Here is a 144179-nt window from a genome sequence, read left to right on the forward strand (position 1 = left end):
AGGATAGTACTGCGGATAGTCGTAGTACTCACTAGTGCGGACGTTAATCCACACCAGTGAGCATCGCATCCACAGTGCATCCCTATAAATATCCACAATTCGTGACCTCCTAGTAGCTGGATTACAGGACGACGCCACCCGTCCCAGTCATACACAACACACTACCATTACGCTTGCACTTGCTTGTATTAACAGCTTTGAAATATCACATTAGATTCGAACCCGAGTCGAGTGTAATATTACCCACAATGCACTTCCATTACGCTTACGTTGGCTTAAAATTACAGCTTTCAAGTATCACGTTGGATTCGAATTGGAGTCGAGTGTAAGTTACCCACAATTCCGAGCGGGAACGACGCTAACGGCGGGACCGACACTTGAAGACGACATCGGCCATATTGCTTTGTCTTTGTGTAATTTTGTGAGTGATTCATTCTCAATCTCTCTCATTGAGAATATCGATATTGTGGTGCTGAGTTGTTCAAGTTATTATTTATTGTTGAAGCTGATTTTTTATTAAGTGTCATCTAGGCATATTTCTTCTTATCCATCAAGGTAAGTTCTTGATTAGGCCTAGCACAAACTAAGTAAACTCAAGGATTGTGGCTAACAAAATCAAATCGTCTTAATTACGAGAATAGCCTAGGAAGAAATTAAGTAAACTCAAAATCAGTGAAAATTTTGAAAGAACTAAGTATAGCCTAAAGCAAAAAGCAAGCCACTTTTGAGTTGGTCAGCCTACGTGCAATGAGTAGCCTAGCCTAAAAAATAAAAAGGTTAGAGGTGAAGTGTATTTAAATATGACCGATAATTTGTTGTCAACTTATCGGCCTAACTTAGTTTGTTTGAGTTGTTTGTATGCCTAAAAACATTTTTTAACCAGCTTGGATATCAAGTTCTCCATGTAAGATAGGTAACTTATTGTGGTTTGGTCTAACTTAGGCATTGTCTTCACTGTTTATAGGCGTAGTATAGACTATGGTAAGTTATAGCCTAGATTCGCCATAATGGGCCTAAGTTACGTTGTAGACTATTCTATAAAGCTTGGTTTTTCTAGGCGGGGAGAGAGTAGCGTGAAGAGTGAACTCCTCTTGTCTTAAATAAGTTAGTTTAATGTTACTGTTTTCCTAGAAGCGGAGCGGAATGCCATGTTAATCGATTTTCCGCTCTCCGCGCTCCTCTTCCGCGTCTAGGAAAACCCGGCTTTAGACTTAACTTAATGCCATATTTTATACCATGATATTTTAATGTGTAGGTAACTTATAACTTAGGGCTAGGAACTTAAAGCTAAGTTACTTCAGTAGCCTACTCGATATTTAAGCCTACTTTGTTAGTGACACTGTCGGATAAAATGCAGTAACCTACGTTTAATCGCAGTAAGAGTCTGGTCAGCTATCAGACGATGAGTATCTGATATAGGCTACATTTCTTCTCCATTAAACTAAAATTGGCATTAAGTTAACTTAACTTTGATTTAGTCCACTTAACTTAAGGCCTATTTTGCTTGGAGCGACTGTAGCGATAGTCGCACAGCGATTATCGCTCAGTTACTATCGCTGTTACAGCGGCCGTTTTGCTTAGAACGATTGATTTTCGGTCTTTGCACGATTTTTCATAGTTATTTGAATACCAGCACTCACAGTGGTGAGGTCATGAGTGCGTGTTGTAACTTTTTAAAGTATCTACTCAGGGAGGAGTTAAAAAACAAGGCTCTACTTGACCCTAGTGGAAGTATCAATAGACGATCGATAGAAAATACATAGTGATACGTAGGATTTTGGACGGATACGTATCACTAGATGTCACTAGGTAGGATACAAATAGAAAACTGTAGTGATATCAATAAAAAAATATATTTATATCAATAAAAACAAATTAGTGATATCAATAAGAGTAGCCTATATAAATGTCGGAAATAAAACTTGGAGTCTAAATAAAAAATATTTATTCATACAAAAAACTGATAGGTACACTAGGTACAGTATTAAAACCTACAACTAAATAGCACACAGTCAAGCATTTTATATTTAAATTGGAATAGACGAGGATTACCTAAAAAAAAAGTAAAAACAACCATTTGAGCAAAAACAATGCAAAGTTTGCTGGTAATAAAGAGTCACCTGTTTCTTCTTCAATTAAATATAGAAAATGAAATTAATGTGTAAGGGAAAATAACCAAAATAGTACAACCTTAACAGCACATGAATGGAAAAAGTAATGTGAACAAAAAAGTAAATTATCGCTATTTTAACCCGTAGGCTATTATTAATGTGCCTACTGAGTGAACTGGACTGTTTTGAGGTTCTGTGCATGTTTTTACTGTGCATCAGTCGCGGCACGATTATCGCTCAGACTGGTACCCAGGGCAGTGGTCCGCGTCTGTAGCTAGCGGCTCTTGCAATAGTCGCTCCAAGCAAAATAGGACAACGCAAACTCCGTCAGAGCAGTGCCCAGCTAGTATTGCGGAGCGATTATCGCCACATGACTATCGCTGCAATCGCTCCAAGCAAAATAGGCCTTTAAGCAACTTATTAAAATAAAAATTAAGAAAAATGCAAACAAACTTAAACCTAAATAAATAAGTAAGTTACTTATTTAGGTTTAAGTTCGTTTGCATTTTTCTTAATTTTAATCCTTTAGCATATAGCAAAATAGGCTAGTACAATATAATTTACAATACATATAAAAATAAATTTGGTTTAAATGTTTTTCGTGGACCCAACAAAAAAATGCTTGCGGACCTCACTTTAAGAGAAACTCTGGCCTAAGTTAAACTTAATATTTTACATCGAATGAAATATTTTGATCTGAGTCAAACATTTAAAGTTATAACTTTACTTAAGTATTTTATGGAAAAATAACGTACTCCTAACTTAACTTAATATTTTATTAAGTTACCTAAGTTAAATTATCGAATAAAAGTTGCATTTGATGATATAAAATAGGCCTTTTGTAGGTTTATTGCAGAACTGTACCTGGGTGTTTGAACATAAATATTTTATTACTACAATAACTTAGGTCTAGGCTTAAGTTTAGACACAGGTTATGTAATAAAGATCTTCTAAATAAAGTTATACACATCGGCCTACAGCTGGATTATTTTTAACCAGAAGCGGTTAAGATAGGCACTGTAGGGGTGGCACAATTTTTATTTCACCTGCGGAATTTTAATACGGGCAAAATGAGAGTAAAAAAATTATTATTTGTGTAATATAAAAATTAAACTGTTGTAATCTAACCTATCTAACCAAACTTGCTGATAATGGAAAAATCAAATGAAGGTTTACTAATCGCTACTGACTAATTTACTACCTTTAGTCCATCAGTGACGTTGAATATTAGGATCGGTCTATTTTGATCGCCCTACCGGCGAAAGTACAACCGATCAGTAGCGAACTTGTCAAACAGTTGATTTATTAAAATATTAAGGATGATATGAAAGTAAAATCTTGAAACTTCAGAAATTAAACCTAACCCCAGGTTTGAAATGGGAAGACAAACTTTAGGTCTTAGGGGTTAAATGTAGGCTACTATTCTGTAGGCCTATTAAGTTCATTTTAAGTATTTTTTTTTTTTTAGCTGCTGCACAGAAAATGTTCGGCACAAGTGAAGCCACGGAAGCCAAAGTTACAAGCGTTGTTGCTAAGTGGCTTCAACAAGCCAAAACCAGATGTGAAAGAAGGTAAGGATAAAAAAACTAACTATTCAACTCATCATTAGAATTCCAATGGTCAATTATATCAATTATATCAATTATTTAAGATGGGGACGCCACTATGTGCGTATTTTAACCCAAATATGAGTGAAGGATGAGTGTAGGATGAGTGGCGCGATCTTGTAGTCTTGTTAGTGACTAAGGCCGACATGTTCCTTAGACACAGCTGTTAATTAATAGCCCATACAGCTAATGGCAACTAAGGGACCTACAGTTTATAGTGGAATCCGAACCACATTTTTCCTTGTAATTTACGAATTGGTCTAATTATCAGGATAGTACTGCGGATAGTCGTAGTACTCACTAGTGCGGACGTTAATCCACACCAGTGAGCATCGCATCCACAGTGCATCCCTATAAATATCCACAATTCGTGACCTCCTATAGCCTAATAATACTGTACCGGTACAGTGGACTCTATTATACAGGGGAGGAGACAGTTGAAACTGACGTGCCTCATACTTGTTACATGATAAAAGTGTAATGCAAAACATATAAGCCAATAATGTTAATTCTGTAAAAATAGCCAGACTATAGACACTTTGGGATAATTACTGTAAACAAAACACAAGATGCCAAGACTTTTAATACCTTTTAAATCTTTTGATCTTTAGACATGTGATGAATGGTCTCAAATCAATCCTACAACCCATTTTTACCCCATAAAACCCCCCGTAAAACCCCGTTCCCATGGTCCAATCATGCTGGTTCGCGAACTTATTCAAGTTTATCCCGCCTTAGGCTACACCTTCAAACCAAATTTCATCAAAATCTGACAAAAATTAACTTACTCAAGTTATTGTGTTCACGGTCATATATATATATATAAATCTATATACACATTATATAAAAATGTGAACAAATTGTGTTTTTGGGCTCTGGGGACATCAAAATGAAAAAGTAAATTTGTCCCGGGCCTAGGTCTTACCATGCCACCTACGGTAATAGCTACTTCCCTATAGGGAAATTCGCAAAAAGAAAAATGCTTGTATTTTTATTCTTGTAGAGGGGTTTTCATGTTTCATAGCAATGCTGGGCTTACCTGGGTTAATTTATATAGTAAATGAAAGCTTATATATATATTTGTAAAGTATGAGCAAGATTTGTAACAAATGTCTTGGCTATATTTAAGATAACCAACCAAGAACTATCACTAGTTTTATACTTAAACGATAAAATATAAAATCCCGCAGATTCACTGAAGTAATGTGAAAACAATCCTGGGCTTGTGTCTAGCATTTTTTGACAATAAAAATGTAATTGTGTTTTATACATATTAATAATTAATATTAATATTATTGGGAAGATCATATATTGTATTTGTATATCATTGTAGGAATAAATTAATTTTCATTAAACAGGCCTACACTGGTTGTGAGTTAAACTGTGTTAGTTTAAAATGTTGCTTACTTGCCTATTTTTTTATACCAGATACAAAATTAATCATTTTGGTTAATTATCCTTAAATTTAATATTGATTCTATTTGTTTTGACTTTTTTCAGAGGGAAAAAACCTGCCTTTGTGGACAGTGGGGAGGAAGTTCCACTCAATGGGGATGAAGATCTTGTTGAATAGATAACTTACTCTGTATTATTAAAGTAATCGTAAAATGAGGAATTTTTGAGGGAATTGTTTGTTGAAAGTTAAAGATACGAGGCATTTTAAAATGTAAATGAGTTATGTAAATCTTCAATATAAATCTATTTAGACAAATTACCTCTTGTGTTTTATTTTTAATTTCAAAGAATTCTGAATTCTACGTACTGAATAGTAATAATATGTAAAATTGTAGGGTTGAAAACTAAAATAACCCATGTTCTCCTGCTCTTTTATAAAAATAAGTTTTTAGATGGTATCTCGCTTTTTTATTTGGAGAAGTGTCTTGGCATTTAACAACTAGAGGCATTGAAGTTATTAGATTATGTTGTGATTGTGAAAAATTATCTGAAATATTGGAAGATTATATTGTGCTATGCATCTCAACCTAAAAAATATGAAATTTTTATTACATGTGTCAAGACTGTGTGAATCCTGGTAAAAGCATATGAATTAAATTTTCAGAAATAAAAAGAGCTTGTAAGTGGCTAAAAAAGAATTATTTCTTGTACTCTTCAATTTATATTCAAATTAGATGTTTCAATTTTTCAATCGACATGGTTTAGCCCCTGAGCTGAATTGGTGACTAATATAATATAAATACCTCGTCACAGCTCTGTAGTTTCTGTAGATTACAGCTATTTTGGCATCAAAATGCCATCCTCAGATATACATACATCCACCTGAATTGGCGTCGTTAAACTGTACACATACACGAACACGATAAAAACACGTAAAACAAGAGACAGGCCTGTCGCGTACATGATTGCTACGAGTACGGAAGCTGACCGTACTCGTAGCAATCATGTACGCGACAGGCCTGTCTCTTGTTTTACGTGTTTTTGTGTTTTTATCGTGTTCGTGTATGTGTACAGTTTAACGACGCCAATTCAGGTGGATGTATGTATATCTGAGGATGGCATTTTGATGCCGAAACAGCTGTAATCTACAGAAACTACAGAGCTGTGACGAGGTATTTACATTATATTAGTTTCAATTTTTATTCAAATTAGAAATGTCAAGTTTTATTAAAATTGGATATTTCAAGTTTTATTCAAACTGGAAGAGCGGGAACTTCGACGCATGATTTTAACTTGAATCAAGTTTACAAACCCGATCCTTCAAGTTTGCAGATTTGACAAACCAAACTTATTTCAAGCTTGAATCAAGTATTTTTTCAATTTATATTTAGATTAGATAGTTCAAGTGTTATTCAAATAAGATGTTTCAATTTTTATTCAAATTAGAAATTTCAAGTTTTATTCAAATTAGATGTTTCAAGTTTTATTCAAACTGGAAGAGCGGGAACTTCGACGCATGATATTAACTTGAATCAAGTTTACGGACCCATCCGAGCAAACTTGATTCAAGTTTGCAGATTTGACAAATCAAACTTGTTTCAAGCTTTAATCAAGTATTTTTTGCTATCTGGGTTACCTATATGTAAATTCTTGGACTGACTGAACTAAGTGTCGATCGGGTTTAGCTTAAAGCTATGCTTCAAGAAAATAAGCCCAGTAGCGTGATAACCGCAAAGAACGCCATAATTAGCCTATCAAGATTATATTAGTACAAAGCTCATTTAATCATATTTAAGAAAAGAACATGTCTGAAGAGTCTTATGCAAGTACACATTGATTAATTCATGTCACCATTCTTCTTACAAATCGGTTGACCTTTCATTTTCACTATTTCTACAATACTTTCAAACTATTACCGTTGTCCATATTTTATTTACCTGTCCGGTAAACATAGATATCGGAATAAGATAGGGAGACGGATCTGTAATAATGAATAAATCGATAGTTAACTATAAAATATATGCAATTGTGCGTTCAATGCTGTCGAACGCCCTCCCGGCTCCGCTCACCTTTCCCGGACGCGGCCGACGCTATGGTGGTCATGGTGTTTATGTCGATGGCTATGGTGGTCATGGTGTTTTGTAATGGCTATGGTGGTAATGGTGTTTATGTCGATGGCTATGGTGGTCATGGTGTTTATGTCGATGGCTATGGTGGTCATGGTGTTTATATCGATGGCTATGGTGGTCATGGTGTTTATATCGATGGCTATGGTGGTCATGGTGTTTATGTCAATGGCTAAGGTGGTCATGGTGTTTATGTCGATGGCTATGGTGGTCATTGTGTTTATTTCGATGGCAATGGTGATCATGGTGTTTATGTCGATGGCTATGGTGGTCATGGTGTTTATGTCGATGGCTATGGTGGTCATGGTGTTTATGTCGATGGCTATGGTGGTCATGGTGTTTATATCGATGGCTATGGTGGTCATGGTGTATGTCGATGGCTATGGTGGTCATGATGTATGTCGATGGCTATGATGGTCATGTTGTTTATGTCGATGGCTATGGTAGTCATGGTGTATGTCGATGGCTAAGGTGGTCATGGTGTTTATGTCGATGGCTATGGTGATCATGGTGTTTAAGTCGATGGCTATGGTGGTAATGTTAAATTCTGTGATGGACTATTAGAGAGAATGTAGCTGTATTGTTTGCAAAAGTGGCATGTTGAAAAACAGCTTAAAAGATCGTGGGTGAGAAAGAACAAATAGAAATTTAAGAGACGAAAATGATATCTAAAGTATTGTAGGACACTGTGCATAGGTCGTGGAAGGGTCCATAGTTAAACCCCAGTAAGCAATATTGTGCTTTATCAGTAGTTCGACTATAAATTCAGAAATCTAGCATATTCTCAGGTATTAGTAGATGAAATGGCAGCTTAATAGATCCGAATCAAGTTTGTAAGAACTAAAGCAATCCCTCTTCAATTATATATTGCGTGTTATAAACTATTGCACAAAAAGATACATTTCTTGAGAATCACGCGTTGCATTTTACTAAAAGTCCCCATAAAACATAACAATACGTTTTCTGATGGTTCTAGATCTTTCTTACTTGAGCCCCAGGACGGACGTATTTGCATTAATGTTATATTTGGGTCCATCCGGTAGTAGGTCCATGTAAAATTATTTTATATTCTTAGTTATTTCTTTATACTATTTCGGTGCTATGAAATTATTACTAAGAAAATTATGAAACATTGTCTCTATTAGTAATTAAGTAATACTTATAAATGTATGATATAACTTATAACAACGGTTAAATACGTTAAGTTGTATTTTAATTGTTTATCTAAATGTAGTATGCTAATTGGTTCCTCAGATTGGAGTGAACCATTATTTTATTATTAGATAGATTTGATCTTTTTATAAGCCTACACCCCTGCAATCCTGTATTCGTATTTAACTCGCAAACAGTACGGTAACAGCTAATAGTTTTATCGAATACATACAGTCAGTGTTGCCAACTTATTTCCGCGCACACCATCGTCTGTCTGTTTGTTAGGGCAAAGTAAAACGAGTGCGAAAAGTAAAAAACGAATGTGACAAAGTTAAAGCCGAAAGAGTGTAGGTAACCTTCAATTTTAGTGATATCGATGTAAAAAATATTCGGTGACTTAAGTGAAAAATGCTTTTAAAAACGTTGTTAAAACCTTGCAAACAAGTTTGTTTTCCTGCAAGTTCATACAAATGTGATCCCTTATATACCAAAATGATCAAACTAAAATCGATTAATTCTACCAATGTTCAACCTTACTAGAAGGTTTTAAAACTCGTTAATTATCAAACAACTTACATACAGTAATTCTCGTGGGGGAGTTGACCACGGGAGCCGTAGACACTCCCTTCCGCCTGACATAACCATAAACTATTGGAAAGTCTCCCTCTCAATTTCCCATGAAATCTAATGACTCTGTTAACAGCTTGGACTTGGACTTCCTAATCCAAGTATCCGGGTAGGCGGGGCCGACATTGAACTTGGCGCTCTTGATCTTGTCAATTACGTCACGTCCAAAACATCTGATAACAGCTGATCGACAATCAACATCAGGTGTTACGTTGCTATTTAAATTGTAAATCACATTGTTGAACGAGGAAGTTATTAGTTTGTGCAAATTGATGCATCAACTCCAGTCCTTAGTGTGTGTGTAGATTGAGGTGCTTTAGATGTAAGTTGCCAGAGAGGAAAATTTGTCTTTGCACACGTAGTTAGGGAGTCGTAAAATTTCGAGGGATTAATACAGTTGATACTTTACTCTTAATTATGTATTGTATTTACTATCTTGTACGTGGTTAAGCAAAAGTATGGATACCCTCTTTTGAATGGGTTACACAAAGGAACCTAAGCCATACACACTTTTTGTAGAAGTACACATTATATACAGTATGGTTATTTCCCCCGGGTTCCCAAAAATGGGATATCTTGGGGCAGCTTAAAAATGTCAAATAATGTAAAATGTAAAGCTCCACTGGACGATACTGTATTTCAAAAAGCTTTGTGAAATAAGAATTACAGCGAAAACTAAAGGTCTGTATCTCAACCTAGTACGACATGGCGGTAATAAAAAAATGCGTCGAGAATACATGAGGAATACATAGGTTCTCTCAGGCTGTTGCAAAATGAAATTGAAAAATTCCCCCATTTTGTACTGGATTTAGATAACGACCCTAGCATTCACTGATACTGATGTTCTTCTTTTTTAAAACCCCTTGAAATAAGGCATCACTTGACGGTGCTTTGATTTTATTAAGGTTTTTAAAATTGCCACAAAATAACCGATGTGGCCGCAGGAAAATTTGTCAAACCAAACCAGAAGTGCTTGTTACCATTATAAAGGTGCACAGAGTTTTAAAGCTTAACAGTTTCTACAAGGTTTTTCTGATGCAGCCCATTGAAAAATGAAGAGGGGGTATGGATAAGTAAAGTTTTTTCAGGCTAAGAGGACCCACGTAAATGTATTGTCGATTATTTTTTAGATGATTGCCATGTCGTACTAGGTTCAACCATAAAATAGAATAAATATAGACCGTCAGCTGTGCTGCGGTTAGCATAAGTTCCGGCGTCCACCGCTAGGAGTGCTGTGTAGTTACGGCGCAAACCTAGCGGTGGGCGCCGGAACCTTCCTTTCACAGTCTATATTTATTCTATTTGTCTATGGTTCAACTGAACAAATATACTTAGGCCTAACCGATTTTAATGTTTAGTCTAAAGCTCTCAATATATTATAAACCAAAATCCCATTCTATCACAAAGGTAAAACCAATCCACCCTTCACGTTGTGTGTACAATACTTTCTCTATTGTAAATGGTAGACCTGCCTCGTACAATAGGTACAATAGGATCACGATCTCCAGCTGATATTACAACTAGTGATGTAGATACATGTACAAACTGTAACTGGGAGTGGGAGAGTAATGAGGTTGAATGTGTAGACAAATTATGAGTCCCACTGGTAAGTAGAGAGGTGATACTCGACGTTCTGTACCCACGAGCACCTTAGCTTCCACATGCACATAAGGTCTTGGAACAGCTCCTGGGATAACAGCTACTTGTGTAATAGCTTCACTGTATATCTTTATTGGACCTGGTTAGATAGCTGTTTCTTTTAACAGTTGCGAACTGTGCATTGTAATTTTGTAAAGGACTAAAGGTGTTTATTGGTTTTTGGTTTATTCTGTACTGTTTGCTGTTTACTTTTGACTTGAGCTTAGAGCTGATTGAAAAGGTGTTTTATGATTATGAAAATTAAAGTGCTGTGAGTGTAATGAAGCTGATTTAGGTATTGACAATTAAATGTTTTGCGTGCATGAATTATTTATACAGTTTTAAATGTTCACTTAACCTATATTTTTCGGATTCCTCAAGAAAGAGTGATTGTTAATAGGTTAGGTTGAGTTGTGTTTGTGTGTGAATTTTAGATTGCAGTTTTGGTTTGGTAGTGGTAGGTCTAGGTTTATTTTAAGTTAGTTGCGCAGTTGGGCCTTTCAGTTGAGTTTAGGTCCAAGTTTGTTATTGCCTTTGAAAAAGTTCAATTAATAACACAACTCAACCTAACCTATTAACAATCACTCTTTCTTGAGGAATCCGAAAAATATAGGTTAAGTGAACATTAAAAACTGTATAAATAATTGATGCACGCAAAACATTTAATTGTCAATACCTAATAACAAAAGCTTCATTACACTCACAGCACTTTAATTTTCATAATCATAAAACACCTTTTCAATCAGCTCAAAGCTCAAGTCAAAAGTAAACAAACAGTACAGAATAAACCAAAAACCAATAAACACCTTTAGTCCTTTACAAAATTACAATGCACAGTTCGCAACTGTTAAAAGAAACAGCTATCTAACCAGGTCCAATAAAGATATACTGTGAAGCTATTACACAAATAGCTGTTATCCCAGGAGCTGTTCCAAGACCTGTGCATATGGAAACTGAGGTGCTCGTGGGTACAGAACGTCGAGTGAGAGGTGATAAATAACACATTACACATGAAAAAACTCAATTAATTGTGTCATGTGTTTAGTTGAACCACAGACTTCAATAGAGAATATTTATTACCTGTGGTTGAACTTTTCTGATTGTCACAAAAATTGTTTTAAAATAACAGAAAAATTCGAATGTTCTCAAAAATGGTCCAGACGATTTTGATAAAATTACAGTGCAGTAAATTCTGAACAAAATGTTACTACTTCCATTGCTGTAAAATTACGGTTCTCAAGCTATTTTAACTTATGTAAAAAAAAATATAAATAACAGAAAATTGCATTTTTGAAAACCCCGCTTTTGATTTAAATTTGTAAAATATATGTCCCTTCTAATCCTAAACAAAATAGTGATTACCACACATTGCTGTAAAAAATAAGGTTTTTAAGTTATTGTAGGCCCTAACAGAAAATAACAGAATTAGGACTAACGGAAAATTTACTGAAAAAACCCATATGTACATATTCTTAATAGGGTTTTGGAAATGCAATTTTTCCAAGTGCAGGTTATTGAAAATATGGTTTATGTAAATATTGCTAATTTTTTATTTTCTCACAAAATTCCATAAAAAACTAAAAATTGGATTTTCTAAACAAAGTTGGTTTGGATTAAAATTAGAATGTTATTATGGTCTTTATAGTTCTAAAAATTGTGCAAAACACCATTGTGGTTAAAAGTTACAGTTTAAAGGCTTTTGCAACTTTTGTGATTTCTCTTATGTAATATCATAGTTATTCCAATTGTATTTAATAATTAATAATTATTTAAGTATTAACTCGTGTTTGACTTAGCCGCCATTTTGAAAGTTTGATACAAATTTTTTTTACTTTTTAAAGTTTTATACAAATGCAACCAAGGGGGTTTGAATCATCAATTACTTTAGCAACATTACACAATGGGGGATTATGGTTAAACCATATAAACAAATGTTACCGGAAATCGTTTTCTTATTTTGGCATGTATACACTGGTTTTGCAGAGACAGCTATATTATTTGTGACACCCGGTATTTTATAAGCAAGAAATACGAGAAAAAACCTTAATGTTTTTTTAGATAAACAAAGTCAATGATTTGTTATATAATAGTCAAATGTAGATTTAATCATCAATGGTGATGGAAAGATCCCGTGGTTGATGATAACTTTCATAACACTAGTAAACGGAAAAGCAAAAGGATCTAGTGTACAAACCCAATCAGAAATTCCAAATGACCAACGCTATCTATGGTCAGAGGCTTGTTTGAATTACATTAGTGTCCAGTGTTTCCCGCGCAAATGTTAAACTGTATCCGGAATGACGGGAACAATAGGATATGGAACGGGACGTAAAGTAGTCGATAGACAATTGGAATTACCAGATATGACTGACAGATACATGGGCTTGGCTGCTGGTCAGCGAGCGAATGTGTATCAGCACATCTGGGTATGAACCAGTAGTCCTTATAGCTGATTGAGATACCCCCGCCGCAGCAAACCTGCAGATTACGCGAATTTCAATTCGTCTGATTGGATTTTGACAAATATATTTCCATAAAAGGTAATGTTAGATTCGTATTTAAATAACATTCGTAATAAGAAGCACTTTTAAATTTGCTGCTTAAAGGCTAAATGTGTTTTTGATAAAATTTTAATCGTATATGACGAAATGAATAAAGTTGCAAACTTTCATAAAGTGTTTATAAACAAGCCAACTACATCAGTTTATTTATTATCCTTAAAAACAATTTCCAATGTACAGTTTTTGGATTTTTTTTAGTTATGCGTACTTACATTAACGCTCAAATGTACTGTTTTTTGTTCTAACCTCTACAAAATGGTTTGGAAATAAATTACAGAATGTTTTGTTTTGAACTAAAAAAAATAGGGAAAAACAATTTCCACTCCAAACCCCGTTCTCATTGTCCGATCAGCATGGTTCGCTTAACTAGTTCAAATAAAAAAACTTTTGTATAAAATTTCATCAAAATCAGATATCTTTGTACACTAATTATCGTGATATCCTACGCACTTACAATGTATGTACATGAACTTGACCAGATTGAGTTTTTAAATCAAATTCAAATTCTTTATTTACTAACTCATAACATCTTGTTTGTGGTACAATCTATACTATTATATAAAAATCTAATGGTGTCTGTCTGTATGTGTATTACTAATAGGCGCAAAAACTACTGAACAAACTGGCCTTAAATTTTACAAAAATATAGTTACCATACCAAGGACCATTATAGGACTATTCACGTTTCGATACTGACCGTAGGCTTTGCCCCTTTGGCTTTAAAAGTTGTGAGGTGAAGATTTTAAAAGTAAATATTGATTGGTCTCCATGACTGCAATGAGAACACTAACAATGTTTGTTTACGTTTGCTTTGACATTTAAATGTAAACAAGAAGAACTGCTAAACTGCATATTTCACAATTTCAGACAGCTGATACAAAGAAATTAAATATAATATTTTCCATAACTATGAGGTAGGTTTATTCTAACCTTTTATCATGGATTATTTATTCTAAAACTATTTCAATGATTATATAAAAAAAATATTCTATAACCGTTGCTGTATCAACTCCGGCTCTGCTTTGGATTTGTTTAAAGTGTCTTAAGTTATGAAAATAATGTTATTAATATGATTTCATGGAAACAGTATGAAAATTACAATGTATAGATGTTTTATATGAATTTGGAGGCTACTTTAAATAGATTCGAACTCCTTAACATGTGTTAGATTAACTTAACATAACTTGCACATCACATTGTTTTTTATATGTACATTTAGGTAAATTAAGTTGTTGTGTTTTGCTAAACCATGCATAAATTAAACTAAAGAATATCATCAATAACTAAACTGTAATGTGTCGTTGATTTTTGCTTTTTTAAATCTGTTGTACAAAATCTGTTGTGTTTATGTGTAACTATAATTAATTATCAAATGATAATACAAAATACTCTTGTTTTATCTTAACATAGCTTTCAGTTCACATTTACTTTATTTTATACATTTATTATTTGTGTTTTGCCACACCACTGATTAAATTAAACCAAGGAAAATATCATAAAACTAAGCAGTACACAGTGTTCTTTTGTTTCTAAAATCAATGAAATATCTTTACTATGTTTACTTTATGGTAAGTGTGAAAATGTAAAGCCAATGGACGATGGAACTGATTAAAAGAACTGGTTTGTATATTAAGTTGTTTGTTGATATTTTTGTAGAGTACAATCAGAGATGCAATGAAACACTGTATTTGCTGTTAAATTGTTTAGTTCTTGATGCTTTGATAATGATATTAGTTTTGTCTGCTGTCTTTAATGCTAAATTATTTGTTTAACATTTTTTATAGTACCTATAACTATAGATATAGTTTTATTTAATATTTCAAAAGACTGTATTGAAAAGGCATAGCAATATTTCTAAAGTTTATAACAGCTGACTTAGTTTTGCTAATGATTTATTGTGAGTGAAGAAACTGAAGATGTAAGGATTTGTGATTTAATATAAAAAAGAGTGAAATTTAAAAAAGAGTTTCATTTAAATTTGATAATTAGCAGTAACTTCAAAATGGAAATTTAAATTGTCAATAATAAATAAAAAGATATGTTATTAAGGGAGATGAAATGGTGGTATCCACTACTTACCATATTCAAAAGTCATAACTTAAACGTTTCTATTAAGGCCATAAAAGTTGAATTTTGTTTCTAAAAGCCTTGGGGGATGTGTAACTATTATATGCAACAAATGTAAAGATTAAAATGTTTCTATTTTGTTTCTATCTTCCCGTTGCAAAGCACGGGTTCAACAGCTAGTCATAGATAAAACATACTCACAATGTACATCGATAGAAATTTTGTCAATATTTATGATGATAAAAGTAATTACAATTATTAAAACTTTAAAAATGTAACAGCAATACTGTACAACAAAATCATCTGTCAATTCTTAAAACTAAAACATAAAATACATGATGAAATAGCTGTCTGGTCTGAATCAAGACACCTCTTTTAAAACAAAAAACTGGTCAGCACATCTGACCAGTATGTCCTAAATGATCTTTATAGGCTATTGTCCTGTATATAATTTCACTACAGCAAAAAAATTGATTAAAGACTATTTCTTAAACAGTGGGGCAGCCTACTCTTCAAAATTATCTTCATATTTCTAACTGCATGCGTAGATTTCCCCTGCGATGTACACGATCTGAGGAAAAATGTGTTAGGCATGCTTGCCTATTAATATGTAGGTAGATAGATACTTAAGTATGAGAGAAATCACTAATTGACAGCAGTACGTTCATTGAGAGGCTCAACTTAACATGTCAACTTTCAGTATAAAATTGGATTTAGGACATAGCTTTATAGACAGAGTGATGTTATCAACTTATGGTTTCTGGTTTTTTCTCATACTGGGTTAATAATTTTATGATTACGCAATAAAATGCGTCGAGAATACATGAGGAATACATAGGTTCTCTCAGGCTGTTGAAAAATGAAGGTTGAAAAATTGGATATAGGATTACAAAAATTTGGTTTAACTACAATCTTCTTTTCTGGTAAGCTGTGTTCTAGAGTAACCCAGGTCCTGGAAAGGATGTTTCTGGAAAGCATTGGTATGGCTTGCAAAATTGCATTTGAAGCAGTGTTTCTTGGCAGCCATAATAAAAGAAACTCGATCTGAAACTATAACATTTTTTTCTCACAAATTATTCAAGTTCACAAGAACTATGTAAAAGTAAAAATAAAATTATTACAGTAACACCCTCTGCTAACTAAACTGCTAACTATATATGTTAGCACTATGGAAATGTTGCTACCTCTGGACTTGGTACATATTTCTGCGTCTACTTTAATATCAAATCAATGTAAACATAGAGACAGTTTGTCCAACAACTCCGTACCAAGGTTTGGGCGGCGACAATTTGTGATATTCTTTGTATGGTAATCGCAACTTGTGAAAGTCTTTCTGAATTGCTCAACCGGTTAATTAAGTTGAGGACGAATTTTGTTATTGCACCTTCAAGGATGAAAGTGGAATCTTCGAGATTGAGTTGAATCTGTGCTTGTGTGGAGTACTTGATTGTAGTTTGATTGTCATCTACAATCAGGTATTTGTAATTTTACAATAGTTTCATTAGTTTTGCTTTTAATACAGTAAAATGACAGTTTAGTAAATTATGATCAATATACTTGGTTACCTAAAGTCCAAGTATATTCGTCCGGGTTATCTGACAGATCGGAGCAACATCAACCTATCTGGAAAACAAAATGGATATATTCCCATGCCAGGAGAACCTACCCTGTTTTGATAACTCTCTCCACCTAAATGTTCTTACTACACATGTAAACTGAGAAGGAGTGTGTTGGTGCTCGTACGGAGAGAATGTCATTATTCTCAGGACAAGTACATAAACTATCCGAGCCACCTTGTGCTGTCCTTACTGTTGAGGTCTCGCTCTTGTTAACACTGTGAATAACCAACAATGAATAATGAAATTAATCAAGTCCTTTCTTTGAAATTATTAGACTAAGCCTACCCTTGAGTCGGCGGGTCCTACTGACTTGGAATAATGCAAGAAGGTTTTTTGTTGGAAGTTATATAAATGTATGTATTTTTAGGTGGTTTTAAATTTCTTTCCTGCACCATAGATTAAACGTACTCCTTCATATTATTATTCTGATAGATCAGCACGAGACGATTTTACGATTCGTTTATATGCGGTATAGATAGGGCATTTGTTGTTTTCGATAAGTGTTTTGCTATTTAACCTAACCGAAAACTATTTTAACCTATTCATTACTAATCAAAATTTTTCTTAAATTTGTATTGTATCATCTATTACTGTACAGCCTAAGTACATAAAACACATAATATATTTTTTTTGCTATATAGATTTTTAGGGTCAATGGCTCTACTCTTTGCTTGTATACGTAAAACCAGAGTGCAAGCAACAGATTACACATACATGTTTAGTTATTTTGTCAACACTGTTGAGGTTGAGATAACGAGTATCAGGGATTGCGCACCTTGTCATCTTGTTTGTGGATTAACGACGACAAAAATCCGATATGTTAAATCTCAGATGTGTGTTCTAGAGTGACCCAGGTCCTGGAAAGGATGTTTCTGGAAAGTCTTCTTTTCTGGTAAGATGTGTGTTCTAGAGTAACCCAGATCCTGGAAAGGATGTTCCTGGAAAGTTTTCTTTTCTGGTAATATGTGTGTTCTAGAGTAACCCAGGTCCTGGAAAAGATGTTTCTGGAAAGTCTTCTTTTCTGGTAATATGTGTGTTCTAGAGTAACCCAGGTCCTGGAAAGGATGTTTCTGGAAAGTCTTCTTTTCTGGTAATATGTGTTTTCTAGAGTGACCCAGGCCCTGGAAAGGATACTGAGTCTTCTTTTCTGGTAAGATGTGTGTTCTAAAGTAACCCAGGTCCTGGAAAGGATGTTTCTGGAAAGTCTTCTTTTCTGGTAAGATGTGTGTTCAAGAGTAACCCAGGTCCTGGAAAGGATGTTTCTGGAAAGTCTTCTTTTCTGGTAAGCTGTGTTCTAGAGTAACCCAGGTCCTGGAAAGGATGTTTCTGGAAAGTCTTCTTTTCTGGTAAGATGTGTGTTCTAGAGTAACCCAGGTCCTGGAAAGGATGTTTCTGGAAAGTCTCATTTTCTGGTAAGATGTGTGTTCTAGAGTAACCCAGGTCCTGGAAAGTATGTTTCTGGAAAGTCTTTTTTCTGGTAAGATGTGTGTTCTAGAGTAACCCAGGCCCTGGAAAGGATGTTTCTGGAAAGTCTTCTTTTCTGGTAAGCTGTGTTCTAGAGTAACCCAGGTCCTGGAAAGGATGTTTCTGGAAAGTCTTCTTTTCTGGAAAGCTGTGTTCTAGAGTAACCCAGGCCCTGGAAAGGATGTTTCTGGAAAGTCCTCTTTTCTGGTAAGCTGTGTTCTAGGAGGTCCTGGAAAGGATGTTTCTGGAGATAATGAGTATAAGGGATTGCGTACCATGTCACCTTTATAGTCACGTTGTGTTGATTAACAATGACAAAAATCCGATATGTTTAGGCCTAATCTCGGGTTATTTTTGTGTTTTCTCTTATTCAAGGACTTTACAAAATAACGAGAACAAAACATGATTAACGAATGGATTGCTATATTTAGTTAAAGTAGTTTTAAGTAGGCTAAGTAACAAGAAATACAAAGTAAACAACAAAACACCCTCTGCACAATCATGACAGAAAAATCCCTTAAAACTGCCGTAAAAATATGAGAAATCTACTGAGTGTGTTTCATTTATGAGAACCACATTAATGTATAATCCTAGCACATTCCAAGTGAAACCTACAAATCTACAATAATTACCATAACACTTGTAATTACAAACTCTCAGCAGTGAAGGGAAGTACATCAATTACTTCAACATTATTGATTTCCACAGTCAATACTAGATTACAGTTGTACAGAATGTTTCTATTGTATTGTATAGTGTATAATGTATATTGTGTTTGTGTAGGAACGTTGTTGGCGATCTACCAACGCTCGCACGCGCTCAAACAGGATCAACTTTTGGTATTTCCACCTTTCCTTTCATCTAGGGTTGACCTCGTGTGTAAATCAATCCAGTAGAGCTAAAGTTGTAATGCGTTGAGCAATTGCGATCGACATTTTACACAAGCGATTGGGAGTTTGTTGATTCGAGACTTGTCCGTTCCAAGTTGCATTTTTAGTTTGCATACTGCAAGTAGACTTCTTATGAGATTGTAAAATTTGAAGCCCGTTTTGACGTTTCATGTAGCAACGTTTGAGTCCGCCAATTTTGACAAATTGGTTCTATCTTATTGGCCTTCAATATTACAAATAATCAGAACTGCGCAGTAAATATAAATTTGAATTTTTAAATTTCAGTTTTCTCTACTCTATGTTCTGTCAGATTTAATCGTGTTTTTTTTTTAAATTTATTGCTTAGTTGTTATTATTTATTGTTGATTTTGTTTTATAAGGTGGCGCAGTTGTTTATTATTTCGTTGAATAGAAGAAACAAAATAATAAACAACTGCACCGCCTTATAAAACAAAATCAACAATAAATAACAACAATAAAGCAATAAATAGTTAAAAAAACACGATTAAATCTGATAGAACATAGAGTAAAGAACACTTAATTTAAAACCTCAAATTTATATTTACCTTGCAGTTTTGATTATTTGTAGTATTGAAGCTCTCGTTTTATTTTATTTTTATTGAGATTAGGAAAATGAATAGATTACGAAATATCAGATATTTTTTTTAAGTTTGATGAAGTACTTTTCCTCGTGATAAAAAGTATCGTTCAATACAAGTCTCGAAAGTCCCATTCCGGGGCGAGATAATGTTTCCCACGCTCGTCTTCGATTCGCCTGTAAAACTTTTTCTCGCCCCGAAATGGGACTGTCGTGACTAGTATTGAAATATACTATTCCTATCGATGTGCAGAATCCCTTTGTAAATTAAAATAGGCTCAAAAATAAGCACAACATATCAAATTTCAAATCAAAAATATTATATGGGTTTTATGGGTTGCCATGCTGGCGAAGAAATTACAATGAAATATTATAAACAGACAATCAAAACAATTTGATGAAATTCCAATCACATGTTTTACTTACAGCTGGGAGTAAAAATTAGAGAAGTCTGTACATTGCATATTTTTATCAAAGGGACATTATTTTTATATAGTTTCACCTTTTAGGGAGAATACCTGCATGCTCCTATCACTTTATGATTTGTTTATGATAATTACTAAAGAAAGAACACTAACTTAGTACGGTAGTACTTGACATTAGTGTTGAATAAGTTGTTATCATTGGGATGAATATTTTAATATGTCATAAAGTTGGGTCCCAAAATTTCGGTAAAATTTCAGGAAAATATATCTTCAAGATGGAATTAGAGCCTACAATTAATTTGGGTTTTTCTAGATTTGGCAGGATTTGATCCAAACACCCTCAATTTCGTGTTATCGTGAGTGACGTTGACTCCACGATCGCGGAATATGTCTTTGATATGGTGGGAGACGATTACATTGTCTCCTCGATCGCGGCAACTGTTTACGATGATGCTGCGTCCACAGGAGTTGCCCACGATTTTTTTCCACTATTGCGGCCAAAGATAATGCCTAATGCCCTCCGTGATCGGGGCAGATGTTCACGATTTTGTCTCACTCACGATCACAGATGTTTATAACATTGTTATCTACAGGAACATTAAGGTATAACGTATAATTTTACACAAGAGATAGCTTTTAAGAAACTCCGGGAGCCTACGAACTATTAATATATCTTAATTACAACGACCATGTAATGTTTTGTACGAGTAAACTTTAGAGGCGATTGTAATGAAAAAAATAATGCTATAATGTTACAGCTGATTCTATTGTTGATAATACTTTAATGTTTCATACCAACTTGAAAAACAAATTATTGTACTTAGTTTGTTCGTATGTATACTACTGTCAGTCTTTATTGAACACCCATCGTATTTATGTAATGATTTACTAATGTTAGTTTATTAAGAAACAGACCTCAGGCCTCAGGTGTAACCCAGTAACAGAGTAATTCTGTATTTAGGCCTACACTTTTAATATGATTATTCATTTTTTTGCATAAAATGTCCTACCCAAGTCAACCTCCGCACAGAACAGACAATCTGTACTCAGAGCATACAGTATCCGCATAGCTGGTAATGTATACAAAACAGCGCCTCGTCGGTCGTGTGTGTACTGCGATCAGATAAAGTTAATGAACTTATCAGAGCAGTGGAAATCGATAATTAACAGCCGTTGGCAGCGCTGATGCAAGGTCAGCTGATAATAAACAACGACCTTCAACACCTAAGTGTAATTAAAATATAACCCTTGGATTAAATTTGGCATGTATCCTAAACTCGGCCGGACTGTGATTAAGTGGAGATTACGTAGTGGAACTCTTACAGGATGTCTTCCACGATCGTGATTGAAATTTAATAGGCGTTTGAGGTAAATGTTGTAGGTTATGAATCCAGGATTTGGTAAATGTGAGACATTAATATTATAGTTTGGCTACAAAACACAGGGAAGCGGCTGGTATAGCAGTAAAGACAGGACTTTTATTCTGATTGGACTTGTGCTCTTGAGCACTTTATGTCTTAGACCTTTTCCTAGTGAGGAATCTATTCTTGACTGATTGTCCAAATTCTCCAGATGTCTTTTAGTCTCATTTGATAAAGGAATTTTTCCGAAGAGACTGTTCTGGATAGGTTTATTCCCTGAAGTGCTTATGCCTGATAAAGAATTTTCCTGGAGAGTATTTTGTTCTGATCAGATGTACGTTCTAGCTAGAGCCCAGGCGCTAGAAAGGATATTTCTGGAGAATCTTCTGTTCTAAATTATTAATCGTATATCCTGAAGAAAGTCATGTCTTAAAGATACCTCTTTGTGGATGGATATTTGGTTAGACAAAATTTATGGCCATGTTTGTCTGGCCAGATTTGGATCCTTTTTGTTATTTATGTCTTGGAGAGACTATCTCTTGGATTACTTCTATTCTTGACGCATAAAAAAGAACAAAGTATAAATTTTATAGTACATTAATATTAATCAATATTTTGGAGTTTGCTATATTTTATATACATTTTGTCTGGGAGTTATTCATGTTCTTTAGGGATATCTTGTGTGGGAAGACTTTTGTTCTGGCTAAATTGATGTACTGTAGTTTATATTGACATCCATGGGTTCTTGCGATATTTGATCATTTGAAAGTCACCAGTGTCGACCTCAGGTCCATCCAAATTTAAATGTTGTCACAGTCAACATCACGTGTCATAGTACAAACGAATGAACAAAGAGTACACGTACGTGTATGAACGGGGATAGCACTTATCCATTTCATAACTCCGACCCAGAAACGTCTGTGAATGAATGGGTTGCAAAAAGCCGCCCCTGATCCGATGAATGACTAATAGGGGTCTATGATAAGTATAATTTTGTGCAATTCTTTAGAGATCGGCCACCGGGTTGTGTAAGTGTAAGTGTGAGTGTGTGCGTAAGAGAGATAGTGAGGGAGGGGAGACAGGTGGAGCAAGGTCCAGCGTGGAGAGCGCAGTCGCCGTCGACCCGCGGTGCGCAGTGAGCGACAGTCACTATGCGCAGTGTACACGACGAGTCGTAGGGCATGTGCGCGCAGTGTTGTGATTAGTGAAATGGCGCTCCACAACTTCAGTTCCCCGTTTCTCCCCGGGTTCCCGGGGTTGTTCGGATCTCCCGGTTTGTACAACCCCGTGGGTCCTTCGGTGCCTCCTTATCTTCCTCAGAGTCTTCAGCCCCCTAGACCTCCCGAACCTCCTAGGCAGAACAGACAGACGTTTAGCACCCCCAGACCTCCACTCTCCCCGTACCAACCCCCGCGGGCAGCCACCCCCAAGCCGGCTGGGTACTCCGGGTACAACCAGGACACTAGGTACACGAGGGTCAACAGTGGTGCCCCCGGCTCTGGCAAAACCTCCGTCCACGCCGTCATAGACTATGACGACGACTTTGACGACGGCGAGTACTACGATGAGCCCGACCTGGAGGCTCTACCACCATCTCAGCGTCACAACCCTGTCCCGACCGTGACGCCTATCCAGGGTCCCATCTTGGTGAAGAACGGGAGTGTACCTGTGGTGCCACTGTACTCCTACCCTACTATAAACAACGGGTCTCTCGTCCAGATACCGGTGAGTTGATCAATATATATTGCAAAGAGTAGTTTAAAAATACATGATAAGTCAATCACTATTTGACTCTTATGCTACATTGGAATAAAGCACTAAGTAAAGAAATAGGTAATTACTTTTATGTCACTTAAGGTTGGAATACGCAATAGTAGTTTATGAGTAAACTAAATAAACTAAACCGTTTGAATTACAACTTGGCGACACGTACGTATGTAAAATATTTTAATATTTCACCACACATTTTAACACTTTGGTAAATATTCAAAAAAATTTGTTTCGAAATTTATTTTGAATGAAACTCCAGTACTACAGTAATAATTATTGCGTTATCATACTCGCCAACACTTAAATTCGTTAAATTTTAGCTATTACATTGGAATAAACCAGTTGGCTGTTAGGTACAAAATCAGTCAAAATGGGCTTCGATTATCCGTCCTAAATCAGCCGTGGTGAAGTCGGATTATAAGAAAGCTAGGAAAAGCATAGAACATTATTTAAAAATCATTATGTCTGCAGATTTTTCCCGTTGTAAAACCTATACAAAGCTTAAAGCTTGGGTTATGTTGAAATATTTCTGTATTATAGTTGTCATACGACTCGGAATTATCAAGCATTGAATGGTACTGGATTGTCCGCAATGAGGGACAGTAAATACGTTAGATAGGACAACAGAATAACGGATATTTAAGATTCAATTGTAAAATAAAAACTGATAACCAAGTTTATATGTAGGATGTTTATGTTATCTATATTTCTTGCAGGCCTTTTGCACTCGTGTTACACATTATATTTTTCCTACAGTCACTATAAAGCATATAAATAATTAGTCTTTCAAACACTATACAACACGTTTTTAGGTTCAGCTGGCAACACAAATTAGCAATTAGCAGCTTTCTGTACTATAAACAGTACAAGGAAGCCACTTTGTCGGGTGACTGTAGGAAAAATAATATATTAAAGACTCAGTGTATCATACTTCTTGGTTTTAATAAAACGTTGGCTCATTTTTCTAAATGGAAAAATAAAAGGCGTTAAATCAAAATAAGAAAACACATGTTTCAAAATAAACAGGTCCGGTTGTTATTCCGTGTCTGTTAATGAGCTGTATTAGTTAACCCATGCCAAAAATAATTAATCCCCAGCTTTAATTACTGTACTCGTTTCGAAATGCAGAGTTGTTATTGAGGGAATTGAGAGGGATATACGTTCATGAAAGTTGGTAAAAAGGACTTGAACTTTTCAACGTCCTGATGGGAAAACTTACTTTCTCCTTAGGGGAAGACAACAACTGAAAACACATACTGTATTCGTTTCAAATGATTACCCTAATATTGCCTGGACCTGTATATTCAATGACGTTGTCAGGTAGTCCAGACTCATATTATACCCTAGACAGTACCAGTAACTTACAGTTACGGACACTGGTCTATGACGTTGTCAGGTTGTCCAGACTTATATCATACCCTAGACAGTACCAGTACAGTTACGGACACCGGTCTATGACGTTGTCAGGTTGTCCAGACTCATATTATACCCTAGACAGTACCAGTACAGTTACGGACAGCGCTCTCGTTGTCAGGTCATCCAGACTCATATTATACCATACACAGTGACAGTACAGTTACTGACGACGGACACCGGTCTATGACGTTGTCAGGTTGTCCAGACTCATATTATACCCAACACAGTGACAGTACAGTTACGGACACTGGTCTATGACGTTGTCAGGTCGTCCAGAATCATAATATACCCTAGACAGTGACAGTACAGTTACGGACACCCGTCTATGGCGTTGTCAGGTAGTCCAGACTCATATTATACCCTAGACACTACCAGTACAGTTACGGACACCGGTCTATGACGTTGTCAGGTCGTTCAGACTCATATTATACCCAACACAGTGACAGTACAGTTACGGACACCGGTTTATGACGTTGTCAGGTAGTCCAGACTCATATTATACCCTAGACAGTACCAGTACGGTTACGGACACCGGTCTATGACGTTGTCAGGTCGTCCAGACTCATATTATACCCAACACAGTGACAGTTCAGTTACGGACACCGGTTGTCAGGTCGTCCAGACTCATATTGTACCCAACACAGTGACAGTACAGTTACGGACACCAGTCTATGACGTTGTCAGGTCGTCCAGACTCATATTATACCCAACACAGTGACAGTACAGTTACGGACACCGGTCTATGACGTTGTCAGGTAGTTCAGACTCATATTATACCCAACACAGTGACAGTACAGTTACGGACACCGGTCTATGACGTTGTCAGGTAGTCCAGACGAAGGTTAAGCGTTTGTCCGCTCACTGGCCTTATTTCTGTTTTGATCACACTTTCACTAACTTGCTCTTCGCGACTTGGCTCGTCCAAGTTACATAACTTTAACTTGCATCCCATGTCCATCTTACCTGAAATCTTCCGTATCTTCAAAATGTTTCTTATACAAAGGTATAATCTAAATTACAACAGAATATTCAAGGTACTGTATATGAAAATATGATCACATAACTTCCTACATCTATCTGCTACATAAACTGCATCTTAATTTCATACATGGGCCTTGTGTTTTTTTGGAGTACGATATATGGATACCGTCTGTGTTACCGATTGATGGATATAGACACACCATTTCTATATTCAATCTGTAAGCAGTTTTAGGGGAAATGAACGTAGTTGAACTGATCCACCGACAGATTACGCTTATGTCAATTTGTGAAGTCTGCGAATACGCCAACTTTTTAATTAAGCCATTTGGCAGGTCAACATATTATAAACTATATCAATCTTATGATCACAAACTAAGGGAGAAAATAGTTTGTCAAGGCAAATACATAGGGGAAATTAGGGAGGGGGAACATCGAGGGATATGGAATACATCCCTGTGAGATTGGAGTCTGGGACCTCCTTCAGAAAATGTTCTAATTTATATTTTCATAGCAGAGGTCTTGAAGCATCTACGAACTAAATCACAAGATTTGCTAGTGTAGTTATGGGTTAGAAATGAGGATTTGTCTAAAATTACACAGTCATCCCCCGCACACAGTGACACAGTGATGATTTTATTTTATATTATAAAATAAAAAATAAAGTTGTATATAATTTTATGATTTGGGGGGGGGGAGACATCCCCCATCTCCCTGTGGATACGCCACTGGTTACAGTATCACAATTTGTGAGGGGCTCATGGAACTATGTTCTTTGTATAAGTATAACATACGGGTAATGTGCATCTAACGTAAAATCATCATTCGAGATGAAAATTGTACTTAATAAAAAAGAACATTATGAAAAGTGTAGTTGGAAAATGGCAAAGAAATTTGTCCAACAATCCTACCAGTAAATAATTGCACAATATGTCCATAGCCTTACCTACGGAAGCAAAGATTGACCTAATTTCATCACTCTATGACACAGTTACTTTAATCGCCTTTACATCAAGGCTTCGCTCAAATTTGTTCTACGAATTGCAAACAGCCAAGTCAACCTCGAGCTTTGAGTAAACACTTTGATATTTGCTGTCAGTGTTTGCCTTTCCGTGTTTCTGTAAACGATTCTTGCATTGACATTTGGAGGTGCGATGTTTTGCTAGTCAGGATATAAATTATATTTTAGGTACACTATTTGCTAAACGTACAATTTAGTGTTGATTCCTAATAAAATACTAGAAATTGTAAATATATATACCGTTATACATGGGTATAGTTTCTTTTTGGTTTTTCAGTACAGTATATACGAAGGACGTGGTCGTAATTCTGCAACAATTCAAATAAGAAAATACATTGCTCATTTTAACTAAAGGAATTTGCAAGAATAATTTATAAATTTTGGTCAGCATTCGTAGTGAAAATATTACGATAATTTATTCGTTTCCTGTAACACCTTTGTCAGGGTAATGCTATGACAAATCCTAATCCATAGGATAACATTTCAAAAACGCCTTACATACTTTATACTTTTCTTTGAAATGGCGACATACCAGACTTAAGTAGGTATTTTAAGCCAAGTATGAATGGAGATGAGTGTGGGATGAGTGGCGCGATCTTGTAGTCTTGTTAGTGACTAAGGCCGACATAATCCTTAGACACAGCTGTTAATTAATAGCCCATACAGCTCTACAGCTAATGGAAAATAAGGGACCTACGCCACTATTGTTTATAGTGGAATCCGAACCACTTTTTGCCATGGTATATACGAATGGTATATTCTCATAATTTTAAGAAAAGATGTTTTACTTTGGAAAATTGTGTAATAAGAGCACTGGTTATCTATAAAATAGCTACGAGTAGGCCTATGTATAAATAAGTACACAACTGAAACTTTTGTTATACGAATAATGTTTAGCTATTAAAAATGTATTAAATATATACTTACCTGGTGAAAAAGTTCAGTTAAGTGACAATCAAAGTCCTACACATGAACCGGAAGAATCTCTGCCAAAGACGATAGAAATATATTACCTCAACATACTTTGGTTTGAAATAGCTTCACATTTTGAGACAGAAGAATGTAATCCAGAAGACATACCATCGTAAAAATCCTCCCAGTATTGAATGAATAAACTAACCAACAGTAAATTTCACAAAATATTTCGGTTCTAAAATTTGTTCATACATTTTACAATAGGGTGGAAAGGATTAGGTGTGTGTTAAGTTTACAACACACGACCCCAAAACCCTGCCAAAATCGTGAGAAATTCAGGTTTAATATAGTCAAACACTTAAAAGTCAAACATCCAACCCATCTGTCAAGAAGCTGTGAAGAAGCCATAAATCTTTTGTTGGCAACTTAGCAGACGTCGTCCTTCCCGCATATAAAGTACCAGATCAAAGAGGCAGTAGGCCTACAACGTTCTGCCGTCGACAGTGTGGCACTTTGTACAGGCTACAGGCTGCCATAGGCTACAGTGCGGGTGCTGTATGTTGTAGGAAAGGCACTAAATGCTTTGGAAAAGGTATGAGTTATAGGGCAAGTTATATAGGGTGTAGGGAAGGTACTGCATGCCGTAGGAAAGATGCTAAAGGCTTAGGTAACCGTAAAAGCCGCCATTAAGCTATATAACAAATGACATAGGCTGTAGGACAGTTGCTGTAGGCAGGACGGGCAAGACTAAGTGATATAAACTAAAGGCAATCTGAAGAGATTCAATATTTTCTTGGCTGCGAAAAATTGATGTTAAAACTTTGATTTTTATATTTAAATTATTATAAAAAAAATACTATGCAAACTAACATTTCGCCGAGAAAAACTTTACTCCCTTACATGCAGGATCCAAAACCATAACTTTTTAAAAGACTTGTACTAAGACAAGTGACAACACAATTTGTGCAGCGTTCCAAGAAACATCAACAAATCAGCAACTGTCAAGGCGGAACAAGTGGTGAAGGATAGATTCCTCCACCTTCATTACAACTTAATCAGCACTACCGGAGACAGATCGCTGAAGGCTGATATGTGGAACGATCAAAAATGCATTAGTGTCTAGGAAACTTAGTCAATATTGCCAGGAGGTGGTTCAGAATACCTGAGGCTTTCCTAACCATGTGACATTCTGTAATTGCATCACAAATGTTTTCGAATAATTATGTCTGAAGAAGCTGAGTGGTATTGAGTGCTAGCCGAAGAATCGGACGGTATTTGGTTTGACCATGAGAAAGGACAGTAATGTACTTTTATGGGTTGACACTAGACACTAGACCATTGATCATATTGTAATCATTGGTCCTGGTGTTAAGCCTAGCTGATCACAGTAAAAACTACACGAGGCATCTCAGTCCATTATCCACTCATCCATACTCCAAACATATGAATACTCATACAGTATTCAGCTTGACAACATTGTCACAAACAATTATAATGAATGTGCACAGATGAGTATAGCAGTGCAATGTTTGTGAGGGTACGGACCCTCCCCAAAAGAAAGTTGAACCTAACAATCCTGCCTGTACAATAATGGGCCTGGGTCATTTAAAAGCAAGAACCTACAGAAATAAATCAAATAGTTAAATGACTGCAAAACTTGAGAAATGTTTCTGAGATCGATTGAATTTTAATTGAACAGTTAAAACATTTGTCAGCATTTTAAAGATGAAGTGTTGTCTTCGTTAACTAAAAGTTCTACAACTAACACTGACGAGGATATAAACTCCATGTTTATTTTTCCTTCAGTTACCAAAAAATGGTAAATTTAACTTTCCGCACTCTTTTTTACTCGTTATAAATAACTACTACAAACCTGCAAACGCCCCTTGATCCAACCACACCGTTAAAAAACCCTGATTGTAAACCATTTCTATTGTTTACAGTCAGTGGTTTTACTCTTGAAGTTTGGTACTGCAATGTCTGATACGTAGGATTGGCTATATCTCTTTGCCATCACAGCCATTTGTGTAAAGCTACAACAACAAGAGGGTGTATATAGCTGCCTCAACACATTGCGAAGTAGCTATAAACCCAAATACAGTACTACACAGCTTGCTTTACTATCTACGCCTCTTTATCTATATGTAGTGAATGTTTTAACATGTATCTGTGTAGGGTGACACTAGGTTTGTAGTAAAATAAAACTCCTACTGGTCAATAACCTAAACACATTGACTTTATCCAAAGTAAACATCCGATTTTGAACAGCTCTAGTTTTGTCACTGAAATTGGTATGAATTGGAGTTGTCGTCCTAAGCACCTGGAGATACCACAGATTAGTATCCACATAAGAAAGGTGATCAAAATCGGACCACTATTCACATCCACGCACACACACTCGCACACATCACTTTGACAACCAATTTTTGTGGTTCATGCGGACGCAAAATGAATAAATCGACAGAAAAACTCAAACTAGAACATTTTGACAAAAACAATACCTTCTCCATGTACTGTGTATAGGGGGCGAAAGTAAAAGGAAAATTCTCATTCATAGATTTTAACTTATGGAGTTAAACTCTGACGTGTGCGTCCACTAACGTTAATACATAGAGTTTTTGTATTGCTCAAACATTATTGAAACTAAACCAGGGCAGCATGACAAAGTGGGGCGCTTATGACACAATGTTAGCATGAGTAACAGTCTGGTGCTGTATACACCTGCAGCATATAAACTGTATCATGACACATGACACATGATAGACATGGGCGTGGTCTAGCGGGTCCTGACTTGTTTACAGTAGAATATCTAGTTTATTACATGCTACTCATAATGGTACGATCATCGATTAAACATTTGACTGGGTTTACGATTAATTATCCAATTTGAGACAGGAACGCACAGGTGTTTATTTTAATCTCAATGTGAATGGAAGATGAGTATAAGAGGTGATCTGTGTTGCTTTGGAAGCCAGAAGTATGTTCCTTGTACGTGCTACTTCAGGCCTAGCATCTAATGCATCAAAATCACAGATATAGGAGTTAGAGGTCAGCTTACGTTAGGTTTGGTTAGGTTAGGTTATAAAAACATGGAAATAGAAATACAAGTATTATTTTTTCAGTCCATTTATTTTATGAAGAAGATCTCGACCCCTATATAGGATCTGTGATTCTGGCGCTGTGTCCCTAGCACTAGATGGGCTGAGGTATTAGCACAGAAAACATACGGTTATAGTAGTATGTTTTCTTTGGTACTAGGGACAAGGAACATACTTCAGTATCAGACTGTATTTTAACCTGCAGCTTCGTGTCAGAGTTCCAAACCCTCGCTCGCGTCGCTAGATGGCCAACCCCTTGGCAAAACCCGTTGGACTGGAAATTAAAATCTGACCGTGTCAGAGAATTAATGCGGCCAAAAAGCTACTGTCTTTTTCACGAACCGGAGTTCTTTTGATAACTATGCGACTCAGCTACCCAGCTTATCGATGTAGAGCCATCCAGATTTTCATTTAATTACAATTTTATAATCTATTTCAGAACAAAAATATATCGCAGTTTAATTTATCTAAGACAGAGATAATGTCGATTACCGATTTCTATTGAATGCTCCAACGTTTAGCCAAGCTAAACAGACATTTGAATAATGTTGTAAGCTTCACCACCTTACCCTTAATACCATTCAAACTTTCTCAGTAACAAAAATTAAGGAAGAAAATTGAATTATAGACCGTAGCACACTATATTGGCTCACTGATATTTTATTACAAAAAGTTCATCTACAGGGAATATCTACTACTGTATTCAAAAGTAAAAATTGTAGAACATGTTAGGCGATAATGATTGATTTTAGATGAAACTCCCAATTCATCCATAACTACCCTACCAACTCACCGCGATATCATCATTCAGTCACAAACCGAGCTTTAGTTATTTCTCATTTATTTATGTATGCTTGTTTTCGTAATGTTTTATTTTACTTTTTAACTTATTAACACGAAAGCCAAATTGAATTAAATGGAATTCTGGCTAGAGGAACCAAACTGTCCTCTTTTAGACAGGTAAATTAAGGGGATATTTAGACAATTGCAGCTTGAATAGCATGTTCAAGAAATAAGGGCATCTTCCAAAGACCCTAGTCATTGACAAAGAACCTGATTAAAGGTATTGAAGTTCATAAAATGTTTCTGTGTTTTGAGTTTTACAGTAAATGTTTTAGTATATCAGTGCTATTGTATAAAATTGTTAAGCAAACTATTTCTGTCGAAGTTTCTTCAACTACGTTGCATGTAAAGTTTGCAAACTGCTGTATGTTTTCCGGATTAAGCCAAGTCCATTCATGGGGTCCGGATTGATGATAGTTTACTCTCAACTTTATTTTCGTTAAGATATTGAAGTTTTTTACTTCCTTCACCTTCCCAAACCAAATTTGCGTCTAGTCGCTCCATGTAAAAGCTAAATTAATTGTTCTAGTGGTAAACAATTTATTATTAAACTTTAACGAGTAGGACGTGATCCATTTAAGCTGTGTATTTTCTTGCGTAACTCCCGTCATGAAGAATTCCGCAGCTTGATCAAATGTCAAGGTGAAATTCCTGTTTGAAGTTAACGAAGACGTAACTCGGATATTGTTAAGTGAAAATGATTCATAAATTGTTTGCGAAGCCTTCACAAGAGTTACTGTCATGTGTAATAGCCTTATCAGCCACACTTAAGAGCTGTTCACTTAACTTTTTCAATGACTTCCTATGAAATAAATACGTCCTACTGAAAAATATTGAAAACCCAACTGCCTAAAGTTGCATATAGTATTTCAATACATGGGAAAGTTAGAGTTAGAGTGTTTTAATCAGTCCATATTAAACTGTATGACCTGTTCACAATTACAGCAATTATTGTGGAGTTTATTGTTTGGGGGTTTTTAAGCAATACAAGTAAGATTTCAAAAAATATCTTAAATAGGGGCGATTCTATCATAGACGATTCTACACCATAAAAGAGAAGTATCTCTGTGGCGTTTGGTGATGTAGTTTTCTGAAAGTTATACTAGCGTTTGGATACAACATTCATTAGTGTAAATATGAGCAAACATATAGCTATAGTTTATAGCTACAGTTTGTGTGGGCTTGGAACAACCACGGCATTTTTACAGACCCTAGCTAAAATTGATTGGCAGTATTTTAACTCGGGTCATAGAGTCCACTGTGTTTTGCACACATATATTTGAATGAACATTGGCTACAGAATAATACATCTGGGATATCCACCCTTATCTAAAACTAGCTGTACCCGCGGGCTTTGCCCCGTTTAACTTCATAAGTATTCGCATGGCTCAATCACGTCCTGGTTGAAGTTCGTTCTCTAGCTCTTTCACCTTTAGGTTGGCGCTCGTTCGCTGCGCTCACTTGCCTTCAGGTTAGCTCGTTCGCTACGCTAACTCGCCTCCAGGTTGAAGTTCGTTCGATACGCTCACTCACCTTTTGGTTGCAAATTAGCTGTTGTCATGAATTTAAAAAAATAATAATAGTGCTGCACCCTGTTGGTAACTTTAATGCTATTGAACATCATAGAACAGAACCAACTTGTTTAATTGAAACAGCTGTTAAGATTCATTATTTCCTTTTAAATATGAAAATTCATAAGGTTAACATGGGAAACTCCAGGGCCACTGGGGCGGAGCCCGAGAGTCCGATCAGAATAAAAACTACTTAGTTTTCCTATTTAATGCCCAAAGAATCGGTGTACCGAATTTCAGCCTCCTAGGTAAATGGGAAGTGGGAGAATTAGTGATGAGTGAGTGAGTGAGTCAGTGAGTCAGTGAGGGCTTTGCCTTTTATATATTTAGATTCTGGACTTAATGAGTCAGTGAGGGCTTTGCCTTTTATATATTTAGATTCTGGACTTAATGTACGACAACCTTTGTTTCGCAAATTAAAGCATTACCCCATAGCGGCCATAACTCACCAGGATCAAGCTGCTGTAGCCTTCACAGATCCCATAAATTTACATGCTCGACATTTCTAGTTGATACAAAAACACGGGGTTTCAAGGCCAAGTAAACACAGCTTGTACAGACGAAGGATAAATTCCAACATACTATCAGCATACACAATTACGCGTAGAGCTACAGGCGGGTGGATGTAACTGGAGTGGTTAGGTGATTCATCGACCATTAGACCTTAGTCGCCGTTGGGAGCTGGAAGCTGGTTGTGTAATAATAGGTTTATGGCGATGTCTAGAGTGATTGCCGTTACTTAGCAACTGTTACTGTGAGTCAGATAGTGACTAAAATGTCACGGATCTGGAGCAACAGTCATCGTTGGAAGTTTGTTTTGTAATGAGATGATGTGGGGTTGCTTGTGGGTATTGGTTGGACGGGGTTTTTTTATAATACTCGGGTCGGGTTGAGGCATAACAGCGACTTTCCTGCTGAGAAATCTACTGTGGGGCCTCAGTGCTCCGTTCTGGGGCAGGCGGGTTTTCTCCTTTTTATCAACAACCTCCCTCCCTTCTTGCATTAAATTCTTACAATTTGCTGACTATTTCCCTCTTTCCATATCTTGCTACTGTATAATCCCTACAATCTATATTAAATATCTTCAGCTAAACTTAAGTCAATGGTTTGACGACATCTTACTGAAAATTAACACTAAATACTGTAAGTTAGGCCTACTGGTAAATTTATATTGAAGTAAGAAACGAGTTAGGGCATACGTCTCATTCTGGACAAGGCTGAGGTTCAACAACTGCAAGTATAATTTTTAGGACTGATCCAAGTCAACAGATTTATACCGCATCCTTGTCAAACACAATAGTAAGCTATGGCATTTTTGCTTCGCAATTTCAGAAACAAAACAATGAAAATCTAGACATACTGATGACTGCATATTATGGGTGCATCTATCCCCGTGTAGCATATGCCGTTGAAATTTGGGGATTTGATAAAATCCAGCAGATGGCTGTGAGAACTTTTTTTTTATTTTTCGAAAGCGTCAGTTCTGCAAATAAAACTTTATCATTCAAATTAATTTACATTATAGAATCTTTGACATTCTTAAAACGAAACTTTACTCCTTTTGACATTCCATTCATCCATTTAGCTTGGCGATACCACAAAACATAGTTTTTTTTTTGTTTTTTTTTAATTAAACACTGTAGATTTGCAAAAAAAACTGTTCAACTCCCCTCCACTACCTAAGTTAGATCCAAACCGTCACGTTCTAAAACAGCTTGAATTGCTAAATACAACATGTTACAGCGGCCAAGAGTTCTTATCGAGTTTTGAAGAGGCTAATCCATAGTTATTGTAAATGTTAGAATTAGTAATACGATTAGTTATTTTGTACTAGCTTTTGTACCCGTGCTTTGCAACGGAAAGAGGACCTGAAATAGAAACATTTTGATCTATTTCATTGATTTTAGAAACAAAAGAACACTGTGTTTTTTTTTGTTTTTTTTTTTTTGTACAAAGAACACTGTGTACAGCTAAGTTTTATGATATTTTCCTTAGTTTGATGTTATCAGTGGTGAAGTAAAACACAATTACTAAATTTACCTAAATATAAAAAAATAAATGTTAAGTGCAAGTTATGTTAAGTTTATCCAACACATGTTAAACAGTTCGAATTTTAAAAAAATCCTCCAAATTCATACACAAATCCTACCAAGCATGTGTGTGTATGATTGTAATTTTCATACTGTTTCCATGAAAACAGACCAATAACATTATTTTCATAAATTAGACGCTTTTAAAAATCTATATCAGAGCCGGAGTTGATACAACAACGGTTATAGAGTCTTTTTTTATAATCATTGACACCGTTTTAGAATAAATAATCCATGATAAAACCATATAAAACTTTAGATTAAAATTAAACCTACCTCATAGTTATGGAAAATATTATATTTAATTTCTTTGTATCAGCTGTCTGAAATTGTGAAATATGAAATTTAGCAGTTCTTCTTGTTTATATTGAAATGTCAAAGCAAATGTAAACAAACATTATTAGTGTTTTCATCGCAGCCATGGAGACAAATCAATATTTACTTTTAAAATCCTCACCTCAGAACTTTTAAAGCCAAAGGGGCAAAGCCCACGGTCAGTATCAAAGTGTGAATAGTCCTATAATGGTCCTTGGTATGGTAGCTTTATTTTTGTAAAATTTAAGCCCAGTCGGTTCAGTAGTTTTTGAGCCTATTAGTAATACACATACAGACAGACACCATTAGATTTTTATATAATAGTATAGATTGACTCAGCTAATGCAACCTTTATTATTGTTAGTTTGGCAAGTTAAAGATTTCAATTGACTTACAGCACCTCGAAGATGGATTGGAGCAATTCATTGGAAAACTTTAGCCAGTATTTTCGCCAGTTTGACGAAACTGTCGTAATCGTAATCGAAGTCCAAGATTCGAAAGTCTATTCCACGTTCAGGTCTTTGTAATTCACGGATGATCCAGATATTCTACCAATTAAAAGCGTATCAATGCTAGGAGGATCTTGGAGGGTTCGCAGCCTAGGGTAACGTCAGATATGTAACCGTACGATGGTGAGATCACGTGCCATCTCAATCTGACAGTCTGCACTCGCTGTTGGACGAGCTCCAGGTGATTAGGTAAATAGTTCTATCAGCTGACTCAGCCACTGTCTACTACTAGTAGTAGAACATGCTAGCTTACTGCGGAACAACACGGTACTAGGATGTGATGCTGGTGATGTAAACAATCTTCCAACACGGTAGAATCACGAAGTGTTTGAATTGAGTTCAGCAAGAGTCAGATTAAATCGCTTGATTTTTGTCATATTCTGTTAGCTCTCACTTTTAAATGCAATTTGGACTAGTTTAGGTCAGTATGGAATTTTTTTAAATTTGATGTATATGCTTTAAGATTGAAATATACTAGCTGTTACCCACGGGCTTCACCCCGTTTTAATTCATAAGTATTAATAAAATTGTTGATTGGTAAAGTTAAGCTGAAATAAACAAAACAGAATACAGAAATACAAACAAATAATTACACCTGATTTTAATAACGAAATAAATTGAAAGAATAACATACACATAAGGACAGTTGAGGTCTTTTTAACATTACGTATAAGGAAAGTTCTCTTTGGAAAGCAATTACGACCTTAATGGGTAAGGTTTCTCGTCATGACGAACATTTTAAGTATATGGTTTATGGGGGTGTGACTTTTAGTTTTCTCAAAAGATCGTGGGTACTTTAGGCTTTATATATAGATTTCTGTTAGGGAATTATGAAAATCTAATAACTATCCTAACCTTGCCTAGACTGCTCCAATTCGTATTTAAAAGATTTAGAACACAGACTAAGGAAACAAAAGTACTTTAGTTTCATTAGACTGTGGTTAGAGGCAGCTAACGGATCATTACCCAAGTTTATCCTATAGGCTACCATGGACTATTTGAAACTCTAATTTATAGGATAGAATAATTTTAGTGTTTTACTATTCTTGGCGTAACAATCTTCCATAAATTGACGTTCTTTGTGCCTGACTATGAACTCGTGAGTTTAGAGTATAGAACAGTTGTAGTACAACAACAAAAAGAAATCTTTAAACTTAACATGCTCACCCGCATATCAAAGAATGGGGGTGCACATTCTCTATTCAACTTGACTTCATCACAAATACTTTTATTTACAGGATAGCTATAATTGTTTTAATATAGAGCCTGTCATTGACTATATAAACCCTGTAGTCTTAATACCGCACTAATTGGTTGGCCTCATGCGGTCTTGCGCGCCCGCAGATGTCATCAGCCTCCTCAGATCCCATCTGGTAGGAGTTCCTCCCACTCAACTTCCGGCCTCACCTTGCATTACCTCTTAATCCGCTTACTGATAGAGCAGCCAACACGAGATCCAGATTACAGATTAATTTTGATTGATAGCTTTAAGATTAGTCAGCGCGTCCTACGTATTTCGATTTCAATATTGAATCAATTAGATCCTACCACTTTGAGGGCCTTGGTGATTTTTTTTTCAATTTAGAGAGCTGCCCATGAAAATATATTATGTTCCTCCCATTGTATATCCTTAAATTTGGTCAAAATCCACATGGAACAGGCTAGGCCCTAGCCTAGTTCTGTTAGAACATAGCCTACTAGAACAGTTTAGTTATTTTACATTCAAAATACATATGAAATGGGGTACGAATTGAAATAAGAGCGAAGGATAAGTGTAGGATGGAGAGAGGTGATCTGTGTGGCTTTTTTACCGACTAAGATCAGCTGTTTCATTAGTCACGATCATTTATTTAATCCCAATGACAGGTTGGTCCAGTTTTGAACCATAAAAAAGCTACCAATCGACTTTTTTCAGGATTGATTCGGATAGAAGGTTGCCGTTTTGATAGTTAGATGAGCATTATAACCACTCAGCTACCCAGCCAGTGCTTGTCTATTAATTCTATGCTACTTCCTATACTATGAACACTTATAACTGATTTCTCACCTACAACATACATAATCAATGCTACAAAGTTCAGTGCTAAGACGTGAGGATATGACACCCAATAGAAAAGATGTTTTTGGTCTGACATGTAAACTCTGGGCATCACCCCTTTACACCAGATGAACCACAACTCAGCACAACTCCACAACCCACTCCACAACCCAGCTGAAGCATTGCTAGTTAGGTATCACATCTACTTGCCTTTGTAAAGATAGGAATGATGGTTCTGCAATTCTTTGCAGAAGAATCGAGAAATTCCACTTGGCCTCAGATAGTATTATATGGTTAGTAACTGTGATCACACGCTTAATTTAATTATTCGACATACGCAAATTATATATATAACGTGCGTGGACGTTCTGCTATTTATTATAGCTTATCTTTAGTTTCAATACGTGCGTTTGTTTTGGATTAATGGAATTACTTAACCAAATGGACTGAAATTTAACTCATTATGATCCCCTCGGTCAATGCCAAAGTTATATGAACATCCAAGTTTTAGAGCTCCGCGGTGGATATGGAATTGAAATTATTCTCCATGGCAATAATCACAATGCTTACACATGTATAATTTGAAATCCTGGAGTTGATGATATTGATGAACTAATTTTTCCACTGCATTATTTGGTAAAGACGGTGGAATTGGCTAACTCTGGGCTTATTCCGGCCCAAAATTTACAAACCCTGGAACAGATTATGCTTTCTTTACTCAGTGAGCCCCTAACGACTTTGCTCACGAATGTTTTTATCGTAGTTGTTTTTAACCTGCCAAAGCAATAGTTAGTATCAAGATAGGCTGGTAAACTTCCGCAAACCCTCAATTGAAGCTTTCTTTTACAATTGAAAGGGAGCAGGGCGCGGCAGGCCATTGTTCGAGGCGCTAGACGCCTGGCGCGGGCTCAGGCGGCCTTGCTAAGCGGACATACCGCTCTACATATCAGAATACTGTTTATATTAACTTCTTGACTTTATGAACAGTTCAAGAGCTGTCTCAGTGAGGGTACAAATAACTATGTTTATTGTCTCAATCACCAGTCATTTGTAGGAGAAACTAAAACAGTGTGTTCAAATTAAACAAGGTTTTAGGAATGCTTGGATTAGGGTGTAAATTTAACTTTTCTTAGATTTGCCTTTTTTCCCAAGTGTATTGAATTAAGCTAATGGTTAATAAAAGGTGACACGGTAGACTGCACTGAAAATATAGTTTGGGTAGCTGAGTGGTTATACTTTCCAATCCCGAGAAAGGTCAGGACTATAGCTTTTTGGTGGTTTTCATCTAGTTCAAATTCCAATTGTCCTTGATTCTTGCGTCTTTCTTTTCTCCTGAGTTTCTTGTTAAACATAGGAATGGATATTATAAGGAGTAAAATTTAATAATGGAAAACTCAAGTGGTTCAATTACTCAACCCAATCTAGAGTTGTATTCATTCAACTCACACTTATTTTTTGAACCAACCAATTCAATTTGAACTCAGCCAACTCATGTTAGATTGGCGAATGCTATCAAAAGTCTGAACTATAAAATTCTTTCTTCAGTTAAAATAAGACAACACCAACTTGAATTATCCACATCTGAAGTTTGTTTGCACATCTAACCCGAACACAGAATAAATCGTAGTTATTACGCTGTATACCTACTCTTCATTTTGTAATCCAAGTTCACTTAAATCAATTAAATTCCATAACTCTAATGCTTAAAACGGTTCTCACTGAACAACTATGCTAGGTTGAACATAATTGAGTGCTGGTTTCCTTTGAGCAATTTCTGAAGTCAATTTTCGCGTCAGTCAGCGGAAACAACAATGCGTGGTGGGTTTGTAGGAGTTATCTGGTAGGAATCAAAGGGCAGTGATTGCGGTTATCTTGGCTCTATATGGCCTTGGCCACGCCCTGCCCTGCCCTGGCACCAGCACTGGCAATGGCACTGGCAATGGCAATGGCAATGGCAATGGCACTGACAATGTGAAGTTGAGGGCTGTTCACAAAAACCACTGGAATTTAGCTTTTAATATGGAATATTCCAAAAAGGAATTCGTGACTCACCTAGGTTGCCCCCAGAACTTATGGCACTCGTGGTTTGATAATTTAACTTGTACTGTTAATACTGTTCTATGACATGGCGACCATACAAAGTAGGTATTTTAAGCCAAGTATGAATGGAGATGAGTGACGCGATCTTGTAGTCTTGTTAGTGACTAAGGCCGACATTCCTTAGACACAGCTGATAATTAATAGCCCATACAGCTAATGACAACTAAGGGACCTACAGTTTATAGTGGAATCCGAACCACATTTTTGCTTTGGTAATTACGAATTGGTCTAATTATCAGGATAGTACTGCGGATAGTCGTAGTACTCATCCGTGTGGACGTTAATCCACACCAGGGAGTATCGTATCCACAATGCATGCCTATAAATATCCACAATTCGTGACCTCCTAGTAGGTGGATTACAGGACGGCACCACCCGTCCCAATATACTTTACGGATAGAGCATGATGCACTATATCGCGATGAGATGAAAAAAGGTTGTGATAAAGGAAACTAGGATATACTGGTTGAGGCAGACCACCGTAGGGATACTTTTACGGGAGTACGTTTTCACCTAAAAACGCGAAGTAAAATTAATTCCTCCCAAATCACCTACGAAGAATACAATTAAAATACTTTGAATATGATATGCACAGGGTCGAATCTTGAAATTTCCTTATGTCAACCTATATTTTAATGAGTGTCTGGATTTCATAAAGGACTGACTATAACACTTTACTCAACTCAAAATCTAACTTTTTCGGAAAGAGGGGTAAAAAATAAAATGGTTTTTACTAAGCACGAATTTTTTAGAAACAGTTCTGGTTTTCGAAACAACTCTTGTCATTGATCTTAATAAACTATACATCAAAAAACTATATAACAAACTCTATATATAACTTATTAAAACAACTGAGAACAATCTATATTAACAATCTAAACAATCTTTTTGATTTTAGAAATATCCTACTTGCGTAGATTCCACGTTTACTTAACGTTATAGACTTTATTTTTTTGTTTCGAAGGGCCAATTTGTGATGACAGCTTAATGTAACAAAATTTTGTTAGGTGAATAAATAGCATTACTTGACGCGTTTCCCGCTGTTAAACCCAAACAGAGTTCGAAGGATCTTAACCAAATTCAAACTGCGATGTAAAACGATCCTGTGGACCAGGATATTCAACCGTCAAATAATTTCTGTTGGAATCCCGATTTTATTGAGCAGTTTCCGCCCTTTGAAAGTATACGTTCTGCGAACGAACTTAATTAAGTTGTTCAGTAGCGAAGAAGGCGTCATTTGTTCATCCTACCAATGTTAAATGTTTACCGAGAACTGGACGCATGGTGTAGCCGTGGTCACACTAGGCTGTTTAGCAGCCGCCACTAACCAGCCGCCACTAACCAGCCGCTGGTAATATTTCCAACAAGCAGCCTAGTCTGACCCAGCACTAGCGGCTGGTAAATTCCAGTAGGCTGGTGTTTACTAGCCAAAATGAAAAGTCGAATATGTTTAACTTTTTAACGCTGCCTACCCTCAGCTGGCAGTCACGTGACCTCTTCGCTGGTGGCAGCCAGCCAATGTGAACCCCTAGTAGCTCACAAGCGGCTGGAGAATTAACATGAGTCTAGATTTTTTGTTTTTCAATGTTGGTTTCGTTGTACCGTATTTTATACTTCTTTTTGTAAATATTGAACATGGTTGACACCAACAAGTATTCGGGGAAAACATTGTAACATTTATAGATTTATTCCAAAATTATCCTTGCCTGATGGATGCTTCGTCTGCCAACTACATTGACAGGAATACCAAATACACAGCTTATAATGAGTCATATCAAAGTCAAAGACTTGAAGATCGAAGACTAAAATCAGCCTTGGTCTTATGAAGGACCAAAAAGTCTACGTGATTCATCTAGAAATGAAGTTTACAATGTAAAGAAGTCAAAGAAGAGTGTTAGGAGCAGGTGACGTTTACAAACTAGCGGCTATACACTAGTGGCTAGTGGTTATAATGTGAACCCTACATATCCACTGGCTGCTGGTAATATTTACCAGCGGATGTTTAGTGGCGGCTGCTAAACAGCCTAGTGTGACCGAGGCTTAACGGTTTACGAGTTTTGGCAGTGCGAGTGCAAATGTGAAATTAGAAGGGAAAGACGTAGCAGTGCTGGGATATTATTTTCCGAGATAGTTTTCATCCTTGATAGTATAAAATTACAGGTAATACTACATTGTTGGCAACTGTAGCATGTCTGAAAGTACTTCTTTTTGACCTGTGGTAAAGATCAACGTGCGTTTTCAATCAGTGAGAGCTCTTGCTCCGGATTTATTACGAAAACCTCAACAACAAGATCGTCACTCGACTTTCACGTTTGTTGAACATCATTGGGGTCACATGGGAAGTTAAAGACATCCTTTAACGACTACATCGGAAAGGAACTTGCGAGGCAAATAGCATTGAATAAACCACTGTTATAGTCAATGCTAATATGGCAATGGAGGGCGAAGAAGTCCGTAACAGCGGCGTGAAGAAGAAGAGTGACATAACACGACGGCGACGTGATCAAGTGATTGGAAACCTTCCAGGTTCTCTCTCCCGCGTGCTGGTATGTCGTCAAGAGTAATGCAGAGACCTAGACCTACCTTGGCAGATGTTGACATTGTTGTTGACAAGAGTGAAATTTCATATAACGTAACCATCAAAAGAATCCTACAAATTTTCTAAAATGTTCAGAATTGAGTTGGACAAATAACAAAATTGAATTTAGATATATCACTTAAAAGAAAATGAACGATTATCGTCATGAAGGTTACTGAACATAAAATCAAATCAATGAAATAAAATAAAATGAATGGAACTGTTTTCTTTATTTGACGAGACAAGGTAAAGGTCGTGGGGACCTTTCATTCACTTGCTCTGAGACCTGGGAACACGATGGTCTAGGAAGGTTCCATAATGTCAGTAATAGACTCAGTAGATCTGTTACATCTAACTGGTTTATACTCAGGGTCAACCTAGAAGTTGAATGTCTGGTGGAAGGTTGAAGGCTCAAGATTGACCTTTCCATGAATAGTTTATAGAGGAACGTATGATAGAACTTCATTTTGAACCTGAAATAAGAACTCTGCTTGGACTCTTGTAATCTAAGGAAGGAAATATCGTTTAAGTTTTTGCAGGGTTGATTTACAAATTACGAATTATTATTTTGAGTTTGTTTTCACTTTTAAATTTAATACTGTGTGTTTATAATTGTATGCATGGTTGAAAAGTAGAAAAGGATAGTTTTGACGTTCAACTTTTGGAAAATTCACGCTTAGTTCTGTTTTAAATATACACTTAGTCACAATAAGAAAATGAACATGCAATTACGTTACCACACCAGGATTCAGAAAAACCACTCTTTACGCCACTGAAGCCCTGAAACTATATATTCCTGGGCTGATGATTTAAAATGCAATAATTCGGAGACAAAAGTAGTTTTTTACATATCTTAACGCAAACTCGGTCAAGTCAAATTTATTTTTTCCCTGTTTACCTACCTTTTACCGTACCAGTGATTGAAATTAAAACAAAAACTAAGTTAAAAATCAGAAAAGGGTTCTTGACTTTTCTTTAAGATCAAACCGGACCTTTTGCACGCCAGGCGAACACTATTACTCAGACGCCCTTTATAACCCTTTTCAAGTACATCACAAGTATGTCAATTATTTTTTAATATACCTTGAAGCTGCACTTCTACAAGTCTCCCATCGTCAATGAAGCGAATGTTCGTTCAAGGTCGGAAGAGCCCCAAGATCCTCATGTGTGTGACCCACTTGTTGTCGTGAGTTCTGCACGTCACAGACCTTGGGTCTCCGTGTGCACCTGAACACCAGCCACTGCACACTGCACACCTTAGGGTAAACACCTCATCACCTCAACACCAACTACTGCACACTGCACACCATAGGGTAAACACCTCATTATCAACCACTGCACACTGCACACTGCACACCTTAGGGTAGATATGTACGCATATATATCTACATAGCTGAAGACTTTAAGACCTCAGTATGGATCCTAAAACACATCAGAATCAGAATCAGAGGATTCCAAAATTCTGAACACTTCAGTACTTGAAAATGCCCAAACACCATAATACACCAACATAAAAAACAATCCTCCCTCCAACGTTTTAACACAGGAACATCTAGATTATTCAAACTCGTCAATTCCTTGACCTGTTAATACTTCAGTACCCCAAACAAACCTTAAACACATAAAATCCTCAAAATCCCAGCATCTCACGATCTAATCACATCGATATGAATATCAAATCTCTTCAACATGCGAACATCGATAATTCTGATGCAATATATGATATTTGAATATACTGTACAACAGTTTCTAAACCTGTGTACACCTCAGCATCTGAATATACAGGGTGATTGATATAAGTGTGCCAGCCGTTTTATTCGAAAACTATAAGAGATATCAAAAAACGTTAAATGGTAAGTGCCTTGGATTTTTTATTTAAAAATTTTTAGTCAAGTCAACAAAATTATTTTAGCCGCCATTTTTCCAATATGGCCGCCAATTTTGATTTTTCTTATGAAACACCCTGTATTTTATGATGTATTCTGGTAGAAAATGTAATTTTAAGACGATTTTATTCTTGTGATTTTTTTTCATAAACCTAACCGTTTCAAAGATAATAATGGTTAAAGTTTTGAAATTTCTGCATGAGAAAGAGTTTCGATAAAGGCATAAGCATGCATGCCAGCTGTTTTATTCGAAAACCATTCAAAATTTCACAATTAGCCTAAAAATCTCAACATATCAACTATTCTTCTCATAAAGACCGCAATGACAACGTAGAGAGGTCTTCCGTATTGTGCAGTTTTCTCAGCACCTTGTTAAGACCATTTGTATGCTAAAACCGTGTAGGAAGTCACTTGGACTTGTACAGCCACACTCTACCTAATTTACTTACTTACTTCCAATGTATTTTTACACTAGTTAGTGCTTGTGGTTATTTACAGCTTTGTTGTACGCGCGTATTCATCTTTTGACAAATATTGGAGTAAAAAGGTTGTACAACATACAAGAACAATAATTTGCTGTTACGTGCTTCAGTAATTCCTTTCGTTAAAGTCTCCAGAGATACAAGGGAAAATTCCACAAAAAACTTTCTGTATAGCATTTATAGCTTGTATAACGTATATACAAGCTAATACAAAGAATAGGATATAGCCTAATAGAACAGTAATACAAGCTAGAAAAGCTATACAGACAGTTTTTTTTGTGGAATTTCCCCTTGTATCTCTGGAGACTTTAACGAAATGAATTACTGAAATTATAACTGAAATTAATTACTGAAATTATAAGGAATTATAAGTGAAACCACAAATGTTTGCTCGTTAATATTTTTTTCGTAAACCCCGCCTACGAATAACACTGTTTAGTACTCTAGAATATAGAAAAATATCAAATGAAATAGAAATAGTGTACTATCAAATTTTTACTACTTTTTCATTCTACATAGTCGAGTTTTAGATTTTGGGAATACTTACTCTGCTTGTTGTGCTAATAATGTAAATACCAGTAAAGGACGTTTTACTTTGTAGCACCGGTGACTGCGAAAAAATGTATTAATAATAATTATGATTCAATTATGCAACCCACATATAGACAACATATGTGAGACATTTCCAGGTGTTAGAAGGGCAGCCTTGACAAAGGAACAATGACTGAACTGATTCCTGGAACATAAACCAACTAACTTGATCAGATCAGAACCAGTGTTTAAATCTTCTGTCATATAAACCAATTGGCAACCTTGAATTTCACTGTCGGACAACGGTAGAATACAAACCAGAGGAGGTCCCGTAGCTCATGTTGGCGTGGCGGTTTCAAGTGCAAAATATAGGCCTACAGTACACACATCTTATAGACATCTTCATGGATCAGCTGAAGTTAGTTTAGTTATTTACAGCCAGTTGTACAGTTAGTTAGAAGCAGCTGGTCTTGGTCAGCAACACAAACAAAGCCTCTCACTTTATTCTACACTTCTCCTCCACTAATGTTTGGGTAAATATACGCACCTGGGGTTCCAGGGTGTCTCCATCTTTATTGATAATATAATAAAATCACAATGTGCGTTGGGTCTACCTTATGTAGCAGTGCACAGGGTTGTAGCACTTTTAATCTATGGTTTTAGGTCCTCATCATTTAGGTGGCGTCATCATTTTAATTTTACAATCAAACAGCAAAGCACAGTTCACCCAAAATAAAAAATAGAGTTATATCAACACTAATCGTTACCAACATAAAACACATATAAACATGGAATTTACAGATTCTACACCAGGGTTAGAAGTCTTCATGCACCATTCTCAGTCAATGCTATATAGTGGTGGGCAAGTGTCACTTTGCGCACCGTCTCGTAAAATCATTACGTCAAGCTACTAACATTTCATGTGTCGTCAATCATATAGCATAAGTGTGAATAAATCGGCGTATTATTTTTTAGTAAATGTACACAATAAATCAACTAGTTTAATCACATTCCCTTGTCTGTGGTTAAATATACGATTACAATCGCGTTGATGGTGACTATTGATGTGTATCCATGACTGGAAGAAATCTTTCTTAAACGATTAAGATGTAGAACACCACTAAACCCCATAATGTTGTCCTGCGGCAACATTCCTAATGAAGTGTGAGAGTGGCATTCCACCGTTGTCTGTCAGAATGTAGACTTTCTGCTGTGTTATCTGACAGATACGCATTCACGTGCAGAGTCAATATGTGACAAACGACACGTTCGCACACACTCTAGGAATCAGGTGTAGCCTACAGTCGTCTTGATGTGATGGTTCTTCAATTCAAAATACTGTAAAGAAAGTCGATGAATTGTCGAGAAATATTTTTGATACACCTTCCTGAGATGTACAATTTTCTATGGGCTCAATATACGTTCTTCTCACAGTTTCCTATGATGTACATTTTCTTACTGTCTACGTTTTCCTACGGGCTACCGTGTCCACCGTTTCAAAATTGCTCAATATCTACAAAACAGAAAACAGTTATCTTTGGCCCGTGTACTCAGATTTCTTCGGTACATAGGTTACTACTTTAGATAGCAACCGAATTACCGTATGGTCCACAAATTACTATATCCACAGTTGCGTGCATCCACAGTTGCCCTGATACACAGTCACATATCGCCCTGCCTCTCTCCTCTAGCCCTGGTTGTCCCAGGGTCCCTGACATTTGAAAGTGGTTCCCCTCAGACAGCCCATATCTTCTGTCAAAGTCTTTATCAATCTTAAAATCACGGTTGGGGTTTAAAATAATGTGTTTAACTTAGCCTACCAATAATTTGTGTCAGATAAACTTGTTGTTTATTCCTTTTTGTGGTGAATATGTTTTTGAACATTTATCATAACACTATAAAAGTACTAAAACAATTTAAATGGTAAGAACTACATTTAAAAAGTTAAATTTATATGTACTTTTAATTTAAACACAGTACTATAAAATTGTTACTGGCACGTAATAATTTAATTGTTTTTAGAGTTAATTCCCCCATATTATTTTCAGATAATAATCTTTAAGCCCACATAGTGCGAAATCATTTTTAAATAAGAATTTTCTCAATAAACTGACAAATTCAAAACGATTTACACCAACGTTAGAGACTTGGCTATAGAACTGTTCGTTCTATTCCTCAGGTTAAAATAAATTCTCAATTCCATTGTTTATTTATAGTTTCATAAAACATACAAATCGTGAACACTTTTTAAAAATATAGGCTATATATTTGATGTATAATTCGACTCCCAGGCTTCATAGTCCATTGCAGATATAAACAATGCACCCACAATACCAATGTATATTACTTTAATACTTTAAAGCACTAGCGTTGACACCTTTAGCAGTGAATTTTGTGTCCTCCGATTATTATCTACCTATTGTCTTGTCAATGGTGCATATAAACAAGCTTTTCACATTTCGAAAATAACTGTCTGGACCTGTGAATCCAATGACTCGTGCTTACTTGTAGAGAGGATTGACTTTGAAATTGAATTAATGTCTCTCGAAAAATAGTTTTTTTTTATAAATTAGTAAAGAAATATACTTAACTTTGTCTTGAGCTTTATAACTTCAGATCGTTAGCTAAACATCCATTATCAGGTCTGATTCGAGGTAGTAGTTTTCTCTTATTTGTCTATCGTCATAATAATTACATAATAATTAACAACAACATTCAAAGCGTGCATGTAAACCGTACCACAGAATAATGGCTGTGTCTGTAGTCTGTACATACCGTCAATTTAACGCTGGTATATACAGCGTGTTTATAAATCTAGTAGCCTACTGTAAAGTTTTACGTCTTTTAGGGAACGGTCCAAACCCTGGACTTGTAAGTTGTTATCAAACGTCGTCCATTTTGTTGATAGCTATTTGTGGTATCTGGGTCAAAAACGATCACGTTTGGTATAAAAAAGCTACCTTAAAGAATCCAAGGCGAGTAGCAACACCACTACCAAGTATTTATAATATTTGGTCAGTTTTGTTTAAGAATAAAGGTTAATCCGAATGAGGATGGATTTGCAAAAGAAATATACTTCCTTGAGTCAGAACTGAATTTGCTGACCTATATTGTTTACGTCATAACCAGCTTTAAAACTCACATATGAATAAAATAGTAGTTAGATTGTCAGTTCTAACTCCTTACAAACTATTAGCATTGTCTTTCTAAAGCGAGCTCTTAAGAGTGGTGTTGAATGCTAAGTGTTCCTCTGTCAGTTATTACATTTAGAGTATATTTAACGTTTTACTCATTACTCTCAGGATAAAACCCTGAGGTTTAGATGTAGTTTAAAAATACATTGTTATATCCAGCTAAACTAGTTTTAAGGTTAGATAACAAGAAATAAATAGAAACTAACCCTCTACATAAACCAATCAAACTAACCTTTAAATTGTCTAAGCTGATTCATGATGATGATCTAGTCATAGATCAATCAGTACAAGTAGAATTCCCTTCAATTACCACTCTACCTACCTCATATAACTTGCAAACTGTATATTTGATATCTACCAATCACATATTGCTTACAGGCAGTGACTCACCTGCAACTTTCCCTGATCGTACTATTTGGCTGCCAGACTAACCGACTAACAGCTAGTTTCAGATGCAAATCAGTCCACTCGCTCAAGGACTATGACGTCTTCATACTGTCTCTGTCTTTGTTGCAGTGGATGTGTCCACTAGTGACGTCATTCTTGCACTGCCTTTTAAATATGTTCACCGGTCGTGCGTTCATTCCTAAACTGGAATGACTGTTATTAGGGAGGCAGTGACCGCTGTTACGTCATGTTGAGTCAGTGCCTTCTGCAATTATTTTCACTTTCGTTTCGCTCATATTACTGTTACTGATGGTTTTCATGGTTACCTACCTGATGACTTGTATTGTATTGATTATTTACGACGTTGGCACGCCTTGGTGCGTGTGGTGAAGATGAGGTAAGGGCGGGAGTTGAGGGAATAAGATAAATAAATTGAAATAACTTAATGCTGATCGTCTTGCAGTACAAAAAAATAATACTGTGTAGAGGAACTCGGGGCAAACTAAAGAGATAAAGAGCACCGTAAATGAAACATAATTATTAATATTATTATTACCGATTGAGATGGGTACGCCACCATGGTGCATATTTTAACCCAAATTATGAGTGAAGGATAAATAATGAAGTGTGATAGTTTAGCTTTGTTACTGACTAAGATCAGCTGTTTCATTAGTCAGAATCATTTATTTGAAGCCAAATGATCAGGAACGACTGGGTCCAATTCCAAACCATCAAAAATCTAAAAGCTTTTCTCAGGATTGAACCAGCAAACATACTCTTTTATGGATTTATCATAATTTTAGTCACTATTACAGTTGGTATAATCCGACCGGCTGATCGAGGGTGCGATTTTGGTTTACTATTTGCTTATTCCGACCAACTATTACATCGTTATGACAATTGGACGATACTTGTATAACAAGTATTTTATCTCTGATGGTATTCAACCAAAATGTAAAGAGTAAGCTGTAATATCTACCATTAGAAAAATTTAGTCGATATAGGCACACTTAATAAATTACTTGAAACACACCAAAACGGGCTTGAGAATTCTACTCGCACGGATAAAAATCATTAGTTGTCGGTTCCATTGTTTGGAAAAATTTCTCATTCTGTACTTGATTTTCATATTATGGATTAAATTCAATGGTAGTAGGTTATATGAAAACGTTTAGATTACATTTCTGACATACAGACTCAAGAAAACATTTAGGTAATTTAAATTGTATTTTGACATGTTAAAATTTTTCAGCCTCTACTTATTTGCTGTAATTAATCTAACATAGGCCTACATATTTCTCACTTTTACCAGCTTTTAATTTTTTAGCAGAGTGGTCCACTTGTTTACCCCCACCAGATTGCCAATTCGGTGGTATACTATAATTTAACGAAGTAGATCGGGTGCTGGGTCCGAGCCCGCCAGGGGTATCTGGGGATCTATCGCTCTGGTTATCTGTGGTTTCCCAGCAATGGGTAAGGCCTCGATCGGGTAGTGGTGTAAATGGGAGGTTGGGGTTCCCCCCGTCAGCGTGCTGACGGTCCCCTTCCTCCTGGCTATCGATGGCGGGTTCTGCCTGTCAGGGATTAGATAGGTCCCGAGTGTTGCTTGCACTAAATGCGTCGGGGCGCTCTACCATGGACCTCTAGGTCCTGACCTAGTGGAACCCAGGTGGAGTGACGCTTAAACAAGCAGCCGGAATCCCTGGTTAGGATTGAGGGGCAACCCTCCTTCCGAAGGGTCTGCTTCGGCAGCTGGCGAGCCTGATGACCTTAAGTCATCCGCAAATTATGTACTAAAGGTTGATGCGTAAGCTTCGGCCTACATCATGGGGCCCGGGTATGTCCTAAAGGATAGGTACCGGGTATGCAGTCAGGGGGCTTCGGCTCTCATGACATGACAAATAAATAAATAAATAAAAATATACTATAATTTGGAATGAATCAGGTTTTAAGCTGGTTATAGATGTGAGATAATTAATAAAACATTTGAGGCCAAAATCATATGTATTCTTCAGCTTCCAAAATTATATACATTGACTTCTTATTATTCTTGCACTATCATAAAATTAATAAAACTGGAAGGATCTTACTTTACATCCGTTTACTGGTTTATGTGGTCCTAAAAATGACCAAAGACCCTCAATGACTGGAAGTCCAAGTTACTGGTCAAAGAAGAAGTGGTTGTTTAAGTGGTTGACATCCGTCTGAAAACATCACACAAAACCGATAAATACTATTCTCTATAATTTATAATGATTAAAAGTGGATTTAAGATCCTTACAACACTTTGTGAAAATGTGCTTCTCAAGAACAAAACTCTACAGGTCTGTATGAACTTTACTTGTTTTATACTCTTATTAAAATACATTAAAAGCTTTGAAAACTATTCTTTACTTTACACAATGACCCAAAAATGATTGCTACAACTGCTATATACAATAATTCTCTGAAATCTTACTATAAAATAATATTTAATTCTACTTATAATGCCTACAGCAACCACTTTCATTAGACCACGATTTCCAGTAAACTTAACTGACAAAGACTTGAATTTGTTATCTAATACCACTACCAACCTACAAAGTTAAATCTTTTAAATCCTGGACACAATTTCTTAAGTGTACTCTTGCCAATGATTAAATCATTTCATTTTGTTTTAGTCATTTCAATTTAACCTGATTATTTATTTTACCTCGGTACAGGTTAATCACAGACCTTTACCGTAAAGTACCGACTTCACACCACTCTTACAAGTTTTATACATCATTCTTGAGTCTATCGAGTTTTATTTATGTTCAGTTCTTACTTCGTGGTCTAGTTCTATAATTCCCTTCTGCTGCAATGCACAAACGTCATAAAGCTTCAAACGGTAAATTATATCCATCCACAAAAATCCCTGAATTCTGAGAATGATTTAAAATATATTAGAGGTCGTACAGTGTTCGAAAAATCTACCAAAAATATGTAATGTACACACTTCTCTATTTTCACCCTACGCTGTAAATAAAACATGTGATTGGAATTTCTTCTATTTGTTTTGAATTTTTTCTGTTTTTACAGGGTGATTTGTACTCAGTGTGACAAAATTTTTTTGATGTAAGTACAAAGTAAATGAAGTGTGATGATGCATATCAAATGTTCCAAGTCTCAAAATTAGCATCCCGAAAAATTATTTTACGTTTTTCAAAAATAACCATGCTTTTAAACTTAATACAGCGATTTCTCAATTACCTGTTTATGGATTTGAGTAGATAATGTCATTTTCGTGTTCTACATTAAATTTTGAACAAGAATAATGGAAAATGACGGAGGATCAGTTGTAATAATTCCATTGTAAATAGATTCAAAAATTAAAACTAAGATATTTGGTAAAAATGTAAAAAACAATGGTCTATTGCATTTTTCACACCCTGTATAAAAGAAAGTGTCGGTATATGTTAAAAACTGCGCCATTTTATAAGCTTTCCAACCATATGCTACACTATTGAGGTTTAGATATCTTTTTGTTTGTAAGAGTGGTTTGAATACCAGAAAACAGGGAACTTTTTACTGTTTTTACTGTTCAAGCTGAATCAAAAATACATGCCGACTTTCTATGTTTTAAATGCTAAATACACCATGCTTTGTAGTCTTCAAACCATTAAAGCGTACATAAGCAGACATAAACATCAATAGTGTAGCATATCGTTGGAAAGCTTATAAAATGGCGCAGTTTTTAACATATTCCGACACTTTCTTGTATACAGGGTGTGAAAAATGCAATAGACCATTGTTTTTAAAATGTTTATCAAACATCTTAATTTTTATCTTTGAATCTATTTACAATGGAGTTTTTACAACTGATCCTCCGTCATTTTCCATTATTCTTGTTCAAAATTTAATGTAGAACACGAAAATGACATTATCTACTCAAATCCATATACAGGTAATTGATAAATCGCTGTATTAAGTTTAAAAACATGGTTATTTTTAAAAAACATAAAATATTTTTTTGGGACGCTAATTTTGAGACTTGGAACATTTGATATGCATCATCACACTTCATTTACTTTGTACTTACACCAAAAAAATTTTGTCACACTGAGTTCAAATCACCCTGTATTGCGTTGTTATTTCGTCACCAGCATGGCAACCGATGGCAACCCATAAGGTCCATGATATTTTTTATATGTTAAATTCATTTTATGCTTATTTTTGAGTTTATTTTAATTCATAAAGGGATTCTGCACATCCACAGAAAATATCTTTCCAACAGTATGTGTAGATTAAGATTTTTCCCTGCGATGCATACAAGCTGAGAAAAGGTGTTTTAAAGAAACATGCTTGACATATTAATATACAGATAATCTTAATAGTTAAGTTACTCCATAATGAAATGGCTTAGGCCTAAATTCTAGTCATGTTAAAATTACGTTTTCTCCATGAAACCCGTCTGTCAAGTTCACCATATAGCATCACACATTTACCTGTTATTTGCCACAAAAGGTCACCTTTTTCATCTCAGTTAAAAAATTATGAAATAATCCGAGAACAGGTTATTCACTAGTCCACCTTGCAGTGGCTGTGGCAGGAAGTTATGATTGTCCAAATGGTTCTGAGGAGGAAACTGTAACGGGAATAAGGCTAAATACCACGGTAATTCTCCTTGGCAAATGTAGGATGACTCTGATGTTTACTATCGAACGTGTTGCTGGCATTTGTATCATCTTAAAAGACAATAATTAAGTTGCCATGGGTGTATAAGTTGGTTGTGGACATGTTGGTAATAAATAAATTTATAAATAATTTTACTAATTTAAAATAAATCAAAACGAGATCCATGAACCATGTTGCAGAAAAGAATGTTTCATCAACCACACCTTTGTTATTGTTAAGGGATTGTATACTTAATTACTAAGATACACCAATAACAAATAAAACCTCAATCAAATTAACCTACAGAATTAGAGAATTTTCGATCGATGTATTGATCATACTGGCGTAAGATTGACGTAAAATGGTAATTAAACCACGCAAAGTGTTACAGACGACACAGAAAAGGAAAATTATCAATTGAATAAATAAAATATGATCACATGTAAAATGTTAACTTAAAAAACATAAATAAATATCATAATAACCCAAAGTTTAAGAAGGTACATTACATAAAGTCCTAATGTGTAATAATTTTAAAAATCCGATTGTTTCATAGTGTCCAATAGTTTAATAGTCATTATGCAACAAAAACAACGATGACCAAAAGTAAAAGTACAGTCTTTTAAAAAAAACATAGTCCTCGTACACATAACAAATAATGACCTTCAAACTGTTGTGTACAGAAAAAATACATGCCTTAGTGTCACAACCACATTAATCAGCTGTTTTCCTTTACAAAATTAAATCCCCTCGTCAATCTTATTATGCCACATGTAGTGTGATGATATGACTGAATGTACAGGGTGGGTCGCAAGATGTAGGTCATATAGCTGGGCGAGACCTGAGGTCATAACATAACCTTGCACCTGATATTACCCTGCCCCCCCCCCCCCCCCCGCCATACAAACGGCCCACTGTCTTAGGTAAGGTGTGTAACGTTTAGTGAAAGGAAATAACCGACATCTTCGATGTAGAGCCAGTTGTTTTACAGACAAGAGATATTTTAATATAGTAGACTTAGGTCAAGAAAAGGTCAAAATTGAAGATGGGGCTGTCACTGGATTACCTAACAATTAGCTTAATCCGTCTTTGCACCGGAATTTGAGACTAAAATTATGAAAACGAGACTTTAAAACGCTCTTGACAAAAATCTAGTATCACCAATAATTTATTATAGTGTTTTACATATTTTCTATAATCAATGGCATAATTTTAGAATGCAAGAATTGATATGGATTAAAATACGAATATGGGTCATAAGCTTATTACACAAAGAATAAACTATTTATTATATACCTTACATCTTAAGGACAGTTATTTCAAAAAGGACTCGTGTTATAACTTTTCCTAAAGTATGCATAACCTTATGTAAGAATCAAAAATATAACTAGTATTTATATTTGTTTACGCTGTAATTTTATTTTAACTGTAAACTTAGCCTAGTTAAAAGTATGTTCTTGCATGCTAGTAGATATTGTAATAGAATAACGCATTGTTGATCAAAATAAATGCACCAATAAAATAATGCTTGTCATTAAATTAAGAACAGTAGTTAATTGAAAAAAAGATTTGTGCCTAATAATAATATACTCATTGACAGTAGATTTCTATCTGGGTACTGGATTTCAAGTGTAAGTTACAAATTAATGTAGGTGTTAATATATTTAACCACATTACCAACCATTTAATCTTACAACAACTTACAATATTACTTACATTTTATTAGAACATTCGAATTATGAATTTTACGTTGCCTTTATTTCATATGAGAAAATTCCTCCCCCAGATGAAAATAAAATAAATAATTAAATAAATGGATAATTTTATTTCAAACACGTGTTTAAAACAAATATCGTTAACTTAACAAAATGTATTTTGAGTGGATGGGTTTTCAATAAAGATTGAAAATTTGATCAATAAACAATATGCGTTTAGAGATTGTGAAATGATATTAGGAATTAAAATATTTGCATCAAAATATGGATTACACTGATAATAATGTATTAACACATCAATAATTGTTTGTCAATACAGTAATTGTTTATCACTGTCCCAACTCTACTATGATCACATTGCGCCCTGCACCGCTATGATACTTTTTGCAGTACACTCCTGTGTTAACATAGCAACATATGATTTGCAGGCGCGGCAACAATACCATTGTTGTCGATGATATAATACTTGACTATGACGTAAGCTGAAGCTTATTTATAAATGTGTTTTATTCGATAGATTACAAATAAATACACATTTAGCTTTTGTTTTTAAATCCATGGATTCTGTAACGAAATATATTACGAGGTTCGTACGTTTTAATTTCAATTGTTTGGATATAAAGATACGAAAATAAATTACACAAAACTAAATAAAATTTAGATTTGTACTCGATTTTTGAATGATTGGAATACTATGCATAATTAAGGTACACGTTATTTAAGTACATTTTATTACATAATCATACTAATATTATATGTTACATACATTACTGGAGAAAAACTAAAAGTTCTTTAAGGTTTTTTTACTAAAACATACTTACGATGGCTAAAATAATATTCATAATGATTATATATATATATATGTAGGTATTTAGTTTGGGTGAATCATAACCAGAATCTTTTAAAAACAGAATTATTTTATCAAGTTTAACAAGACAAATTAGTTTTATCTATCTTGATTAGTTATTCTGTAGCAAATGGTCCATAACAATATTCTATTTATAGATTATTTTCTAAAAATTAGTTGTAGAGTGAACTGTTCACTGTAGGATCTTTTGTTTTAGCCATAAAAAGCGTTTTGGTTACCCTTATTTACTTTTATTTACCTGTATAAAAATTCAGGGGTTGCATAAAATAAGCTTTATTTTATCAACAATTTAAAGCTTATAAACTAAAAGCTTTTAAATATGCTTTGCATGCCTGCAAAAATCATATTGTCCTTTTTAAGATATAAAACCACTTCTAATGTTTTTCTGTTGTTTTAAATTTCTAATATTCTGTCCATGTTTTTTCAGTTGCCCATAAGTGCTGATACCTTATGCTTTAATCTATATAATGGTTCAACTATATAACAGAATCAGTACATATTTGAACAGTATCGATAACAAACAAATAACGTCAAACAACATAAAGGGGGAGATGGTGATTTTAGCTTGTATATTCAGCGAAACCTTTCATATAAATCCACAAGGAAAATCCGCACTTTTGATTTTGATGAAGAAATTAACTTCAAAGTCTTCCGTTGTAACTGCAATTAATGACATTTAAAGTATTAGAAATTTGCAATATTTATGAGATTTTGATGTGAAAAGTCAGACTGGGTTTGTTTAGTGATATAAAGATAACTGACAGGAAACACACCTAGTTCTCATGGTTAATTGTGCGCGCAGTAATGGCAACCTTCAAACATTCAAGGTCAATTGTTTATAACACTTATGACCAGTCGATATGAAACTTGGAACAGCTTAAAGATAGGTTTTTGAAGTTCCGAGTTTATGAGTTACTAAAAAATTGTTTTTACCTTCTGTCTACAGCTCAATAAGTTGTAACTTCCGTTACGGCCGTTTCGGCATTAACATGCCATCATCAGACGTCTTCGGCTGAAGTAGCGTCGTCACAGTAGAAACACATAACACGAACACATTTTACGAATACAAATATACAAAAATAAGACTAACAGGCCTGTCGCACAAACGTTACCGGTTGACATGATCAGAGCTAGATGCCGACCTAGCCTTAGGCCTGTTAGTCTTATTTTTGTATATTTGTATTCGTAAAATGTGTTCGTGTTATGTGTTTATACTGTGACGACGCTACTTCAGCCGAAGACGTCTGATGATGGCATGTTAATGCCGAAACGGCCGTAACGGAAGTTACAACTTATTGAGCTGTAGACAGAAGGTAAATACAATTTTTTAGTTTCATCACAGCTGAGGGGCTAAAAATATGGATTTTAATTTATGAGTTAACTATTCAATGATTAGCTGGGTTTCTGAGTGTTAATGTGATCGTATAGTAATCAATAGGTTGCCTGTTAAATCTTGAGAAAAGGTAGTCGCTTTTGAAGATTTTACTTCAGTTTCATATTGCGAAGCACGGACAGTGCTTCAATTTGTGGGTGTAATGGGCATAGTTTTATTTTAATTTATTATTTATTAATTTAGTTCGTGATTGTTGTTAGCTATAAAATATGTGAGTAGAGAGACACGTCGTAAGGTTGTATTTTGTATGTTTAGTTTATGTTAATTTAAAGCTATATATACTTTCTAAACAAATAAAAAAGCATACTACGCCTGCAAAAGGCATAATAAGTGCTATAGGCGTAGAAAACACAAACCAATAAGTACAGTACAAATGACTAAGAAGAGCCAAAACCCGAAAACCCCTTACTAAAAAAAAGCATAATAAGCACTTCAGTAAAGCAGAGGGTCCCTTGTGTTTGTATACTAATCTAAATATATAAAAGGCAAAGCCCTCACTGACTGACTGACTCACTCACTCACTTACTCATCACTTCCCATTTACCTAGGAGGCTGAAATTTGGTACATTGATTCTTTAGGCATTAAATAGGAAAACTAAGCTTATCCATGTTTGCCTCCTGGATTGAATAATAATAATAATAATAGGTTAAATACCTTGTATACGTCCTCAATCCAAGTCGTCTTTTAAAATGACTATAGTTTCGGGGCCAACAGCCCCATTGTCAAATTTTCTGTCTTGTTAATTACTGTTTATAGCATTGGTCACCGTTGAAGTACATATATACACATACACTGACACACGAAACATTTATATTTACACGTAACATTGAAAAATTATACTTTTTGGCCGGCCTATAGTCATTTTAAAAGACGACTTGGATTGAGGACGTATACAAGGTATTTAACCTATTATTATTAAAACTAAGCTGTTTTTATTCTGATCGGACTCTCGGGCTCCGCCCCAGTGGCTCTGGAGTTTCCCATGTTAACCTTCTGAGTACTCATATTTAAACGGAATTAATGAATCTTAACAGCTGTTTCAATTAAACAAGTTGGTTCTGTTCTATGATGTTCAATAGCATTTAAGTTACAAGGATTACCAACAGGGTGCAGCACTATTATTTCTTTTACATTTATGACAACAGCTAATTTCCAACCAAAAGGTGAGTGAGCGTAGCGAACTAACTTCAACCTGGAGGCGAGTTAGCGTTGCGAACGAGCTAACCTGAAGGCAAGTGAGCGCAGCGAACGAGCTCCAACCTAAAAGTGAGTGAGCGTAGCGAACGAACTTCAAGCAGAACGTGATTGAGCCATGGGAACGAGCTCACTTATGAAGTTAAACGGAGCAAAGCCCGCGGGTACAGCTAGTATGATTATAATAAATTAATATGATTATATTAGTATGCCGAATATGAATGCACAATGAGCGTACCACGACATGAGTTGCTTTGAGTAGTTTTGTTGCTGACTGACCAGCCGTAATTCTATAGCTATCAAAAAGTGACAGACTTTCTTATCTTCACAATCGAACCCGCGTCCTACGGATTGGTATGCGAGCACATCCAATTAGATTCTTAGCTATATTTAAATATGGCTTAGTGTCAAATATTGACGACATAGTGCGTTGTTGTATGTCCAGAAAAGTCATTTGTAATTTTTTCTTTCGACGAAAAGAACAATTTTTATAAACAGAAAACAACTAATTTTAGATTTTCTGGGGCATGTGATAACTGTAGACAGTTGCAGTCAGCAGCCACAAGCTAGTGTAGTGTTTAATAACTTCTTGATCAGCATCGTACGTGTTATTAAATTACCTGAAAAAGAAAAAAAGATATACGTCTAATAACACTAGTAATAAGACGGTAAATACATATGACAGATGGTAAGTGGTGATCGATTTCGAATGGACACTCCAATCATCATCAGACCCAATAGGCGAAACCACCAATAGGTACTTACCATCTTTCATATGTATTTACCGTCTTGTCAGTCAACAGTATGAGTGTAAATATATTATTACTAGTGTTATTAGACGTATATCTTGTTGTAGTGTTTACAAAAACCCGTCTTCACATATTACAATAAAACAATGATGAGGAGTGCAACTTAAATTACTTTGTTGCGTAATATTGAAGTAGTTATGATTTTGCAATGCAGCTATAACTACTACTCTTCCACTGTATAATTATTGTTTAAATATATCATATGGATAGTACTTTTTGAGTACCTTACTTTGATACCTTGGTAGTTTCGAGTAGGCAAGCCATCGTTTACTTTTGTGTAATGAAGTATACAACTCATCTATGTCAACCAGTTGTGACAAAAAGTAGTTAAATAGAACATAGTTAAATGAGCCTATCGCAGAGTCTGTTGAAGACAAAAAATTTTCAGTTCCAAATATAAAATACCCCCACCGCAGCAAACCCTCAGGATAAGTGAATTTCCATTTGCCTGATTTGATTTTCAATTAAATCTATTCAAATAACATTAGGTTTAATGAGTACCTAGGTTTGCTGCCTACATGGAGGGTAATAAAGTGTGTATTTAGTAAAATATTAATAGTTTAGTATAAAATAAATAGATTTGCCAGGTTTGATCCAAATGTATCCAGTTAAGCAAACTACATCATTTTACTTATTCTCCATAAGAATTTTTAATTTGACAATTTTCTCCGTAACCAATAATCATAAAGGAACAACACTTCAATATACTAAATTATTTGGTTTTTTTTAATCTATTTAAAATGGTCTAGAGAAAATTTGGGAAATTTTTAGTTTTGATAGTCAAAAACAAGAAAAACGCATTTTACCCCATAAATCCCCCCATAAAACCATATATTAAAGCAGTTTCTATACTCCTTTTATCTATGATAAAACCCCGTTCCCATGGTCCGATCATGCTGGTTCGCGAACTCGTTCGAATAAACGTAGGTTTACACGTTTGTACAAATTCATCAAAATTGGATCATTTTTGCTCGAGTTATCGTGCTAACGGACACACACACACAAATATATATATGTGAATTTGAACGGATTGTGTTTTTGGCCTCTAGTGACTTCAAAACGATAAAGTAAATCAGTCCCGGGTCCAGGTCTTACCATGAGTACTACGGTAATTACTGTATACCCAGAACGTAAAGCGTACATGATCAAATTTGCCCTAATGGAAACCATTTAGTCGACATCGGTGCTCTGAAGACAGTCATTTACCATTACATAAACCACGCATCAGAAGGCTTAGATTGTACAATAGCTTTAACTACTTGCTCTAGAAGACTACTTGCACAATCGAAAGTCAAAGTCTATGACAAAACTACACCAGAATAACCTCATGAATCACACGTTATTGTCGTTATTGCGGCTGTTTGATGGAAAAGGGGTTTCCACTCGCCCCAGGTTGTGGATGTTGCGTAACTAATTTAGTGAAGTTATTTGAGTTTTTTCAATCTTTTTGTATCCACATCATGCAATCCCAACATATCTAAATAGTTCCTGACACAATTGTGTAACCTGAAGCAATAAGCTCGGTATTTCACACTTTTTTATGAAAGAAAACTTGCTGGGTAGACTTCCGTATCTGTTGGCACAAACAACCGAATGGAAATATTGATTTTCGATTGTTTCATTCGATATATCGTTTGGTTGGTTAGGTTAACCTTATCTAACTGGTAGACTTCCGTATCTGTTGGCACAAACAACCGAATGAAAATATCGATTATTCGATTGTTTCATCTGATATGTCGATCGGTATTTTCATTCGGTTGTTTGTGCCAACAGAAACTTGCTCTTGATGTCTTTTTTGCAACGATTACATAAAGGTTTGAACTGTGTTCAGTTTAAATAACTTCAAGCGAACTCTTTTAAATGTACCCTTTTAGTGATATTTAGTACAGACAGGTAAACTATTTAGGGATGAGTTAAGAAAAAGGTAAAATATTAGAACATTGTAATTGTTGAATGTAACAATCTTAAAGTTATACAGGCCATAAAGGAGAGCAAAATTTTGGTGGTGTGCTGTACTTTTGATCTCTAGAAGAAAACTTATACAGGTTGAATCAGACCACCCGTCCACAAACGGTACATACGGCTGCTTGTGTAACTCACTGACTCACTGATCAGGTATACAAATGTTTACCCGCTTCTATAATAGCTAGGGATCTGACATCTTTTGTGGAGGTCCCTAACCTCCCAGAAAATCCAAAAAGTTCCCTTGGATTTCATATTTTTTAAACGGCTGTAGATCGAAAACGGTAAGAGCTAGTGGATTTGAAACAAAGATTTGAAACAATTTTCATGGTCAGGAATTAAATTTTCTCGTCATTAAATTAATTAAATTAAAAAGTACTCGCCAGCGTTTTTCGAAAATCGCAATCCTCCACCTCCAAAAAACGCCCTACTTCTATTTTTTTTTTAATATCTTTGATTTTCGATTTGTTTTTAATTTTTAAAATTATATTTCGGATATACTGTAATCTACTATATAGGATTGCTTTCATAGCAGTGAAAGCCAGTTGAGCGGAGCGATCATGTTTCATGGTTTTTAATAAAGCAATAAATGAACTAAATATTTATAGATATAATACTAAATACAAATGTTCCGACACTTCGCATTGCTAGCCTTTACTACTTCCTTCACAACTTCCTACGTCGTGGACCTTGTTAAGTTTGCCATTTATCAGATGGATCCATGAATGTGATTAATTAACAAATCGTTTAAGACAAACAGTTTTTTGTTATAACCTCATTTAGCTACGTAAATCAAATCTGTAAAATGGTGTACCTAGGAAAGTATGTTTTATCTATGGGGACAGACCGGTCGCGCGGAGCAGCGGTCAGTAAAATGTAAACCTAGACTATATTTATTGATCATTTGTTATCATAAGATTTTTTCCCATTGTACTGTGCTTAGGATGTGGCTTGATTTTAACACATGCTATGACACTTTGTTTTGTTTACATTTACGTCATTATTTTGTAACCATCATAACAACCCATAAAGCCAATGTTAAAAAGTAAAAACTTTGAGTTAATTTTAAATTAGAAAAGCATTATCAAAAATTGAAATTGGTTACATAAACCTTTGACAAATCATCCTTGGTAAGTTTGGCTAAAATCACTTAAGCCGTTATTGAGTTAAGTGTTATAGAGATTGCATTGAAGTTGATCCCAAAGAGCTTCGCTTCGCTCCACTCAATTACTTTTAATAATCCCAACGTTGAAAGAAAAGTGCCCAAAGTGACATTTTAAAACTGTAACCCACCACAATATAAAGGTAGTTTTAATGCTTGTTGGGCCAAATCTCTGTGTACGATTGGTACACAAAGATTGACTTCTACACGAGCACTATCTCCACTATCACCTTTTACAATATTCGAGTCTTTTGAGTTTGAGATAAAATCGTGGGACTTCCCAATATTGGAACCTATGACGTCTCCATGACGACTCACCAACACAATACCAGGATGAGCGGCGCGTGTCATCCTGTGAGCCGGCAGGAAGTGTGTGTGCGGGTGTGAGTGTGAGTGTGAGCAGTGAGTGAGGTGAGCGACTCAGTCAGTGAGTGATCAGTGTGTAGTGAGTGACGCGACCAGCCAGGTGAAGGAAGGTGGTGTGGTGAGTCTAGTGTGCGCCGGTCCAACCATGTCGGCTCCGCGACCGCCAACCATCGTAAGTTTATTTTTATTAATTTTAATTATTTACTTCAGAGCCTGACATTTCATATCTGTATGGATCAAAAAGCTAGTCATTTACGAGAAAATAGTTGGGTAGCGACAGTATAGTTGTTGTATTTCTTTAGGGAAAACTTAAGAATAATAACGATTGTTGACTTAACAATCGAGTAAACATCCCTTCTATATGGAAAATCTGTATGCAGACTGTGCTTTTAAACTGTTACTCGAGAATGAAAGAAGAGTTCAGTGAGCCTGTAGTGTGCTATTGTTACAGTTATACACATCTCCTTTGAGAAAAAAGTAAGAATAACTATAAGTTTATTATTGACTTTGAATACAAAATTAGACATCTCATCTACTTGGTCCAGCTTTCCAGTTTCCATTTAAGTTTCCAAATGTTTTATTTTGCAAGTGGCGTTAGGCAGTGGACCAATTTCTACTATAATGGTGTTTATGATAATACATTGAGTAGTGTATAGATATTTATTTGTCGTGTTCTAATATATCTGTGCTATTTACTGCATTATCTTTTATAGATATGTAGTGTTAATACACCATATTGCATACAGCAGCGGTTACAATGGGTTCTATAGGTCTATAGGGCCCTCCATTAGACCATGAATATATATATTAAACATCCATTTCGTCTTAAAAACAATGGAGGTTTTTGGACACAGTTCAAGACGTACAAAATTGCTTTTAAAGTCGCCAGACTGCTTAAAAAATAACAAATTTTACGGGGGAAAGCCCCCGTGCAGCCCCCTAGTGCAGATTACCCCCGTTAGACACGGTCCTAGTTAACCACCACTGATTGCCTATATTATTCAAAATGTATAGTAAGCCAGTTTAAAATTTTTCATTTAGACATTTTTATTATTATAACGTAAAATATCCTAAGTTAATTAGATCCAAACGAAACTTAGGCATTAACTGTTTTCATATAACTTAAAGGTATAATCCTGGGATAAATACATTCATGGCTTTTTAACTGGACTAAATCGACTTTAGCTCAATATAGGGTTGCCTGAGTCCCTGTGTCTTTGCTAAATCTCCCAGCTTCGTCACCGGATTGACAAGGTACCAGAATTACCTTCAAACTTCATCTAAGAATTTTATCTTAAGTTTGAAATAAAATATGGCAACCCTTCCAGCAAGCGCACATTCCACGCAACATCGTTCTAAAAATAAAACACAGGACTAATGCGTTTACCTAAATCCAAACAACCTTCAACAAACACAATCGTGTAATTTATTAGAAAACATGAGTGATTGCATTGGGCAAGTCTGACCTTCCATTGACGCTTTGAGTTCTGACACAGCGAGGGAAGAAAGTGTGGTTATTCTCGGGCGTGATTTTGACAACTCTCCCGCTCTTATATATAGAAGTGAAATCTCTTTAGCCCCCTTATTAGATTAAATTGGTCTGTACTTTCTTATCCTACCGTTTTAGGTTTAAAAGATTTGAAATTGTTTGTTAGGATAAATGGATTTGTTAAGTTCTAAAAATACAAAAAATGAATGCCTCGTGGAGTGTATTGGTGCGAGTTTTGTAGTAAATATTTGCCAACTGGAGGTAATTTTGGGTGATTAGAGTGCTGGTATAACTCTTTCGCTGGTACGATTTTGAGCAAAGTCAGTGATTTTTTGTTTCTAAATTGGACCCTACCGTGCTTAAATTTTGGGCTTTTGATAAAAATAATGGTCATTGGTAAAAAACAGCTGATCTCATTAACAAAGCACTGAGCTCTTCACCGTCTCATCATGCTTTAGCACTTAGCTTGAAGCATACGACACAAACTTCTCCAAAACCCAGCTTTTATTTATATGGGTTGAATTCATTTTAATGACAGCCCCAATAGTGTTAGAATTCTATAAATATAGGATTCTATTTTTATAGATATTTATATTTATCTATATATATCTATAAATCCTATATTTATATTTATATCTATATTTATAGATGTTTTCCTGTACATGTGCAGAATCCCTTTATAAATTAATATATTAAAGAAATAAGCACAAAAAATCATTTTAAAATTAAAAATAATAATAACATGGGCCATTGTTGCCATGCTGGTGACGAAATATTAACAGAAAATAAAAAAAAATACAATAAATTCCAATCACATCTGTACATTACATATTTTTGGTCGAGTGTACGACCACTGGACGACCTCAAGTAATAATAAATGTATCAAAACTGAATATTTCCCTAGGAAATTAAAAATATTGAATTTTAATATTATATGAAAATTAATTTTATATATTTAGAAGTTATTTATTACAACTTTTTTCCTAGGACGCTAGGTTCTAGTCCTAGATCATTTTAAACATACTTTATGCTAGACCTAGGGGTTGCGGCATTATAACTTATAAAGCCATTGGAGATTTAGCGGGATTAGAACCCGGGGCCTCAGCGGCCGAAGTCCCGTGCTCTACCACTATACCAGCACGCTCCCCAATGAGCAATATTAGGAATAAATAGAAATAACCTTCTAAGGTTCAACTAAAAGTCAATACAGTTACAGTATCGATATCAAATATATCCGACCAGCAAGAGTAACATAACTGTTTAAAGTATACAGTTATTTTTTAAACTTTATGGATCAGATGAAGGGCATCTTTATTCGGTTGCCACATGGAGTGCGTTCTGTTGATTAACATCATTTGGCTTTTGTCAATCAAATTGATATTAGTGCACTTGAACATCACCAACAGAATCAACATCTAACTAACCTAACCTAACCTAACCACAGAGAAGTCTTCTTGTATTGAACCAAGTCAACGATTGTATATACTTCTTTTATCTATGATATAACAACACCATCTGAAATGGACAGCTAAAGTAGTCTGTTATGTTTTTATGCGTTGAAGGTGAGTAAGAAACCGGAGTCCGATTCGTTTACAAACAACGACCTCAGTTAAGGAAGAAGAGAAACTGGTCCTGCCTTTTTTGATAGTCGTCCTCTGATGAAGTCATTACAGAAGTTGATCCTTTTCCTGTCATTCCTAGATTGTTCAACTTGTTACGCAAACCTAAGTGCTCACTGAAATTAATGTTATTCAAATATGAACCAAATCTGACCATTTGAGGGAATCACATCCCCTTAAAAGATTGGACTGAAATTGTTTGTTAGGAGGATAAAAGGGGGGGTCGAATATTTTAGAAATAATCCACCCAGGTACATGGAAATTCGGTCTACAGGTTTTCTGCGGCGGGGTTATTCAAAATTGTGATTAGCTCGTATAGTCTAATGCATATATCTAGTATAGAACAAGTCTCTTAGGCAAAATAATCCTTACATTTTAAACCCCCTTAACTTAAAACAACACGATCATAACTGTCCAAACAAGCATTACGATTCAAGTTAATAGTGTTGTATATTGAGGGTCTAAACAACGCTTGGGCGTTAAAAGGTAGAATAATATTGAAAACTGAAGCTTGTGCATGAACAATCAGTTATTGATATCAATTAATTATTACTACTGCTACTTACTTGCTGAGCACAGCAATTAAGTTAACTCTTAAATGGCGGTTTTTTTAATATTTCAAAACTAAATTCATTCACGACGTTCAGAATCAACTAGAATTTATATACTTTCTGTAATTTTGAAAGATCATCATTATCATTAGGATTTCATCTTAACATGGATAAGATCAGCTATTTCATTAGCCACAGGAAAACCAAAAGGTCAATGATCTGAGTGGTGTTTCGAACAATTAAAAAGCTAATTTTCTATGATCCATCAAATTGTTTCCTTACTCAAGCAAGTACTTTAACTACTAATCTACTCAATTTTAACACTAAAGATTAAGGCTTAGCACACGATCCAACTGGCGACGTTAACATATTCCACGGTTGCTCATGTCATAAACTACTGACATGAGTCATCTGCGTGTAGGATCATGCCTTGAAATATCTTCCTACTTTACTTCACCTATATACCCTACGAAGAGGTCTAGGCGTTTTGTTACTAGCCTGTATGCGCACCGAAAGCTTTCAAACTTTATACAATTTATAAAGTAGGTTTTGAACATTTCAGATTCCTATTAATTTTGGTATGTTAAAAACTTAACCACGTTGCTTAACTCATTTTGAAAATTATTTTCTCGAGTTATTATTATCAGATTTCTTTTCTGCGTTGCAGTTTTAACACTTAAGCCGCGTTTACACCGGAGTTAGCAACACGTGTTGCTAACATTTGTTAATAACATTTAAGAAAACACCTCTAAATTTGTTGGTAACATTTCATGTTATCAACAAAAATACCGTGTTAGCAACAGAAATTTTGTTACCCACCGAGTGTCGGTAAAATCTGGTAACATCCTTTGATGTTTTCAAAAGTTAATAACATTTGTTAGCAACAAATGTTACCGAGCGCTTTGGATGTTAGTAACTTAAACTTGTGTAAGAGTCACCGGTCGCTAGAAACCGCAATGTCAAAGCAAGTTTTTCCTTCACAGAAATAGCTTTTCTATAGTTGGTGTCTTGCTTAACGATCTTTGGTCCCAACATTAATAACAAGTATTCAAAATCACTACTTGACATTCGTAAAAAGTTGTTGAAACTGCCATCACATCGTAGCTCACCACACAAAGGATCGATGTCATCTTCTTGTAGGTCTCTTAGCATATCACTACCACTATACTTATCTCTGGCCTTCAAAGAAGGTTTCACCCAAAACCTCCTAGACTTTCTCTGTTTCGCTAAAATGACACATGCAGCAGCAGCAAGAACCACCTCCTCTACACTAGACATCCTGAGAGGCAATGAGGACTGGGCGGACCGGCGCGGCGCGGCGTTGGCGGGAATGGCAAGTTGGTAACATTTTAAAGTCTCCAAACGGAATGTTAATAACATTTTTGTTGATAACTTTTGTTATCAACTTGTGTTGCTAACAAAAATGTTAGTAACATTTGTTGGTAACTCCGGTGTAAACGCGGCTTTAGGCTACGGCCACACGGGCGTTTTTTTCACGCGGTAAAATTTAGCTTATTTTCACGCTGCTTAAATTCCCGCTGTTGTATGCCACACGTGCGTTTTTTTCACGTGGTAAAATGTAGCTTAATCTCACGCCGTTGAAGTCCAGGAGCGGGAAAATGCACTCGGAACCCGCAGTTGATTGGCGAATTCACGTAGTTATTATGTATATCTTCCCTAATGGCCGAAATAGTAACCTTGTTTCTGACTAGTGAACAAGAAACATGAATGGTATATTAATTTTGGTACGAAAACAACACTAAAATTATTTTATATTGTTGACCTTTCATTTAATTATTTACATTTAGTACAAAAAATATAATATAAATAGTTTTATTACTTTCACCAGATCTTTGAATATTTTACTACATAAATGTCTCTTTACATTTTTTAGTCCAACTAAATTACTTTCCTTTTAGTAACAAGATATTAAGTGGCCCAGTAAGGTCGACCTATGTTTGAGATAAAAAGTGTAGGCATACCGTGTAATTGGCTAGACCCAAAAATAGTTTACGTTATCCTGGAAAAAATTAGATCCATTTATCTTTATTTTAACGTGCTAGAACGACTTGATCAAAGCTGCGTTTTGCTCCCGCCCGTGTGGCCAGGGACAGAGCGTGAAAACAAGCTTCAAAAATGCACCCCAGTCCATTCTTCTGCGGGCCCGCGGCGGTCGATTTTGCAGACGCGCCACATCTGCGTGAAAAAACGCTGCGTGTGGCATACCTCATTACATATAATACTGCTCATATTTCTCGCTTTTTTTCACGCTGCGTTCTTGCGTGAAAAAAACGCCCGTGTGGCCGTAGCCTTACTGTTGAACAGCTGTTCGATTGAAGAATATCAATTGAACCATAAAAACATAACCTAACCCTCAAAAACAGTCATGCTGTGTAAACATAGGAATGTCGATTTTTGATTTGTTGTTACTGGGTACTAGTACTACACATGTGCAAAGTTTAGGGAAATTGCAACCACTTGGGGCTTATTTCCAGGTAGTGGGGTATTTTTACCTAAAATAACTGGACGAAGAGGTTGTTTCTTTATGTGTGTGTTTGTTATGAGTAGGCCTAAACTCGAAATCTACCGAACTGACAATGGCAAAATATTACACAAAGATAGGTTAAGAATTCCGTCGAAATAAGCTGTATCTTCCATCAATGATCTCACTACATTTCAAACCTGTAAATGGATTTGAGTGGATAATGTAATTTTCGTGTTCTACATTAAATTTTGAATAAGAATAATAGAAAATGACGGGGGATTAGTTGTAAAAACTCCATTGTAAATAGATTCAAAAATAAAATTTAAGATGTTTGATAAAAATTTAAAGAACATTGGTCTATTGCATTTGTTCACACCCTGTATACAAGAATGTGTCCGAATATGGTAAAAACTGCGAAATTTTATAAGCTTTCCAACCATATGCTACACCATTGAGCTTTATGTCTGCTTATGTACGTTTTAGTGGTTTGAAGACTACAAAACATGGTGTCTTTAACATTTAAAACATAGAAAGTCGGCATGTATTAAGCAAAAAATGTATTTTTGTTTCAGCTTGAACAGTAAACACAGGTAAAAAGTTCTCTGTTTTCTGGTATTTAAACCACTAAAACAAACAAAAGAATATCTAAACTTAAATAGTGTAGCATATGGCTGGAAAGCTTATAAAATGGCGCAGTTTTTACCATATTCGGACACTTTCTTGTATACAGGGTGTGAACAAATACAATAGACCAATGTTTTTTACATTTTTATCAAACATCTTAATTTGAATCTTTGAATTTATTTACAATGGAGTATTTACAACTGATCCTCCTTCATTTTCTATTATTCTTGTTCAAAATTTAATGTAGAACATGAAAATGACATTATCCACTCAAATCCATTTACAGGTAATTAAAAAATTGCTATATTAGGTTTAAAAACATTGTTATTTTTGAAAAACATAAAATCATTTTTGGGAAGCTAATTTTTAGACTTGGAACCTTGTATATGCATCATCACACTTAATTTACTTTGTACTTACGCCAAAAATTGTTTGTCACACTGAGTACCAATCACCCTGACGATGAAGTATTAATTTTATTCTGCAACACAGCTGATTAAACCAACGAGAACTTTATAAAGTTAGGCAGTACCAGTACAGTGGAGTTTGGTTTCTATAATCAACGGTGTAGTGAGTGTGTAGCCGTTTTCTAAGTCGGCTCTGTTCTGCGTCCTTACTACGTTCATCCATAGATTAAACATACTCCCTTAGGGAGTATGTTTAATCTATGGTTCATCGCTGAAACGCACGAAGCATGTGACGCTTCTATCACTGTACGAATTAAATTTTTACTACCGTACAAAAAAGGGATTCACTCGGCCATGTAAAAGTATAAGTTTTTAAAATCTACAATTGTAATAATTAAGTTAAACAATTTTATACAACTAAATCTAACATAGGTTATAGAAGTGCGAAAACCACAAATGGTTTGCCTGCACTAAAAATATTGTTTCTTAAATATACTATACAGTTTTGTCAGTTCGAATTAGTCAATCAACAAAACAACAGTTCTACTGGACCGATTTTTATTAATTAATAAGTAAATGGAAAGCTTCATCCTCGATATCCCCATATGATCATATGGAGCATGTGATGATAATTTAACAGCTGATTGTTGTATTGTTGTTTCTTTGAACTTCAAATTGTCTACATTTTGTCGTTTCTAATTTGCATGTATGGAAGCATATATTATTTACTAAATTTTTCTAGAGACCGTTGTATTTAACCACAACCAGCTCTGTTGCTAGTTTTTTTTATGAGCAATTGTCACAAAACCAAGACTAAGTTGGTAAAATACCTTCAACGAAAATTCGTATCCAAATATGGTTATGGTTTAAACCATTCGATTCCAAACAAAACTCAGACACGAATTGCTATTCATATTCAATTAATGTTCAAGACTAGTTCAGATACATTCAAACAATCGTTTTCAGTTTACGATTGAAAACGAGCTTTTCATAAAACATCCTGTGACCGAAACGCACAAAAAGATGTCGATATTGGTTAGTATCGATCTCATAAAAGAATGAATCCATCTCACTACTACTTGTAGATATAAAGTCAATGCTACTAGGCTACTTGTTCTGTAGCTGGAGAAGCAAGTATTTGTTATTCTAGTTGGGAGGTAACTTTCACACTGAACGAAGGCCGCAAAGTTGTTTGGGAAATGTAATAACTAATGCACTGTTCAAACGGATAACATCTCTACTTGTCAAACCAATTTGCTCTAAGATTTGTAAATAATAAATGCAGAAATTGTGATACAAAAATTAGCAAAAGGTTGAAGATATGATTGGCAAAATAGTTCTGCTCCCCAATTTAGTTTCATTTCGTATCCAATTTAAAAAACGTGTGAAACCCTTTAAAAATAGGCAGCCTCAAAGGTAACTCTTTTGCTTTAAATGTATCTGTCTATAGTAGGCCTACACAGCCTCAGGCAAAGCAAAAGCAAGAGATGAGCTAGTTCAGCACAAGTAACAGTCCGAATCCAGTGACGCTGCCATGGTCTCACAATCGGTCAACCATCGACTCACTAATATGCAGATTTTTTGCGTACGGAATTTATTAACTTATTGATTATCTATTTATTCCGTTTTTAGTAACATACGGAGTTACTCTCAAAACTGCATGCCTATTGTTTATCTTAAGTCTTTCTAAAGTTGTATGATTGATATTCTTATCCGTTGACTGAAAGTAATAAAAACTACCGTCATTTTCGTTATATTTTTGAATATTTAGGATTTAATTATTTTCAAAACGTGTTATGATTCCTGGATTGTAAATCACTAATATTAGGTGCTTAAAACACATTTTAAACTTGTTTAAGATTACTTTGCAATAAAACAAACAACAAACAACTTTGCAATGCTCTTCGACTTAGGATGGATCCAATATCAGATAGACTAACGTAGGTTAAGAAACTATAATGACTTGTATAATATCAATGTAAAGTGATACTTTGATAAGAACTAATCCCTCAAGCGACAAATCGTTTACAGCAAACACACAAACACAATATCATTGTTTGTGTATCAACATCAACACAATATCTTCAATGTCACACTGATAAAAAAAACTAGTTTCTTGAACATATGTGATATTTTAGTAGGCTACTAGATTACTAAATATCCCACATTTATTATAACTTTATTTATCTGAAAACAGTAAAAACTGTAATGAAACATAATTATAAGAATTAATATGTGCAGCTCATAAGATATGGCTGAATTTATTACTGTTATAAGTGGAGTGCTACAATCTATGTACAGTGAGTAAATTCTGTACATGGGGCAGTGAATATAATAGGTGACTGTAGCGCCACTGCTGGTGAACCCAGGGCAGTGATGTCATGGGTCCACGTCCCATCGACAAATAAATTGTATCAAGTCTGTTCATTTTTGTGCTGAGCCGGCTCGCTCTTTCCTAATTACTTTGACCAATGTGGACGATCAAATTCAAGGTTAAAGGAGGCCGCCGACCTTTCTGCACAAAAAAGTAACAGAGACTTTAATGGTCGGATTTAATAAAGCCTCGTGTGGTACTCTAGTAAAAAACCGTAATGTTTCTGATTATGCTTGACAAAATCGACCTAAATACAACAATAAGGTTTTAATGTTTAGTTTAACATTTCTTGTGAATTCCTTCCGTAGCGAACGTTTTCTAGTAAGGTAGATCACGTGCTGAAGCGATTCGTCTGGTGACGATCAACAGACAGATTGGGTTGCCAATTAGTAAATCTGGAACTTCCGACCAGACTGCTAAGATTGGTAAACAACCGATACATAATCAAACTCTAGATAGCACTACTTATCACTGCCGTTAATACTTACACTCCAAACATACAGTCATTTGGTGGTCGAATGTTATCTTTTAAACTGTAGTTACACTTGTCCTTGTATCTAGAATATCGTATAAAAATTAGTGGTTTTTAAACAAGAACTTTCTTTGTATAAGAGAACTCTCGCACTAGAACTTTAGTAATTTGTTACTACAGTGTAGTTACGTCTATCAGCTACAGTTATACGTCCCAATCTTTCTCCTGATTATTCAAATTGTTGTTGTTTTACCAATGCAACAATTTTATTGTAGCTTATCAGGACTGTTATTAATTATCTTCAACGTTCTGAAAATAAAGTCAAACTCTTCATCAATTATGTTTATCGAATTAAATACGATTAATTGGCAGTACTGTTGTTAAACGTACCCTGTTTAGTAATAGACCCGCAGGAAATATATAACACTGACTTTGGAATTAATTCAGAGTTTTCTGTAGGAATTGTTCTACTTTAAGAGACTATTCGACCTGTACGTAATACTTTAATATACTTTTCATTGAAATGGCGACCATACAAAGCAGGTATTTTAAGCCAAGTATGAATGGAGGCTGTACACCTGACGTTATGAGATGTATATTGTATTCCGCGAGTGAGGAAGAGATAAGAGCGACCCGATCAGCTGTTTGATAACAGGTTTACTACTAGGAGGATTATTACTATTGGAGTTTCTTTGGTTCATTCATAATCCTAGTGGACGTTACTACTGTAAATACATTAACAGGTACTTACAGTATATAACCGCAGCGGCTTATCGCTACGTGGCAAGCGCTTGTGTATAAGCCTTAACTTACCTGGAAGTAAGGATAACGGAAAGTAAATAATTATATTGATAAGATTTTCTAAATTTGATAGGTTACGTCATCGGATACTATACCAGGTATATATTACAAGATACAAGATTCTTTATTTGGTCGATTGAACATTAATGCATAGACCACGTCAGATTGTTTACTGTATTACGACCTGGCTACATTATTTCAATGGAATACTGGCCTCACGAATTCACATGCGAGTATTGTTTTAAAATGCAATTGCAGGTATAAGAGCGAATGCAAAGTGAAGAAAAATACTAAGATTTCAACAGTAAAAGACTAGGTCACTAGTGGGCCTGACAATGCATTGTAAATCTTTGAAAGCTCGGTAAAGAACATGACAGTGACATTAGTATACACTATATTTACACTTCAGGTTGACAGGGTCATCCTTGGTAAGGATTTCTTGCGTTCAAACTGTTCCTTCCCCTTTCGTGGTGTTAAAAGTATGCTATGATGTAATCAAATACCGATGGATAAACTACCAAATTGAAGAAGTTAAATGGAAATCCCACCTATGACATGCTTTATGAAACCGTTGTTTCGATGAAGTGTGTCTTGTTCCACTTTGTATTCAAGAAACGCTGAAATGGATGAACTCTAGAGTAGGAAGATAACGTCATGTCAAGGATGTCAGTGTCAAAGAATGATTATGTCTGTTGACAAGTGTAGTTCGCACACAATAGCAAAGATGATATGTGTCGCCGGTCCCAGAAAAACCGAAGGCCGCCGTAGTTGTCGTGGGGAACAGGAAATCGCTACCGAGGTCACGTGATTCTCGACACGGACAGCAAGTGTCGCGTCGGCGTCGTGTCGTGTCGCGTCGTGTAGCGGAATCTTAACATATTCATAATTATATTCTTGAGTGTGGCAGATTGCGTGAAAATATAATAATATTTTATTATTATATGGTTCTTACCGTCAACGCAATCAGGGGTAATATTCCACATTGCGTTGACGGTAAGAACCATAGATATTATTATATTCATAATTGCTAAGCGCCATATTTATTTGTTATAAACATTTCTCTCAATAACATCCGTGATATTGAAACAGAAATATTGCACATGTTTGAGTAATCCAGTATCTTTACTCATTTAGTATGCCAAGTGAATTCTCAGCTAATTCAAAAAAACCTAACCAATTCAGATGCGTTTAAATTCTTTGTTAAGCCTCTGAGCTGTAGATAATTATTGTATGAATAAATTTACTTACGTCAAATGAAACATGTTCTGACTCAAATTCACCATCCAGTATTGAGATATTTGACGTAAGTAATTTATTCTTTTTGGCGCCAGACTTTTGGCCGAGCACTCCACCTCGCGCACTTGTTATAAGACGTCGAGGTCAATCCCGGACCTTCTAGGAACTAATCCGGTTAGTAAGCAATTATATAGGTTTCAGGAAAGACTAAATGGATTCTAATTTACTTTTGACATGTCTCACTTGTGAACATTTTCAACCAAGAATGCTGATTTTGTGACTTCACCGAGACGTTGCTTGAATGGAATACTAGTTTTTAGTTGAGTTGTTAGTAATGGTAGTGTAATTAAATTTAGTTACTACCCCTGTACACTAATTAAGAATTGTATACTTTCCCAACTTTTAAAGGGCATTTTCAAATTTAAAATCCCATGTCTCTCAATGAGCATTACTAGGGTCGTGGTAGTTATAAAAACATTTGTTTAATACAATGAGTTTTTTAACTTAAATCTTAGACTTGTTTGTAAAAACTGGATGTAGTATGTCAAAAATATGTAAACGTTTGAACTGAGTAAACATTTTAGGACGACTAATTATGAGCTACATAATCTTTTATATAACTCCAACCATCGCAGTGACAACAAATAAGGAAGGCAACAGAATTTTAGACACTAGCGCAATCTGTGGCCGGCTCACAGAACTTCAAGTTCTCAAAAAATGGCTATAGCTGGTCCATATAGATGGGGTGTCTATTAAATAGTATCTAAAATTTTGAGTATCCAAAAGTCAATACTTCAATATAAAGACATAAACAAACAACTGTTTCTATTAGCATTTGAAGGTCACAGGAAATTGCGTAAGTCTTCCGACAGACAAAAGCAAGTTCAAAACAATCAGTTAAAGTGCGTCAGAAACCATAGTGATGATGGAGCATGCAAATTCTGAAAAGAGAGTTTGCTAATTGAATATGCACGTATGTGTAACTCACTGACTGACCATATATACAGGGTGAATTTTAAATGAGTTCCCCCCCCTACTTTTTCTACATTTCTTAAGATATCAACTTCGGACCACGTCAGATCATTGTAGTGTAGTAAGTACTTTATTTTGACTGGATAAACATTTTTGGCCGCCATCTTGGATCCGCCATATTGGATACAAAATTTTTTTTTCAAATGTAAAGGTAGGGTTGTGACTCATTGTTTCAAACTAGAATTTTACGCTGATTACAATGCCGCAATTAGTTTTTAAAAAATCTTAATCCGTTCTAAAGTTATGAGGACTTTTTATAACTTTATTTTTAGCCCATTTTAACATTGTGCATTTACAAACTAAGACCATAATCTCAAAATAGTGCTAGATAAAGATAAGTATACACCACAATTTATTGTCGACCTATTATCACTTGGTTATGACGGATGTATTTTTTTGGCCGCCATCCTGGATCTGCCATTTTGAAATGTGATAAATTAATTTAAATATGAAGGTGGTGTTGTGACCCGTCATTTCAGACTACTTTTTTATGCTGAATTCAATGCCGCAATCCGTTTTTGTTTCTCAGGCTTTCTTGATAAAATATTAAAATTATCTTACTTAAATTTCAAATATTTCAAAAAACAAATATGAAAATGCAAAACGGATTGCAAACTATATTTACAACCTATATTTTATTGGTCTTTTGGTCGACAATAAATGGTGGTGTATACTTATCTTTATCTAGTACTATTTTGAGATTATGGTCTTAGTTTGTAAATGCACAATGTTAAAATGGGCTAAAAATAAAGTTATAAAAAGTCCTCATAACTTTAGAACGGATTAAGATTTTTTTAAACTAATTGCGGCATTGTAATCAGCGTAAAATTCTAGTTTGAAACAATGGGTCACAACCCTACCTTTACATTTGAAAAACAAATTTTGTATCCAATATGGCGGATCCAAGATGGCGGCCAAAAATGTTTATCCAGTCAAAATAAAGTACTTACTACACTACAATGATATGACGTGGTCCGATGTTAATATCTTAAGAAATGTAGAAAAAAGTAAGGGGGGAACTCATTTAAAATTCACCCTGTATATATAACTGTATAGCATCAAAGATTCCCAGCGACGATACAGGAAAAAACTTGAAAGCGCTTTTATAAAGTTCAGAAAAGCGCCGTTCTTAATCTTGATTGCCTTCGTAGTTGGTATAAAACAGCTGATATTTACTACGATACAAAATTACACAACAAGAGTGTTTAATCAGATCACAGCCTTGGGCCTTGTTAATGACTAATATTACTTGATTATTTGGTCTGCTCGGTTGACTAAAATCCCGAATAGGTTCATTTTCGTGACTATAACATTTTAAATGTTTTTCTCATGATATAATGGTAACCTCTTGATGGATTGGGTAGGCAAGCACTATGACCACTCTGGCTATATAACCGAAGTGCGATTTAACAAAACGCAGTAGTACAATGTGAGCGTCTTGGTCAGATAATATAGACGTTGCCGTTACATTCTGGAGACAATTTGACAATTTCTTTATTTACCCTGGTCTGGTTTGGACTATAGGTCCACTCTTAGAGGACATCATTGGAGGACCTAAGTCCTTCATGATCACATAACGACCAACGGTTGCATATATCTAATCTCTACTGGCTGGACTATGTGACGTAATTATCAATTAACACCTTAATGCCTTTAGATTACATCACAGGCTATGTTGACAGAAAGTAAGGATTTATAGAAAAGATAGTTTTTTTACTTTTGTCAGTACCTTTTTATAACCTATCTTTTCTATAAATCCTTACTTTCTGTCAACATAGCCTTATATACTACTTATAACATAGATAAAAGGAGTATAGACACTACTGTCTACTTCTTTTAATCTATGCTTATAAGATTACAGATGACATTATTACATGGATAATTGGTGATTGGTGAGACTTGAACCCGGGACCTTGGGATCCGCCGAAGCCACACGCTTTAGACCAGCTCGCTCCCTCCCCATAGATTAGACCGGGGCTATTAGACACCCCATCTATTATAGACATACCAGAAACAAAAGAACCCTGGGCCATTTCGAGCCGCGCAAGTTTGAATGGTACGCCACACCTATACCGTCGCGAACCACGAGATCTTTTCGTTTCTGCGCAGGTTGTTTTGTTCTTAGGATGTCTATAGGACCAGTTGTGTTGTATTATATACTTCGTTGGTTGTAGCCCACGTTCTATTTAGATTGAACAGTTAGTTAAATTAACCACCCCCAAAGCAGAATGATCTTGGACTTTCTATAACAGGACTAAAATGTCACAAAATATTTCTACATGAACTTACATTATTTGCACGTGAATTATTTGGGGATTTTTGGGCTGTTACCCTTAGCAATATGGGAGTGCTCTCGAACTCAAATTTGAAATACTGTAGTCCCTATGGCTCATGGACACTAAGGGTATAGTTATAATAGTTTTGTTGTAATTTTCTTTTAATATTTATTTATTTTAACGAACATCTCCCACAAACTTGGCCATCGTCTCCTGCGAGCGTGGCATAGTCGTGAACATTTTCCGCGATCGCCGTCAAATCGTCAACATATTCCTTGGCCACGGAGACAGCATCATTGTCTCCAGGCATCGCGGCAAACCGAGATTTTCTATTTTTCAATCTTTGTAAGCGCTATTTTGGAGCAGTTTATTTTACACTTGTGTTTCTGTAGGCGTTTTCCTTATTCTGCAACAATGTCACAGTGTCGATGAACCACATCATGTCAATATTTCAAAATTATTTTTTCTCTGTTAATTAATTTTCTTTCGATAGAGAATGTGCCTCTTGCCAAACATAGTTTACAATTAGTCATCTTTTCATTTTGGCTTAGTTAAAAGATTGGCGTATTTTACAGTAAGTAGGCTACTTGACATCAGGGCACTCAGTTCTACTTCCACTATGTTCTTAAAAAAAATGTCTAGTTCCATCCCCACTCTCCAGTAAAAAGTATAAGCATAGTGGGATACTTGCGATTGTGGTGAATTTCTGTGACTATGGTATAGTGTCATGTAGTGACTTAACTTTCATATGAAAGTCTAACATCTGTTAGTCCCAGTATTAACAATCTTGTAGTTACACGTAGGCCTTCTGTTGTTACAGATACTATGGACGGCGTTGTCGCTAGCTCTAGGACTGGAGATACGAGGGGATGTCATTAGAGGAGTGCCTTGCATCAAGCGATTCCACCAGCTCTTCTGTCCCACCGCAGGCAACAGCTACCCCATGTCAGTATGAAACAGTCAAATATACTAACTAACTAATCTATACTTTAGTGCTCTAACACTTTGATAGTGAAGGCTATTTGGAGAAAAAGAGGTGTGGAGTGAAAAGTTAAAAACATACGGTTTCTTTTTCGGAAGGTTTTTTTTATTTTTTTTTTATTTCATTGCAATTTGAAGTTTCATAAAATGTCTTTGGTACGGTAACGCAATATCTTTGGTGGTTTTTATTAGTACAGTATCTTTGACGGAAAAACACAAAATTCTGTCACAACTAACTATAACGAACGTAATAATTAATATTATAAATAGTTAATAGTATTTTTATAAATATGTTTTGCTGTAAATAGATTTAGTTTTAGGGCCATTTTGCAATAAACAGCTCACTAAGCCTTTGGTTTATTTGGTATTTAAAAAAAAATCAAAAAACTAAAAAAATGAAAAAGCTGAAAAAATTTCTTCAAGTTTGTATAGCTCGAGCAAACCTTCCCGATATATGAAAAACCTTTATGTTTTTAAATAGGCGTCCTTCTTGTGTGTATAAAACATTGGAATATGATGATATATCAATTTTTGAATTGTTTATGATCGAAATCATCAACGTTGTGGTCAGGGACAAGTGTTACGGTCTGGAATGGGTGATTAACGAGAATCACTAATTGTTTATTTAGGGTTTCCTTCCACTACTCTTATTATTATAATATTCCAAACGACTTCATAAACCATAATTATTTTTTTAATGTAATAGTTTTACACATAACTCCTATACACTATAAGCTTTAACTTATATGAGGCAATAAAGATACCTATCTATGTAAAAATAGTTTAAAATCTACTTGTTTTACGTCCTTCAATTAATTGTACTGTTATAAGAAAAATTAGTGTTGCAATTAAACACTAAACTGTGCAATTTACAATGTTATTAAATTTTATTTTCACGACCATAACACAGTACAATTGATAAAGCTATTTTGGTCGTGAAAAAAACCCGCCATGGTCGTGATGCCATGGTCGTGAAATCATGTATTATTTGGCTCTGTTCTGGCAGCCAAATTCTAGCGTGGATTTCTAGGTTAACGTAGCAATTAAAATATCATATCAACAAAAATTACCACAATGTCTACTTTATTACATGATTACGTACACGTGGTAATCACGTGTGTCGTGGACGTGGACACACCAAAATTACAAAAAGCACAAAGTTACCCATATTAATCTTTTAATTCATTTTTTTACTGCAAAACCACCGGCACTACAAAACTAAGGCACATCCCGAACCATTCTCTAAAACCAGTCTGTTATAGCTGCCAGGATTGCCACTGTCGTGGTCCAAAGTTGCAAATTTTGCCATTATGGTCGGGACGTCAAATCAAGGGACAGACCTATTTTGTCATGGTAGTTAGTTTGCAATGAAAAAAAATTATTACATGCTCTTTTTTTGTAAGTTTAATAATTATGTATGACATAAAAATATGGCTTTATATATTTCGGTGTGAATAATTAGTCCAAAAACAGAGTGAAAGTTGAAAAATGTACCCTTGGGTCACATGATGGTCGTGAAATTCAAGACTTAAAAATACAGGAAAAAATACCTAGAGACTTCTTAAAACCAAATAAATGTTTGTAACATGTTTTTCCCTTCCCAAAAAGTATTAAAACACATAATAATATGCTACAAATACAGTACCTACAAAGTCAGGGACATTAAAACGTACATTTCAAAATTTTCACTCTGTGCAGTTTATATGTTCAAGATACTGTATCGCTCAATCAGAAAATATAAATTTGATTATATCTTGGATATGGAATTTAGTTTTAGATACATTTACTTAATTCTAATTACGTTATTCTATTTGTTTTGACCTAAGAACCTTCATTGAAATACCAGCTTCCATTTCATTAAAGCACGCAGCTAAATCACAACCAACACAAATTGTTCAAAAAATTGAGTTATTTATCATCGATTTATAGCCAAACGATCTTGCTTGCAACTTCAACAGTACTCTCCTAACTATTTGCAAATCTTCACAAATTATGCAATCCAATGACATATTAATTAATAAAATCGGTTCAGTAGAACTGTAGATTTAATTGTACAAAGTTTAACAACAACATCTTTAATTCAGTATTTTCTCACTACTATAAACCTGGAGGTTGCTTAACGTTTTTGCAAATAACTTTAAAACGGCGAGGAAATCGACCAAAGTGGAAGGTAATATTCTGAAAGAGAATAAAATTCCCTACAAATTACTATTATGAATTTCTTGAATATACTCAATAAAAGCAGTCTAAAGTTGGCTACAAATATAAAATTGAAAATATAAACCTGGAATAAAAGAAGTTTTAAATGTATTATTTTTTTTTTATTTTTTTTCCTTAAATATCTAATAAAATCAAACTTTCATAATTATTTGCAAATCTACACAAATTAGGCTTTCCAACGATCCATTAAGTAACAAAATCGGTCCGTTAGAAGTCTAGATTTAGTCTAGTCAAGATATGAAAAAAAAAACCTTAACCTTAAAAAAATTGCTCTAAAAGGTTTTTTGATGGTTTTCATTTCCAAAAAGTATGTTAAATTACATACTAAAAGTCTAATAAAATCGGAGTCTCGGAAATTGGGTTTTTCCAATATGGCGTCCAAAAATTTGAAAAAATAATAAACCTTATTATTTTCCCTGTAAATTTTCTTCTGAACCTCCAATTTAGACCGAATTTGGTACAAACCTTTGAAACTGTATTATCTACAAGCTATTCATGATTTAAGATAAATAATATACAGTAAACGTGTTGTATGGGGTTGAAAATAGGTAAAAATCTGTCTTAAGTTGTTAGTAGTAAATAACTCTTTTCAATATTGGTCACTATAGGGAACAAAACTTTTTATCCTTAGTCTGTGCTATACCCATGTTGTAAATCCTTAAAAATATATGCAATTTAGTATTTTTAATCATTAAATTATCTTAAGTGGTGGTGGGATAATTATAAAAAAACTATGTAATTCTTATGGGAATTCTGAAAATTACCATATCTTAATTGTTAATTGGTACGCTTGGAAAGTTCATCTTGGCCTGTATCGTCTCCACAGATACAAACACACACATATTTGTCATAAGCGAATTCTGTGTTGAGTCAAGTAACAGAATTTGTTTCAATACTTTTTTTTACGCTCATTCAATTCTTTTATTTTGTAATGGTTCACAAGTAGTTTACAAAAAAAATATGTATAATGTTAACAGGTATATTTTGGTAATACTGTTGTTAATCAGCTGTTTTTAAACTCAACAGGATTCGCTTCCGCTCGTTTAATTGCAGTTTAGTAATAAAACACAAATAGTTAATTACAAAAATAATTACATGTATAATGTTCACTATAAAAGATTAATTTTTAAAACTACACATTTTGACTGTCTTATCAATAAATATGTACTATAACCTGTGGCCTGTAGGGGCCATAGCCCCTAATTTAGACTTCAATAAAAAACCATATATAAAAAGACAAATATTTGAAATTTGTTTTTAAAATTATCAATTTTATGTTACTTAAAATTAACAGTGTTTCTTTTTTTTTCATATCTTGGTTTTCCTTTTGTTGGAGTCGTATATTAGTTGCTTCTGATGTGTCAATGAAATACAATTGTAAAATAATGATTAAATCAATAACACAACATAACAAATGGAAACACGGTTTGGCCTGAGCCCGGAGAACGACGAATCAGAGCTGAAATCATACAGCCAAACATTGCACATCTTTTCTAGTTTAAAATTGAAGATTTGTTTTGTAATCTTATGAATTCTGTTATAGTTTCCATTTTGAGGACCAAATGTATGTAAAGGTTAAAATTATTATTAATTATTATGAAGGCAGCTCCCTATTTCGCGGTAGTAAGTCAGAAATATATCTATAAATTTGTCCCTGGATTTTAAAACAAAATTTGGAAATTAGACAAAATGTCCATTCATATGAAAATAGAAATAAAATTTATATAAATTTATCAATCTCAGCTTCTATGAAAAAAAAAACTAAAAAAAAGGAAACCTTCATGGGGTCAAAATTTGTGAATCATTTTCCTACCAAATTAAAAAGTAAAATAAAGCAAAATTATTTCATAAATCTGGTGAATCAACTGCTAAAAAAAAGAAAAGAACTATTATTCATTTGAAGATTTTTTTTCTATTAATGTCAAAAAAATTATGTTGAGATGCTCTGCTGGAAAAAAATAAACAATAAAACGACTCGATGACCCAAAGTGCCGCTCCAGAGATTCTTTCAAGATTTGTTAACTGCAACTACTCTACTGGCTGCAAGAATTTGCAATGCTCCTGCAACAAAGTATGGGTTACCTTGTACTACAGCTTGTGGACTTTACCAGCTTGGAGAACAATGTGACAGTTCGTAAAGTGATCATAACAGTGTACAACTTGATGAAAATTATGAATTATTATTTGTATAATGCTCTACTACTAACCAAGAGAAAGTGTGACTACATTATACTATTACTAATATTATAAATGTGACAGTTTGTTTGCTTGAAGTTCAATCACGCATAAACTACTGGTTAGATTGGGCTGAAATGTGGCTTTATGATAGCTCAGATTCCCGATTAATACAAGCATATTCTTATCTAAAAAATCCTTTCGGGCTAAAAATGTATAGATATTTATTTAAGTAAATAAAATATGTATGTTGAATTTTAGCAAGCTTGTGATCTTTATTTTAAGACCTATTATTGGATTTTTCAAGCAAAAAATAGTCATAAATTAAAATACCCCCGCCGCAGCAAACCTGCACCCTAAGCGAATTTCAATTTGCCTGATTGAATTTACACTAAAATATCACATTAAATATATCACATTTATTCCCTATTTAAATAGCACTACTTTAACTAGTACTTCGGTTTGCTGCGACAGGGAGGGTAAAGAAGTGTTTTTAGTAAAATGTTAAATAGTTTCGTATAAAACAAATGCATTTTCCAAATTTGATAAAAATATATTCATATACAGGCTAACTACAACCAGTTTTCTTATTCTCCGAAAGAATAACATAGAAATTTTAAATTTAAATTTTTTGGAATTTTCTCCGTAACTAGGTATTAGGGCCATGACAATGCTTCAATGTACTAAATTGTTTTTTTTTCTGAGCCCTAAAATGGTTTCGAAATAAATTGCAAAATTTTACGTTTTTAGGGTCAAAAATGGAAAAAACCAATTTTTACCCCATAAAACACCCCATAAACACCTGTTCCCATGGTCCGATCATGCTGGTTCGCGAACTCGTTCAAATAAATGTAGGTTTACATGTTTTTACCAAATTTCATCGAATTCCGATCATTTTTACTTGAGTTATTGTGCTAACGGACACATTTGACCAAAATCTTAGACGCCATCTTGAATTTTGGACTTCCGAGACTCCGATTTCATTAGACTTTTTTTCCTGGAAAATACACATCATTCTAAGTCAAAATAACCAATAAAACAATTTAAAGCAATTTGTTTAGGGTTCTCGTACGGATTTACTCGACTAATTTAGTTGTACAAAGTTTAACAAAAATATATCTAATTCAGTATTTTCTCACCACTATAAATTTGGAGATCACTTAGATTATTGCGAATATCTTTTAAATGGAGGGGAAATCGACCAAAGTGAATGTGATATTCTGAAAGAGAATAAAATTTACTACAAATAACTACTATGCAATTCTTGAAAATACTTAAAATTTTTCACCACAAATATTTAATAAAATCACAATTTTATAATTATTTTGCAAATCTACATGGGTTAGGCTTTCTAATGACCCATTAATTAACAAAATCGGTCCAGATCGGTCTAGATTTAGTTGTACAAAGTTCAAAAAAAATATCCCAAACTCAATATTTTCTCATTACTATAAATTCGGAGGTTGCTTAGCTTTTTTGCAAACAACTTTTAAATGGTGAGGAAATCGACCAGAGTGGAAGGTGATATTCTGAAAGAGAATAAAATTTCCTACAAATTGATACAATGCACTTCTTGGAAATAATAAAAAATGGCAGCTAAAAGTCGCGCCCAAATAAAAAGTGTGAAAAAACACCGATTTCAATGTATTTCTTATGGAAAACTCGTTTTCTTTAATTTATCACCATAAATCATAACAAAAACAAACTGTCATAATTATTTGCAAATCTACACGACTTAAGCTTTCCAACGACCCATTAATTAATAAATTCGGTCCAGTAGAACTCTAGATTTAGTTGTACAAAGATTTTTAAAACTGAATTACCCTAGAATAGATGACATATTTTAAATATATTTTAGACTGAGCAATTGATAAGTTAAGTAAAAAATATTTAAATGAGCGCTCATGAAATTATTTCTAATGTTTCAAACTAGCCTTTTGGTAAATATTAACTAAGACTTTTTGTTTTACAGAGATAGAATTGAATTATTCATAGATGAGAATAAAGCACTAATGAAAAGAATGTACGGGGAGTTTCAAATGACTACGGAGTATGGTCCACCAGCCAGGGAAGTATTCGAGAACCAAAGGAGATCGAGAAAAACAAGAGCTGCAAAGAGTAAAGAGAAGCCAAAACCGAGCAATTCTTCGGCAGTCCCAGACCCTGTGAAAGAGTCGGAGGGATCTGAATCCTACTTTGGAAAACTAAGGCAAACTAGACAGTCTTTCAGGAACAACCAGTCTTCCGACTCTGGAAGGTAGGTGTATTTTGTTTAGGGTACTGTTGAATTCTTGTTTTCACCCAATACAACCTTTTTAAACAAATATCTAATTTCAAGAAGAACTGGTAATATTGGAAGTAATATCAATTTGAAATAACAACTTCACCAATATTTCTGAATTTTTAATTTTTATGAGGCCTTTCGCCAGCCATGCTGGCATCATCAGACACATCACAAAACTGGCGAAAGGCCTCATAAAAATTAAAAAAATATTGGTGAAGTTGTTATTTCAAATTAAAAAATATGTAATGGTCTCATTTAGTTAAGATATTTATTATTTGGCAATCCAGAGTTAACAATTAGACTTTTTGAAATCTCGATCTGTAATTGAAGAGCTTATCGAAAAAGAAAAACATTTAGTAACTAACACAAAAAATATTTCCCCTCAACACGGCCTCTTCTCAATCCCAATTTGAATATTTAAAATCAGCAATCTTGGATAGTCTGTATTTGGAAACATGAGTTTAAAACATCACTTCATTGAAGACATCATAGTGTTGTTGTGACAAACTTTTTTTATAAATTGCCAAAGTTGTTGCAAGTAATCATAGTGTAAGAATTTAACATAAAACTGTTAAAGGTACTATAGTTTCGGCCGCTTAGAAAACGACCTGCGCGCTAATGCTAAACCAATGCTGGAGGAGGTCGCTTTCTAAGCGGCCGAACTATACCTCTGATCGCCCATTGACTAAGCTCAGCAGTTTCTTCAGTAAGGGATTTATTTATTAACCACAATAGCAAAGAGGTCAGTCCAGTTTCAAAACCATCTAAAGCTGCAGACTTTCTTTGGACTGAATTAGCATTTTTTAATATTGTAGTTTTATGTTTTAGAATGGATGCTTGTGAGTCTAAGGTGGAGATCGTCACTCCATACTGGGCAGCCAACAGTGCAGGCAAGATACGAGCCATTGTAAACACGCAGCACTTTGAGCAAGCTATCCACCAGGAAGTATGCTCGTAAGTTTTATAGATAGTTTTTACAAGGAACTCCATAAAACTCATATCGAGTTTTACAATATAAATCTGAAATCTTAAAAAATCAACTATTTTGGATTCTTGATGAGCAAAAATGTTTAAATACATTAAGTATTTTATTTTATTTTATTTTATTTTGTCAATAGTTACACCCTTGGTGTGGTTTTATGTTTTTTGTAAGGGACCCGTCCAATCCCTGGTCTTGTGAAAACCGTATCAAACTTTTCATTAGACAGCATCACTAATAATTGATAGTCCAATTACAAAAATGGCATCTGGGTTAGAAAAACGATACGCTTGTAATAAACATAGCTATTTAAAAAGAGACCATCTCGATACAGTAAGTTGTTTTGTGGTGGCACATTTAGGAAAATTGGTATTCAATTAAGTGAACCTTTTTGTTTTTATAACTGGTATATATTCCATGGCAGTGGGTCAGAAGACTCAAAAATACAATATCATAGTAATCTTTGGGGTAACACCAAAGACCGCGTGAACTTACAGGTGGTAAGTAGGGCTTCTTATGGCAGATAGGTGTCTGACAGTGGAAGACATATTAATAGCAGAGACTGTGCCAATAGGTCTCAGCTTTGGTCAGGGTTTAAGATCCTGTCAACGTCTACTAAAAAATGTCATTTTATATGTCCTGTGATATATTCCTTTTAAAATAATAAAAACTTAAGATTCATTTATAGAAGTAGACAGTTTTTATATCCTAACCAGTTAGTTCACATGTAACCCAGTCCGCAGTAACTGTTTAAAATAAAACTTTAAAAATATAAAATACATATTCAACCCAAATTCTAACCTGAAAAATCTAAACATAACGTTTATCATACAGTAAAAAAAGGGAAAACATTCATATGTGTGTCTTTTGCAGGAAAACTGTAACAAACCGGTGTTCCAACGATTGCGGGTGTGAACAGAAGTACAAGTGGCATCGTCTGCTGGCTTACGACCCAGACAATGATTGTAAAGGCATTTTCATGGACTGGTTCCTCTTTCCATCGTGCTGCGTGTGTCGATGTAACGTCAACTAGGCCTCTTGAGTCTTAAGCATCCAAAGATGAACGAGTCAATGCTTTCTGGAAGTAACCATCGAATAAGTCAATCATTCCTAGTGTTTCTACGATAACACTGGAAGTGTTAATAAGCAAACATTAATTTATTTGTGAACTGATCATCGACCAAACGAGACAGTAACTCCTTGTAATTTAAACGTACCATATAGTTAGTGCTGTAGTGTGAAGTTTTTTGTCTTTGTTTTTGAAGACTTGTCAAATAAGTCATTTTATAGTACATAATTAGTGATACAATAACAACTAAAATTAGTGGTAGGGCTGTATTTATGAATGTAGAATTTATCTGTTGAGATTATTTATATTTTTACTACATTGTTCAGTTAGTTTTAGGTATAGATATTGTACCTAGCATTTTCTCTTTTCAATAAAGGAGTTTAAGTAATGTATACAAATGTACAGATAATTAACAGGCTATAATTTTTACTTTTGCCTTGTTATAAATTGTTAGGAAATTTCCTATCATAAACACAAAATTTTGTGGTACATTTCACAAGTAAACCATTTTTTCTGTCTGGACATTTTTTGCACCCTGAAGAGGTTTAAGTTTGTCCAGGCAAAAACTCACTGGTGTAAAAGCTCCCATAAGATTCAACAATCAAAACAGTCTCGTCAGATGCGGGCTGGGACAGGATCGGCGTTAGTGTGAAAGACGGCTGACTGGTGGTGCTGTAAGGAAAGAATATTAACATTCTGAGAGCAAACAAGTTAACACTCTCAATCCAATTGGCAATTTTAACATTCTGAGAGCAAACAAGTTAACACTCTCAATCCAATTGGTAATTTTAACATTCTGAGAGCAAACAAGTTAACACTCTCAATCCAATTGGCAATTTTAACATCCTGAGAGCCAACAAGGTAACACTCTCATTCCAATTGGTAATTTTAACATTCTGAGAGCAAACAAGTTAACACTCTCAATCCAATTGGTAATTTTAACATTCTGAGAGCCAACAAGTTAACACTCTCATTCCAATTGGTAATTTTAACATTCTGAGAGCAAACAAGTTAACACTCTCAATCCAATTGGTAATTTTAACATTCTGAGAGCCAACAAGTTAACACTCTCATTCCAATTGGTAATTTTAACATTCTGAGAGCAAACAAGTTAACACTCTCATTCCAATTGGTAATTTTAACATTCTGAGAGCCAACAAGTTAACACTCTCATTCCAATTGGTAATTTTAACATTCTGAGAGCAAACAAGTTAACACTCTCAATCCAATTGGTAATTTTAACATTCTGAGAGCCAACAAGTTAACACTCTCAATCCAATTGGTAATTTTAACATTCTGAGAGCAAACAAGTTAACACTCTCATTCCAATTGGTAATTTTAACATTCTGAGAGCAAACAAGTTAACACTCTCAATCCAATTGGTAATTTTAACATTCTGAGAGCCAACAAGTTAACACTCTCATTCCAATTGGTAATTTTAATATTCTGAGAGCAAACAAGTTAACACTCTCAATCCAATTGGTAATTTTAACATCCTGAGAGCCAACAAGTTAACACTCTCATTCCAATTGGTAATTTTAACATTCTGAGAGCAAACAAGTTAACACTCTCAATCCAATTGGTAATTTTAACATTCTGAGAGCAAACAAGTTAACACTCTCAATCCAATTGGCAATTTATCCTGAGAGCCAACAAGTTAACACTCTCATTCCAATTGGTAATTTTAACATCCTGAGAGCAAACAAGTTAACACTCTCAATCCAATTGGCAATTTTAACATTCTGAGAGCAAACAAGTTAACACTCTCAATCCAATTGGCAATTTTAACATTCTGAGAGCAAACAAGTTAACACTCTCAATCCAATTGGCAATTTTAACATTCTGAGAGCAAACAAGTTAACACTCTCAATCCAATTGGCAATTTTAACATTCTGAGAGCAAACAAGTTAACACTCTCAATCCAATTGGCAATTTTAACATTCTGAGAGCAAACAAGTTAACACTCTCAATCCAATTGGCAATTTTAACATCCTGAGAGCCAACAAGTTAACACTCTCATTCCAATTGGTAATTTTAACATCCTGAGAGCCAACAAGTTAACACTCTCATTCTAATTGGTAATTTTAACATTCTGAGAGCAAACAAGTTAACAGTCTCAATCCAATTGGCAAATACAAATTTTGTAATAGAAGTTTTGATCTTCTGATGAAAAATCTGTAACTGATAAAACAGCAAAAATCATAGTAGGCCTACTGATACATTGTTTTTATTTACTTTTTAACGTTTCTTCCCATGAAATGTAAATTTTTTAGTTGGTTGTGTATAATTCTTGTGAGTAATGCTGATTTATTTCTCGCTCTTGGATTAATTAATTCAATTCATATACTTCAAGGACTGTTGGCTTTCTTGAAAGGAAAGAGAATCTTTCCTGGCACAAAAACACAAAGCTTATTATACTATACACAATAATCACAATATTTTACAGTCACTGGCAGCATTTTTGAGTGATATTTGAGTTACAAAGAAAACTAGACAATCAGGCAATACACTTGTTAATTCATAACTTCATAATTATTTGGAAGGAAGCTCAAACCTTATTGGTTAAAATGTTGTCAGTAACAATAAAATGCTCTTATTTTAAGGTACAGTTTTTATGTTTTTAATGCCAGGATGGACTCTTTCCTATTCAGGTAAACCTGCTATCCCAGCACCAATTCTTAAAACCTTGTTCCCTATTTAGTTAATTCACTAACTCGGTAGTTGTAAATCAAAATATACAAATATCTACACAGCTTTAAGAGCAATATACTGTAGTATAAATAGTATTACTTATTTTACAATCTTAACCAAAGTAATGCAATGCATAGGCTTACTGTAATGGGACAATAATTCATAAACCATTTGTAAAAAATGTTTTAATTGCTGAGAAAAATTGAAAAAAAAATAACAAATGTCTTCTTTAATCTTAAAATTCAAAATCAATTGTGCCAACTTAGCTAATGTGCCAAATACAACTAGAATGTGATGACTCTCTAGCAATTACAGATTCCTAAGTACATTCAACCTTAAAATAATTATATTGTAACTATAAAGTAGAATCTTTTAACTTAGTAAAAAAATATTGTTTTCTAGTTGCAAATTTCATGAGTTTGCTGAACATCACATTTTCTGATTCCTAAAACCAAAATTCTTATTTGATCACAACAAAATTATACTTTATTCTGAAATATCTAACTAGAGTTTAAGCTAGTATAACACTCTTCCTAGTATGGTAATTAATTTTGCTGAAATTTAGCTGAATATTTGCCCATTTATTTGTGTGTTTCTACGCAAGTGGCATTTTTACGTTTTGAAAGGGAACGATCCAAACCCTGGTCTTGCCACTATCTAACGCCAACCTCTTCATTATTTTATAGCCCGATGACAAATAGCATCTCGGTCTGGAAACGATCTCGCATGGATTCGAACCAGTGACCTTAAGATTTTAAGCCGAGCAGGAGCCCTATTACCACTCGTCTACCCAGACAATTAAAATTTGGATAGGCAAATTTCTTTTAAGTAAATCCAAATATACAAATATCTAGACGGATTTAAGAACAATATACTGTACTGTAGTATAAATAGTATTACTAAGTTATAAATTTATAAAATTTTCTACTACATTTTAGCTTTCCTCAGGGCCGGATTTAGCATTTTTGCGCCCCTAGGCCCAAAACAATTTTCCGCCCCCTAGTCTGGTCACAGTTACTTTCCTTCAAACCTTTATTTGAAGCTATATCACGACCATAGGCTTAAGTTAATTGCTTGAATACCACTCTTCGTCGGAATCGTTGCATTGCAAGTTTTTTTAAAGTATTGACTTGTTAAGCATTAACAAAATGCCGTCTTAAACAATTTTAGCAAATTTATGCCTTTACTAAATGCTCATGTTTGTGGCCGTGGCCGCCGTGGGACTGAAACAAAACAACTCAACTCAACGAGCATTCATGCAAAAAAAAAAAAACATGGCCATTGATTCCAATTCAGGGTCAAAAACATGAACTCCATACAGTACGTGATACCATAGATTAAACTCCTTTAGTAGATTTGTCATCGTTTTGGATTAGCCTAGCTGAAAACAATTCTTTTTATTTAAGGAGTACGTTTTATCTATATTTAAACCTAGTTTATCCAAAATAAAACAATCTAATCATTAAAAATAGGTCGTCTCCTGTTTATATTAAAAGAAATTAAAACCCACATCATAGAACTAACCCTAAAATAATAGAAACAAAATTACGTGATAACTAACATCAAGTGTCACCAACATAAACTAGACATTGACAAATTTTGAATTAACAATGTCATAAGAAGTCGACTTGAGTGAGTTATATTTAATCTATGGTTGTACTGCATCTATAGGCTTTGACTATTCAATGATCTAGGTTATATTTCCAAAGCAAAACAGTGCAATATTCCGGCCAACCATACCGATCCTTAGGTCTGAGGAGAAAATTACAGCATTGATGGTGCTTTGGAGGGTATTGAATTTTTCTAAAATCTAATGCAAACTGAAATTAATATTTTTTTGTAAATTTTAAAGGTAAATTCATTGTTGTTTTGATATTCAACACAACGTATTATATATTTTTATTAGTTAATAACTTTTGTTTTGTGAAGTGAGGGTGGTAACAATGTCTACTACGCATGCGCCCCTAATCACTCTGATCAGTAGTGCCGAGTCCGAGCCAGAATAGTGGCACTAGTGGCAGTGCAGTGGCAATACGATGCGTACCGCTAGGGCGCTCGTCAACGTCAACATCCCTACAGCCTACTCCCGCATAACCGGTGTTCGCTACCAATTTTGTAACGAAATTGATGCGTAGTTCTGAAAAATAGTTTAAGTTTCCTAACAATTATTTCATCTTATGAACCTCAGAATCACAACGCCTAAACAGGCAGTTTTTTGTTATCAACTAAGACTATTTATTTTCATTTTTAGATAAAAAAAATCATCTCGGTCGTGCGCCCTCTGGGACCTTGCGCCCATAGGCCCAGGCCTACCGGGCCTATTGGGAAATCCGGCCCTGGCTTTCCTTTGTTCCAAATTTCAAAAAGATTGTTAAATTTCTTTTATTAAACATGTGAAAAATCAACTACAGCTTAAACCCTAATTATTACAAACATTTAGTGGTAGGTGTAACATTAACAAAGCAAATAATTGTTACAATAGGCCTACCACAACGGCTAAGTCACCATGGATTCCTAAAATGTAACTAGTACGAGCACAGGTAAAATATATTCAACGATATAAAATATGTAAATGCAAAAAAGATAAAAAATGAAAATTGCTAACATAAAAATAAAAAAATTTACAACAGTAAGTATAGTTCTGTTTTAAGAACTAAATAACAAATAAATGCTAAAACTAGCGGTCCTATGGTAATAAAAAAAAAGTTAAATAATTTCTCTGGCCAACAGTCAAACTTGGAGGAAAATGTCCTCCAAACTCATCCTCAATGTCATAATCTAGCCTTAATCAACATAAAAAGTATTAATCATATCTCAAACACTTATTTTGATTAAAAGGCACATTTTTCTTGTACATACGATTACATTTAAAGCTCAAAGTTTCTATGTTGCATCTGCAACTCATTTGTGTCAAAACCTATATTTAGTCTCAAAATTACAGTGAGTTAGTTGGTCTTGGTATTACTTTGTTAAATAAAAAGCAACGGCTGCTTGCAATAGGGTGTTCCAATACATCTAATCAGTCCTTTAGTTTTGATACTTTATATATAATTTAGAATATAATAAACAGTTCTTTGAGGCTCCAAATTTCATTTGAATATTTTCTTTTTGACTGTTTTTAAATTTAAATAACTAATGTTTAACTTAATTAAACTAGGAACTAGTGATGGAATGAATGAATAGTCGATGTCCCACACTACCCTCAAGGACCGAGGATGTGTGTAACTGCAAATTACACATCCTAATACAAAAATAATAAAGCCGCAGTTAGATCCCCTTATGTAGTCTGAATACTCAACGTGATAAACGATGATCAGTAACATGTTAAGAACAGAGAATTTGTTTGAATACTTTCTAAGTCAACCAGACAAATTGCACTGACTTTTGCATCAAATATCCTATTACATCTTAGAGAGTAATGGAAATAACGATAAAATGGGGTTACAACCTCTTTTCAGCACATGTTCGGCAAGTGAAATAGCCCAATATCTTTTAACACTGTCAATAGTGGTCATGACCTAATTTTAAGTAAAATATATTCCTTATTTAACTATACTAACAAATAACTGAAATAATACATCAACTTTAAAAAACAAATTGTCACTAATATAGTAGACTCTCGCTCATCCGGACTAATGTGGCGAACGTCTGGTCCGGATTACAAAAAATCCTGACTATTGAGATTCAAGCAAGCAGTAGGCCTACTATATATAGCTGTTTAAAAAAAAAATTGTTCCAGGTCCACAGTATTGATAGCCGTGCAAATGCATTTCCACTGGTAATAATTTTTACCGCCATGTTATCTGAGTTTTTGATTATCCGAGGTAGTCTTGGTCCTGTTTTTAGCTCGGATAATCGGACTTCTACTGTAATGTGCCGCAAAAAAAATCACAATTGCCGATCTGGACTATCGGGAGTCCAAGGCCGATCTGGATGAGCGAGAGTCCACTGTATATAAGCTTTGACTATCAATACTTTGACTATCAATTGCTTTGTATATAAGGTACTGAGAGTACATTAAAGTGCACTATTGTATAAATATAAATCTTCACTACAGATAGAAATTCTATTCTCATTATGAATGAATAGTTAATTAATAACAGTTTAAATACCAAAAAAATGGTTTGATTAATTATTGCTAAGTTAACAAGATAAATAATTGCACTGACCTTTTTTTCAAACATATTCAATTAAGTCAAAGAGAGCAATGAAAAAATAACGCTATGAGTAACTATAAAATCAGGTCACAAGAAAATAATATGCATTATGTAGCAGCCAAGGGCCGGTTGCTGAGCTCGGGATTTAGCTAAGTTCTAGACTTAAACCGGCTTTAGACTCTGGAGTCTAAGAGGTTTATAGTAATAGAACTCCAGCACATTTTATAAGTTTGAAATTGTTTTGCAAATAGAGTGCTTGTGAAAAAAACCAGTATTTTTCAAACATGTTATGAGCATTCTAAAACTAGTACAAAACATATTCCTTACACAAATATTAGCCTATATGTTCAAAATATTTAGGTCTTACAATTAGTCTACAAGGCAAATTGTTACAATAATAACAATATTCAAGAGCACAAGTTTTGTAAAAATTACTTATGAATTATAAAATATTCATAGGTTACAGATAAACCCATTATTGAGTATATAGATAAATTATATAAATATTAGCCTATAGCCTAGTAAATGATGCAAGATGAAACAATAACAGTGACCTGTAACATAGACAAAAAGAATTAAATATAGACCGTTAGCTGTGCTGCGGTTACCATAAGTTCTGGCGCACACCGCTGGGATCGCCACGGTAGTTACAGCGTACGCGCTACGTAAACTACAGCGGTGTGCGCCCGAACTTATGGTAACCCCAGCACGGCTGACAGTCTATATTTAATTTTTTTTGTCTATGCCTGTAATCACCACTGTCAGTCCTCTGATAAATAGTGGGTGTTTTTAGTCCAACTACAAAACCACATAAACCAGGCAGCTACGTCAGTGTTATATCAACTTCTTGAAAATTTATGTATATTTATAATTAATAACAATATCCTCTGTAAAGTAGTCTTAGGTTTTATATGGTTTTTTTAGTGATGAAAATTACTGACGCTATTCTGTAGGCCTACATAATGTGTATTAACAATAGTTATTTTGATTGATTGATTAGTGACTGGTACAGATTCAACTTTGAGTCAAGTGCAGGTCCAAGCTTGACCCAAATTAGTGTATTTTCCGGTAATATCCACATTTACACAAGGCGAGTAGACAGGCAGGTTAACTATGGTTACATTTCTCCGTTATGAGTTTCAAGTTACCTGCCTACTCTACTCGCTTTGTGTATATGCGGATTTTGGGATATTAACATAGAAGAAATGTAGCAAGTTGCTCATGTTGACCAGACCTCTACTTATGTCCATCAGTTCGTCTAGCGGAATGTCCTTGTACTGGGGGAAATCCTCCAAGGTACATTCCGCAGTTGACTCCACACAATTCCTGCACAGAGGTCGACACACGTCAAGGACAAAACGGCCTGTCTCCATTATTTCCACCAACCTATACAGCTTTGGGTCTTTCGTTATATCTAACGATTGAATGTTCCAACCAAAGTCTTTGTTGAGCCTGATCATCCATGCTCCGATAAGAACCCGTCGAACCTCGTAGAATGCTTCGTCGTCGTCCAGTAATTCTCTCAGTGGGCAAGTGAGCGTGAGCTCCGCGACACATCCACACTGGGATCGGGATTTCCAGTTGTCTTCGTCGCATTCAGCGATGAATTGTTCCAATGACTCTTTGGTAATGGCAACTTGCCCCATTAATGCGTACGCTCTTCTTCTCGGCTGGCTGGTTGAAGGTTGGCTGGTTGAAGGTTGGCTGGTTGAGGGTTGGCTGGTCGAGGGCTGGCTGGTTGAGGGTTGGCTGTACAGCCAATCCAAAATTGGATCTCTGAGTTGTTCTGTTGGCAAGTCGGGCAGTTCTAATGGCTCCGGAGACAATCTAAAACATGGCCATAAATACTTAGAACTTTGCAAAAACAAGACCATGGATCATTGACAGTGTATAGAACTAGACATTCCATAATAAAACCATCATTTAATAAACCCACCTTCTCTGTCTGGCTACTGGAGAGAGAGATCGATCCGAGGAGGCTGATCGTGATCTTTTCTTCTTCTTTTTCTTGGAGCTAGTCCCAGGAGTAGCTTGCTCTTCCTCGGAAAAGAGAGGAACTGAAAAGCGAGTTTTTCTAATTAGTCTGTGATTAAAACAGAAAAACTATGGAATGAAATCGGCTGGCTTACCTTTAAAATATGGAAACAACTGTAATCAAATCAGTTTAAATCTTTGCAAATGTCTTATATTCAGCCAGGTAACCAGCTTGCCAACTTTTTAAAGATTTATCTGAAGTGAAGACTTAGCACTTTAAGCTCTCATCCAAATTTTTTATATTTATCTGTTTTAGTCCATATTTAACTAAAATAAAGAGAAATTCCCCCGCCGCAGTAAACCTGCAGACTTAACGTATTTCAACTTGCCTGATTACATATTTACTAAAATATTTCCATAAATAAGACATATTTAATCCCAATTTAAATAACATTAGATTTAAAGAGTGCTTAGGTTTGCTGCTACAAGGAAGGCAAACAGTGTTTTTTGACCAAACGTCAATAGTATAGGATGAAATAAATTTGCCAAATTTGATCAACATATATCCATAAACAAGTAAACTTACAACAGTTTTCATTTTCTCCATTAGAATAACATAGAAATTTTAAATTTTCACTTTTTTGAATTTTCTCCATAAGCATTAGGCATACAGCAATGCTTCAATATACTAAATTATTTATTTTTTAAGCTCTACAAAATGGTTGGGAAAGAAATTCCAAAATTTTATGTTTTTAGGGTCAAAAATAGGAAAAACCCATTTTTACCCCATAAACCCCCGTTCCCATGGTCCGATCATGCTGGTTCGCGAACTCGTTAAATAAATCTAGGTTTACACGTTTATAACAAATTTAATCAAAATCGGATAACTTTTGTTCGAGTTATCGTGCTTACGGACATAAATGTAAAAAGAAGAAAAAGATGTGTTGTGCAATCCCTATTACACTCAATAAGGCGTGAACTTCCACCGAGCCGGACACCGTTTATTTGAGGTGGCCCTCTCTTGCCAGCTAAGCCACACATTATTGGCTTTAGTATGGATTGCACTTGTACGAGATTCAAACCTGCGCATGTAGAAAGACCTCACTGCTACACTCAGTCTACAGCGCAACACTTTAGCCAACTTAGCTACCATGCCGCCACCACGTTGGTCGGCCAAACGTTACAAGTGCCGCTATAATCACACTAGCGTTCGGAGGTGAGATTCAACGAAAAACGCCCCAAACTGTACTCGGCCTTAGGTTTTTAAGTGTTTAAAGTTGTGCCAATATATGTACATACCTGGCATTTTGTAGATCATTTGTGGCATCCCTCTCTCATTGACACTATAAAAAATTAAGGAAATTTTAAGCATTTTAATTCAAATATGAACTAACTAGCAGAAACAGGTAAATGAAAATACTATTCTTAACTTTTTGAGATCCAAATCACGGTATATTGGGTCTCCCTGGCTAGGAGATAACATTATAGGATGATTCTAATCCCGTCACAATCAAATTTTCTGGTTTCTAGCTCATGGAGGAGTTATCCTGACCGGGTGTACTGATCAAGGATTTAGTACTACCTCAAAACTGATCCATACACAGATACATGAAGATTAAGGATAGGTTCCTCAAGTTTGATCCGGTCTTTTTTTGTTATATTAATTAATTGCTTCTACAGTCTTTGAATCTTTGAACTTGATAGGAATATATATGTAATTTTTTTTACTCTAAGTAAATAAGCACAGTTAGATAATATGAGTTTGGTAATAAATTCAATGTTATCTAGGGAGATAAACAATAGGTTGTTGAAAAAGTGTGTGATTCGGATAATAGATGATCAAACTCAACTAACTATAAGGAAAACTAGGTTAGTAAAGCCACAAAAAAAGTTCTATACGTGGAAAACTTTAACATTAAAATTGCATTTGTAATTTCAAAAAATCAGTTGACTGAAAATATTTAGCAATAAAAACCCCATAAACCTCCTCCCACCACACACACATAGTTATGGTAAGCAAAAAGTAGCAAAATGGCTGATCTAGGGTGTAACTCCTGAAGCCATCATTCACTGTCCTGAACATCCATTATATTGTTAACTACCATTTGAGCCATCTACTGCTTATTTTAGGTAGGCTCTTTCACCAACCTGCTACAATCTTCTTTATGTCTGTATGTGGATCAAGAATTCAGTACTATCTCAAAATTTATCCATACACACTGACTTAGAATGAGGATTTGGGACCGGGTTCGTTCCCCTGGTTCGATAGGGGTCCCTCCAATTGCTACACTCGTCTTAACCACTGTGTCTACACTTGAAATAACACATATACTTCTTGTCAGATTCAGCAGAATAGGATCCCAGGACAATCACATCGCTAAACTATATCCGAGTTGATCTGACTCACTATTCAGAAGTTGTGGGACTTAAAATCTGCTGTACTTTGTCTTGTTGATCGCTTTTGTTTGGTAATTTATAGGCAAACTATGTATGGTCTCGAATTGCCTGTCTTTTTTTATTCCTCCTTTTGTGTGACAGTGATATCTAAGAGATATAATGGTCCCAACTTTGTAATTACGCAAATAATCAAATTGTTTAGTTGATGTTTATGTTTGTACTGGAAGAATAGAGTTGTCACAAAAAATGCTATATAATTTTTTTTATGCGGTATCACCATAATTTCCTGATTGTGGTTCAGGAAATTGAGTTCATAACAGCCTATCATTGCCGTAATTATTCTATATTTCTGCCAGGGCCTCTTTCTCCCTTCAGCCAGGGCAGCAGATTTTTAAGTGGGACAAATTTTAGAGGTATGTTTTTATAGTTTTTAATTTCAAAAATATTTTTAGCTTGAATAAAAAAATAAACATATCTAGGAAAGTCAAGGGTTGGAAATTAGACGTACTGTAAAGATCAAACCTTTCCACACTTAATCTCCACTAACGTCACACACCAGCCAAGCTTCCATTCCCGAAAACAGCCATGGACTTGTTTGAATCAGCGGAGAGCGAAGTGGCGTGATGATTCATTTTCTTGCGAGTTGCTGATGAGAGAAATATTAGGTACGGTAACCACTGTTTTGCTTTGTTGACATGTTTATGATGTCACTGCAGTGATCAGGTGTTTGAAGTGAAATTTTGAGGTTAGGAAACGACATAAACAGCCAGCTGTCATGAAACTTTATAGTACAGAGTTGAGAGATAGGGAATACTTATATGTTGTTTGAATATTAAAGAAGTTTTTTTTTATTTCTAGAGATGGGCCGATACAAAAAATTGTCGATACCGATACTTCCGATACCTATCAAAATAACAGCAAATAAAACATTAATTTTAATATGAACATATTTATTGTCAACGATAAATAAGCAGAATATCTTTGTTTATACATACACATTTGTGTATCCATATTAGTGTCTTATGTTAATAGAGAGTGGGCTAAACTCATTTAAGTTTAGATTTGGATTTGTAATCGTCTACACTTTCATCTTGGCCTAGGCCTATATTCTTCCCCTACTGTTGATTTGCTTAATTCCCTCTGGAAAAATTCATGTTGAGTTGATGGTGAAGTTTCAGATGTTTATCGAGGTTAGAAGTCGTACGAGACTTAGGCTATCTTTTTTGCACAGTTTAAATTTTGCCACATCACGACTTTCACTAATAATATTCAAAAAGGCCCACATCACTTTTACGCTTTTTCATATTAAATAAAAAACTATATCTTTCATTCATTAACTAAAATCAAAAGAAACTCAATTAGAACCAATGTGAAATAACAATAACATAACCTCAACAGTCATCATACGGATGGATCATACGACATACACTGTAACTGCAACACCGCGATTAAGCATATAACAGAACTACTGCATCTCTAAAACGCTAACCGTGATTGGTTCATCGTCATCCTCCGATCCAAAACCAGCCAATGAGAAAGGTTCTAATAAGTTAGTAAAGACACTAGCACTCGGTGCGGCGTTCAACAACAATCCAAGTTTCAATGTCGCTAAAACATAGCACATGATTGGTTGATCGTCTTCGCAGGGCAGTAGGTGAGCCAATGAGATTGTGTATATTAAAATGCCAAGAACACTAGCGCTCACAGTGGGGATCAACCAAACCAAGTATCCACGTCGCTGTCACATTACACGTGATTGGCCGAAAATCGTCTCTGGATGGAAAACTAGCCAATGAGGTCGTGTCAATCAAAGTGGCAAGGCCACTAGCGCTCGCAGTGGTGATCAACCAAACCAAATATCATTCCTGGAGTTGAAAACTAGCCAATAAGGTTGCCTCTACTAAGTAGGCAAACAGCTAGGATTCATAACAGCAATTTACCTGATCTGAACTGACTTAATTCGCACCGATTCGGTAATTGTGGCAATTGTGGATAGCCCATGGCAGCAAATCTTTAAATCAACCTCTGGGTAGTTCCAATGTTGAGGCTTATTCCCTGAACAATATCAATTGTTCACTAACTTTCGTAGCATATTTTAAAAATTTTGTAATACTATTGACAGTGATGTCCCAGCTTACTTGTAGTTATTGGAATAAAAAAAGTTTATAGGAGCAGAAACATGAAGGAGAATAGTTGCTACATAAATATCCAGTGCTCAACAGTATTAATATGGAACAGAACTCTGTTCTATGAAAACTTACGTAAAGTGTTGGCCATCCATGATCTTCTGACTAATCACATCTTTGATAGTTAGCCCAGAGTCAATTACATGGTCAAGGCTGTAGATACAACCAAACGCAGGCAATCGATTTGGGTACTTGGCCTCGATTTGTCTCAGCAACCTTAATGTATCTTCTGCTTTTACCGGGCCAGTCTTCTTGAGCAGTTCTTGGTGTTTCACAGGCATGTGGTGTTTCTGAAATGAAAAAAGAGCCATTTTAAATCCATGCACAACGTACCTTATATTTAAATTTTAAAACGTAGCCAAAGTGGCTACATTCAAACATCAACTCTCTTCAAACTATGTCTATCCACTATCAATTTTGCATTAATAACTTGTTCAAGGTAATAAAACCTGGTTAATTTGGTTTGAATTAGACGAGAAACCCCAATTAGAACATCCAGAGATAGTTTTAGATCTGTTAGGCGTAAAGTAATTCACAGACTCTTGTGTACTAAGTGCCAATGAGGTTACAATACAATTGTACCAAATCACTTCATAACCCACGAATTGCAGTGAACTAATTGTATCTCTCATATTCCTGTTTTTATATACCTAATTTTCTATATCCCACCCCCTGTACACTATAGGTGATCTTTTATTTGTACATTACTTTGGTTTGCATGTAATTTTTCTGAAATTTCCCTACCAAGCAGTTTTGTTTGAACTTGATTGCAGTGTTTTAGGAATGTCAAATTCAAAAAGTTTTGAATCTCAAATCCAAAACCTAAAATCCCAGTGCTGGAGCATAAAAAAAGAAATTAAGTAAAATGTTTATGAAATACGACTAATAATCCAGTTTTGAAATGTAGGGTTCAAGTTACTTTAATTTATAATGTTAGCAATAATATTTGAGGTTCGAATCACAAATACAGCATATTAAATCAAGACTTCAAATCTTCTCTATAAATTCATTGAATTTGAGATTCAGGTTCGTCAACTATGGTCTGCTAAGACAAATTGCACAATGATTTAAAGTTGTTCTATGTATAATGGATCAGGAATCCAATTGTCCCTTCACTTACAATGTACCATTGGCGATGTTGCTTGCTAACCAGATGTAACAAGACCTGGTCTTGGTTGTTCATCCCTTTTCTGCACAGCATACAGTACCACAGGAAAACCCCTTGTTCGTCATACTCCACTATGTACTCCGTCCCGATCAACGGTTGCGGATACCTCTCTATGGCGTTTTGTATGGTGCAAGCGACATTGTCGAGAATCGACATTCCTGCAACAAAATGGTGATATCAGTATGTGTTTTCTACAAGTAAATTCTCAGTAAACTGGAAGAGACAAACACTTTGAACGGGTTATCTAATTTGGTATTTACGCTCTAAACCTAACGAACTATTGCTCAATGGAGTTCACGTGATGGAACGCCTTTCAACTTAGATGAGACAACACCATCAGTTTTTACATTATTAGCAACGAATGTAATTTAGATCATCTACATCTTGAAGTATGAAATGTGCAGCTGAGTGTGTATAAGATCATGAGCAGTAAGTAAGTGTATTTTAGTTAGGCCATGTAGCCTACAACAACTAAAATGTGCAATTTAGTTCATAAGTAAATACCACTCTTTGTATTTCCCTTTTATGAAAAAAACTGTTGGCCTAATAAATTAAACGTTTTTTAAATTTCATGCAACTCTTGGATCATATGTAACATTACTAGCTAGATCATATATAAGAAAACAAAACATTTACTGCAACACTGTAAGGATATTACAAATGCACATATGATGAAATCCCTTCGACTAGTTAATTGAAATTGTAAACATATCCATAAAAAACTATTTACGTACCTTTGATTGTTTTTCCTATATGCCTTCCTGTGTAAGGATGAGTAATTTTTTCAACAATGGAATTCACCCCTGTTTTACACAGCTTGCACCGGTAACCTCCACCCTGGAGAATTATACTACACTTAAAATACTCAAGTTATCGATTCCCCCAAAAATAAGTTCTAATGGGCTACAAAAACTCTAAGTAACAAAAGAATGTAATGAAGTAAAAGAATTGTGCATTAGGATGGATAAAACTAAGAATAATTTGACTAATGATAAATAGTAAAAGCTGAGAGACTAGAACCACATCTGATGTTTACAAATACAATTTAACAGAGTTCTCAAACCAGATATGTCTGAACAAATCAATTGTTCTTATGGCAAAACAATTTTTTAAATGTTGACAGCAAGATCAAGGTTTTATTAGACTTTTAGTGGCTAATCCTACTGAAACTATTAACTTCTAATCTCCAACAGAGTGTGCGAGTCTTATCTCTCAAAAGGATGCGAGAATACAAAATCTAATAACTAAATTACCTTAACACGTTCAAAAACTTTGTTATCCTCGGTTTCATTCACTAAAAACTCTGTGAGGACTGTATGCTCCACTGTAAAAAAAATGTCATATATGAATGTTTTAATCAACCAATCTAGCTCTTATATTTGAATATCATAAAATAAATTTAACAAATACATTCAGAACATGATATTCAATAGCACCAAAACCGGAAATTTCCACATATTATCCACTTGCTATGTCATTGAAACTCTCACGTCAGCTAAGATGATGTTAATTAAATTAGAAATTAAGAGATTTTATAAATTGTATATTTTATCACTAGGGCCTACAGTGAAGTTTTACGGTGGAAAATGAGCGTGGGTTAAAAAGACCCTTTTTGTCCGTGTGGTAAACTATATTTTTTGTTATATTGCATAATTAATTAACCAAGCTTATTATACCAATATTATTTATGCAAAGATAACCTCTCAAAACGACTTCTAGCTTGTTTTCAATACTGCTAATGCTAATAAGCAGCTGTTTAGTAAGGGATACAATCATTTTGTCTGTTACTATTGTGTTACATTACAATACATTGTAATGATTACAATACCATCGATATGACTAGCAATCAACAACAATAGGCTAACACCTTACCTAATAAATTAATCGATAAATAATTTTGAATGATACGATTGACACAATCAAAATTTACATCTGTTTGGTTTACAACAACTGATTTTTACTCTCTAGAGACTAAAAATGTTTACTCCCTAGAGAGTAAAAAAGCTGCTTTCGACCCGCATGCATTAAAAACGGCTGTTTTTGCTGCAGTATGACAAAAATTCTTTATGTGTCTGATTGGATTTACACTAAAATGTGTTCTTAAAAATATCACATTTATTCCCTATTTAAATAGAATTAGTTTAACGATTACTTATAGGTTTGCTGCAACAGTGAGGGTAAAAAAGCGTTTTTGTTGTAAAATATTAATAGTTAAGTAAAAAAAGGAATTTTTTTCCAAATTTGATCAAAATATGTTCATAAACAAGCAAACTACAACAGTTGACTCATTCTCCATAAGAATAACATGGGAATTTTAAATTAACATTTTTTTTCTCCCTAACCATTAGGCGCATAATAACGCTTCAATGTACTAAATTATTTGTTTTTTTAAGCTCTACAAAATGGATTGGAAAGAAATTGTGAAATTTTGTGTTTATAGAGTAAACATGGGACCTATTTTTACCCTATAAAACCCCCCTAAACCCCCGTTCACATAGTCCGATCATGCTGGACATTTTTTACACGTTTTTAATTGCTTTTCTCCTTTGAAAACCCCACAAAGGGAACAGAAAATTGAGTAATTATTCCAGAACTATTTTAGACAGCATTTGGCATTGTACTATGGCCTACAACGGCGCTGAAGAGAACTGTAAAAAAATATTTTTCTTCATCTCTAAAAAAAAAACTAGAATTCTGAGATTAAAGTCAGAATTTAACTAGTGCGTCCATTACCCTCTGAAATTTTTACATAAATGACAAAAAAAATTAAAAACTAATGTTTTTCCCTTTGTACTATATATTTTGTAATTTGCTAGTAGGGATACTGTGGACGGCATGTTATAAACACAATATGTTGCAAGTCTTTTGTTTACTTTTTCCTTCTTATTTTGATCAACCAACATACTTTGCATACGTACTGATTTCTTGTGTACGAAATTTATTGTATCCTCAGGGAAATGTTTTACCAAATAACATTCACACGATCATAATTATTGAGCAGAGGCAGCCCTACATAAAGGGGAGCAAGGCGGTGTCTGGGGCCTCGCACAGCCGTATTTCAGGTATTAAGAGAGGCCCGTATTAAACTCAAAGCAAAGACTCTCTAGGGCCGCCACTTTGTGCGCTTTTAATAATTTACACTAAAGCCTACACTCGAGGATTAGTATTCTATCATTATTAACACATATTATTGGCACAAGATGAAACTACAAATTCAACTTACTCATTGGGTCCTTTACATCTTCGTTAAATACAATATCTCCGGAAAAACTCAGACCTAAGTCCCTGAAAAATTGAAAGTAAAATGAATGAATTAAATAAAACTAAACATATCCAGGTCATATCCTTAAAAATTATTCCGGCATCATTTATTTAAGCACTTGGGCCAACGTCTTCAAAGAACCTAATTTGCATAATTTGGCCATACTTTACTACATGTAGTGAGTTTAGTTTTAGTGAATAAGAGATATTTATCTGTTTTAGAAAAGACTAGCTGTAACCCGCGGGCTTTGCCCCGTTTAACTTCTAAATTTTCAAGATGATCTCGTTCGCATGGCTCAATCACGTCCTGGTTGATGTTCGTTTGCTACGCTCACTCACCTTTAGGTTGGAACTCATTCGCTGCGCTCACTTGCCTTCAGGTTAGCTCGTTCGCTACGCTCACTTGCCTTCAGGTTAGCTCGTTCGCTACGCTCACTTGCCTTCAGGTTAGCTCGTTCACTACGCTAACTCGCCTCCAGGTTGAAGTTCGTTCGCTATGCTCACTCACCTTTTGGTTGCAAATTAGCTGTTGTCATAAATGTAAAAGAAATAATAGTGCTGCACCCTGTTGGTAATCCTTGTAACTTTAATGCTATTGAACATCATAGAACAGAACCAACTTGTTTAATTGAAACAGCTGTTAAGATTCATTAATTCCATTTCTCATAAGGTTAACATGGGAAACTCCAGAGCCACTGGGGCGGAGCCGATTAGACGGATCACGAAATTGATGGTGTATAAACCTATTCCATGAAATTCTACACGTATGTACCAAGTTTCGTGGCAATCGGTTCAGCGGTGTCTGAGTTTATCATTGCCAAATATATATATATATATACAAACATCCTCTTTTATACTTATAGACTAAGCACATCCAATATTGCATGTTTATTCCACAGTAACAATGGTGACAGAAAATAATCAACAAAGTATATGACCATAGGGGCATCCTAGACTGCAATTGAGTGATCAAGTACTAAAGGAAAAATTTGTGTGGTGCTTCACAGAATTATAGAGAGGGGCGGATGACAAAAACTGTTGGCGAGGTAAAAAACCTCCTTGGTTTTGAGTGGCCACATAGGAATTGTTACATGCAGAGATGGTGCAAGTAATAATACAACTTTCGTTGTTGTATGTGTAAACATTGTGAATTTGTAAACATTTAAGGAAGAAAAAAACCGGTACAAAAGGCCACTAGTAAACAAACTTATGGACCAGTGAGTTTATGCATGTATAAATGTGTCTAACCGGACTCTTGAAGCACGCACAATAAAATTATTTTTGTTGAAACTAGGAACATTTTTGAATTTTTTTTCGAAATAAAGTTTTTCAAATATAAAGGTATTTTTTCAGAAATAGATTGATTTATTCTTACCTCAGATGAGGGCCCTTATCTATTGCATAACGAATAGCTTTCTTCTGCTTTAAGGACAAAGGTCCATCATGGCGCCAGGGCTTCAACCGACCCAACTTTTTCTCAATTTTCTGAACAACAATGTTCAGTTGCACCTGCCAAATTTCCTTCTGTAGAAGTGAAAGCTTCTTGTATACTTTTGGGAAGTATAGCAGCTGAAAACAGAGAGATTTGTTTATCTTAACCTTAACTGAGATATGGCAGCTTTAGTGATGCGTAACCGCTGGGGTTTAGTTGCAGCTCAACGGATTTTAACGTTTGATGTGTCAAATTACAGGTATTCTAACCTAGATGTGCAAATACGTCTCAGAATGTTAAAAAAAGGGCATCACTTAAGTACAGTTAAGGGCTAAATTTTTGGAACAGTGGCGCTATCTGTTGTCATTAAATCAAACTTAATTTACTCAGTTTACAACTAAACATATGGACATGGTTTGGAATAGTCCTTAAGGTTAATCACAGACTGCAGGACTTATTACTTCCAGAGCAAATCCGGAATTATTTAAATTTGGATTTTTGCATATGTTTATTAAGTCTGGTTCATTAATATTGTAAAGTATTTCCTAGCAAGACTTGACAACAAATTATTTGTAATAGCTAAATTGATTTACCTTAAAACTGAAACGTAGTTTGCTGGATTAACTTATCACATAGTTTTGGTTAGTTCGGTATGAAGAAATGATTGTTGAAAAGTGCTTATTCTCAATGTATTTACCTATTACCATTTTATCATGTAATTTACAATGTGTATAGTTATTTCTTTGTAGTGTTGTTTTCTGTTGTTTCGTTAGCTTTTTCGTGTTTGATTTAAATTTAAAATTAAATGCCACCTAAGACAAAGAACTATGAGTGGCCAGAAGAAAGGCGAACGTGGTCACTTGCAACACCCTCACAATGGGAAATTTGACGGATAAAGAGCGGCTGTACTAGACCGCCGTGGTGCTACATCTAACCTCAGACAAAAGAAAGTTGAATTTTAACATTGTGAACATTTTGAAACAGTTACATTTTTACTCTTAATTGTCATAGAGGAAAGGTTCATTTACCTCATTTGTGGAATTCACCATACTTTCAGGAACTTATTGGAAACTCCCAATGTAAAAACAGGGCTGTGAGACCTAGATTTGGAAATTATTTGGATAATATTCGTCAATTAAATTCCGCCTTTGCTCAGCTCAGAAGCTCATTTAGCTGAGAGTACCTCGTGGCCACTTTCGACAAATGCTGCAAGTTCTTACTCATTCATCGCAGACTATTGTAGAAAACTGTGTAAACCCATTCATGCAGTTGTCATGCATAAAGAAATTCAAATTAACAACAAACATGCGTACTTTACAAGTTGAAGTGGACTTTGTAATTTCCCCCAGAAGCTACAAAGATGTATCTCTACCGATTCACAATGATCTTGATCCACTTATTATAGAGTTGCCAGATTGAATAATTAGAAGTAGGTCAGTAATTCAGGAAACATATGGTGACATTAACGATACATTGATAACTTTTGTTTACGTTCTTTTATTAAAAGTCGCAGTTTTGCTCTATTTAGAGAAACAGGTTATATAGTAATAAAATATTACGATATTACATAACCCTTAAAGTATATTTTTCATCGATTATCTTTCATTAAGATGGCTTTTTAAAGATTGCTGTCTTTAAAATTCACACCAAACACACAATGAAAGTGGCATTTGAGTGTGGAATCGAACCTTCAGATTTGTATTGTAGACTCACCATGTACAGCATCCTGTGCTCATATCCCTCCAGATGGTTGATAGTTGCTTCGATCTCTTCACCCTCCTTGTTACACAGCAGACAGATGTAGTACGGCCCACGAGGATCCAACACCTCCACCAGATACTCCAGTCCAATCAACACGAGATTGATGTTCAAGTACCGACACTCTTCTAGAAGGTCTTTCACGAAATAACACTCCTTCACATCTAAAATAAAAAGGGGTTGACATACCAGCAATTGAGTTAGACAAAATCTTGCTTAGAATTAATTCTGGAATCTGTGCTTTTAACGCTTATGTTTTTTAACTGTGTTTTTTCTATATTGTTTAATAACCATTGTTGACTTGTGGTTTTAGGCTGGGCGCACACCAGATGCGGCACGGCACGACGTTATGCCTTAAGGCGCCTTATGCGCCCAGGTTTCTATTATTCCAAATGGAGGTGCCGCACACATCATCGGGCAAGGCAAAGCAGCGCCACACAGCGAATTGTACTGGCTTTTCAATTTTGGTCTTTCGGGCAAAATGCTTGAGGCAAAAACGATGTGCGCATGCGCAAGGATTGACACAACGTGGAGTGCATTGGACAGCACCTGTCAAAAGCCTTGGTTACTTCTATGTTGTGTACGTCTTGCCGTGCCGTGCTGTATGCAGCTCTTCTCTATCAGGCATGGCAAGGCGCGGCGAGGCGAAAACGTTTTGCTGTGCCGTGCTGTATTAGGTGTGCGGCCGGCCTTATTTAGTATTGTCAATTATTTTTGTGAAAAATAAAGTATGTTTTTCTTCTTCTTCTTCTTCTAACAAAACTAGGATCACCTGACAATACTCCAGGTTATTTAAAATAACCACATAAACTATTTATTATTTATACCTATTGAAAATTTGTAAAATACTATTACTTTACATGTTTTGAAGTTAATGGAAATGTTAATGATACAAGTTCATTCATTTGGTATCACACCAGTAATTAAAATTATTAAACCAAAATTTTACTCACCTCTAACTATTTTCATATCTCTTTTGTCATCAAAATTTTCATGAGGATGTGTTTTCCTTTGCATCATTTCATAGTGTTTCCTGCTTCTATTATGGCGAATCAGCGAGGTCTTTCCGTAAACAGACGTGATGCAAATGTTGCAATCGTAACGTTTTGTATTTTCAAACACACACGTGGAGTACACCTTTTTCTCAGACCCATCATCTACAATCACTGTCTTTTCTAAGACATGAATTTCCATCTCAAATTTTGCTGAAACAAATGTTTAGTAATATATAGTTATAGGCCAGTATTAATAAACTAGTATTTTATTAACTGTTATCTCAAAGATTTTGGAAAAAGTTGTATATATGCAACCAACTAAACTTTTTAGAAAGTAATCTGTTGTTTGACAATGAACAACATGGTTTTTCCCTGGTAAATCCACAATTACTGCGGGTATAAACTTTATTGAATCCAAAATTAACAAAAATGAAAAAGTAATTGAGATCTTCCTTGACTTTTCAAAGGCATTTGACACTGTGACTCATGATAATCTGCTTGGTGTTCTTTCTAGTTTGAATATTCACTATAAGGAGCATAAGTTGTTTTCTTTATTTTAAAAACTCGGCAAAAATATGTCCAAATTCAACTATTCCAAATAGTAAATACACTTACACACAAAACTTTTATTCTGATTTTAAAACAATAAAACATGGGGTTCCTCAGGGATGTATCCTGGTCCCTCTATTTGTTGTTGTCTATTTGTTATTGTTTGGTAGTTGTTGGTTTTCTTTGTTGTATGAGAGGATTACCAAGATCTATGAATGAAGGAGGTTCTGTATTACCTACTCTATGCTGATGATACCAATATCATAGTTACAGGGGACTGCCAGGAAGAAATAGAGCTTAAAACATTTTTAAATCTTCTGCGAGTCAGTGAATTTTCAAACAATAAAAATTTTTTAATTAATTCAAACAGGGTATAAACATCGATGTATAATAACTCCCTGGATTGCGCGCTCAGGTTGAAGTAGGGCTCTAAAAACGGTCTGTCGCTACCTCGCTCTGTCCGTGAGGAGTGGGGATAAAGGCATGACTTCAGTCCCTGAGGTCCTGGGTTCGATCCCCGCCAAGTCACCAATGGATTTTATCCTAGTGGTAATGCCGCAACCCCTAGGTCTAGCCTGAAGTAATGTGAAAAACAATCCCAGGCTCGTGCCTAGCGTCCTAGGGGAAAAAAAAAACTTTTGGGCCCGAACCATCTCATTTGGGCTCGGACTTGACTCGTGAACCCACCGGGACTAATGATCCGAAGCCGGGACTATCTGTAATTGGACTCGTGAACCCAACTTTTAAAACCGGGTTTTAAAATCCCTGCACTAATTGTGTGCAGCCTATCAGTTTGGTCCGCAGCTTATAAAGTTGCAAGCTCGTGAACCCGATTTTTTAAGTAGCGGCCCAAATACCGATTATTTCCGGATTCTGGGCTCGGACTATGATAGTCCCGAGCTCGTGAACCGCCCCATATTGTAAAAACTAATGTACCAATACAACTCTTTTAACTCTTACACCATTTAATTACTCCCGGAGATTTTGATAAATTGTCTAAAAACAGTACATTTATTTAGTTTATAGGAATGTTTTGTAAATCTAGTTTTAATAATGTACAATGTCACCTGTTTTATCAGCATTGCTGAAAACTTGAAATGTATTGTGACGATAAAGGAATATTTCATTTCATTTCATTTCAAACATGTTTACATGTGGGTAAATTTTGCAGTCATTATTGGGCTGTATTACCTGTGAGTTTGTCGACAGATGTTAACCTGGTAAAGTTAAGTTTTCCTGCAGCGATCAGCTTTTCCTCTATCCGGCGTTGCTTTTTAGGAGGGTGGTAACTTGTCAAGTACTCAAGATACAGCTTGTCTATGGGTAGTGAAAGGTCATCCATTGTGATGTGAAGATCTAAATGCCACTGTGAAACAAGAAATTTTATTCATCATCGGGGATATGTAGGCCTAAAATACAAGCAATGTAGTTAAATTCCAGTAGGAGGTAATAAGTTAATACATAAAACAAGCGTAGAGTGAGTTTAATTCATGCAATGTATCACAGATATCCTAAAATTAATGCTAAACAGTTTTTAAGTTTTCTTGCTTTGTCAAGTGATCCTTTGTGGTAGTTCACTCCTATATATTCAGACTTCTGGAGTTCTGGCGTGAAAAAAATCATCAGGTCATCTAAAGATGGACTTTAGAAGACTGAACTAAAGCTGTGTACTCTTGCACATTGTTCATGCTTGCACAGGCCTATGAGACTCGGTATGGCGTCAATTGTGCCAGAATATTTTAGGAAGCCGGAGCTAGTGTACGAGGTGCAGTCCCGGGGGTAGACTTCTGGAACTGATGTGCGCACCTTGCGTTCCCAGTTCAGACAAAGCATGACTCAAGCTTGGGATGAGTCCCTCAGTTTGACGGAGGAGCTGGAGGCATGTAAAGAGAGGATGGAAGAGTTAAGTGGGGAAATTAGTAGTTGGAGTAGGTTGGAGTAGTACTATTGAGGTTTAGATGTTCATTTGTTTGTTTTAGTGGTTTGAATACCAGAAAACAGGGAACTTTTTACTGTTTTTACTGTTCAAGCTGAAACAAAAATACAGCTTTTGCTTAATACATGCCGACTTTCTATGTTTTAAATGTTAAAGACACCGTGCTTTGTAGTCTTCAAACCACTAAAGCGTACATAAGCAGACATAAAGCTCAATGGTGTAGCATAATGTTGGAAAGCTTATAAAATGGCGCACTTTTTAACATATTCCGACACTTTCTTGTATACAGGGTGTGAAAAATGCAATAGACCATTGTTTTTTAAATTTTTATCAAACATCTTAGTTTTTATCTTTGAATCTATTTACAATGGAGTTTTTACAACTGATCCTCCGTCATTTTCTATTATTCTTGTTCAAAATTTAATGCAGAAATTTAAGTCAGACGTGTAGGCCTACAAATTGAACAGCACAGGTCCTACACAACTACCTTGAGGAACACCACGCAATTTGCAAAGCGGATCTGATGTCTCACTCCCAATTTTGGTAACCTGCAGTCGGGACTAATAGGACCGAAACCAACAAATAACTTTTTCACTGCAGCCATAGCACTTAGCATAGCACTTAGCCATAGCATTTTGGCCAACAATTCATGATCAATAGAGTCAAATGCTTGGGAATAATCGAAAATAGCTATGTGCTGTAGAGTCCTTTTATCTTTGGCATCGAATAGATCTGCAAACATATTAGTCAGTGCAGTACAAGTACTGTGGTTTTTTCTAAACCCTGACTGTAGCTTAGGCAATATATCAAAGTCATCTAGAAATGAAGCTTTTTTTAGTTATACAGTACTATCTTTTCCATTACCGTATTTTTGACATTGCAGGTAACACGGAGATAGGTCTTAAATGCTGGACGGTTTTTGGGCAGCAGCCTTAGGCAATGGTTTCACATGGGCAATCTTCCAACTTTTAGGAAAAACACCAGAGGCCAGACTCGTGTTTATCAAATGTGTTATTGCTACAATTGCATATGGGCTAACAGATCTTATCATTTGTATCGATATACTATCAACTCAACACCTACAGCTTTTGATTTTATTGAGTTCATTGCCTCTTTAACATCATTTTCTGTAATCATTTTAAATTCAGACTTATCGTTATCTCCATGTTTTTTATCTTGTTGAAGTTCATTCAGCAATTCAATGTCTATATCATTACAAGATCCCATATTGACAAAATATTCATTTATCTTATTACCGGTAATGTCTAAATCAGGGGGGAGCCTATTGTATCTCTGACTACTTAGAATCTCACAATTTTTTAACAATTCCAGAACCCCGCAGGGTTTTCACACAAGGCAAGCTTGTTAGAAAAGAATATTTTCTTAGCCTCTTGGATCATGAAATTCAAACTATTTCTTATGGTTTTGTACTCACCAGTCTGAAGCATCTCTGGTCCTCCAATATTTGTTACAGTGTTTATTTTTAACAATTGACAATTCTTTAATTGTTTCATTTATCCAAGGAGCTTTTTTCACGTGTTAGGCTACCTTTTTACAAACAATAGGAGCAACCTCATCAAACACTTTCTTTATATGATCAGTAATAAATTGCTCTATCACATCAGGAGACTCTAGGTTGTAGGCCTACACACAATTCCAGTTAAGTTAGTAGGCCTATCAGCAATTATGTTTAGTGCAGTATCTGCATTAAGTTAAATTTGGAAAAATCTCTAAATGTGATTAGCATCGACCCCCTTTTGTCTTTCTTACAAGATACGGTATACAACAATATATTAGTTTATGATCAGTCATCCTCATTCCTCTGTGTAGTCAACTATGCTGGGGTAACTATGACTCCAACTCTTTTAATCTCGGCTGATTTGTCTACTATGATGTGGTCAATCAATTTTGCCAAGGTTTCCAATATTAGTATCCCCCAAATAAATGACTGATTTAAATTCAACAAAAAGGGAGCGAAACAGATCCGAAAGGCGAGTGTAACCATTGTAGGAAGGACGATAAACCACACTTACCAAACTTATTCCCTTTGAAACTCACCACCACACAGAGATGCTCAATACCAGGATCAATGAAATCAGATAAGTAGTACAGCTGAAAGTCGATGCCGTCTTTCACAATGCTACACCACCTCCTGGGTAACCATTTTTAGCAATTCGATCACAATGAAGCATTGAATATCCTGGTATAGCATAACTGTCTGTGGATGTGTTTAGGAGGAGCCAGGTCTCAGTACGTAACCCCTAAAATGTCAAATCTAAAGTAATCAACAATTGAGCACAGCTCATGGGTACCGGTACGCTAACTTAATATCAATTGAAACTATCGATTTGATTAGTAAACCTTCATGCGATTTTTTCACCATCAGCAAGTTTGGTTAGTTAGGTTAGGATACCTTAGTTTAATTTTATAATAGAAATAATTTAAAATATCGTTTATTAATCGATATTTTCAATTCGATAGTTTCAATCGATATTAGCATAGCCCAGTTAAGAAACTGTACCCCAGCTCATTGAACGCTGTGTTTAGAGACCTTGTATTGACATGGGCCACTTTGAGATTCCCCTTACCCCCCCTCGCCATCAGTTTTCCGGAACATGAGAGGCTCCTGACGCATCTCCAATATTACTGGAGAAGCAACCCACACTCTCAGTCCCGGGAACATGACAAGGAGGGGCAGCTCCATGGGAGAGAGCACTCACACAACTCACACAATCCATTCGGTTGTTTGTGCCAACATATAACCTATGAAAGTGTACCCTCTGGGAACCTTAAACATTGCAGTACATTCTTCTCAAAACTACCAAATTACCTTAAAATGTGTTATTACCCTATTCAATGCATAAACTTACCCTACAATGAATAGAATATGGTATCCAAATTAATAGAGCTAATGTTTCCTAGGTTTTCATTGGAACTGTAGGCCTAATCATAAATAAAATTATACATGAAGTTGTAACTTATCAATAGTCAAAGCTGTAACCTACATCTCTGTAAGATAAATTTCAAAACTAATCTCAAAAGTCAGCAGAATAGCTTTGAACTGGTGGTGGGCTAAACTAAAGTAAAAAGTTATTTAAGAACAAGAAGTTGTTAAATGTTAAATCATTTAAATTAAAAGTAAAAAAAAAAACTAAGAACAAAGAACTTCAACAAGTCAACAAAGCAAAAAAAACTGTGAAAGTGAAATGAAAACTTTTTCTTCTTCTATCTAGTCTAGAGTCTAGTTGTCTAGTTTGCTTAAATAAGGTGGATTGGTTAAACTACCATGTAGCCACATTTCTTTAAGCATGACAATGACTGAGTTCTATCATAGATAAAACATACTCCCTTGTTCTATTTTTGTAAAAACAGTTTTATAGTTTGCTTGGAAGCAGGCTTAATTTATTTTATACAGCTTCGTTGTGCACTTGATTTACGATTGTAGTGAAATGGGTTAAGGTTCACTTCAATCTATCAATTATCAATCATTAAGATGGGGACGCCACTTAGGTGCGTATTTTAACCCAAGGATGAGTGTAGTGTAGAATGGTGTGTGATGATCTGTGTAGCTTTGTTACTGACTAAGATCAGCTGTTTCATTAGCCAGGATCATTTATTTAAAGACTTACACTACAAATCATAGACACTTTGAGCCTCCAAATATGTTATTTTTCAAAGACATGGCTTACTTACTCTACAGATCATAGTGCATATGAGCCAAGAGTATGAATTATTTTTTATTAGGAATAAGCTCGTATAGTATACGAGCCAAAATACTGAATTATACATATTTTGAGCTCACTTTAAGAGCCGATTCCTGAATTATAAAATAATTCGTACGCTTGGATCATGGTCATTATGATCTGTAGAGTAAGTGAACCTTCCTACTGTATTTTTAAATATAAGACACGAGGCTCATAGGCACTATGATCTGTAGAGTAAGTGAACCCTCTTCATTTATTTTATATTTTCGATGTAGTGCAGGTGAACCTTCTATTTTGTTTATAGGCTATACTATTTTAATATTATTTACACAAAGCTCGTATAGACTATGATCTGTAGAGTAAGTGAGCTGTCCCCATGAAATGCGGTAGTGTTGTCATGCAGTGTTAATTAAGATACCTATATAAAAATAATAAAATAATTTTAGTTAGTTATAAGTTACTTTTATTTTCAAACAGGATCCAACACATGTATCGTTGATAATTAGCTTACAGTCCGAAGTCTATTTTTAAAACCTATCATTCTCTATTTAGCAAAGTTTTTTTACATACATTACTATGAAACATAAACATAATGCGCTTTATTTTGATCTGAGCTAGGCTATATTTTTGATGATTTATTACTTTGTATTATGGAACAAAATATATCTGTTCCAGTTTCTAAGTTCTAATAAAGGGCTTGTGATAAGTTTAAACAGAAGGCCTTTTACAAGTTTGAATAAAAGGTCTGTGATGAGTATGTGACAAGCTATACTAGAATGCCTGTAACAAGTTTAAACAGAAGGCTTGTGGCAGGCTTGTCTGGAGGGAACTAGAGGTTTGCTACAAGCTTGCCACAAGTGTACAAGCCTGCCGTTATACACATGTAGAATTTAAACTTATGCTATATTGTTGCATAATATAGCAAATATGTTAAAATAGTGAACCATTGGATCTTATGAGTGTTCGCCCACTGTACGACAGACGTACGACCACGATAAACTGTCATGATGCTTAAAGTTTTGATAGAACAAGTTTGTGACAAACCTTTCTCAAGCATTTTTTGTTACCTACCTGGGTAGTTTGTTGGCAACTCTTAAGAGCATAGCCTAGACGAAATCTATGCAACAGTGTCGGTCAGGGTCAAGCAAGGATAAAGACAGAGAAGTAACATCATAGACAAAAAGAATTAAATATAGACCGTCAGCTGTGCTGCGGTTAGGTTCTGGTGCACACCACTGGAAGGCTCATATAGTTACGGCGCACGCACAACGTAACTACGTGGCGCTCCCAGCGGTGTGCGCCAGAAACGAATGTAACCATGGTAACTGCAGCAGGGCTCACAGCCAATATTTAATTCATTTGTCTATTGTTACACACAAAGGATACATGCTTTTGGGTACCATTGAATGCATCATCGGTTTTTTTACTTCTCTGTGAGTCAGGTGTTCGCTTTGCTCAATTGGCTGTATAGTACAACAACAATTCCTTCATTGATTTACACTCCATGATTAATTCTTTTTCTTAAAAAAGCTTGTTTATTATTCACAGATCTTTGGAAAATTCAGATCGTCCTGTCTACATTATTTTTCGAGCGTTCTGAACCAATGCCAGCATGATTATTAACTTTGATGTTGAATGCTGACAATCATGCTTTGGCTTTGACCTATTTTGTTTATAAGTCTATGACCTGGACTATCGGTCGGACACCACCACCACTGACTGACTGGCTACAGTACACACACACATAACACACACACACACAGCAAAGATTTATTCTGTCTGTTCAGCGTTCTGTTCTGTTCTGCTGATTGCTTGCTGAACTGGTTAGTTGTTATGGCGTTCTGAAAAATAATTAATCCTAGAATCGAAAGATCAGCTTTGTTTTAATCTTCGGAGGAAATTTACTCCATCGTTTGAAAGGTTGATTTGCCTTAAAATTACAATTACGCCACTTTGATTACGGATTTCTCTGTAAGTAATTAATTATCCAATAAAATGTAAATAAATCGCTTCGCAATATTTTTCCAGGTCGCAAGGTTACTATCATAATGACTTGTAGGCTAGGATGATATAGCAGTTTATGTTTTATCTAAGCTTTCTTCTCAACAATTAATTCTTATTTTTCCAACTTTAAGAATTAGGCCTAGCCTAAGTTAACTTATCTTTTGAGTTTGGGTTTAAGTTAAATATTAGGCCTATTTGACTCCTTGACTAGGCCTAGGTAGGGATTGAATTAGATTTAAGTCACGATTTAAGTTAGGCCTAGGCATAAAATTAACGCTTTTAGTAGAAAGTTAAATTACCTAGCCCATAAATTGATATTAGTGTTCCTTCCACATCATATTAGGCCTATCTACTAGAATAAGGCTAAGCTAGTGGGGCTATTAGCCTAGCCTATGTTATCGTAATTTTACTGTATTGAAAGTCTTAGCAAACATAAGATTTGATTCTTGCTAAGTTACTTAAGGTCTCAAACTCAATTTTTGATGAGTTTGCGAGAGGATCTTCTGATTTTCAAAGTAGGTACTGAGTCCTAAGTTAAGTTAAACAAATGCCTTAAACACAAGCCCTTTAATAAGGCTTAGGGCCTCTCGCCCACGATTAGATTTCGGTCGTGCGACACTGTGGGACCGACCACATTCCAATATGTTAACACGTAGAGTGCGGCCGTTCCCGATCGGGTACGGCGCTTGGCCCCCGTACGGTGCGTCCGTACCCCATCGGGAACGCTCGGTAATGCTTTTTGTATATCTTCGTTTTTGCTCTAGCGTCGGCCGAAAGCGGACCTATACGACGTTAGCGTGTAGTATGTGACTTTCATTTTGTTGTGGTGTAGGTTGGTAGTAAATTTCCCCGTAAAATCCCCGTCTGGCAATCTCAAAAGTCTTCTTTTTGTCCCGTCATTTTCCCTCCATTTGGCAATACGATTCCAATGGGACCGGCTACGTTCCAAGCAGTGCTGCTATCTGTGAGTGTTTAGCGAACTACATCGACTCTCGTTGTAAAGCAGGACATCCCCTCACGTTATTTGCTATTCGTCAGACCAAAATTGAAAAGGCCAATCACACGCGGCAATCGGGTTTACTCGACGCTGAGGGCTGCGCCGCACTGGGGATACGCCCGCTATTTGACGTGCCGCAGCGAACGTGTTAAAATAGTGAACCATTGGATCTTAGGCTATGAGTGTTCGCCCACTGTACGACAGACCTACAACAAACTGTCATCATGCAGTCGTCCACTGCTACTGTAATTCAAGACCCGACTGTCGTGCTCGCAGTGGCATACACGATCTAATGGGCACTTGCCCACACTATTTTTTGTCGGATGTCGTGCTTTCTCCCTAGTAGTCCTAGTTCTCGCTGCGCATTCTATCTGTGCACTTTGCACACTGCGTTTGTTTTTCAGAGTGAATATAGTGCCAATTGTGAGTCATAATGGCATCATAGATGAATTGGCTTGTGGATCAAAAACAGCAACTGAAGTGATAATTTACAATGATGTTTTAATGGGCACAGTTTCTTTACTGGGCTATGGTAATATCGATTGAAACTATCAACTCGATTAGTCTTCAATTAATTTTCTCATCAGCAAGTTTGTTTAGTTACCTAGGTTAGGATATGGCTGTATGACAGTTTCATTTTATAATTGATATAAAAATACCGCTTATTTTAATCAAAATTAGCATAGCCCAGCTAAGAAACTGTGCCATTTTATACTACCTTAGCTCAACATATTAAGTTTCCAATGTATATTATTCTTCCGACATTAAAACATTATGTATCAAGTTATGCATTTACATATCTTATTTATCTTTTACAACGAAAATTAAGGTAAGTTATGCCAACTTTCATATTATACGGAGGCCACCCTTTTACAGCATGCTGCGGTGGTTAAGTTAGGTTCGGTTATCATAAATATGTTTGTTGGACTTTCCTCGTTTTGTTATGATCAAACAATACCAGATGAGTCATACTTTCGCCTGCCAAATTCCCTCCAAGTAGGCTAAGGTCAGGTTATTGACCGGAGCGCTCGCATCACCTGTCACTGCACCTGTATCTGGGTCAGTGTCCTGAGTGGTGACTCATCTGGTATTGTTCGATTCACAACGAAACTAAGAAAGTCCTAACTTAAGTTACAAACATATTTATGATACCCAACCACACTAAGAAGGGTTTGATTTATGGGGAGAACAATAAACTATACGAGTTATAGAGAGTTCTATTGTCAACTTTTGACTTTTCCATTTTCAACTGCCGCGATCACTTCTTTTCCACAATCAAAAGGGATTTGTATTTGCTTAGGTTTCATGATAAAACATCAAATATCTGATTTAGCTTCGGCCACGGTTCCACACAACAAAAGGTTTCAACAAAACAGAACTTAGCGAACTACAAAACTAAGCTTAAAACTCATGCACTGCACATGTTGAGTAGTCTTGTCACCGCTGGCGCTTTCCAGTGGCGCTCGACGAGTATAGCCTACTCGCTTGTCAAAGCGCCGTTTACAAACTATTGTTCCAATGCGAGGTCAGCCACTGCCGTGAGACGTTATTTCGCTTGCCGCTATTGTGCCAGTGTTATACTTCAATCTGGTATAATTCGTTTTCATATCCAAATATTTTATCGAAGGTAGGGATTTTTATTTTTAGTGTGCGTTTTAGGCTTGGATCTAATTACATGCAATAGAATAATGATAAATGAATATACTGTAGCCTAAACTCAAACTTGTGCTTGACCGCAAACACAATCAACCAGACAATAACTACTGCTCTAACTTAAACATCAAAACGCCCAAAACTACCATGGGAACAGGATGTAGGCTACAGTTTCCTGTTATATCAGGAAGGGATCCCTGACTTCGAATTATAGAATGTTTTGCTAACAAAACTTAGAATTAAGGCCTACTGTGTTTTCCAAATTGACCTTACGTCTATTTGAACTTATAAATACAGAGTGTATCTAAATTTGTGGTAAAAATTTGAGATATTGAGGGATTTTCTACGGACTGAGCTTTGATTTTAAATTATTGAACGTTTCGGTTTATTGAGTGTTTGAATTACCAAGAGTGGACTGTACTATTAAATTGGTAGGATTTAATGTATTTTTGTATAGGATTTACAGTAGAACCCCTCCTATCCGACCATGACAGGACTGGGCCAAAAGGTCGGATATCGGGAGGAGTATATCTTGCAGTCTCGGTGACAATGGTCCAATCGTCTTCTGCAATCGCTGTAACACCTTTGAGCATATGGAATCATTGCAACATCAGTAATTGTTTCCCGCGATCGTGTCAACACTTGTGAGGATATCCTACGGTCACGGCAACATCGGTAATCGTCCTCTGTGATCGCGGCAACACTCGTGAAGATATATCTGTTGTAACGGCAAAATTGGTAATCGTCACCACAACACTCGTGAGGATATATTGCAGTCACGACACCTATGCCTAATCGTCTTCCGCGATTGTGGCAACATCGGCAATTGTCTTCTGTGTGGGTAGACTAACTAAACCCATGATATCTCCAAGATTTTTTTAATTTTCCTGAAATGTTGATAAGTTAATAATGATTTCCTAAAAAAAAAACTTAAATTTTAAAATTAAATTTTCTTAAAATTGACCTGAACGATTTTGACTTAAATGTTATAGTCCTTTTGTCTCTAAACAAGATGGTATAACCCATTGCTGTAAAAATTACCGTTTACAAGCTATTGCAACTTGTGTGGTTTTCCCTAGTGGTTAACCCTACCATATAAAAATTAAATAATGGAAAAATCAGATTTTGAAATCAAAAGCATTTTTGAAATCGTAACCTTCAAAAGAAATTCTTTTTCGTACGAATTGGTTTTGCTTGCCAGGGGTTAATTTCCAGGGGAGTTAAATTCCAACCGGAAGCTAATTTATTGGATTGTGACGGTACTGTCGGCCTCGGATAGCTAATCCAATTAAGTATGTCCAGGGTTAGTAGTACTGTAATAAAATAGTATTTAGTTTTAAAATATGGGCTCAGATATGGCCGTTAAAGCATCAGCTTTCAGTAAATGTCACATTCATCACTGCCCGGGTTATCCCTTAATTTAAACAAATTAGTAATTTGGACTAATTGGCGTTAATTTTGTGAGTGAAACACTGGTCGTAACTAACTAAAATTGTTGACTTGGAAAATAAAACAAATCTCTATTTAATGGAGATACCATGTTTCACTTTTGGAATTAACCAACGATACTTAAAATAACCAAATCGATTGTCGCGGGTCCACGAGCTATTTCGCCCTGGCCTAACTTAATATTCAACGATACCAGGGTTGTTCCACCACTGGCTCACTTACCGGGCTATTCCGCCCTCGACCTATCGTTTCGCAATATACGCAGGTCCGAGAGCTATTCCGCTTCTCGGCCTAACCCTAGTATTCGTCGCTACCAGGGTTATTCCACCACTGGTTTAATTACCGGGTTATTCCGCCCTCGCCCTACTAGGGAGATGTTTTTAGCTATTCGCCCAGCGCTCAAGTGACTGTGCCTTGTCCTGCGCCGCTTTTATAGGGGTCGCGACGCAAGCGCAGTGCGTGGCCGCTCGGTCACCCTGCGTGGGCCATTTGAAATCGTATGTACGCTGGTTTTCTGATCTTGTAATATTTGTACCATTACAGGTTTTATAATTTGATTCGTCCTGATGAAACTAACAACTGTGAAAAGATATGTTTAATTCCACTGTTAATTTGTTCAAATCATGTTGTGCAAACCAAAAGTTTGTGGGCAGAATTTTACCCCCCTTGGCTGTGACGTCAGTTTTGTTCTGGGGTAAAATTCCAGCAAAGGCGATTTCACTGCCCGCAAACTTATCTAGCCTATATCTAACTAGCATTTTATCTGATAATGTATCGCAGGTTTTCTGTGGAGCTGTACCCTTCCTCGCTAATAATTTGTTCACTTTAATTTTTCGATTGATTTTCTCAGGGATCCTCTCTATCATCAGCAAGTTGAGCTAATAGTTGATCAACCCAAAGCTCAAAAGTAAGTTTTCAAAATAGCCGATTCAGAAATTAATACAGTTTTAAGAGGCCTAGTGTAGCATATATTTTGTTGATGATCTTTATTTATATTCAATTTCAATGCCAACAAAAGTGTAGAATAAGGTAATCGTGAGTGAGTTAAACTGTGGAAAGTTGTTACATCTGAGTTACAAATGTTTTGTAGGTTGTAATTTTCATGTTTTGATGAGAAAATGTCCCTCAAGCCAAAGAAGGTTGATTTTAACGAAACATGGGATGTACTGCAGGAAACAGTCAAGGGAGTAATTACTTTGGGAAACGTTCCTCGCTCTATTTGGAATGATCGATTCAGGTAAGATTTTAAGACAATTTTAAATCATTGGCCTTTTATGAAGCTTTTAAACAATGAATTAAATGTTTTGATCCGGAGCTAGGAAAGTATTAGTTCACAATGCGCCAAGAAAAAGTTAATTCATTTCCAAAAAGAATAACACAGGAATAAATAAACCTGACATCTTTATGTTTGCTACTTTATTTATGACGGCAAGTAGTGAAGATTGAATATGAAATAATCTAGGCCTATTGATGGTATTTACAGAAATTTAAAATATATTTCCCAATTTTATAGTTTTCTAAATAAGTTTTAGATCTATACACAACTTATTTTTTACATTTTCTTTGACACTTTTTAACTTTAATTGGAAATTAGTGTGTATTAAGCAAAGATTGTATTTGATAGTTTTCTGCCAAAATTGCTATTAAAATTGTAAATTGTGTGTTAAAATTTAATTAATCTCAGTCTAGTTATGATATGTAGGCCTAATGTATTATTATCATTACTACCATTTCAAATTATTAAATAAAATGGGAACGCAACTGGCCTTCTTCAGAATTCATAATGATGACTTCTGAAGAAGCCTCTGAAAGAGGCAAAATATCAAGTATTATTATGTGTGTATTTTATGTGTTTTTTGACTCGTCTGCAACCTTTCATCAGGTGAGTTAGCTGTGTTCTCCCCATCCTATATATTTATTCAATCCAAGCTAAATGCTTTTTCCTAAAAACAAAACCATTAAACTGGTGACCTTTAGCCCTGCTGATTGTTGTTTGTGAACAACAAACAATAATATTGATCAATTTTAATCTAAACCCGATATGAAGTAAAATGGATTGTTGCAGTGATGTCTACTCCCTCTGTGTTGCTTACCCGGAACCATTAGCCGATCGATTGTACGCAGAAACCAAGCAGTATCTAGACAACCATGTCAAGTCTCTGCTGGAGAAGGTAAAAGAAAACGGAGACTCTGGTCTGTTGAGAAACTACAACCAGGCGTGGGACGAATACAGCCAAGGAATCAATTATCTACATAGATTGTATTTGTAAGTTGAATTGTACAATTGCATTCATAGAAGAGATAAATATAGCTCTTAGAGATGATTAAGGGTGTTGTGCAGTACCTATCAGTGATGGTCTAAACCAGAATTTCCAAATTTTGTGGTTTTGAGGTTGGGTTTTGCCTCTTTACTATACAGTCAAAATCAAATTGTATGTTTCAATTTGGATTGTACGACATTCAGATGATAAAAAATTTTATTTTTGAATTTTTATTGAAATACAGGACATTTTAATAAAAAAAATAGCCACGTGGAGCTGAGCTTTTATTATTGTGATCACAGAACTCTGCGCTTTTGACAGGATTGTAGAGGACAACAATTTTTTGTGACTGGTAGACAATGATGATGTCTACACAAACTACCCAAGAGGCCTGTTCATGATTTTGCCGCGATCACATAGGATGTTGATGATAATGTTTCCCTGATGACGGGAGACGATGATAATGTCTACATAACCGCGGGATATGTTTAGGACTTTGCTGCAACCTTTTTCCTTCCTTAAGAACAATTCTTAATTGTAGTCTTAGGTTTTTAAAAATTACTTTCTATAAGTGATTGGGATAATCAGCGATTTGAATAAGTAAAGTTTGGATCTACTAAATGTGTATTTTTTTATACAATAAACTCCTTTGGTATGGTACATTAAATCTCAACTTACATGTTTTATCTAGCTAACTGCCAACACTACTTAAAAACTTGTTTTAGCAGAGACAGATCTTGTAGGCCTTATTGCTCTTTAGCAATTACATACAAACAACAATTAAGACAGTGGGAAATCCAAGAGGATTCAATTACACCCGCCCCCGCGAGAATCCGAGAACCAAAAAATTAATGATGTGATGTGTTATAGATTTAAATTTCAAAAATCATCATGTTCTTGTCCTAGATTGTCTAAAAACGAGTTTTCAGTTTAAATGCTCAAAAATTTCCCGATTACCCCTTGTGCTTATGTGTTCCATACCCCCCCCTGAAGGTTACCCTCATAATCCAACTTGCCTCTCTCCCCCCCCCAGGGAAATCATTTTTATATTGAATATATGCAGCTACTTTAATACTTTTCAATGAAATTGCTGCCATACAAAGTACCTAGGTATTTTAATCCAAGTATGAATGGAGGTGAGTGTAGGATGAGTGGCGCGATCTTGTAGTCTTGTTAGTGACTAAGGCCGACATATTCCTTAGACACAGATGTTAACTAATAGCCATTAATTAATAGCACATCATTACCGAGAAGACTGCGTTTGTTGAGAGATCTAGAAAATAACTTATTTATGAGTTCCCAAAAAAGAAAAAAGCTTAGTAGTTCAAATTAGTGTTTACAAACAACAACAATATTACATTTGTTGGTAAAAAATCAGTATGTTAGGTTTACATCATAATTGTTTTGTCATTTTAAACAAGTGTGGGTGTTATACTAACTTTGCTTTTGGAAGTATTATAACTTATAAACACAACTGATAAAAGTATTTTCAAATGTTGTAGTCCATCTTAGCTACATACTGTTCCTTTAAGATTGATTTAATACTTCATAATTTGCCTAACAGATATTTAAATCAACAACACATCAAAAAGCAAAAATTAACCGAAGCAGAAATAATTTATGGCAATGCCATTGTGGATTCTCAGGAGCAGATGGAAATTGGGGAACTAGGTGAGTAAAAGTGATGTTTCTGCCCAATATGTGTTTATGCATTTATTGTTATCTGTGGTGGGTCTCAAGTCTCACTTGATGTTTTAATTTACTTGTATTAGTGTATTCTTGGTACCACCTATAGAACATTCTTTTTTAAACCACCTCACTAAGGCTAAATTATACTAGGACGCTAGCATCCCAATTAAAGCCGAAAATGACATGATTTGTTTTAATACTTTAATACTTTTCTTTTAAATGGCGACCATACAAAGGTAGGTATTTTAAGCCAAGTATGAATGGAGATGAGTGTATGATGAGTGGCGCGATCTTGTAGTCTTGTTAGTGACTAAGGCTGACATATTCCTTAGACACAGCTGTTAATTAATAGCCCATACAGCTTAATTTTGAGCGTTTTGGGATGCTAGCCTCTCGGACTGCTACATTATTTTCAATACGTTTCATATTTTTCTGCTGACTCAGACCATTAGATCGTCAAACTGCGTGTGCGTGTACATATCGAAAGAGAGCGTTTCAGATGCTAGCCGCCTAGTATAATGCGCTGCATTTGAACCAATGCCCCACAACCGATTTTGTGCATCCCGGGAGACAAAAAGCGACCGGCTGCTCGAATTTCAGCATCCCAGCTAGAATGCAAAAAATTAAGCGTCCAGTGGCAGTTTTAGCATCCGACGCTGCCATCCCTAGTCTAATGACCCCCCATTTGATTAAATGCTTCGCTAGCCTTGCACGTGCCAGCTCCCTAGAATAATTGTATCCAAAATGAACCTCTATAAATATCAGCTTGTAACTTTTAATTTTAATAGGTAAGGCCATCTTGTCCATTGTTAAATTGTTTATGGTGGTGGTCCTAAAATATGATACATTTCTCTCTCAACTTTGTCTCTTAGAATCCAAATTGGTGGCCTTAATGAAGTGGATGAAGCATTTTTCATGCACCAAGGAACATGCTTAGTGCTCATGCAGATCGTTGACTTTGATAGGCCTATCCTGGTCGACTGAATCAAAAGCACTCTGGCCTAATCCTTGTGGAAAAAACTGTGACAATCATTGTCTTCGGGTTTTGGCATGATTTTTGTTTAATTTGCTTCCGCCAAATATTGTCCTTACTGTTCTGGCCAAATACCTTTTGTCTGTCATAGCAACATTATCCTGGGAGCACTTACCAGGGCTCATTACATTTTGAGTATTGTGCAGCATGTTTGCCAAACATCCGAGGCTCTTGCATTTTGATTAACAATCTGGCCAATTCTTTATCCTGGATATTTCACCCAAATGTAATCTCATATTTTTTTGCCCTAATTATTACTTCTGTGCTTTTTCAACTTCTCTGCTGCTCTGGTGAAAAGCATGTCAGTCTTAACATCTAAGCCTAATTAAAAATGACAGTCCTCTAAGAAGCTGTGTTTAATACATTTTCTATTTTTCAAAATTTTCTGACTATTATGTTTTTTAAGGTCTTGAAATATGGAAACGTAATATGATTGAACCGCTGCAAGAGAGCCTTGTCAAGCTGTTGTTGGATGGTATACACCAAGATCGGCTCGGCAGCGGCCAGCACAACAACAATGACGTGATCCGAGGAGTCATCCAGTCTTTCGTCAGTGTTCAAGAATACAAGAAGAAGGGCAATCTAGAGGTAGGCCAGTCAGAATAAAGTTAGGGAATGTCATTTTGTCTTTGCTTAGTCAACCAATAGAAAAATTTATTAATTTATGGTGCTTCATTGATTTAATACTGAATCCTAGTATTATCTTAGCATTGCTGTATGTATGACAGTAGAACTCATTTTTAGAATAGTTGAGTAAATTAATAGAATAGTTCTTCCGATTAATAGAATAGTTCTTCGGATTAATGTACCGGTATATTGCTTTGTATTGTCCATGGTTTAATTTTATGGTTTCGTAAATTGCCCTTAATTTTTTTTTCTTTTATGTATTAAATCATATTAACCTCTTGGCATACCGAAATTGCACTTCCTGTTTACATACAGGAGTTCCTATTTTCTATGGCTCTCTTAGTGATTGGAAGACAATTCACAATGCTCTATATACCTGTCTATTTCATTTGATCATAAAAAAATACAGTCACCGAATTTTGAAACAAAACATAACCTCAAAACTCTCACTTGTTGTTTACCATATTTTTGTTTTCCAAAACCGGTTAAGCATCCAAAGAAAATAAAAATACTTGCAATAACTGTTGCAGCTGTAAAAAGAAAAAAATATTGACCCCAACAAGTGCTGCGATCCCTCGGAATAATGTTGAACTAGTAGCAATGTCCCAGAGCGGAACAGTTCCATCTAAGATTGCCGGAGTGGATTAGTGGTAGGACGGAAATGTTCTGTCCAAGTATGCCAGTTGGTTACATGTAGTGTCTCCTTACTTCTTACCTAACCACAACTGCTTTAACCTGCCTGGTGTTGATTGAGTCAATCAAATTGTTCAAAAAGCCACTTTTCAAGCTTAGCCATATTTACAGATCTGCCGCTGTGTATTTAGCTGTCCAGCTAAGCTAAGGTGTTGGCGAGTTGTAAGTTTTTGGGGAGGTTTTCAAAACTGTCTACTGGGTGTTCCTTAGTTTGTCCAGGTCCAAATTTCGTGTGTGGTAATTCTAGTGTAGTTCCAGTTATGTTGTAGTTTACCTGCATTGCTGATCAGTTTTCAAAATCAAGTTCCTAACTCATGGACTATTCATATTCATTGGCAGTTCGGAAATAAACTATAAAATAGTGTTAATCATATTTAGGGATGCGTCAATTCTTGATACCGATTCTCGATACCATCGATACTTGGCAGTTGGTATTGGTATCGAGAATCGATCGTCAAAAGTCGATTCTGACACTGATACCCGTCATGACTATGTGACCGTAAAATTACTGCTATTGCCGCAAACGTGCAAGTCAACGACGATGATGACGTTTCTGTGACCGCGTAAGACGATGATGATGATGTTTTCGTGACCGCTGGTGTCAATGATGATGTCAGCCACGGGTGATGTTAAATTAGTTTGCCGCCATCAAGCAAGACAACGATGATGTCTCTACACGTCCGCAGGAGATGTTCATGATTTTTCTGCGACTGGGAAAGATAGTGACGATTTTTCCTTAATTGAGGAAGATATTTTGGATTTTGCAGTGATATCAGAAGACGAAGATGACCGCTGTTGATGATCTTGATATTACCTCAAGTTTTTGTTGACTGAAAATGCCAGGCTAGCACACCTCTAAAATATAATTTTCTTGTTAGATCTACATTGTTCTTTAATATGGTAGTTTTACAATGTGTTTAGATGGGTTCAAACTTAAATTGGCTTGTTGGAATGTATCATTGCAGCATACATTTTTTCTTTACTTGAAAAACACCCCATTACCTCAAAAATATTTTAAAGATAGGACGTAAAGACAAGGGTTGGTGTAAAACCAATCCATTCAGAAAATTTTTTAAAACAATAAATAAATGGCATGGTATCGAGAATTGATTTTTCAGGTCGACACATTGCTAATCATATTGATCTATATTACCACATTTTTGTTATTGTTATTTCATCCCCAATGCTCCTGTATTTGAATGTTGTATAATTGTTATTTTTAGTAGGCCCTACATATTATTGTAATGTCGTAAATATGGTCCATTTTGTAGTTATATTCAAAATGAAGTTTGTTTTGTTTAAGTAAGTCTTCTAGTTTATGATTTTCAATCTTTTGTATTAGTGTCTTTGTTACATCTGTGTATCAACTGATAAGTAATATTTTAGAGGTGATTGAGAGATTAATGTGAATTTTATGGCATGTAGTTTGTTTAGGCCTACTAAATATATTGAGTCACGCCTAATGCATACAAATTTACACTTATCTATGCATATTTAATTGAACAAAAACTGTTGAAGGTTATTCATGACATGTGCTGAAACCTCTGGAGGGAGTCAAGTGTAGATCTACTATGCTTGTCTTTTTGGCTGACCTATTTTTGTTAATACTCTAAAACACTGAAACTGATCAATGACTGAAAGGTCAAAATAACAAGGTAAAGCAAATAGAGATGCTTAGGCATACAGTATACATTGTTTTCTGCAATTTTATCCAGAGGATGTATTAAAGAAATAAACAAATTTGAAAACTAAATTAATGATATCAGTAATGGAACTCAAATAAGTCATTGACAATACAGTATTTATTTTGATTGCAGTTGTATGAAAAGATATTCGAGGATCCTTTCCTGTCGGCCAGCGGTGAATATTATAAGCGTCTTGCGGCCAAATTCCTACAAGAGAGTGATGTGTCGCAGTACATGGAGAAGGTGATGCAGTGTTTAGAGGATGAGACTAGACGATCCCATAGGTTCCTACACTACAGGTAACTGGAAAACGTCCCTATCCCTATTGTTTATATGTTATGCATAAAAATCTGTTGAATGCATAGGAAAGTTTATGTCAATTACTTAAAAAACTTGGCATACAACAACGGGTATCTTACCTAATTTGTTGCTCTTGCCAAAGATCTTGTTCGTTGTAGTTGTGGGAGTATGGTGGCACATTTAAATGTCATCGAGTTTGTTGCTGGGATTAATGATTTGTATTGACTTTTGTGACTTAAATTCCAGAGGGGAATTATATTGTTTTCTCAGGAAAGCTGGTCCTACTCCTAGAACCCCAACTCATATTTCTTCTCCGGAGTGCTCAGAAAGAGCCGATAAAATCCAGGGGTCCATACGAAAGCTGGTCCATGGTTTTAACTAAATAATAAATAATTACTATGTTAAATTAATTATTATTTTGGTCGTAAAATGGTGTCGATTCTGTAGAAGTGAATGAACCTAGGCTTTAGTTTCTTTGCACAAAGCCCCCACTAACAAGGCCATGGCACTATTAAGTCCAATGGCTAACACATAGACCTAGATGTAAGCTATATTCAATGTAAATGGATTTAAGTCCTGTTATTTGGTTACTCACTTTACATTTTTACACCCCTTAAATTTTGGTACCTCACAATTTAATGTAGGTTCAGAAATATGCCTTGAATTAGTAACAAAAACAAACCATATATTCTTCTGATGGTTATTAATAAGGAAAATATTTATCAATTCCAAAGACTTGTGATAGTAAAATAAAGGAACTTTGAATCTCAAATCTGAATACAAATTTGAAAAAATAAAATGTTCATCTTCCACAAAAGCAAACATATGCAAAATCCCCGTCCCTATAAACATTGAAATTATTTCAAATCCCGCTGAAGGAAACAAGTGAATTCCCGAGAATTGGTGAGTTTGAGTTGTTACAGTGTGGTGCTTGTGTTACAGTTCATACAGTAAGGTGAGGTCGAGGTGTGAGTTACACATGGTGGCAGATCATCTGAGCTTCCTACACGGAGAGTGTGAGGCTATGGTTCAACAGGAGAGGTGCAAGGATCTAGCCAACATGTACCCACTGTTGCGATCTGTACCTAGCGGAGTACAGGTGAGCTTACTCTCCCTTGAAGCTTAACTTGCTTTCTCTGTACAGTAGAACTCCTACTATCCAAACTATAATTGCTGACTATTAAAATTGCTTATAGAAAAGAAAGAATTTAAAAAATCTATAAGTACTCTAATAATATTATTGTTATAAAAGAAGACAGGAGTAGTGATCACAGCAAAATCCTCCCACGGTTGTGTAGACGTCATCATTGTCTCCCTCAGTCATAGAAACATCATCATTGTCTTTTGTGGTTGGGCAAAATCGTGAACAACTTCAACGGTCATGTAGATATTATCATTGCCTTCTGTGGTCACGGAAACATCTTCATCGTATTTAGTAATCGGGAAAAATCTTATAATATTTTGGTTTAATCAGTTATTCATTGATTTGCCTTAAAGCACAAATAATACATCAAATAACACTTTAAATAATATAATTACACTTACAGTAGACTCCCTCTTATCCGGACACCTTTTAACCGGACTACACTCGGCGGAAATTACATCTCTTTAACCGGACAATTTTTATTAGCACATTGGTTTAACCGGACTAGATCGGTAGGAAGTGGGTGGTTCTGAAACGACCGTTCTCGTGGGAAAAATTTGAGACCAGTGATCACGTGTCTAAATACAATGCTCTCCTAAATTTAAGTCGAATATCACAGTAAATGGTCCGTTTTAACAAGTTTTTGGGGACGTCGATTTAACTGGAAAAACTGTTATCCGGCCTCGGTCCCGAGGAGTCCGGATAAGAGGGAGTCTACTGTATACTGATTACTCACAAGACGGTAAAAACATATAACAGATGGTAAGTGGACATTCCACCTATTGTATCTGATGATGATTGGAGTGTCAAATCAAAATCGATCACCATTTACTAACTTTTATATGTATTTACCGTCTTGTGAGTAATCAGTGTCAGTGTAAAAAATAAATATACTATTACAAGTGTTATTTGACGTAATTGTTGTGCTTTCAGGTAATTTAATAACATGTACGATGCTGATGAAGAAGTCATTCATTGATTTGCTTGTGTCTTTCAGGTACTTATAGCTCATGTGATGAACCATATCAAACAGCAGGGTTTGGAGGCAGTCACTGGACTCAGAGGTGATAATGTGAGTATTCAATTCTAAATAACTCTAAATAGCTACTAAATTGGATTGACAGCACCTGTCGAAAGCAGTGGGTACTTCTCTGTTGTGTACATCTTGCCGTGCCGTGCTGTATGCAGCTCTTCTCTATGGGGCATGGCAAGGCGAGGCGAGGCGAAGATGTTTGGCCGTGTTGTGCTGTATTAAGTATGCGGCCGGCCTTACTTTCCCTTGACTTATTCAAATGGTTGGGGAAGCACAGCTGACTGACTTGTGGAAGGAAACCGTATTTATTTTCTATGTTTGTAAAGAACTACTCAAAAAATAGTTTTGTGACACTTGTTCATTGATACTATTGCATGTTTCAGGTTCACTCCCAGTTTGTAGAGAGTATGCTCAGTGTACACAAGAAGTACAAGGCTTTGATACAGGAAGTGTTCTCCAACGATCAAAGTTTCCTGGGAGCCTTGGACAAGGCTTGCTCTTCAGTGATAAACTTCAGACCAAACCCGAAACAACCCTGCAGGTCTCCTGAACTGGTGAGTGAAACAGAGTTAAAAAACTAAGACTAAACCAATGTTTTATTTCTATTTTAACACTTGATAAAAATTTAAAGAGAGAATATTTTATACCAATTTCACTACCTAAGTCATTCCAGGATTCAATTTTGGTACATAGTAATTATTTTTCTAGCTTCTAGGGCTTTAACAGCTAAGTAAGTTAGTTAGGGTTTTAAATAACATTAATTTTTATGTTAACGATATTTATTTTTCAGCTTGCAAAATACTGCGACATGCTGCTGAAGAAATCGTCCAAAGGAATGTCAGAAAACGAAATTGATGAGAAATTAGCTCAGTCCATAACAATTTTCAAGTACATCGATGACAAAGATGTATTTCAGAAGTTCTACTCTCGAATGTTAGCCAAACGACTGATTCACCAACAAAGTCAGTCTATGGATGCTGAAGAGGCAATGATTAACCGTCTGAAGGTGAGATAAATAATCTACCACCAATTATAAAACAGGTTTACGTTCAGTTATTTAACTTCTTGATCAGCATCGTACGTGTTGTTAAATTTATGGAAAGTAAATAAAGAAACGTCTTATAACACTTAGAACATATATTCACTGTTACTTATACTGTTACTCACAAGACAGTAAATATACAAAAAAGGTGGTAAGTGGTCCACCTATATAAGCGTAAATATATGTTTTAAGTGTTATAAGACGTTTCTTTATTTACTTTCCGTTCAGTTAATGTAGAGAGCATTTTGTGTTGTTTACAATTACAGTTGTAAAACATACCCTAAAAAACATTTCAGACTGAACATCCACACACTCGCTTAAGACTAACATAGTACACATACCAATAGGCAGGCTTTAGGCTACTTAAGATATTACAATGAGAGGAGAAACGCACATCCAAAGTCAATGATATTGATATTAGATACCCTTAAGATTAACTATTCAGATTATGATTGCATTTGTTGTGGGTCTATATTTATTTCAACTGTTGGTTTTCAGCAAGCTTGCGGCTACGAATTTACCAACAAACTGCACAGAATGTTCACAGACATTTCTGTGTCTACAGATTTGAACAACAAATTCAGCGCTTTTCTTAAGAAAGACAACATTGATCTGGGGATCAATTTTTCAATATACGTTCTTCAGGTAAGCTACAGAATACTAGTGGTAAAATTAGGTTAGGTCGATTTGTGAGGGAACGCGGCAAAAGGGAACTGGTACCTCTCTTTCAGAAAGATAAAAATATTGGCATAAATAAATACTAATTACATTAAATAGGTTACAGTTCCGGCACCTCATTTTTTACAAATCGACCAACGACTTTGACTATCTGAAAATTGAGTTTCTTGAGAAGAATTGTAATTAATTAAACAAACTGTTTTACTTAATTCGTCCAAAACCATTAAAACTATTTCCTATTTTCAGGCAGGTGCTTGGCCTCTAGGTCAAACGACTGTTACATCTTTTGCAGTTCCTCAAGAATTAGAAAAATCTGTACAAATGGTAAGAATCGTCAGTAAATTATTAAGCTACAATACACTGGAATTAAAATGTATGGAAAAACTATTTTCCATTGACGATTTCCTTATCACCTACATTGCTGGCTGGTGAAAACAATGTATTGAAAAAAGGGATATTATTGGTACGAAAAAGTATATATTGGTAGGGCCTACTTAGTATAAGCTAATATTCTAACAAGAACTCTCTCTTCCTTAGTTGAAAATGCTGTCAGTGACAGTGAAATATTATGTTTTGTATTTGGAAAACATATTTTTGATTGGATAAATTTCTTAAAATAAAATATATATTCTTGGCAAACAGAGGTTCATACTTAGTATTACCATTGTATTACTATTATCAGAACTTGGAACTGAAAACAAAAGTTTACTACGGTACTGTTGAACTAATAATGAGAAAAATAACTTTAAAAATGTAATTTATTGTCACACATTTGGCCCTCTCTAAAAGATCTAGTAAAAACACGACATATCAAACACAACATATTTCTTGTAATATGGAACTGAAATCTGCCTGCATTAATATTGGCCTTGTTAAAACCAATACCGCATACTTTGCTGATTCCCCAATAAGTAGATAGATAGATATCAGAGTTATTTATGTCATTGACTTACTGTTTTGTTTCTTCTAGTTTGAAAACTTTTACCACAATCATTTTAGCGGCAGAAAATTAACATGGTTACACCATTTATGTCAAGGTAAGTTATGGTATTACTGTATTGCTATTGTCAAAAGTTGTAATATTCCTACTTCATATTTACTACATGATAATCACATGAAAAGACACATTGAGGTTATTCATCTTTTTCAAATGTTGAACATGGTGTAGCTCCCAAATGAGTCCAAGAAAAAATGTCAAACTAGTGAAAATCTTAAGATTGAATTAATTTTTTTTTTTTAACTAAATGAAGATTTTCTAATAACTTATGGGATTATTCGGAACATCTCTGTTGAGATTTTATAATATTAACTTTTTTGATCCAACATAAGCGAAGTATAATCGTGAGCATAGCTAAAGACAAAATGATAATTTAAATTTCAATAATTAACTGAAAATATTTACCATCGTGATGGAAAATGTCCACAATAAACCTTTGAACAACATTAACTCACCATCACCAACAATGAATTTCAAACAAAGAACAGAAAATAATTATAAGTACCGGTATTCACTTTGTGTTAGGAAATATTTCCGCCCCTAACTCAAATTATAAAACTGTTTTCACAGGTGAGCTGAAGTTAGGGTACCTTAAAAAGACGTACATTGTTACGATGCAGACATTTCAAATGGCTGTGTTGTTGTTGTTTGAGAACTGTGATTCACTGAGTTGTGGCGAAGTGCAGCAGACTCTCCAACTCAATTCTGAACAGTTCAGCAAACACATCTCCAGCCTAGTGGAATGCAAACTGCTCTCTGCCAGTTCTGAGGTAGGTTGAGTTTGACCATACCTTGCAAATAAATAAATATTTCTTTATTGTCACATAATGTTTTGTACTACATGTAGCATAGCTAAAAAAAACAGGTGACGTCAAATTATGTAATAATAATAGTAAATATAAATATGAATAGCTTAAATGAAAGATTAATGTAATAATTAAACAATCCACAATGTCTTGTAAAAATTTAATTACAATAAAAGCAGATAAGTGGAAAGTTTAAGATTAAAATAATCACAGAATCGAGCTGTCCATTAAAAATTCATTAATGCTATAATAAGTTTTACCTAGTAAAAAGTTGTCAAGGCTGCTTTTAAAAGAATTAGTATTTATTAATATTTTTAATTCTGGGTCTAAATAATTTTCCCCGTGTAGGAAGGTGTTTTTCCAACACTAAAGATCAGTAGATTTCCTCAACTCAGACTAGGAGTAGGATTACTCTATCGGTATAGGAGAAAATGAGCACAGGAGTGGAGTAGGAGTAGTAAGACTTGGATGATCCAGCCCATGAGTTGAGCTAACTGCTTGAATTGCTCTGTGGAAAGGAAAATTATAAGAATTGCTAGGATCGCCACTGCACAGGAATAGTGCAAACAGTTGGATCTTGCACAGAAATAAAACAAACTGCTTTTAGATGGTGCTAGCATAGGAAAAGTAAACTGCATGGGCTGCTTGAGCACGGGGTGGAATTAAATGCTTGGATTGCTTAGCTCAGAGAAAAGCTGCTTCAACACGAGAGTGAAGTAGAACCGATTGTACCGCTGTAGTACAAATCATTCATTTATTTATTTATTATTATTTTATGGCCAGCATTGGACCACTTAAGTCAATATAATGGTTAGATTCTTTTTAAATTCTGTCTCTTCTACTTGTCCGCCCAATACTTCTTCATTCTTTCCGACCATTGTTTTCTTTCTTCTTCCAAAACCACTCTTCCTTGTCTCTGATTGTTTGCTCCTATTGGCAGGATGATATTTTTGTCTTAGAGTACTGCAAGCGCCTCTGACTTATTTTCCAAATCTTCTAATGATATTTTTAACCTTCTCATGTCCTCCTTAATCTCTGTAATCCACCTAAAGTCACTCTTGCTATTCCACAACTTGTCAATTATTTTCTTGCTTATTCTATTTTCCGGTGTCCTTAAAAGATGTCCAATGAATGAAATTCTTTTCTTTTTAATTATACTTGTCAATGGCTCAATTTCCTTTTATACAGTTTTATTAGAGGCCAGTCTCCAAACTCCATCTTTTTGATATTTTTTGTTTATACATGTTCTGATGGTTCTTCTTTATATTTTTACTATTTTATCTATTGCTACAGTGTTAGTTGTTTTAAATAATATAGTTTCACTTGCATATGTTATTTGTGGAAGTATAACTGCTTTGTAGTGTTTCAATTTTGTTGCTATTGATAGGCATTTTAGTAATATGTTGCATTCTGATCAATTTATTAATTCTATTTTGCCATGATGGATTTTCTTTAAGATTGTATGTTATAACTTCACCTAAGTATTTGAAATTTTCTACAATTTTGATGCAATGTTCTCCAATTTTGATTTTGTTAGCCAATGGTGGTTTTGTTAACATTATTTCAGTTTTCTCAAAAGCAATTTTTAGACCTATGCTCTGGGCTATTTCCTGAAGTGATTTTATTTGTTGCTTGGTTTCTTGGATGTTATTAGCTAGAAGAGCCAGATCGTCAGCAAATCCTAAACAGTAACTTTATGTAATCTTTTTTTGTTCCAACAGTAATATTTTTATTATTTTGTAAAGTAATTATTTTGTTTTAAGCCATTCCCTCATAATGTATTCAAGTGCACAGTTAAAAAGAAGTGGTGAAAGGCCATCTCCCTGTCTCAAACCAGTTTTGACCAGGAAAGGTTCTGATATTTCTCCTCTAAATTTAATTTTATTGAAGGTATTTGTCAAGGTAAGTTCTATAAGTTTTATTAATTTTGGGTGGAGTCCGAAATGTCTGAGAATCTTTAACAATGATGGTCTATGGATGGAATCGTAAGCTTTCTTAAAATCTACAAATGTTATTGAAAGAAGTTTGTTTCGTTTTCTGTATCAGTAGTACAAATCATTATCAATAATTAAACTCGTAATAACTAACTCATTACTGTATTAATAACTAGAAAATAAACCTCTACTAAACTAGAACACTTGGGGATCTTATGATTTATTTTTAAATGATTTATTTAAACTCCAGATAGAATTTTCTCTACAAGCATTTTTCCAAATGTGATTATTAGGTTTTGAAAAATAAAAACAACCTTCATCCCAACAGAAACTCCAAGGAGACACAACACTGACGCTGAACTTGGACTACAGTAACAAGCGGACTCGGCTGCGTATCACGACTGCGCTGCAGAAGGAATCTCCCCAGGAGTTGGAGCAGACAGTGACTGCGGTAGACGAGGACAGGAAACTGTACCTGCAGGCGGCCATCGTCAGGATCATGAAGTCTAGGAAGGTCCTGAGGCATAATGCACTCATCCAGGAGGTAACATAATTAATATAAAGTATTTTCTTACCTTGCACAATATCCTTCGATTTCCTAAACTTCATGTTTTGTGGCGGCTGTAACATCTTCAAGTTTATCTTCTTCTTTAAATCGTCATACACGTACTTAAAATTGAATATGTACGAAACACATTGCCGTAGACACATTAAACAACAAAAACAGTACATTTATTAGCCAGACTAGTATCGCGGTGCGTGATTATGTTTGGCAGGGCAATATTTAACCCAATTACGAGTTGAGATGAATGTGGGACAAGTGAGATGCTTTAGAATCTTTGTAAGTTTACAGACTAAGATCAGCTGTGTTTTTAGCCAGGACCATTAAAAGTCCTTAGTTTGGTATCCTTCTTCAAACATGTTTACTGTTTTTATTAATTAATCAAAAGAGTTTTGGGACGTTTGATAATATTAAAAAAACTTTTCTATGCAATGTGTGGAACATCCCTTCGGACTTTCTGTTGCTTAATATTGGATGGAACTACCATTTTCGCTGCTGTGATCGGTGTCGTCTTGATAAAAGTACACTGATAACAACACTACCAATGTTAATTTGCGGCATGATCCAGGGCCACATTTACGTCGGTGCTACACTAAACTGCTAGTGAAGCCACGGTACATGTGACGCTGCAGATTGTACAGTAGTTCGTACTCTGCTGCTAGTGGAGCCATTAACTGTCGCGTGTAGAGCACGACTATTTACAGCAAGTGGAGCCGCAGCCTGACTGAGTGGAGATTTGGAGCTTTTTAATTTGACTTGCAATTAATATCCACACTTTGTTGCAGGTGCTGAGTCAGCCAAAAGCCTTCGCTCCTGCAATTAGCATGATCAAAAAATGCATTGAAGCTCTTATAGATAAACAGTACATTGAGAGAACCCCCAACTCTTCAGACGAGTACAGTTATGTTGCGTAACCTAACAAGACAAAACCGCCTTTCTTATTTATTTTGTTTTGTATATTATTCCAAATTTTATGCTCAAAGTGAATATTTATGGATATATTGTACGATTAAGCGTTCAACCGACTCATAAGCCAATTTTCTACCTTGGTTTATGAGGATATGCAAGTGTATATATGTTATCGACAAATTTATTTTTTTATTTTTTATGTTGGCACGGATTTATACCAAATACCATCCTACAACATAATCTATACTTCACAGATCTTGTACTAGTCATTGTTTAATTTTTGTTGGTGTTAGCTTCTATACGAATTGCATACTAATGAATTTTTTTTTTAGCATAAAGTAGTTTGCTTTGGTAAATTACGTAATTAATATTGATGATTCTCGCTTTTTAATTATGTTCTGAAATATGTATGTTTTATTGATCATGGTGATAAATTAACTTTACAAATAATATAGGAAAGGATGACAAAACATTCTGCGGTATGACTATTTTCAAGATATTTGACCCACTCTCATTAAAGAAATTTATCTTTAGTCTACAGTTTCACCTGTTGAATATCAACCATCCTTCAATCAGTAATAAATTATCTATTATTTAATTTTTATGTTTTTAAACTTACTTATGTTCAGTTTTCCCACTTGTAGTTGAATTTAGATGAAATCTTAAACGATGTATTTTGCATAATGTTCTGTGATAGATCAGCAATACATTGTTTTTTCTTGTGAAGTTAATTTTCGGTTATTACTTTTCAAGTACAATACTCTTGAATGAGGCTGTTAAGAGGGCAACTGAAGATCGAACATTTGGGTTATCGCTAATTTTACATTGCAGTAAGGAAATCACATAATACTGCTTCACTCTCATAACAATTTCCAGAATTACACTAGTATACTAGTAAAACGTTTTGCTAGTTATAACTCGTTGCTGGAATGTTTACCAGAAAGAATCAATGCTTTCTTATCAGTCCTTACCATGAGGTGAATGCATGAAGATGTGGAATTTTTATAAATATTGTATGTAAATAAAGTTTTAAAACACTCAAATTGGTGTTTATTGTTTCCTTATCATATTATCTATCATAGTGGCGTCCCCATCTTAACTAATTGATAATTGATAATTGATAATTGATACTACCCTGTGTACTTGACTTTCAATTAGTCTATGTAATCAAATTAGGTTAATGCATAATATGGTCACTAATTGGTCTGGAATACCTAATTTATTGGTAGATTTAACCATTAGGGTTGAAGTGTTGAAGAGAAAGTTTCTTCATGTTGCTAGTCATAAAAAAAGTAGACCTTTCTGTACCATAATCTGTGCAAGGAAGCCCACTTTGTCGGGTGACTGTAGTAAAAAAAATAGACCTACAAGTTAAGTTTAGACTGTTTTACACATTGGTACAAAATGTCTTCTTCACTAAGCAATCTATAGACATTAGACAATCTAGTCTAGTAAAACAGCTAAATAGGCAAACAACTATATTTTAACATTAACAATTTTCCTCTAACCTCATATTGAATATTTTGGTGACTATGAATAGAAGCTTTGACTGTATCCAATAGTCAGAAGTCATTTCATGTCCAGTCCATTATGCAATAAATACCTCTGCCGCAACAAACCTATAACCTAAAGTAATAACATAAGTAATAAGAATAACATCGCACCCAAATTAAAGTTTACTTTAGAAACAGAGTCAAACAATAGAATAAATTTCCTAGACCTCACAGTCACGAAGAATAACAGCAAATTTGATTATAGTATTTACAGAAAACCAACCACTTCAGCTCAAACAATTCACTCCACTTCTTACCATCCGTTTTCGCAAAAAATAGCAGCCTACAACTCCATGATCCACAGAATGTTAACTGTTCCATTAAGCCCCGATAATTATAACAAAGAATGCTCATTAATAAAGTATATCGCATCAGCCAATGGGTATAAACACGATTTGGTAGACAGATTAATTAGCAAATATAAGAACAAAAGAAAACAAGATATTAAACCAGATAAGAGTGAGAGAAAATATGTTTGCGTGGAGTACAGCCACTCTGTAGAAAACAGCCTTAAAAAAGAACTAAATAGGCAAGGCATCGACTTAACGTTCCGAACCACCAACCGCACTAGGAACATCTTGCATAATAAAGGGTCTAGCAACAAATTAAATAACACCGGTGTTTACCAGATCAGTTGCCCAGATTGCCCATGCAAATATATAGGCCAGACGGGTCGGGCATTTGAAACCCGCTACAGAGAACATAGGCCAACTCCAAAAATGGTCAAACAAAAATCAGCCTTCGCACAACACCTGGTTGATTCAAATCACTCAATGAGTAGCATTGACGATGGTTTAAAAATTCTACATGTCTGTGGGAAAGGTAGCAAACTTGACACCTTGGAGGAGTTCGAGATTTATAAAATTTATAATGACGAACAGTGTAAGGACCACATCCTTAACGAAAAATTACAGTTCCAGTCTCACTCGATTTTTAATACAATATTAAACTCAGGAACAGCTGATCGAAGATCTGATAACATCAGTGATAACAGTAGTGGAGACGACGTGACGTGACCTCCAGTCTGCTACCAGCCCCGCGCCGCGCCGGACCAAATCAGTATTATGATAGCGCTATCTAAATGTCAATTGTGTATTCGTACCGTATTAATGTCTTCTGTGTTCGTGTTCGTGTTTTAAATGTGTTTTTGACGAGTTGCAAGCTTTGATAATGTTGTCTTCGCAACGAAACATGTAAGCTGTTGAGCAATATCATTTTTGGACTATTTGACTGAGGTATGTAAAAAACCTATTATTGTCTTATTTATTTGCTTGTCAACTAATTTAGTTTATGAATATAGGTTGGATAAGAATTAAGAATACATCTGAGGTTAAAGAGAAAACAATTTTAATAAATAAATTGGATTTATCTCACATCAAAGAAGCTGTTGTGCCTCTGCCTGCTAAATTATTTAAGAGTTATCTAGTATTTTACAATTTAGTAAGCTAGGGTTTCTGTTTATCTTCTATCTTCTTCTTTCCGTCTGCTCTAAGGGTCTGGGATTTTCTCCAATCCCTGAAAAACAACAATTTTACTGAGATCATTTATCCAATAAACCCTTAACCTAAGAGGTAATAAATTACAATTGTGTACAGGAGGTAAATAATAGAATTTCCAAATACAGGCCTAACTAACTGAATTTGATAAACATTATTTTAATGTTTTTCACACAAAGTAGAATACAGATTCAACTCTAATGATAGAGTCAACAATTTGTATTATTGTGTTTTCCCATTTATTATGAACTCAAAAATACTAATTCTTTTAAAACAATTTTTAGTGGACACACAAGAAGAAGGGATAGGTAAAAGGGGAAAAAATTACTGTTTTGTGGTAAAGCTAGTATGTAAAGAACCCACTCATCCTGTACATTTTCTATCAGAGCCAACCACCCGTTTAATCATTAAAGGTGGGCCTTTCCCACCAGGCTCTAGACGGGTGAACTTAATTACACCACGGATCTGATTAAGACGATGCCAAAGGTATTATACTAACACAATATACACCTACTTGACCTGAACACTTTTTACTATAATCATATACTTAATACATGTTCATCCTTACACAATTCCCAACCCCTCACTCAAGTTTACTCTACTATTTTGTCTTAAGCCGGGTTTTCCTAGGCGCCGAGTCGGCCAGCGGAGAGAGGAACGCGGAGAGCGGACTCAGCTTGTCTTAGGTAATTTAATGTTACTGTTTTCCTAGCAGCGGAGCCGAATGCCATGTTAATTTCAATTCCGCTCTCCGCGTTCCTCTCTCTGCTGGCCGACTCCGCACCTAGGAAAACCCAGCTTTAACCCTCTATCTGGCGCCGATCGATTTTCGACCACTAAAGACGACATGGGTCAGGTTTTTCTATTATTAAAATATAAAAACC

The 144179-nt window shown here is 35.3% G+C and overlaps 3 protein-coding genes and 1 long non-coding RNA gene across 5 annotated transcripts; 3 read left to right on the plus strand and 1 right to left on the minus strand.

The window, feature by feature from the left end:
• The first annotated feature begins 434 nt into the window (after positions 1–434).
• On the plus strand, positions 435–5367 carry LOC128988415 (uncharacterized). Its single transcript, XR_008490380.1, has 3 exons — positions 435–555; positions 3580–3682; positions 5219–5367. It is a non-coding gene; the product is annotated as an uncharacterized LOC128988415 (long non-coding RNA).
• A 17368-nt stretch (positions 5368–22735) lies between these two features.
• LOC128989850 (protein spaetzle 3-like) lies at positions 22736–88955 on the plus strand. The gene is made up of 5 exons (XM_054411929.1): positions 22736–23366; positions 79655–79779; positions 86183–86467; positions 87323–87448; positions 88347–88955. The coding sequence occupies exons 1-5, from the start codon at positions 22851–22853 to the stop codon at positions 88504–88506; spliced, it is 1212 nt and encodes a 403-aa protein (XP_054267904.1). The 5' UTR covers positions 22736–22850; the 3' UTR covers positions 88507–88955.
• A 7436-nt stretch (positions 88956–96391) lies between these two features.
• LOC128990430 (uncharacterized) lies at positions 96392–116102 on the minus strand. Its single transcript, XM_054412792.1, has 13 exons — positions 115917–116102; positions 112302–112476; positions 110520–110771; positions 109522–109730; positions 107752–107945; positions 106339–106400; positions 104369–104439; positions 103850–103952; positions 103068–103273; positions 102023–102237; positions 98664–98707; positions 97327–97447; positions 96392–97217 (listed from the first exon to the last, which is right to left on the minus strand). Exons 2-13 carry the CDS (start codon positions 112450–112452, stop codon positions 96548–96550), a joined length of 2298 nt encoding a protein of 765 aa, XP_054268767.1. The 5' UTR covers positions 112453–112476; positions 115917–116102; the 3' UTR covers positions 96392–96547.
• Positions 116103–118499: 2397 nt separating this feature from the next.
• LOC128989967 (cullin-2-like) lies at positions 118500–141289 on the plus strand. Of its 2 annotated transcripts, XM_054412143.1 has the most exons (17): positions 118500–118721; positions 123944–124090; positions 124919–125119; positions 126679–126785; positions 128243–128424; positions 129268–129318; positions 130974–131140; positions 132084–132240; positions 133283–133357; positions 133702–133872; positions 134109–134324; positions 134859–135005; positions 135285–135362; positions 136009–136075; positions 136606–136805; positions 139104–139319; positions 140123–141289. In XM_054412143.1, the coding sequence occupies exons 2-17, from the start codon at positions 123972–123974 to the stop codon at positions 140249–140251; spliced, it is 2283 nt and encodes a 760-aa protein (XP_054268118.1). In that variant the 5' UTR covers positions 118500–118721; positions 123944–123971; the 3' UTR covers positions 140252–141289. The 2 variants fall into 2 exon arrangements, with proteins under 2 accessions (XP_054268118.1, XP_054268119.1); XM_054412144.1 differs by lacking the exon at positions 129268–129318.
• The last annotated feature ends 2890 nt before the right edge of the window (positions 141290–144179 follow it).

This window comes from Macrosteles quadrilineatus, unplaced genomic scaffold (assembly GCF_028750875.1).
Source record: "Macrosteles quadrilineatus isolate MER2022 unplaced genomic scaffold, UCM_ALF_1.0 Scaffold_3__2_contigs__length_128488019, whole genome shotgun sequence".
NCBI classification, from domain to species: domain Eukaryota; kingdom Metazoa; phylum Arthropoda; class Insecta; order Hemiptera; family Cicadellidae; genus Macrosteles; species Macrosteles quadrilineatus.

Excerpts from the sequence above, each read along its gene's own strand:
- LOC128990430 (XM_054412792.1), bottom strand. The coding sequence starts at position 112,452 with ATGGATGACCTTTCACTACCCATAGACAAGCTGTATCTTGAGTACTTG. Across the intron at positions 110,772-112,301 it reads ATCTGTCGACAAACTCACAG|CAAAATTTGAGATGGAAATT; the intron begins GTAATACAGCCC and ends CATTTGTTTCAG. Across the intron at positions 107,946-109,521 it reads AGCACAGGATGCTGTACATG|CTGCTATACTTCCCAAAAGT; the intron begins GTGAGTCTACAA and ends CTCTGTTTTCAG.
- LOC128989967 (XM_054412143.1), top strand. The coding sequence starts at position 123,972 with ATGTCCCTCAAGCCAAAGAAGGTTGATTTTAACGAAACATGGGATGTA. Across the intron at positions 134,325-134,858 it reads CAATGATTAACCGTCTGAAG|CAAGCTTGCGGCTACGAATT; the intron begins GTGAGATAAATA and ends GTTGGTTTTCAG. Across the intron at positions 136,806-139,103 it reads TGCTCTCTGCCAGTTCTGAG|AAACTCCAAGGAGACACAAC; the intron begins GTAGGTTGAGTT and ends TCATCCCAACAG.
- LOC128989850 (XM_054411929.1), top strand. The coding sequence starts at position 22,851 with ATGGCGCTCCACAACTTCAGTTCCCCGTTTCTCCCCGGGTTCCCGGGG. Across the intron at positions 79,780-86,182 it reads GCAGGCAACAGCTACCCCAT|AGATAGAATTGAATTATTCA; the intron begins GTCAGTATGAAA and ends TTTGTTTTACAG. Across the intron at positions 87,449-88,346 it reads ATCCACCAGGAAGTATGCTC|GAAAACTGTAACAAACCGGT; the intron begins GTAAGTTTTATA and ends TGTCTTTTGCAG.